This window comes from Choloepus didactylus, chromosome X (assembly GCF_015220235.1).
Source record: "Choloepus didactylus isolate mChoDid1 chromosome X, mChoDid1.pri, whole genome shotgun sequence".
NCBI classification, from domain to species: domain Eukaryota; kingdom Metazoa; phylum Chordata; class Mammalia; order Pilosa; family Megalonychidae; genus Choloepus; species Choloepus didactylus.
The window spans coordinates 187,552,405-187,681,866 of record NC_051334.1 but is presented as its reverse complement, the minus strand read 5'-3'; the positions used below and the strand labels follow the sequence as shown (position 1 = coordinate 187,681,866).

The window sequence follows — 129,462 nt, the reverse complement described above, 5'->3', positions numbered from 1 at the left end:
CCGTGTCTGGTGGACACAGAGCCATGAGCCGCCTTCTCTGACCAGCACACCCTGTGGCTAATACCCCCGGCTAGGGGGCCACCGGTCATGGTGGAGGGGGGCTATTTGGGTGGAGACAGAGCCACATGGCAAAGGGATGGTCCCCATGGTGTTTTCTATTACACTCTTGACAATGAAATCAGCCTGCCAGGCCAGAAATAGCCCCCGTGTGTCCTCAGAACTTATAACCAGGGACCCCAGGAGGGGACAATCTGGTTCTAGAACAACGTTCCAGGCAGGGCAGCAACACTCTCCCCCTACCCCCACCATCAAGAGATGGCTATAAGGTGGGACAGGTCCTGGATACGGAGGCAAATCTGCCTCTCTTCACTGCCCCGAGTCCTGGTTCTGCCCCTGAAGTCGTGCAGGCAAGCGGGCTCGCTTCTCCGTGACAGTCTCTCCAACGGGACAGCTGCTCTGGCTCTCCCCTAGCCCTACTGCCCCAGCCCCGCTAGGCGGGGTCACTTAACCCAATCCCTTGGCTCCCTTGTTCGGGATCTGCTCTGGCTTGCCACTGCTTTCCGGGCAGGCTCCGGGCTGGGAGGTGAATTTGGGGAGGGGAGGCTGAACATGCAGGGGCCATGGCGTGGCTGACTGGGCAGGTGACCCCTGTTTCCTGCCTGTCAACTGAGGAGAGGCCAGCGGGAGTTTGTTTTCTGCCGCTTCCTCTGCCCCGTCCTCCATGTGGCACATCCAATCCATAGCTGCTGCCGTCCCGTCACCCTCTAGAGGCCAGTGCCCACACAGGGGGCAGGGGCACCCCAGCTGCCGGCACCGAGGAACAACCTTCCTTTGTGTCTGAGCTGCCCCATCTGAGCATTTCCTGAGTGGCAGGCACCAGGCCAGGGGCTGGGAGGTACAGGGAAGGCTGTTTCTGTGCCCCAACTCCCATTCCATGGGAGGATGGGTGTGCCCTGCTCATCAGAGGGGGCCTGGGCCCTGGTCGAGCCAAGTCCCACCCTCGGGAGGATGGGGAAGGGGCGATCACACTGGAGGGGGAGGGAGTGGAAGGGCTTCCCGACACAGGGCAACTCAGAAGTGACCGCAAGAGGCAAGCAGGAAACCAGGAGGTCCTGGAACGGAGGGGATCAGATTTGAGAGGAGGCTGAATCAGTGATCGATTACGGACAGGATGGGGAGAAAGGAAAGAGTTTCCTCCTTCGAGGACCACGGACTGCTCACTCAAGTGGGAGCTGGGAGAACGGCCTGGGGGCCTGTGTGCACTGTGCCTGCCACGGGCTGGCCGGGTGATCCCGGCCCTGTCACTTCCCCTCGCGGACCCCGATTTCCTCATCTCTAAAAACAAGGAAGTTACACTCGATGGTCTCCCAGGTTCCTTCCAGCTGTAACATTCTCTGGGAGCTAGAAAACCACTGAAGCAGAACCCAGCCTTGGAAAGCACTCGCCGCTCCTCCCGCTCTGGCCCTCTGGGTGAGCCGCCTTGCTATGGTGAAATACAATTCCTAGAGGACAAGGACAGCGGCAAACCTAAGACCTCCCAGAGGCCAGTTGAGTCCAGCGGCCAGTGCCACCTGCCACCAGAGTGGGGGGCACAGGCTTTCAAGTACCCCCTGCTTCAAGCACCCCCTGCATCCCTAGATGGTCAAGATAACCAAGAGGGAGGGACACAGACGTCCCTGAACATGCCCCGTGGAGCTTGATATCTTAGCAACAGGGAACACTTCCAGATCGGATTTCTCTCCAAAAGCGGCGAGTAATTTTGAGGGCTAATCTCGCCAAAGGAAAAGTGTGACAGGAGAATATGCCAACCTCGTTAAATTCAATTAAGTTAAAAAAAAAAAAAAAAAAAAAAAAAAACAAGCAAAAAAACCCAAAGCAAAGCTAAGCAGGAGAGGTACCTGTTGAAGACGCTGGGCATCCCAGCCACTCTTGGTGGGAAAGGGGCATCGAGCTGGCTACCCGCTGAGTGCCTCTCGTTGTTGACCGAGAGCACGTGCTCGTGACCCTGCCCACCAAGCCCATTCTAGAGCCACAGAGAGCAGAACCCCCAACCAGGTGTGAGACGTGCGAGCAGCCAGATGCTCAGTGACTCCCCGTTCTGTGGCGATGATGAACAAAACCTCTGTGAGGACAAGGGAGCAGGGTCTGCTGGCTGCTTTCCTGAGAGGTCACCCAAGGAACTGCTAACCTGGAAGGTTCCATGCTCTTAGTTTTTAAGCAACCCCTCGGAAGGCCAGTCACCCCGTCGCACAACGGGCAGCTCTGCAGACTGCTACCGAGTTAATGTCTGAAGTTCCTTTTAATAAACGGGTGACCGTGTGGAGGGCCTGGGCAGCTAGGAAAGTGGTGAGGAGTGGACTTTGGAGCTATTGTAATTAGGCCCCTGCCCTACTTTCTAAAATTGCATTTTCCTGCCAAGGAGCAGGCCCCAGGCCTTCCTGCACTAAAGTCAGTCGAAGGAGTTTAGGAGTTGCTGGGCATGGTGATGGCAACTAAAAACAGACCAGCCGTATCCCTGCCCCTCGGCCTTACCTTACTGGGCTCGTTCCTGAAACTGCAGCTGCCTGAGCTGGCACCGACTACCACAAACCACCCCAGGCCCTGAGAAAGTCCCACACTCGCCGGGCAACAGGTGCCGACAGATCAGGAACGGAAAGGGCGAGAAGCCATGGGCTGGCCTCGGGAGGTCCTCTCGGGAGGCAGGGAGGGAGCGGCTGGCCAAGGGCCCAGCTCCCACCCGCTCCCTCCTGCGGTGCTCTCGGCCAGCTTTCCAACCTGCAGGCACCAAGGCAGCCGGGGAGTCAGTGGGTACAGGGCCCAGGGAGTGAGGCCACCCAGGGCTCGTCTTCAGGGCCCCAGTGCAGGCCCAACCTCGGAACCTGGAGGGGACAGCTGGGCTCGAGGACCCAGGCTCGCCAAAGCTCCGGGAGAGGACAGGCGTGGGGCCCAAAGGACATTGCTCCCGGGGACGGTGAGGGGAAGAGTTGAGGCTGGCCCCAGTGCATCACCCTGCTGAAGAGCGGGCAGCTTTCAAAGGCGGCATGGCTAACAAGAGGAGGCTTTTCCTCTGGCACCCGATGAGTCACCCCATCTCAGTCTTCCGGGGTCTCACTCAAAACCCGCCCAGACCTCCTGTTTCCATGAGGAAGTTTAACCCTGCTCTAGGGTAAGAAACGTTCAATAAGCACCTCATGCCAAACCCCGTGCAAGGTGCATGAAGCCAGCAAGTGCCCAAAGTGGGGGTGGAGGTGGGTGTTTTTTGAGAAGAGTGTGACAAAGCTGGGGTGACCAGAAGAGAGGCTTTCTACCCTAGAGGTCCAGCGAGGACAACGGGCAAGGGGTAGTAACCACACGCCCCTCCCATAAGGGAGGGGGAGACGAGGGAGGGGCAGGCCCCTCACCAGGGCCCCACCAGCCCATAACACAGCAGGGAGGGACGCAAGTGAGATCCAGGACCCCCCAGCCGGCTGCCAGAGGACCTGAATCCAGCCCCCAAATCGGAGGGCCCCAGGCCAAGAAAATTGGCAACTTGGAAATCAACACTGCAGAGGTAAATGCCGGAAGGGGAGGCAGCCCTGGCCCCTGCCCCACTGGTCCCCGAGGCTCCTGCAGAAAACCTGGGAGGTTCCGTGCCACCGCCCCACCCCCCTTTGCCCCCCCATCCCACCCCCAACACGTTTAGCCTGCCCCGAAGGAGCACTTCCCTCCCTTTCTCGAGAGAGACTGAAGATGTAATTGGCAATGGGGAAATCAATGGTCGTTTCTCCAGAATGGGCACTAGAGCTAGACAAGCGCCCGCTCGGGAGGGCAGCACGGGAGGGGGGTGGACACCTGCCCTGCGCCAAGGGGACACATCTGCCCGCCCCAGCGGGGGGGGGGTGCTAACGGCGTGTCTCTGAAGTCCCCACCCCCTCCCCAGTCGGCTGGAGGGTTCCCCTCAGAGAAGGCAAAGCAACCCCCAAACGCCGGAAAATGGCGGGGTTAGGGGGGCGAAGGAGGCGAGGGGGGGGGGCAGAGAAGCGGGGAGACCAGGGGGTCTGGGGAGAGGAGAAAGTAGATCGTGGGGAGGGAGAGGGGGTGGGGGGAGGGGGAGGGAAGGGAGCGAGGGGGAGATGAGGAGGGGGAGGGAGAAGGACGAGAGCGCTGGAGGGAGGGAGGGAGGGAGCGGGAGGCGGAGGGCGGGGAGGAGATGAGGCGGGAGGGAAGAAGAGGGGAAGGGAGGAGATGGAGGGAGGGAAAGCGCCGAGGACCCAGCGGGCTTTGCACTCACCAGTGTTGTACACGTGCAGTTCGTCCACTATCCCCTCGTTGCCGCCGCCAAACACCACGATGAGCTCCTTGATGGCCACGGCGCGGTGGCCGTGGCGGGGTCGGGGTACCGGCCCCGACCAGCCCACTACTCGCTTCCAGCGGGGCTGCAGGAGCACCGCTGGCGAGTTGGCAGGCGACACGGCCGAAGCCATGGTTCTGGGGAAGGGCGCGGTGAAAGAAAAGTCACCAAGCGGGAAGGGAGTCCCCCAATCCCTCTCACACACACCCCCTTTCGCCTCAGGCAGCTCTCACGGAGAAGCGGTTTCTCCCACAGCGGTAGGCGACTCTATGGAGGCCGCCATCTTAACTACCCTCCGTCCCTTCAGCTCTTCCCCTTCTTCTCGCTCACCCGGCCGCTCAAGAGCCTCCCAAAACCGTGGACCGTCTAGGCCTCGGAAGCCGGAGGCCGCCGCGACCCGCCGCCCTGGCTACTTGCTCCGGCGCTCCCGCTCAAAGGCTTGGGCGGGAGACCCTGGGAGCCGCCATCTTGAGCCGCCTCTCTCTCCTCCCTTCCTCAGTCGTAGCCCTCCCCCGCCGGAAATGGCGGAGCCCCGGCCCGGTTCCCACACCCCCAAGTCCCCTTCACTGGCCGGCTTCCGGGGCGGGTGGAAGGGAGCCACAAGCGCCGCGGTTGTCCCAGCCCCGCCGGCGCTCAGACCACAATTGTGGGAGCCGCCATCTTGAGACCGTCCCGCTTCCCCGCCCAGCGCTAAGTGCTGCCGCCTCTCCCGTAAGAGCCTCAACGCCCTAAGGGACGGAGGCACGCCGGAGGCCCTGGGAACGAGCGCCAACTCTCGGGGGCCGCTCGGGGACTCCCGCCGTACGGCTCGGGAAGTCACGCACCTTTCTCTTCTGACCGGCTCTGCTGCTTAGGCTGTGACTGCCGCGCTGGGAGCCGCCATCTTGAGAAGAGCTCCCGCTTCCCCCCTATTCTCTTCCTCCTGAGTCTGTTCTTTCACTGCAAAGCCAGTGCAAGGCAGCGTCCGATCCTCGCTTCCCTCCTTATGACTCCTTCCCACAGGAGCCGCTCCAAGAGCCAGAGTTAGGCCCCGAAGTGGCAACTGTACGGCAGGCAGAGCGGTAACGGCAGGGCGCTCATGCCTCCTCCGTGGGAGCCGCCATCTTGTGTGAAGAAGTAACAACTAAACATGGCGACGGCGGCGGTCGGGCGAGGGGGTGGAGCCTGGCGACGTCACTGTCTCCACCCCCGCCCTCGCCTTCTCAGACGAAGCCTCTTAGGGGACACCCCCTCCGCACCGATCGCGGCAGGGGGTCGAGGCCGCCGCGCGCTCGGGCACGCTCGGGCGCGCTCGGGTCAGGCGCCGCCGGGCCCCGCCCCGCGTCCCCCCTGAGCGCGGCTACACGCCTCCTCCCTGGGAGCCGCCATCTTGCCACTTTCCCTCGCCCGGCCGTCCGCGGGCGTCAATAGCGACTTTCAGCACAAAACAAAGATGGCGGCGGCGGCATCTGGGGAATGCCCGGATGAAATGCTAACACCCCCCCCCCATGTCCTTATACGGGCTCGGCCCCGCCCCCCCCGCCGCTTGGGAACTGTCCCCATGTCGTGGGAGGGGCGGACACCCGAGGAGTCTCCTTTGGTTGGCAGGGGAGACGGGGCGTGGGAGACTGCGACCGGCCGAGAGGGCCGGCAGGTGCTGTCCCGCCCCACACAGCCAGCGGCCGCAGGACAGCCGGCCCCGCGACCAGCCGCTGGGAACGGCGGGGGAGGCGGTTGCGACCCGGGGCGGGGCTAGCTGCCGGCTCCCAGGCCCGCCGGCTCCTCCCTCGGAGCGCGTTTCCGCCGCCCGCGCCCAAACAAAGGCGGGGCGCGCTCCCGGGAGCGGCCCGGGCGCCAGGCCTCCCCGACACCCCCCCCGCCCTCCCCCCCGCCTCGTGGGCCGCAGGGCGGGCGACCAGGCCGGTGACGCGGGGACTGCAGCCCGGTGCTCGAGCCAGGCGGGCGGGCGCGGGAACCCTGGGCGCCTCTCGGGTCACCTCGCGTCACCCCGCCCCGCCTGCTTCCCAGAGCCCCGCGCCCCGCCCCGCGCGCATGCGTACGGCTTCTTTTCGGGTCCGCCCTTTTTCAAGATTTGAATTGAGCCGAGCAAAGAGGGAGGCAAAATACCCGGATGGTGGGGAGCGCTGGCTTTTTTTTTTTTTTTTTTTTTTTTTCCTTTCGCGCCAATGCTGTAAGTTCCCACGGCAACCTTAGAGGTAGGTACTGTGATCGCCCCCACGTGACAGATCCCCCCAGGGGGCCGACTGCCCGCCCCGTAGCGCAGGCTTCGGAATCTGGCGTCCGGGAGCTTCGGTTGGAAAAGCGATTTTTTTTCTCCCTCCGCTTTATTTCTTCTTTGTTTCCACAAATCTCTGAAATGTCCCCTGCCCCGCTTTTACCAACGTAGACAGCAAAGCATAGGTTCGTTAGACTGGTGGATCTTGATATTTAATGCGTTAATAAAGAAACCTATAAATTACCAGATCACACACTTTGAGCGATACTTCCATAACTGTCTTTAGACCGAACACATATTGTGACTCAGTGGGTCTTGGGCATTCTCAAACATTCTTTTGAGAAAGGGTCTGTAAGTTCTGGGAAAGGGCCAAGGGTGTTCATGATGGCAAGGAAAGGAGAGCAGCCCCCAGTTTATTTTTTGGGAGGGGGATGGCAATTTCACCAGGAGACTAGTCTGGCCACCATCTGTCTAGGTGACCTTGGCCAAGTCACCTCTCTGGACCCAAGTTTCCTCCCTGTGAAATCAGAAAGCTGAGCCAGATGGTTTTCAAGGGCCTTGCCTGCATCTGCTGCTTGCCTCCCCAGAGCAGGGAGATGGGCCACAGGCCGGGGTCCTCTTACCCGTGGAAAGGCAGGGGAGGCGGTCCAGGGGCACAACAGCATTTGTAAATGCTACAGGCCAAAGAAAGCGTCGCTGTTCCCAAGCTGAGGTCTGTGGATCACAGGTGGTGGCAATTCAGGGGGTACTGATGAGATTTGACCAGAAAATCCGGGGCCTGGTTTTCCTCGGGACCTTAGACCGGGATTTAGGTGACCTGTCACTTTTAGCTCCGCCCCCTCCTCCCAGGCTCAGGTGGACTCTGCCCTGACCTGGGAAATGAAGAGTCGCTTTCCCCGCCCTCCCTTGATAGCTCTCCCATCCAGTTGACAGTGGCCATCTCCAGTTGTCCACCCTGCTTCCTGGCCAACAGGAGGGCCAGGCGACAGCGGGGACGGCACAGGGCCCCCGTGGGCCAGGCACTTCACGCCAGTGACTCAAGTCCCAGGTGGGTGTAGGGTGAGGGTTGGGTGACAGTAGGCGGGCCCCAGCCAGCCCTGATCGGAAGCCAAATGGGGACGTGCCCACCTGAGGGTGCCTGACCCCAGCCCGAGGGGAAATGACAGCCGAGTTGAGGAGGTGAAGAGGCCAGGAGCAGAACGCAGTGGCCCTGCAGGAGCCCAGGGGCTCTGAGGCCTGGAAGGCTTTTAAGGCCTGAAGGCAGAGCTGGGCCTGGATGGTGGCAGGGGCTAGTGGGGGTTGGCACTTTTAAGCCACCAGGTGCCCAGTGGGAAGCCAGCCACTACCTAACAGTCCGAAGCAGGGGCGGACTCCATCCCCTCGAATCTGCTGGGGACTTGAGGGAGACATTGGCAGTGGCCAGCCTGGAGGCGGAACCCCAGGGAAAGGGTGCTGCACCCTGACCTGGGCTCCTTAGCCAGGGAAGAGGGTGCAGGAGGAGGCCAGGGTGCATCTCAGGCCTCTGGCTTCTGCGTGACCGCACGTTGGGTCCACAGTGGTGCATGTGACCAAGAGGGGAGGTTTGTGTGCAGCCAGGAGATGGCCGAGTCAAGTGAGGGCTTTTGTTTGCTGGGAAATGCCACACTCAAGAGAGGGCAGCCAGCCCCCCAGCCCCCAATGCAGGACAGGAGCCAGAAAGCTCAGCTCAAGGCCCCCCAGCCCCTCTCTGAGGGTACAGGGCTGCCATCATGTGCTTTCTCCGTGCTCCCCACGAGCTAAGTGCTCTCTGCCTATCTAAGAGCTCGTTTAATCCACCCAACAATCCTGAAGTGGAGGTGCTGGGAGGGTCCCCACTTTACAGGGGAGCAAACCCAGGCCCCGAATGGCTGAGGCTCAAGGCCACCCCGTTGGTAAGCGGGAGGCCCAGGTTTCAGACGCAGGCAGCCAGACATCGGACCACACTGAGCTCCAGACCCTCTCTGCTTTCTGTTCCCGGCTCCTGCTTGCCCACCCTCTTTGATTGAGGCATTTCCAGAACATCAGACCTCTTTTCCCTTTGTTATTAATCCGTCTCTGGCCTCCTGGGCCAAGTCATACCACAGCAGAGCCCAAAGCAGTTGACCGTCCATGGTAACTGCATGTTGCTTTTAAAGTGTTCTGCTACTGCGGGGAAGTGGAAGGTTGTGTTGTGGGCAAGGACAGAAGGGAAACACTTTGGGGCTGGCCTGGAAACTTCCCCACTGATCATTTAAACCTGGAAGAGGTTTAAATCTCCAAATGCAGTGGCTTTGAGGGAACTGGGATAATGACCATGATGTCTAGGGTACAAAAAAAAAAAAAGGAGGGAAGCAGAGGTGGCCTGGGAGAGCGGCCTGAAACCTCCGTGCCGCTGAGGATTCTGGGAGCTGTGCATGAGAAGCTCTTTTTTTTTCTGATTAAAACTGTTTGTGGATCCTGATTCTAAGAGTCACAAAGATGGAGGATCTTTTGAGGCCGGCTTGCTTTCTAACCACACTCTTTTTGTAACCACAGGGGAAAGGGGCAGAAAAGTCTCCCCCGCCAGTGCCAGCCAATCAGCACGACTCTGGGGACGGGTGGCGGCATCTGCGTCGGAAATCACTGGGACTCCTTCCTGCCGGGCCAGCTGCGAGGCCAGGGAGGGTTTGTCTGAACTCCGAAAACACAGCGAAGGCGGCCGCTCTTGTAAATGTTCTGACTGCCATTCACAGGGTGTGCTGGAGCTCGGAAGGTTCTAGATGAAGCCGGAATCCAGGCAGGCCCTGTGGCACCGTCTACGCAGGCGTTTTTGCGGGTGTCTTCGTCCAAGTGGGCTATGAGCACTATGCAGAGGCCCCCGTACCCAGCTTCCCTCACTGCCTGGCCATGCCCTTCAACTCGCTGATTAACGTGGCCTACGTGCTCCTGGGGTGCTACTGGCTATGGAGAGATGAGGGCGCCACAGGGGACCCGGCGGAGGCGCCGAGGGCACGCTACCTCAAGGACGTCTTTGCCTCCATGGCCCTGGCCTACGGCCCTGTGCAGTGGCTGCGGATCTGGACACAGTCGCACCTTGCCGCCGTCCTCGACCAGTGGCTCACCCTGCCCATTTTCGTGTGGCCAGTGGCTTGGTGCCTCTACGTAGAGCAGGGCTGGAAGCCGTGGCTCTTCCTTGGCATCGAGTGTCTCTCTCTGGCCAGTTACTGCCTGGCCCTGCTGCACCCCCAGGGCTTCGACGTCGCCCTGGGCACCCACATCCTGGTCGTCGTGGGGCAGGCCCTGTGTGCCCACGCACGGTTTGGCGGCACCTCTCCCGGGTGTACTTAGCCCTGGGGGTGCTCTCCTGCCTGGGATTTGTGGCCCTCAAGCTGGGGGACCATCAGCTCACTCGGTGGCGTCTCTTTCAGCACTTAACCGGCCACTTCTGGTCCAAAGTCTGTGACGTCCTACAGTTCCACTTTGCATTTTTGTTTCTGACAAATTTAAACAGTCGCCGGAGATTCCATTCCAAGGGGAGGAAGCTGTAAATCGGGTCAAGGAGCTGCCTTGAAAACCGATGACTGCCCCCAAATTGAAACGGACCGTCCGGCCGACAGTGCTGTGGCTCGTCTGCAATCATACGACTGTCCTTTCCGTAGAATTGATGGGTTTTGGTATTTAGGGGTAAAAAAATCTCATGATCTCTGCAACTTGCTCTTTTTGTACCTTTCCTGGAGTTTAAGATTTTTCAGAATAAAATGTTTGGGAATGATGACCCCAAGAGAGCCTTCTGAGAGAACAGTGGGTGCAGGGTCTTTGAGATGTTGTTTACAGACGTGATCCGGGGTGGGATGTCAGGCAGTGTCCCCAGAGGTGATGAGTTCAGGGAGACTGAGTGACACTCAACACATACCCGCCAGACCGATGAGGAAATGGCCAAACTAACTCCCACCGAGCTCCGACCACGAGCTGGCTCGACCTTGGCGTTGGCCATGGGAAAGTCACACGGAAGCCGTGGAACCAGGGAGGATATGTGTAGTCGAAGCAGCCACCACTCCGGTGTCAGGCATGGAATTTCCTAAACAGAAGGTTGTTTGGTGGGTAGAGTCTGGAGAGCCAGGGCATGGCTTAGATGTCCTTAGCAGCCACGGTTACCCAAGGGACGTGTGTCCGTCACCGTGGGAGAGACCCAGAGGGTGGGGTGAGGCATCCTGCCGCCCCATCAGCCCGGGCCCTTGGGGACCGTGACCTCCCGGCACCCCAGGGGCAGGGCCCTGGGGCTGGTGCCCTCTAGTTGGTGGCCAGGAGACTGACCCTTGGGTGCTGCTGGAGGCTCTGCCTTTTGGGTCCCCCCCTCCAGACCCCTGAAGAGCACCCCCTTTAGTTATCCTTTCATCCCCTTTGTGAATATGCCACTTAGACACTTGCTTTCCCAGCTCTACCCGGGAAGGTGGCTGGTCTGCAGAGGTGACTTCTGAAGAAGGCCAGTCCCATCCCCTGGGTTTTCCACGTCCTCGTTTATTAGCTCGGGATATAGCTCCACTTCCCAACCCTAGGGAAGGCCCTTCGTGTTTAGGATTTTCTTATTCACCATCAATCAGACAACAATTCGGGCCAAACCAAGAGGGCATCCCCAGGTTCAGCGGCTCCATGAGCGGCTACCAAGGTGAGGCCAGAGAAGAGAGGGTGCCCCGTCCCTGCCCCATGGCACCTCTGGGGCCCCACAGGCTCTCATTCCCACGGTTGCTGTGACCCCCGAGATGCTTATGGAACCACAAACCTGGGCCCCACCTGCTGTGGCGGCCAGGACAGGGCTCGAGTGAGTGGCGGGCCTTTCCATTCCGCCGAGGCCCAGCAGACAGCCATGTTCCAATGTGGGGGTTCCGTCCCGAAAGCCCCATAGGCCTGAGATGAGGAAAAAGGCTGTGGGCACCCCCATAGAGGCCGCCCCTGGGTTTGAAGAGACCAGAGGGAGGGAGGGGCCCCCCAGCTGTGTGTCTCCTCACGCTGCTCTCGGTTATTTTGGTATCAGTGGCAGTTGGCCTCCTTCACCGTGTCACCCCGCTTGAGCAGGTTGGGGTTCGGTGTTTCTTGGCCCACTCCACACCTTTGAGCTGCCAGCACCAGTAACTTTTTTTTCCCAATGCCTGGTTAACAAATAACCCCAAGAACCTTCTGGTTTTCCTTGACCTCCTGTGACAGGCAGGGCTCCCCGCAGGAAACAGATGGCATGCTCAGGTTTGGGTGACTTGAGGGTTAATGGGGGACTGTGCACACCATAGCGGAAACCTCTGGGGTCCGAGCAGAAACCTCTGGGGGACCCTGTACCTCTCTGAGGCTGGGGGAGACCCAGGCCCTACAACCCAAAGGAGAGACTTGTTCAACCGAGTCCCAAATATTGCCTGTGACATGTTTGTACCAAACCAGTACTTATTGATCTGAAATTCAAATTTTAACAGGGTGTCCTGTTTTGTTTTGTTTAAAGCTTTTACAACTTTTCAAAGTGGAACTCCCGTAACATAAAATCAACCATTTGTAAAAGTGAACAAGTCAGGGGGCACTTTGTACCTTCACAGGGTTTTGCAACCATCATCACTGATCTCCTTCCAGAACATTCTCTTCACCCTCAAAGGAGATCCCGTACCCATTAGCAGTCACTCCCCAGGCTGCACACGACCCCAGCCCCAGGCACCCACTAGCCTGCTTTCTGCCTGAAGGGATTTGCCCATTCTGGGCATTTCCGATAAGTGGGATTATACACCGTGTGGCTTTTTGTGTCTGGCGTTTTTCGCCGAGTGTGAGGATTTTGAGGTCCATCCGTGATGTGTAGCGCCTGGTATTTTTATTTGCTCAATAAATCTGGCCTCTCTGCACCGATCCAGGCCAACCCAAAGCTGGAGGAGGCCAGGGGCCTGCACGGGGCCAAAACAGGGGGGTTGGGGGTGCATCTGGCACCACCCCCCACCAATTGGTGATTCTCAGAGCGTGTGGCCAGTGACAGCAGGCAGTTTCCGGGGCTGGGACCTCAGCGGGTGACAGCGTGTTGGGAGGGCGAGAGGAAGGAGGTGGTGGCTCTACCGCCCTCACACCTCTGCTCCGAGCTTGCTCTTTCTTCCTGCTTCTCTCTGTGCCCGGGATCTTCAGAAGACCGAGGAGACAGGCGGTTGGCTTTTCGGTTGTCCTTGGTGTCCCTGTTATCAGTGCATCACACCCCATGCCCGGTCGAGAAGCTTCTCCGTCACATTGCCACCTGATGGTTTCCAGGTTCTGAGGCTGGGTGCGATCTTAGGAGCCATCTGTGCCACCCCACCCCACCCACATCTTATAGATGAAGAAACTGAAACCCCAGGCCCTGAAACTCATAGAAAAACTACAGGGGGGCTTTGTCTGTACTCTGTTTGTCTGTCTACCCGTCTCTTCTGAACATCTGAGAGCAGGTTGCACACATCACACTCCTTGAACCCATAATGCTCCCATGTCCGTTTCCTACGAACAAGGAAATTCACTTACACCTGAAGTGCAGTCATCACGTTCGAGAAGTTTAACGTTGCTATAAAGCTTACATTCTTTAGTCCATTTTTTTCCTTACGTCCCAGTAATGTCCTTTGGAGCCTCTCCTCTCCTCCAGAATCATGTATTGCATTGAATTGCTGTTCTCTCTTTAGTTTCTTTCTTCCTGTCTCTCTTTTTTTTAATTGTGGGAACATATATACAATATAAACTTTTCCATCCCATCCCCTCCCAAACAGACCACTCAGTGGGATGGATCAGATTCACAATATTGCAGTACCCTCACCATCCATTCTAGAACTTTCCTTTCACCCCAAACAGAAACTCTACCCTTTTTGTCTATCTTCTTTTTCTAAATTCAATTTTATTGAGATAAATTCATATCCCATACAATCATCTGAAGTGTACAATCAATTGTTCACAGTACCAGTATATAGTTGTGCATTTATCACCACAATTAATTTTTGAGCATTTTCATTACCACAAAAAAATAATAAAAATTAAAGTAAAAAACATCTCATCCCCACATCTCTCCCTACTGTTCATTTACTTTTTGTCCCCAATTTTCTACTCATCTGTCCATACACTGGACAAAGGGAGTGCGAACCACAAGGTTTTCACAATCACACCGTCACATCATTTAACCTATATACTTATACAACTGTCTTCAAGAATCAAGGCTACTCAATAAAATGATGATTAAAAAAAAAAAAAAAAAAAAAAGAAGCAATGTGCAAAAAAAAAAAAAAAAAAAACATGCTGACTCAAAGAGACTGAATGGAGTGCAGCTGTGAGTGATGTTTTGAAGAAGAGCAAGCTTGCTAGAGAGGAACGTCCTGGGAGAAAGCCATTTTGAAACCAGAACTTTGGAGCAGACGCCAGCCACGTGCCTTCCCAGCTAACAGAGGTTTTCCGTACGCCATTTGCCATCCTCCAGTGAAGGTACCTGATTACTGATGTGTTATCTTGGACACTTTATGGCCTTAAGACTGTAACTCAGCATTAACAAACTAGAACAGCAGTTGATTAAAGATTTCTAATATTAGAAACAAAAAAAAAAAAAAAAAAAAAAAAAAAAAAAAAAAAAAAAAAAAAAAAGAATCAAGGCTATTGGGTTGCAGTTCAACAGTTTCAGGTATTTCCTTCTAGCTATTCCAATACACTAAAAACTAAAAAGGGATAGCTATACAATGCATAAGAATAACCTCCAGAATGACCTCACGACTCCACTTGAAGTCTCTCAGCCACCAAAACTTTATTTTGTTTCATTTTGCTTCCCCTTTTTGGTCCAGAAGGCTTTCTCAATCCCACAATGCCAGGTCCAGGCTCATCCCCGGGAGTCATGTGTCCCACGTTGCCAGGGAGATTTACACCCCTGGGAGTCAGGTCCCATGTAGGGGGGAGTTTACCTGCAGAGTTGTTCTCATCTTTTGAATATCCCGTTTATTTAGTAGTCCATAAGCTCCTTGAGGGAGGGCTTATTTTACACATGTACACCCCATCAGGCCTGATGCCTGGGGGTACAGTGTAAAGGTGGGATGAGCGTCTGGCTGCTGTTCTGCGACCTGGTTTGAAAGCAGTTCTGAAAGCACAATGGATGAGGTACAGTGGCGAGTCTTCCTGCGCCTCCCCCCCCCACCCCCCGGCAACCTGTACTCTACTTTCCGTCCCTATGAGCTCGCATTTTCCCTACTATTTTCTTTGTGGTCGCCAATGGGGCTTAAATTTAACACCCTGAACCTATAACAATCTCATTTGCTTTGCTACCAACTTCACTTCAGTAGTATACACAAACCAGCTTCCCGTCCCCCTCCATCCCCCACCTTTATGTAGTTCTTGTCACAAATAACATGTTTATTCATTGTGAGTCCAAAACCATTTATTTCTCAATACATTTTATGCATTTGCCTTTTAGATCCTGTAGGAAATAAAAAGTGAATTCACAAATCAAAAATATGATAGTACTGGTGTTTCTATTTACCCATGTCATTATCTTTATGGGAGATCTTTATTTACTCATGTGGTTTTAGTCGATTGTCCAGTGTAAGGACACTTTTTTAAATGCAATTTTATTGAGATATATTCACATAACATACACTCCTCCAAAGTGTGCAGTTGTTCACAGTATCATCATATAGTTGTGCATTCATTACCACAATCAATCTTTGGACATTTTCATTACTCCAAAAAATAAAATTAAAATTAAAATTAAAACATTAAAAACATCCCATTCCCCTCCTTCCCCAATTGTTCATTTACTCTTTTTAATACAGTTTAATTGAGATATATTCACACACCCTACAGTCATCTACAGTGTACAATCAGTTAGTCACAGCACCATCATACAGTTGTACGTTCATCACCAGAATCAATTTTTGAACCTTTTCCTTACTCCAAAATAAAAACAAAAGCAAAAAAAGAACACCCAAAACTGTCCATCTCCGCCATCACACCCTGTTCTTCATCTAATTTTTGTCCCCATTTTTCCACCCATCTGCAGTGTAAGGACACTTTCGACCTGCAGAAGTCCCGTCAGCATCTCTGGTAGGACTGCTCTAATAGTGATGAAATCCCTCAGCTTTTATTGATCTGGAAATGTCTCCCTCTCTCCCTCATTTTTGAGAGTTTTACTGGGTCCAGAATTCTTGGTTGTAATTTTTCGCTTTCAGCACTTTAAATATGTCACTCCACCACCTTCTTGCCTCCATGGTTTCCGATGAGAAATCAGCGCTTAATCTTACTGAGGTGCTCTTGTATGTGACGTGCTGCTTCCTCACGTAGCTTTCAGAATTCTCTCTTGGCCTTTGGCATTTTACAGTCTGATTATAACATGACACAGTGTGGGGCTATTTGGGTTCATCCTGTTTGGAGTGCCTTGAGCATCTTTGATGTGCATATTCATGTCTTTCATTAATGTTGGGAAGTTTTCAGCCATTATGTCTTTGAATATTCTCTCTGCCTCCTTCTCTCTTTCTTCTCCTTCTGAAACTCCCATAATGCTTTCATCAGTGCTTTGATGGTGTCCCACAGGTTCCTTGGGCTCTGTTTACTTTTCTTCATTCTTTCTTCTTTCTGTTCTTCAGACTGGCTGATTTCCATTGTCTTGTCTTCAGGTTCACCGATTCTTTCTGCTGCCAGCTCCAATCTGCTGTTGAACCCCTCTAGGGAATTTAAATTTCTGTTACTGTGGTCTTCAGCCCTGTTTCATTCCTTTTCATAATTCCCATCTCTATACTGATATTCTCTTTCTGTTTGTATATCATTTTCCTGATTTCCTTTAGTTCTTTTCCATGTTTTCCTTTAGCTCTTTGAGCATATTTAGGGCCATTTTTTAAAAAGTATTTGTCTGGAATGTCCCAGGTCTGATCCTCCTCATGGACGGTTTCTAATGCTTTCATCTTCTCCTGTGTCTAGTCCATCACTTCCTGTTTCTTTCTAAGTTTTGTGATCTTTTGTTGAAACCTGGATATTTTGATATTATCACGTGTTATCGCTGGAATTTAGACTTTGAGGCATCTGTTCCTTAAGCTTGTATCCACCTAGTGTTATGACAGAGCTTTTCTTGAATGCCAGGAACTAAAAAAAAAAAAAAGATGAAGTGTGTGAGTATATCTCAGTAAAACTGCATTAAAAAAAAAAACAAAAAGAAGAAGCAGAAGCAGAAGAAAAAGAAAAAGAAAACACCTTTCCTCGTGTTTGTAGATTGACTTGTGCAAGTGCTCTCCTTCAGTGCTTATCCATAGAATGAGTTTAGAGAACAGCTCCAGGCCAGAGCATAGGGGTCTCCCCAAGTCCTTTCTGTGCAGATGTCTTGTCCTTGGCATGCACAGTGGCCCTAGGGATTCCCCCATTTACACAGATACGAATGTCCCCTCTTCTTTAGGAAAGCGTTTCCTCATGGTCCCAGACACTGCACCGTATGTCTCACAGCCAGCAATCCCCTGCCTCAGCGGCATGACTTGACTGTCCTCCTGCAGCGTTCTGTAGGAGAGCTCAGTGAGCCACCTTCTACTCACAGGGCAAGTTCTGGGACAGCTAGCGCCCCTCAGGCCACCCCGAGACAGACTGAACCAGACATACAGGCTCACAGAGTGCACACGGGGGTTATTCAGCTCCTCCAGAACCGGGACAGGGATTTGCACTGGGCCTGTGGGCTGGCTCCACAGAGCCAAGCTGGTGAGGGGTAGAGGAGGGGCCAGCCAGGGTGCCACGAGATCTTATTGCTCTTAAGTGGCCTTTTCCTTGATTCAGTGCTTGCCCTGTTACCATAGTCCTTCAACTGTTTTCTGGAGCTTTGAGAAAGATGTTTCTGCCGGTTCTTGCTGGTTGTTCACGGCTTCTGTGAGGGGACGGAACCCTGAAGCTTCTCCGTCATCTTGATCGGAGCAGGGTCATTAGCACCCTTTTTCATTTTTGTCAGTCTGATGGGAGCTCCTTGTAACTTTAATTCACCCATCCACACACACACAAACGCTACTAGCGTGTACACACATTTGTCCGTTGGAAGTTGGGATTTGTTCTTTGTAAATTGCCCTTTTATATCCTTTGCCCATTTTTCTCTTAGGATCTTTGTCTTTTTGTCATCAATTTGTAGGGGTTCGTTTTATTAATGCAGTTTTATTGAGATATATTCACACACCATACAAACCATCCAAAGTATACAGTCACTGGCTCACAGTATCATCACATAGTTGTGCATACATCCCCATGACCAATTTTAGAACATTTTCATTACTCCAGAACAGAAATAAAAATAAAGAAGAAAACCCAAATCCTCCCACACCCCTTACCCTCCCCATCATTATTGACCCATAGTATTTGTGTAGGGTTCATTTGATATTAGAGATATTAACCCTTCATCCATGTTAGAGATGGCAGAAGTGTTTTACTAATCTATGTCTTCTGACTTGTGGGTACCTCCAAGCAGAATGCTTTATGATTCATGTAGTCACGTGTCCATCTTTTTCTGCATAGCTTTCGGGTTTCTGGTCTTGCCTAAAAGAGTTCCAGATGCCAAGGTTATATTTTCTACCCATCAGCCGGCTTTGTCAGATCCTAGCATCTCTTATAGCTTCTTCAGATCGCTTTAGTATCAAATCAGTAGCTTGAGAAAATATTGCAGCTGTCATAAGTGTCAACACAACAGCTTTCCAAACTGCAGTTAACCGGCACAGTTCATCATCATGTTTTATTAAGAAGAGGAAATGTTCAAAACCTGTGTAAGTCTTTTGTTGTAGCCAGGGGGAAAGAGGTAAAGAGAGTCCCACCCGCATGTGAAGGTCTCCCATTTGGGTAAACATCGGCTGGCTTTTTGGGGTCCTCTTGCGACTCCCTAAACTGTCCAAGGAGGGTTTGGGATACTGGCCTCTCAGCTGGTGGATGGACAGAAGTGTGCTTTGCTGGATGCCCTGCAATCTTGTTTCTAGGGCCAGGAAGGACGCGGGGCCCCTCTTTAGGATTAGGTGTCTGCTGCTTGGGCCGTGGGAGCAGCTCAGGTCCTTGTCGTCCTTTCCATGTTTGTCCTGTAGCCCGCCTTTCCGTCTTTGCTCCCCTTTCCTCTTCAGATATGCTAACTTCTGCTTTTACTTCTGCCCCTTCTTTCTCATCCCCACCTTCCTGGTGGCCATGCCCAATTTCCATGGCCACCATGTAGGCCAGAAATGAAACATAACAGATCCTGTTGAAACCCCATCCTCCTGCCGGCCTCCCCAGAGACAACTGCCACCCAGATTTTGATCTGATCACTCTCCAGCATGTTCTTATACCTTTCCTACACATGGATGTGTCCACAAGCAATATATACTAGTGTCCCGCATTTTAACTTTAGAGAAGCAGCACCACGCTGTCCACAGCCTTCTGCGAGTGGCCGCATCAATAGCTGTTTCCTTTCCCAGTGTCTGGTGGCGTCTGTTGGGGAAGTTCCTCATTTTGTGTTATTAGAAACAGCACATCTGTGCATTTTCTTAGACACGCTTCAGGGTGTCTGCTTGGGAGAGCACAGCCACACTTCAACTTTACTAGAAGTTGCCAAAACCCTTTCCAAAGGTGTTGCCCGCAATTACGTGCTCACAGGAGTTCCGGTTGCTCCACCATCTCATAAGCACGTGGTGTCGTCAGAGTCCTTACCGTCTGCCAATCTGATGGGGGTGACCCAGAATGGCATTTAGTCTTTGTTTGCCTTTCCCTGCTTAAAATCGAGGTTGATCTCCACAGTTCACCCTTTGGGATGCCTTGGTGGGTTGTGTGAGCTCTCCGTGCCTCAGTTTTCTCTCTGTAAGACGAGATACTAACAGCACCCTCCTCATAGGGTGGAGGCCGGCTTTGGGGATTTGATGAGTTAAGCCACAAAAACAGCTTAGGAAAGTGTCTGCACATGATGCGTTGACGATAAACGTTAACTAGGCCACAGGCCTGCATTGTGGGTGAGGCAGCTATAGATAAGGAAACCGTGATCCTAACAGAAGTAGCTAACAGTTCTCCAGGGCTTACTATCAAGGAAACTGAGCTGAGAGAAGTTGAGTGGCCTCCAACTTCATGGAGGTAGGAAGTGGCCAAGGAGGGATCGTCTTGGGGCTTTGGACTTCCCACTGGTGCTTGTGGCTTCGACCTCAGGATTTCAAACTCTGTTCCATGGAGTCCGAGCCTCTGGGATTTTGGGCTCAAATTTTATTTTGCACATCCATTTTTTTTTTTAAATTAAATTCAGTTTTATTGAAATACATTCACACACCATACAATCATCCATGATATACAATCCACTGTCCACAGTATGATAACATAGTTATGCGTTCATCACCACAATCTATCTCTGAACATTTTCCTTACATCAGAAAGAACCAGAACAAGAATAAAAAATAAAAGTGAAAAAAAACACCCAACTCATCCCCCCATCCCACCCCATTTGTCCTTTAGTTTTTATCCCCATTCCTCCACTCATCCATACACTAGATAAAGGGGGTGTGATCCACAAGGTCTTCACAATCACACTGTCACCCCTTGTAATCTACATTATTATATAATTGTCTTCAGGAGTCCAGACTGCTGGGTTGGAGTTTGGTAGTTTCAGGTATTTACTTCTAGCTATTCCAATACATTAAAGCCTAAGAGGTGTTATCTATATAGTGCATAAGAATGTCCACCAGAGTGACCTCTCGACTCCATTCGGAATCTCTCAGCCACTGAAACTATTTCGTCTCATTTTGCATCCCCCTTTTGGTCAAGAAGATACTCTCAGTCCCACGATGCTGGGTCCACATTCATCCCCGGGAGTCATACTCTGCGTTGCCAGGGAGATTTACACCCCTGGGAGTCGGGTCCCACGTAGGGGGGAGGGCAGCGAGTTCACCTGTCGAGATGGCTCAGTTAGAGAGAGAGAGGGCCACATCTGAGCAACAAAGAGGTACTCAGGGGGAGACTCTTAGGCACCATTACATACAACTTTAGACTCTCCTTTGTGGTAATGAGCTTCATAAGGGCAAGTCCCGTGCTCGAGGGCTCAGCACATCAAACCGCCAGTCCCAATGTTTGTGACAACATCAACACCAGTCCAGGTGAGGATGTCCAACACATCTGCACCTTCCCCCAGATCCTCGGGGCTGGGGAGGGGGAGGCTGTAAATATATTTTTTATTATCTGCCCAAATTACTCTAGGATGCACATCCATTTTTTTAATTGAGATCAGATTCTATATCATAAAATTCACCCTCTCAAAGTATACAATTTGGTGTTTTTTAGGATATTCACAGTGTTGTGCATCCATCTCTACTGTTTAATTCCAGAACATTTTCATCACCCCCAAAAGAAACCCTCTGCCCCTTAAGCAGTCCCTCCCCCCAGCCCCTGCCAACTGCTCGGCCACTTTCTGTCTCTATGGATTTGCTTATTCTGGACATTTCATATGAATGGATTCAGATGACACATAACATTTGGTATCTGGTGTCTTTCAGTCAGCGTGATGTCTTCAAGGTCCATCCATTTGTAGCGGTGTCAGAACTTCATTCCTTTTCATGGCCAAATAATATTCCTCAACGTGTCTACACCGCATATTGTTGATCCATTCTTCTGTGATGGACATTTGGGTTGTTTCCACCCACTGGCTCTCCAGAGAGTGCTGTTGTGGACACTGGCATGCAGGTGATCTGTTCAAGTCCCTGTTTTCAATTCTCTGGGGTATACACCTGGGAGTGGAACTGCTGGATCATATGGTAATTCATTCTATATTTAACTTTTTGAGGAACTGCCAAATGATTTTCCAGAGTGGCTGTGCCATTTTCATTCCCACCAGCAAGGGAAGAAGGTTCCAATTTCTGCATGTCCTCGCCAGCCCCCCAGGACTGTCTGTCTTTTTGATTACTGCCATCCTAGTGGGTGTGAAGTGGTATTGCATCCTGCTTTGAAAATACATTCTTAAGTTTCAAAAAACTCCAATCAAAACCACACCAGCATATGCAGGGCCCCCTTGAGGAGCTGGGGGAAAATGCAGAAGTGTCGGACTTCCTCACCTGGATTATTGCTGATGTTCTCACAAACATTGGTGACTGATGGTTTGGTGTGCCGAGCCCTCTATCACAGGACTTGCCCTTCTGAAGCTCATTACTGCAAAGGAGAGGCTAAACCTGCTTATAATTGTGTCTAAGAGTCTCCCCGAGTACCTCTTTGTTGCTCAGATGTGGTCCTCTCTCTCTCTCTCTCTCTAACTAAGCCACCTCAGCAGGTGAACTCACTGCCCTCCCCACTACGTGGGACCTGACTCCCAGGGGTGTAAATCTCCCTGGCAATGCAGGATGTGACTCCTGGGGATGAGCCTGGACCCAGCATTATTGGATTGAGAACATCTTGACCAAAAGGGGGATGTGAAATGAAACAAAATAAAGTTTCAGTGGCTGAGAGATTTCGAATGAGTCGAGAGGTCACTCTGGTGGGCATTCTTATGCACTATATAGATATCCCTTTTTAGGTTTTAATGCATTAGAATAGCTAGAAGTAAATACCTGAAACTATCAAACTGCAACCCAGTAGCCTTGACTCTTGAAGATGATTGTATAACAATGTAGCTTACAAGGGGTGACACTGTGAGTGAAAATCTTGTGGCTCACACTCCCTTTATCTAGTGTATGGATGGATGAGTAGAAAAATGGGGACAAAAACTAAATGAAAAATAGGGTGGGATGGGGGGGATGATTTAGGTGTTCCTTTTTACTTTCATGTTTTATTCTTATTCTTTCTGGTATAAGGAAAATGTTCAAAAATAGATTGGGGGGATGTGCCAGTTTGAATGTATTATGTCCCCCAAAATGCCATTATCTTTGATGTAATCTTGTGTGAGCAGACATTTCAGTGTTGATTAGATTGTAATTCTTTGAGTGTTTCCATGGAGATGGGCTCCACCCAACTGTGGGTGATGACTCTGATTGCATAATTTCCATGGAGGTCTTACCCCACCCATTCAGGGTGGGTCTAAATTAAATCACTGGAGCCATATAAATGAGCTGACAAACAAAAGTAACTCAGTGTAGCTGAGAGTGACATTTTGAAGAGGAGCAAGCTTGCTACAGCCAAGAGGGACACTTTGAAGAACGCACGGAAGCCGAGAGAGTAGCTGCAGATGAGAGACAATTTGAAGATGGCCATTGAAAGCAGACTTTTGCACCAGAGAAGCTAAGAGAGGAAAAACGCCCCAAGAGCAACTAAGAGTGACATTTTTGAGGAACTGCAGCCTAGAGAGGAATGTCCTGGGAGAAAGCCATTTTGAAACCAGAACTTGGAGCAGATGCCAGCCACATGCCTTCCCAGCTAACAGAGGTTTTCCGGACACCATTGGCCATCCTCCAGTGAAGGTACCTGATTGTTGATATGTTACCTTGGACACTTTATGGCCTTAAGACTGTAACTGTGTAACCAAATAAACCCCCTTTATAAAAGCCAATCCATTTCTGGTATTTTGCTTAACGGCAGCATTAGCAAACTAGAACAGGTGATGAATGCACAACTATGTGATAGTACTGTGAACAGTTGATTGCACACCATGGATGATTTATGGTATGTGAATATATTGCAATAAAAGTCAATCAAAAAAAAAGAGAGCGAGAGACTGTCTCACAGGCCCTGCTGTAAGTACCTGGTGAAACACTGATAGAAGCTCTTGGAGCTGTAGAAAGCTCTGGATCAGCATTTCCAAAGTGTGCACCATGACTGTGGGCTTTTAATAGTGTTCTGTGAAAATAAAAAGGGTTCTGTACTCAGTGGAGGAAATGCTTCACTAAATTGAATTAAACAGTCAAAAAAAAAAAAAAAAAAAAAACACCACACCAGCACACACACTCAGATGTGTCATTTACCAAATGATGTGGAACCCGGGAGACTGCCAGGCCCCGCTCCCTCCAGCATCTCGGCACCACCGAGGCGCACCCCGGCCCTGCAAGGCGAGCTGTTCAGAAGCCTTCACCAGCTGAAACTCTTCGTCTTTGTGACTCAGAGTGGCCTTTTCTCCCCCAGATTGTTTTTTATAGTGTAGGAGCAAAACAGGTGGAGGAGCTGAGCCCGTGACACCCTCAAAGAACCATGACGTGCGAGGGATGCTGAGCCGGCCCCCGTTGGGGAGCACCGGAGTGGGCAGAGGACAAGATGACAGATGTAGCCTCCCCAAGGGCTTCACAACAGGGACTTGTCAGAGGATACAGAGATTGTCGGATTGGATCGGGAACGTGAAATCCAAGCATATGCTGTTTATTAGAGCCACACCTAAGACATGTGTTCATGGTGAGATTAAATGTAAAAGAATGAGACAAAAAAGAGATGCGAAGCAACAACTAACCAAGAGAAAGCTGGCATCGCTATATTAATATCAGACCAAATAGACTGTGGGACAAAACAAACAAACAAAAAAACATCTTGTGAATAATGTTAAAATAGGTTCAAAATATGTAAAGCAACAATGGACTAAACTCCCAGGAGAAATAGACAAATGTACCATGGGGAAGGGACATCTCTCCACACTTCCCTCAGTGGTATTTTGGTCGAGCCAACAGTGATTCCGTGAAGATTACGGGAAATGTGAAGGATCTCATGATGGAGGGCAAGCACAGGGACAGGTGGGGACCTCTGCACCCAGGACACATGCAAAACTACATTCTTCTCCAGTCCACAAGTGGCATCAGAAGACACTGGGCACGTGCCAGCCATAGAGCAGGAAGCAATTTCTAAGACCTGGTGTCATCTTCTTGGAACATAATGCAATTAAGTTTGAAGCCAGTAACCAAAACCAATCAGCAAATTAAAACAAAACAAAACAAAACATCATAATGAAAAATTTAAAATACTTAGAACTACATTAATAAAAAGGACGCCGTAATAAACCTTGTGGGAGGTAGTGGAAGTGGTACTTAAGGGGAAATTTATAGCCTTAGAAGCTGTCAGATTGAGAATGTTTATTGAACTATGACATGATCTGGGAAAGTGCACAGATGTGAAGTGGACAGCTTGGATTTTTTCATATACACACAGGAAGCGCCATCAAACCTACCTCCCAAAGCTAAACACTGTCCTCACCTCAATGGGTTAATGGTTTTAGGTTGGTCTTGCACGTTCTGGAACTTCATATGTAGTTTTTTGTGTCTGTTGTCTTACACGTGGCAGGCTGTGTTTGGGAGTCACATGTCACACGTGTTCCTTTTGATTACAGAGTCATAGTCCACGTGGCCCAATGCAACACTTTTTTTTTTTCTTAACCCATTCACCTGTTGATGAGCATTTGGGTTGTTCGGTTTGGGGCCATTATACAAATAAAGCCACTCCGGATATTCACGTGCATGTCTTTGTCTGGACATGCACCTTCGGTTCTCTTTGGTAGAGACCTAGAGGTGGGATTGCTTGGTTAGGGTTAGGGTAGGTGACTTTCCAGGCTGCACCATTCCCCACCCCTGCTGGACACCTGTGGGGCTCCCAGGGGCTCCCCGCCCTCACCAGCACCTGGTGCCATGAGTTTTTTTAATGCTCCTCACTCTGATGTGTGTTTATAAGGGTCTCACTGTGGTTTTGACTTTCATTTCCCTGATGACTAAAGAAGGGGATCATCTGTTCCTAGGCCTTGGGGGGGTTGGGGGGGAGGCAGGGGAGGAAGTGTGGGAGGAAGAGGAGGGGGGAGGAGCTGGGGCTGGGGGAGGGGGCAGTGGAGGGTGGGGGGTGGTGGGTTGGGGAGAGAGGGGAGAGCGGGGGGGGGGGGGAGAAGAGTGGGAGGAGCTGGGGGGAGGAGGGGAGGAGCGGGGTGGGTGCTGGAGGAGGGAGGGGGTGGCCCGGGAGGACCGATGGGGCCCCTTAGGGCCTCCTCACTGTCCAGGAGGTGATGCCAGGGGCTTTCCAGTTTTGAGGGCTCGGCCCTGCCCCCACGTCCCTGGCTTCCCAAGCGACAGGGACTTGCCACCAGCTCGAGGTGGCACCTCTCGCGTCTTTGGCTCCAGGGCTGGAGGAGCCCTGACGTCGCCATGGTCTGCCAGGGTTTTACCCACCAAGTCTGTGCCCACGCTGGAGCAGCTGCAGAAGCAGGGACGCTGGGGCAGAACTGATGACGTTTTAAGGAAACTGTGCATTGCCAAAGCTCAACCCCGAAGAATGAGCTGGGCAGAGAAAAAAAAATTGCGAAAGTTGTCAGCCAGCCACCCTTGCAACAGCCTCAGGTCTAGGGAATTCTCAAACGAATTGTTCTTGACTTCAAGAAACAGGGAGTCTCAGGTTTTAAAGAAAGTAAAGCAAAGCTCCCAGATGTGCTTTATGAACCTCCTTTCAAAATGTGACAAAGACAACACACACGCGCACACACACACACAAAGAAAATTTTTAAATAAACAATAATTACCTAATATAATCCAAATGCTGATGAAGAGATGAATATACCATAATCAAGAGGAGTTCATTCCAGGAATGCAAAGATGGTTCAATTAGGAACTAGATCACTCTAATTAATCACTTTAACATGTCAAAGGAGAACATGGCATCAGTGGATGTCAAAAAGGTATTTGATGCAATTCAATTTGCCTAACAGACAAATTGGGAGAGATGATGTTCCAGTCAGCTATGGCTGCGTAACAAACCGCTCCCAAACAGTGGCTTAAATCCTAACAGGCATTCAGTTTGCTAGTGAACCTGCAAGGAGGGCAGGGCTCAGCCTCAGCTGGGGCAACTGGATGGAAGGGCTGGTGTGTCCATTTCCAAGATGGCACCCTCACAGGGTTGCCCAGCAAGGAAGCTGGTGCTGGCTGTCAGCTGAGAGTTCGGCTGGAGCTGAGGGCAGAGGGTACTGTTCCCTCTTGGCAAGAGTGGGTGCAATGGGGAATACTAGTCCAGCCATTTTTGGGAAATCAAATGTGCCACAGAGATGATACTTCATGATTGCTCTATCTATATCTATCTCTCATCTATTTATATTTATCATCTCTATCTATCTATCTATCATCTATCATTATCTATCTATCATGTATCTAATATATCTATCCATAATCTATCTACTCTATCCATCATCTATCTATCATCTATCATCTATATCTATCCATCATCTATCTATCTGTCTGTCTATCTATCTATCTCAGGCCAAAAGGCAGTCTTATGCTTGATGGTGAAACACTGGAAGCATTTGTTTTAGTCAACAACAAGACACTATCCCCTGAATACCACGATCCTTTAACGTTATCCTGTAAGCATTGTACACTGCAATTAAAAAAAGAGAAAGAAATACAAGCAATACAACTAGGAAAGGAAAAACCAAAAGGCTCATTGGGACGGTACAACTGAAAAGTCTAAGAGAATGAACTTGAAAACAAATTAAAAAAAAATAATAAGCCAGTCCAGCCTTTGGCTGGTGACAGCGTCAGCCTCAGAGCAAGAGGGAGTGAGTTTCTTTGCACAAACAAGTCAGAGACTAGGAGGGAGGTCGGCTCTCCTTTCCCATTTACAGTAGCAATGACAACTACAAAATGCCAAGGTGAGAACCCAGCCGTGGCGTGAGAAGAAATGTCACCCTTACAACATCAAGCCTTCTCACCTGGCAAGGGGCTGGGAGGGGCCACTGGGTCCGGCCAGGCAGTCACAGCAGTGGGGCGCACAGCTGGCCTGTGGGGTAGCAGAGGTGGTTAAAGAAGTGTTGTCTACACCTGCTCTGCTAGTTGCATTTTTTCTTTTTTCTTTTTGATGCAGGCACGGAATTGCTCGGCTGCCGCTGGTTCTGGCTCTTTCCACCCGCACTCACAGCTGAGCTCGGGCCCCATTTCCTCTTTGTTCTTCTCCGGTTTGGGCATCGGGTTCTGTTCCTGTAACCTGTCTTGGTAGTGGTCCCAATTCTGGGCGTATTGTCCATGAAATGGCTTTATTTTTCTGTCATTGCCCTCCCAGCTCTCCGATGGGTTGTGCCACCCCCCCCCCCCCCCATCCTCTAAGACATCACAACCCAGTTCCTTCAGCTTCAGGTCACTTGTGGTCAATCATTCCGTCGAATCAATTAATCATTCGGGTTCCTAAACCCGAGGGCCCTCATTGTCAAAGCTTGATTCAAAGCCTCCCCCCTGCCTGGAAGCCCATTTGCTTGGGCTGCAACTTCCCTTCCTGCACCCCTCTTCCACCCCTGCCGCAGGCCACCTACCCCCCAGTTCTGGCAGCTTGGAGCCCCTCGGTAGGAAATCCCGGAGGGTAGGGGGGTCAGTGGGGCAGCTGACTGGGTGCTTGGCTGCTTCCGGACGAGATAGGGACAAGTCCCTTGGCTCTGGAAGTGATTCTCTGGGTTGGCTTTGCAGGAGTCAGCTCCCCCCACCAACGTACCCTGTACCCCTCCTCGCCCGGACGCTCGAGGTGAGAGCCGAGGTCATTGAGGGCCACTCGGCCTCTTGACCTTGTCCTCACTTGATTTGCCCGACTCCCCGCCTCGCCGTGGCTTGACTATTCCAGGAAACTCTTGACTAGGAAGAAGTTGCAAATAATTGTTTTATTTCAGGAACTTCCTGAAAATCCATTTTGCAAACGTCAGACCATTCAGCCAGCCCTCGCCGTGGAAATAGTCTCAATTAGACCCCCTCAATCAAAGACGTGCCCTAAACCACACCCTAAAAGCCTTAGAACCTCCCACCTTTGGCGCCACCTTCCAGAAGCTTCCGAGGCTCTGCCAAGGTCATGTGCTCAATGGCTCTGCTTGATCCCCAAGTCATTTTGGTGACCTTACCAGGGAGAAGCTTCTAGTTGACAATGGCCCTTTTGTTCTGGGCTTTGGGTCGTGATTGTGAAATCTGAAACCAACATAATTTCCTATCCCAGTAGAAAACAGTAACTGGGAGTGAACACACTTTTCTGTCCCTGCCCTAAACACTTCTGATGAACAACACTGAGAACCAGTGAAAGTAAATCTACCTCTGGCTCCAGGAAACACTTGCTCCTGGAAGAGGGGACGGTCACCCAATGGAAAGCTTGAGTCTGGGACTCCTAAAAGCTGGCCAGACCAAAGCTAGATGTCACAAACTTTGCCTGACCTCAAGTTCTCACTTTCCAAGTCCTCCCTGCTTCCAAGACTCTATCTATCTCCTCCCCAAGTTTCCTCATTTGCGAGGGGACACAGACTGTCGGGCCACATCCTTCCCCTTGGCAGCAAGGCTGCTAAACTCAGCAGGATTTCCCGGGGTTCACTTGGGGGGAGCCCACGGCCACTGGCTGCAACTGGGGGGAAAAGGGAGGGGACCCCCCCCCCAGCACCTGTCACGTCTCTGGTAGCCGCGGGCTGGCAGGCAGAGGCCATGTGCCCATACTCGAGGTAGGTTCTGAGTTCTCAACATAATTAGCCAAAGCTACAGAAGAGTCTCCAAAGCAAGAGGGCCACACCGGATATGGGCAGGCGCGGTCCCCGAGTGCCCCAGTGTGCCCCAGCCAGGTCCGGCCCCTGGGGGCTGGGAAGAAGCCATTTCTTGTCACACTCTGGGCTTCAGTGGCCCCACTTCCTTGCACGAGTGTCTCTATGGCCTCACAAAAGGCCGGACCAGTTTGTCTGACCCGGGCAACAGGGTGGCCTGGGACCCTTTAGAACGATGGCCTTTTCGGGTGTTCTACTGTTTCTTGAGACACTTTTGGAGATTTCTATTTTTCATAGAAAATCCTCCATTGAAGTGCAGATTTTCAAATGTATTGGTACAAAGTTATACCTAACATTTAGTATTCTTTTATTTTTATTTCGTCTTTAACCCGAGATTTATGTAGAAGGGCAATTTTTAATTTCCAGTGGGAGGTTTTTGGGGGGAGGGGGATGTCATCTTGTCCCAGTTAATCTACCGTCTGAACTCTTGCTTCTTGGAATCGGCTGACATTTTCTTCATGGCCCACAACATGTGAATTTTGGGAATGTTTTCATATATATTGGCAAAGAATGACATCCATCCTCTGTTTGTTAGGTACAAAGTTCTCCATGCATGTCTATCATTTCGATGTTTTAGATGAACTATTTCGACATGGAAAAACAAGCTCATCCCAGAAGAAGAGATGAGTGGCTTTTTCAAATGATCTCAGAGTGGGGAAAGCCTGTTGAAGCCCGAAATACAAGTCAGAAGCCATAAGGGAAAAGACTAATACAGTTCTGCACGGAAAGTGCCAGAACAGAGTCAAAGACCAACCACACACCAGGAGAGACTATTTGCAACACATACGGATAGAGCAAGGATGGCTCTCCTGATCGTGGAAGGAACTCTCACCCACCACTGAGAAAAAGACCCACAACCCAACAGGAAAACAACAAAGGATATGGCCAGAGAGAGTTCACATGAAAAGAAATTTGAGGGGCCAGGAAAGACAATGAGTTCAACTTCACTCATAATGATGCAAAGTGATACAAATAAAAGCCAAGGTATGCTCTTGCACCTATTAGATTTGCGAAGGTGAAACTTTTGCAAGTACCCAAGGTTTTGGAAGCTACTTTGGCCACGTCCACTCTTGGGGATCCAGCCAACACCTGCAAGTTTGCAGAAGTGTTTGTGATGCAAAACCCAAACTACGAAAACCGTAAACAGCTTAACTGACCCTCCATGGGGTCCTATTTTTTTAATATATAAAAATTAATTTATGAACTATAAATAAATGATAGCTCCTCTGCAGCTCCAAAAAAACAAGGCAGGTTCATATGTGCCAACATGGAGTGATCTTAACATCTACAGTTAGGTGGACCCAGCGAAGTGCAGAATCACGTGTGAAGTGGGGCATTGAAGCCCTGGGCGTTTGTGTGTCGCTGGAAGGAATCCAGTGCCCGGAGCTGCTGTGACGTAGGGGATCACAGGTTGGGAGAATGAGAAGGGACTTTTCATCATACTCTGTACAATTCTGTACTCCTTGGATATTTTTTTTTTTAATGAGCAAGCATTTTTGAAAAGGAAAAGCTTGTGTGTGTGTGTTTTAATGGGTTCTAAACATGTTCAGGATAGAAAACAAAAAAACGGAAACATGGTGGCAAGGCAATGGCTCCCTCTTGCTCCTAGGCTGGCTGTGCTCCCACGTTGCTCAATGGTTGCCTTGGAAACGGGCTAAGAGAGGGGGTGTCACTTATCTCGGGTAGCCATTAAAGCCAGTGACTCAGCAGAAAACCCAACCCAAGAGGAAGGTCTCAAGTCACTGTTTTCGCCTGTGGACTTTCATTCTCGTCCAGGAAAAACAGCAGCTCCGGACCATTTCTGATGTTATGAGATGATTTAAAAAAATGAAGGTGGTAGAAAGAACTCGACCATCCCTTCTAGAAGCTTCCTGGGCGAGCGTCTGCGGCGTCCCTCTGCTGCCCTGCCCCCCTCCCCACCCCCCGGGAGACCACAGCTCCCCTTCTCTTTGCCAGCCTGCCCTTTGGCTCTCCTTATTATGCAGCCTCCATTTTTGGCAGCTCCACTCTAAACCCTCCTGCTGACAGTGTGAATCGCGCTTCCTTCCACCAGCGTGGGATGGAGGTTGCCACGGCAACTGGTGGCCTTTAGGTCACAAGTATGGCTCTCGGAAAACATTAGCAGAACAGCCTCGCCACCAGCAGTGGACCCGAGTAGCGTTCATAAATTCAACCGAGAAAAGCAAAGGGATGCCAAGTTTGACTTGACTTTCTACCGTGTGGCCTGGGGATATGTCTGTTTTGAATGAGGCGAAACCCACAGCAAAGTTTAACCTCTGAGCACAGAAGGATAAAAACTAGTCAGTTTGGTGAAGTGACCCTGTGGGGTTCCCGTGCACAGAGCCGAAAGAGGACTAGAGTGGCCGGAGCGCGGGGAGCTGAGTGGCCTGAAAAGAGGTGGGACAGGTGGCCCGTCAGCGTTGGGGGGCAATGGAGATGCTGAGAGGTAAATGCATGGAAGACAGGATGTGTTGGTTATTTGATGTTAGGGGAGAATGTGTGAGGGAATGGGAGGAGTTGAGAGTAACTTCTGGAGACTTCCAGTCCCGCCATGATGGAGTAGTTTCAGAATGACTCTTTGACTGGAAACAGCTCTACAACTTGGGACAAAATATATATATATATATAAATCCAAATGGTTTTGAAGGCACTGGGGGAACAATCAACATATGTCTGATTCGAGGGGTTACAATCCTTGCCATGAGGCTGGCTCCCTGACAGACAAGAAAGGAGAGCAGCGATATTTGAAGAAACACTGGCTGAGAATTTTCTACAACTGACAAGAAAACACAAAAACACAGATTCCAGGTTACCAACCCTTAGTAGTGTAAATACAAAGAAAATCAAACTGTTGGACAGCAAAGCCAAAGAAGAAATATTAAAAGCAGCTGGGGGTGGGGTGGGGTGGGGGCGGGGAGACGTTACCTTGCAAAGGTGCAATGACAAGACTGGTGGCTGATTTTTCAACAAAAATAATGGAAGGCAACGGAATATCATTAAAAGTGCTGAAAAACTGCCATCCTAGACTTCCATACCCAGCAAAAATAGCCTTAAAAATGAAGGAAAAATAAATGTATTTTCAGACTGAGGTTGAGGCAATTCATTGCCAGCCTACCTGGACTACAGGAATATTAAATGGAATTCTACAAGCTGAAGTAAAGCAACCCCATAGAGAAAAGGATGCTCAACATCATGAGGGAAATGTCAATCAAAACACAATGAGGTAACACTTCACACCCACTGGCATGGATATAACAAAAAAGACAAATGATAACAAGCATTGGTGAGGATGTGGAGAAACCGGAACCCTCGTACGTTGCCAGTGGGAACATAAAATGATGCAGGCTGCTGTGGAAATAGTTTGGCAGATCCTCAAAATGTTAAGCCTAAGTTACCGTATGACCCAGCTGTTCCACTCCTGGATGTCTACCCCAGAGAAATGAAAACATACTCACGCAAACACGTGTACACCAACGTTCAAGGCAGCATCATTCGTTATGGCCAAAAGGTGGAAGCAAGCCAAGTGTCCATCAGCTGATGAATGGATAAACCAGCGGCGATATATCCATACCATGGGAAACGCCTCAGCAACAGAAGGGAACAAACTACTGAGCGAAGGAAGCTAGTCATAAAAGACCAAATATTGTGGGATCCCGTTAGTATGAAATGTCCAGAAAAGGCAAGTCCATAGAGTAGATTAATGGCTGCCTGGGGCAGGAAGGGAGAAAAGGGGGAGAATGGGGAGGCACTGCTAACGGATACAGGGGTTCTTTTTGGAATGATGAAAACATTCTGAAATTAGATTATGGTGATGGTTGCACAACTCTGTAAATATACTAGAAATCACTGAATTGCACTTTCAACAAGCGACCCTTACAATATGTGAATTATTATCTTAATAAAGCTGCTTAAAAAAATGTTATTTGCCCCAGCCCTCTTCATAAAAACATATAAGGAGAGTCACGTTCCACCCCCTGCTTGTGTTGTAGAGTTGAATCCAATACATATTCTTTTTTTTTTTTTAGCACAACATTTTATTTATTTTATTTAGGACTATATTCTCTTTAACCTTTGAAAAATTTAATATCTGAATTGAGATGTAAGTATAAAATACATACTGAATTCCCAAAGACTTAGATGAAAATAATGTAAAATACCTCATTAATAATTTTTATATTGACTGTTTTTTTTATTTTGAAATAAATTCAAAGTTATAGGAACAGTTGCAAAAACACATATTCTTACTTATATGTATTATGTTACTCGAAATATCCTAATTTCTACATTGTGCGCCCCATAGAAGGTTTCTGGTGATGTCTGTAGTGGTGAGAATTGGAACCAGCGGAGAATGGGTGTTTGTTCATAGTCCTTAGTGTGTCCGATTGTGATGAGGTTATCCTCTGTGTGTTTTTTTTTTACCTAATGTTCTGACAAGAAATAAAGTAATTTGAGTAATAATTTAAAAAAAAGAAGAAAGTCAGAAAAAAAGAGGTCCAGAGGGAAGAACAAGTCTGCGGGAAGGCACGCGGTGCGCAGGCAGCTGTCAGCAGGCGTGGACTTGACAAAGCAGCAGCAGTGCTCTAGAACATATGGACACAGTGGCGCAGGGGGCAGCAGGGGCCAAGTGCAGGGAAAGGGCCGTCTGCTGAGGAAGTGGTGAAAAAACTGAGACTGCACTGAGTCTGGGATGCAGCCTCAATCTTTAGGGTGTAACCATTAAAAGTATTAACAGAAGGCTAAGCCAAGAGAAGGCGAGAAAGGAGAAAAGACAGAACAAAGGACAGATGGGACAAGAGAAAAGGAACAGGTAGGTTGTACTCACAGATCAGGAAGTGCATTAAAATGGAAATGGACTAAACACACAAAGGTTGTCAGATGGGATTAAAGAAGAAAAGACCCAACGATATGCTGCAAAGAGACACAATTATTTCTTTTTACAATTGCTTTATTGCAATAAAACTGACATATAATAATCTGCATGTAAGTAAAGTGTTAATTTCGATCTGTATCTGTGTCTCCATGAAACCACCACCACAATCAAGATTGTGCACAACCCCATTGCCCTGAAAAATCTCCTGGCGCCCCTTTGCAGTCCCTCCCTCCAGCCCAGACCTCCTTACCCACCCTCAGGCAAACACTGATCTGCTTTCTGTCATGATAGATTCGTTTGCATTTTCTAGAAGTTTCCATAAATGGCATCACCCAGTATGCTTTTTGTGTGCGGCTCTTTTGCTTGGCATAGATATTCTGAGATTCCTCTGGGCTGGAGCAAGCGCCAATAGCTCACTCCTCTGTTTGCTAAGTAGCATCCCGTTGTATGAACATTCAATTTGTTTATCCGTTCATGTGTGGATGGTTACTTGGGGACCACAAGACACAAAAGTCAATTTGAGATGTATCGTAGATCTCAATATGAAGGCGAAGCAATGAAGTGTCTAGAAGTCAAAGGAGAATATCTTCATGACCTTGGGGTAAAGTGAAAATTTCTTAAACCAAATGCAGAAAGCCTGGCCATAAAAGGAAAGATTGAGAAACTGGACTACACTAAAATTAAGAACGGTTAACCAAAAGACAGCATCAAGAGAGCGAAAAGGCAAACTATAAAGTAGCAGAAGATATTTATGATACACTTAGCCTCCAAAAGACTCATACCTGGGAGATACAGAGAAGTACCACACCAGTCAGTAGGAAAGGGACAACCTAATTAAAGAACAAGCAAAAGATTTTAAAATGTCTTGCACAAAAGAGGCTAGACAGATGATAAGCAAATGAACTGATGCTCAACATCATTAGGGAAACACCAATTAAAATCATGAGATATTAGAGTGGCTACAATTTAAAATCCAGAGGATACCAAGTGTTGGTAAGGATGTGGGGCAACTGGTACTCGCCTACACTGCTGGGGGAATATCGGGTCAGCCACTCTGGAAAATGTCTGGCAGGATCTACTAAAGCCAAACATCCTGACGACCCGGCAATTCTACCCCGGGGTATATATATATTTGTGCTGGCTTTGTACTGTTACAACTTAGCTAAGTTGAAACTCCATTTCCCAGAATTCCCTTCTCTCTGTTGTCCCAGGTCAGGGGTGGCCACAAGAGAAATTTGCATGAGATGTGGGAGGTGGAAAGGAAGTTGTGGGCATTTTTATGCCGTGCAGGTCAGCATAGGGCCAGCGGCTTTTGCAGCTCAAGCACATTGTCGTCGCTGATCTGCTAGCTTGTCTTTCTGGCTTGGGCAGCAGCCAGCCTGCAGCTCCCCCAGCTCCCAGTTGATCTCCTCCAAATCCTAGGCCAGATGTGCATGCAACTTCATGGTGACGGGTGCCAGCTTTTCCCAGAGGTCTCTGCATCATCGAAGCTTTGGAAGCAGGGAGACAGATTCAGGTCTGTTTGTCCCTGCTCTCCCCAACTTCACAGTCCCCTTTCCTTGCCCGATGCAAGCTTGGTTGACTTGAGGCCTGACATCCGGCACCGAAGCAACAACCTGACAGACTGTCGGGTCAGCACCCCCGAATGGGATGTGTCGAACCCCTAGATGGGTCTACTACTCGCTTCCACTTATATGACCCTGATACAGTACCAAGACAGGGACAAGCATGTTCAAAGCAGCTTTATTTACGATAGTTCCAAACAAAACAACCCAAAGGACCACCAAGGGTAGAATGGAATCACGCAGTTTGAATGCTACCTGGTCATGAAAAACAATCAACTGTTGCCACTCGCAAGGACATGGGTGTATCGTGAGTGAAAGAAGCCGGCCACAAAAGAGAACCTGCTACGTGATTCCGCTGGCACGTCGTTCGAGGACACGCGAAACGAATCTGGGTGTTAGAAGCCAGGGGAGTGGTTAGCTCTGGGGGATGGGGCACAAAGGAACTTTCCAGGGTGAAGGCGATGCCCTTGCACTGGTTTTAAATGTGTCCACAAATTCTTTAGCCCACCTCCCATCAAAAGGCGGAGTGTCACCCCTTTCCCCTTGAATCTGGGCTGGCCTTGGTCCTTGCTTCTGGTGACTAGGGTGCAGCAGAGGTGACACTGCATGACTCCGAGCCCAGATCAAAAGGTGCTCCAGCCTCCACCAGCTCCTCTCCCTCAGAACCCAGCCCTGAGGGAGTCAGCTGTAAGGAGAAGGCACGTACTGGGGCTCCGACCCCCGCAGAGGCCTCCACTGACGGCCAGCACCAACCGCTGGACATGTGAGCTCCCGGCTGTCCTGGCTGACCCCAAGTGGAGCTGAGGAGCCGTCCCCACTGAGCCCTGCCCAGATCGCAGCTTCCTGAGCAACATAAATGTGGTCGTTGTCTTAAGCCACTAAATCTTGGGATGTTTTTTTCCACAGGAGGAGATAACTGGAACAGATGTATATTTTGATCTAAGGTTAGGAGGCTGTGATGTGGCTGCAGGCACATATAAAAATTTGATTTGTGCATGTTCTGGTTTGCTAATGCTGCTGTTACACAAAATACCAGAAATGGATTGGCTTTTATAAAGGGGGTTTATTTGGTCACAAAGCTACAGTCTGAAGGCCATGAACATGTCCAAATGAAAGCATCAACATGAGTATACTTTCACTGAAGGAAGGCCAATGGCATCCGGAAAACCTCTGTGAGCTGGGAAGGCATGTGGCTGGTGTCTGCTGATCCCAGGTTGTGTTCCAGCTCCACTCTCAGCTCCTGTGTGTTCTTCAAAGTGTCTCTCTTGGCTGCAGCACCTCCTTCTGTCTGTGAACACTTTTATAGGACTCCAGTGATTCAATTAAGACACACCCTGAATGGGTGGGGTAACACCTCCATGGAAATTATCCAAAGGTCTCACCCACAGTTGATTGGGTGACTTCTCCATGGAAACACTCAATCAGTAGGTTCCAACCTAATCAACACTAATATGTCTGTCCCCACAAGACTCCATCAAAGAACATGGCATTTTGGGGGACGTAATACATCTAAACTGACACAGTGCATGATTTGTGTACTTTTCTGTCTTCAAGCTTTCTACAAAGATGTAACTTTTGAGTGTCAGCCTTGGGCAGCAGTGTGGACGACGGTGTACTGGCATGTGCTGAGATGGGAAGCTGGTGGGGGTGGGGGTGCAAGTAGAGCGACAGGTTTGGGGGGCAAGAATGGGAATCAAAAGTTCCATTTATAAGTTTATAGCATCTGTGAGACAGTGAAGAACATATGTTGGGTAGACAGGTGGAAATAGGGGTCTACAGCTCAGAGAAGAGTTCATAAATGGGAGATATAATTTGGGAATTATCAATATGTTCAAGAAGGTTCCGCCACCATGTGAGAGTATCACCATGGGAGTGAGTGTAGACAGAGAAGAGGGCCCAGGAATGAGCCAGCAGAGGACAACGAGAAAAGAGAGGACAGTGAGGTAGGAGACTGGGAGGGCCCAACGTCCCAGAAGTTACGAGAGAAGAGTGGCTCTTAGAGCAGCTGCCAAGAGGTTCCAGAAAGAAGTCATCCCAGTGACCCTTGGGTTCGGCAACGTGCAGATTGCTGGTATCCTTGACAAAAGTTAATTTTGTGGAGAGGTAGGAGAGGAAGCCAGATTGGAAGGGGTTGAAGAGGGAATGGGAAGAAGTGTGAAAACAGGCAATTATTTTAAGAAACGGGGCTATAAAGAGGAACAGAGAATTGGGGTTGTGGCTGGAGGGGGGTGTGGAGTCAAAGGAGTTTTTCTTTTTCTTCTTCTTCTTCTTTTTTAAAGAATGAAAGCTGCCAGGACCTATTTGTATGTGTACCCACGCCAGTGGATGCAAACAGATCCAGGAGAGCAACTGATCTGGCAGAAGACAGACAGGTTGACGTTTGGGGTGAAGAACCCCTCAGAAGAACAAGAGGAGAAAACTTGCAACCCTGGCCACAACGGAATAACTAATACCAGAATAGCCCTGTGGCTGGAAACAACTAGAAAATTGGGCAAAATATTTGAAACGACTGTTTTCCAATACTGGACAGCAGGTAGTGCAGGACTGTGGTCAGGCAAACAAACGAGATGTCACTGACAACTGCCCTGGATTTCTGCCCAGAAGCAATTTCCAAGCCCTGGTGTGGAGAAGGGGATCCCAAGCTGAACCTGTCGTCTCACTGAGTTGAGGAGACAGAGAATGGAGTTTGGGGAGACTGAGGTGGCTGAAATATGGGGGAGGGGAGGCACAAAGCACCAAAAAGGGGAGCTAAGCAGAGAAAGAGCTCCAGAAACCTGCATCAGGTCCTTCTGAGTCTTTGGCCAAATAAAAAAATAAGCTGAGTGTGTATAGGGAGAAACTCTGAGGTTTCGAAGACTTTCAGCTTCTGACCAGTCAGAGTGGTGGAACCTTCTTGAACATTTGGAGCATAACGGCCGTACTTGAAGAGGAGGGCCAAACTAGCCCTTGAGGAAAGGGTACTCCAGAGCTGCCCTTACAGAATGTGAAAAACAAACCTCAAAAGGATCACGGTGATCAAGTAAATTAAATGCCTGCCAGGACAAAGCCCAAGACGCTTCAAGGAAGATATTGTGACATTCTCAATCTCTAGTGTCCGGTGAAAAATGATTAGATATGCAAAGAAACAGGAAAATATGACCCAGAACTAGGAGGAAAATCAGTCAATAGAAATAGACGCAGAAGTAACAGATAATGGAAATAACAGACCAGGACTTTAAAAGAGTGATTATAAATATGTTCAAGGATTTAAAGGAAAATATGATGGGCACGACAAAGCAAGAAAATGGAAATTATTTAAAAAAAAAAGAAGCAAATGGATGTCTAGAGCCAAAAAGTACAATATATGGATTGGGTTTAACAGCTGATTAGATGCTGCAGAAGAAAAGATCAATGAGTCAGAAGATAGGGCAAGATAAATTATCTCGAGTGAAGCACAGAGAGGAAAAAATGCCTCAAAAAAACAAAAATCAAAAAACAAAACAAAAATAGAGCCCCAGTGACCAGTGTAATAACATCTCGCTGTCTAACATACATGCAACTGGCGTCCCCCAAAGGGGGAGGCAGTGGAAAAAAAGTTTGAAGAGGTAAAGGTGAAAATTTTTCAGATTTTGTGAAAAATCTCTGTTGACCAGAGCTCCAAGAAGTTCAATACACCCCCAAGCAGGACAAACACAAAGAAAACCAAACCAAGGCTCAGCACAATGAAACTGCTGAAAACAACTGCTAAAGAGAACCTTGTTGCCAGCACACCTGCACATCAACAAACGTTAAAGAAAGTTCTTCGGGCCAAAGGGAAATGATTCCAGATGGCAACTCATGTCTACATTAAAAAAAAAAAAAAAGTGAGGAGTGCTGGAAATGGTAAACATGCATAAAAATAAAATGCTTTTTTCCTAATGTTTAAATTTATTTAAAAGACAGATGAATAACAACAATAAGGTACTGGGGGATTCCTAATATATTGTTAAGCCCAATCCATATATTGTACTTTTTGGCTCTAGACATCCATTTGCTTCCTTTTTTTTTTTTTTTTAATAATTTCCATTTTCTTGCTTTGTCGTGCCCATCATATTTTCCTTTAAATCCTTGAACATATGTATAATATAGGACAATAAAGGTGGTATAAAGTTCATAAACTACACGGGAAGTGGCATAAGATTATCTGAAGGGAGAATGTCACAAGTTACAGATGCAGATTGTAAACCCTAGAGCAAACACTGGAAAAATACAACAAAGAGGTATAGCTAACAAGCCAATAGCAGAGATAAAAGAATACTGGAAATACTTCATTAATTCAAAAGAAGTCAAGAATAGAGGAAAAGAGGAGCGAAGAACAGATGGGACAAATAGAAAACAAATCATAAGACGGTCGACTTAAGCCCGATCATTAAATGTAAGTAGATTAAACAGACGAATTAAAAGCCAGAGGTTGTCAGGCTGGTTAAAAAAGTAAGACCGAACCATATGCTGTCTATCATCAATGAACTCGAACACATAACAACTCTAAATGTGGATGCACCCAATAAGAGCTTCAAAATACATGAAGGAAAATCCAACAGAACTGAAAGGAGAAAGACCAATCTATAATGACAGTTGGAGACCTCAATATTCTTCTCTCTCCACCAGATAGAACTTGTAGACAGAAAATCAGCAAGGATATATATATATATATATAGTTTTTTTTTTTGAGTGGGTATTTATTATTCTTTCTCATTTGGAATTTACGGAACTCTCAGATGCTACCTCCACCCTTTCCCTCAAGACAATTTTGCCATTTTACAGGTTTCACATGTAACACTGCTCTAGTCATAATCTCCTTCGAAAACCCCAAATCACAGGAAACCCATAATCACAGCATGGTCCTTTCTTATGCAAGAAAAGAGCTTTTAAGGTCATTAGGTTAATGATATATGCATAAATGCAAACACATCTACTCCTTCACATATAACAACGAAAAAATAATTTTCATTGAAATAAAGAGCCTATTAAAAATACCACAATTTCATAAACTCAGAATTGTGTATGAAGAACATAAATACATGAAGGAAGAAGAGGGTTAAAACTGCAAAGAAAAAGGAACAATGAAAAAACAATAAATTTCTCAGACTTTACAAATAGGATGGTTGAAAGAAATCAAATGCAGGCGAAGACATTCCTGTGAAGAAAATTTCCAAAACTAAAGACAAAATGGTAACCACATGGAAAACGGAATAAAATAGAGATGTGACAAAGAAACTGAATTAGGATTGCCAATATCTGATAAGGAGAAAACATGAAGTGGGAGATGATTATTACAAATTAATATTAGCTATATATTCATAAGGAAGATATGCTTTTTCATTTAAATTTAGATACAGAAATTTTAAAAACCTACACTCAATCATAAACCAGGAACATACGCATCAAATTTGAGGGAAAAAAGTCAGAAATGTCAGGTAGTCCATTCTGAATGTCCACTCAGCAAGGATATTGAAGATTTAAACAAGATTATCAGCCACCTTGACCTAACTGACATTTATAGAACACTCCACCCGACTAACCAGCCCATGCATTCTTTTCAAATACACATGGAATATTCACCAAGTGAAAGCATATGTCAAGCCATAAAACAAGCCTCAAGACAGTCAAAAGAAACAAAATCATACAGAGTAAATTCTCTGACCGCAATGGAATTAAATTAGAAACATAAGGGAAAAGATATCTGCGAAATCCCCAAATATTTGGGAATTAAATAACACAAGGGGAATTAGAAAACATCATAATTGGAATGAACATGAAAATACCATGTATCCAAAATGCGTAGGATGCAGCTAGATTTGTGCTTAAAAAGGGAAATTTACAGCTTTAAAATGCTTGTATTTGAATCAGTGATCTAAGGTTATACCTTAAGAAGCTAGAAAAAGAGGAGCAAATTAACCCCACAGAGGGTAAAATAAAGGAAATGATAGAGTGAGAATCGATGAAAAAGCAAATGGACAAACAATGGTGGGGGAGAGGGGAGGAATCCATGAAACCAATACTTGGTTCTTCAAAATTATCAATAAAATTGATAAACTTCTATGTAGAATAATCAAGAATAAAAAGACACAAGTGACCAATATTGGGAATGAAAGAGAGGACGTCACTACAAATCCTACAGACATTAAAAGGATGAGGGGATATTAGCTTTGTACCAACTTAGGTGAAACAGACAAATTCCTTGCAAGGCACAAATTACCAAAATGGACACAAGAAGAGACAGAAAATCTGAGTGGCTGGATATCTAATTGAAGACACTGAATTCATAATTAAAAACCTTCCCACCAGGAACACGTAGATGCAGATGGCGTCACTGGGTGAATTCCATCAAATGTTTAAAGGAGAAATGACACCAAGCAGCCACAAACCCTTGAAGAACTTAAGAGGAGGGGAAGACCCTCTCCGACTTATTTTATGAGGCCAGAGTTACCCTGATACCCAAACCAGACAGAGATACTACCAGAGAACTGCAGACTAATAACCCTCCTGGACCTCGATGCACAAATTCTCAAGAGATATTAGCCAATAGAATTCAGCAATATGTAAGAGGATCATACGTCATGACCAAGCGGTATTTTAATAAAAGGAATGCAAGGTTGATTTAACATTTGAAAATCAATGTGCTTTACCACAGTAACGGAATAAAGGAGAAAGACCTTTATCACCCCAATAGATGCTGAAAAAGCACTTGAAAAAGTGATTCAGTACCTCCTCCCAAATTCAACAACCATTTACGATCAAAATTCTCAACAAACTAAGAATATATTAAAACGTCCTCAACCTGATTAAAAAAACACCTATGGAAATCCTACAGTGACTCTCACGCTTAACGATGAAAGACAACATGTTCCACCTAAGGTTGGGGACAGTCAAGGATGTCCATTTTCACCACTTCTGTTCCACATTTCGCTAGAGGTCTTAGCCAGTGCAATAAGGGAAGAAAAAGAATTAAAGAACGTGCAGATTGGGAAGGAAAATGTGAAACTGTCTTTGTTGGCAGATGAGTTGGTCACATGGACACAGACCATTCCAAAGTATAAACTAAAAAAACTGCCAGAAGTAACAAGTGAATTTGAGAAACAAGGTCACAAAACACAAGGTCAACAGACAGGTTCAACTGTGTTTCTGTACATTATCAGTGAACAGCTGGGAAATGAAACCCAGATACCATTTACCACAGTGTCCAAAAAGCACACAAAACTCAGGGAAAAATTGAATGACACGTCATGCGGCTGTTGAGTGGCAGTTCTGTTGCTTACGGGGAGGGCAACAGGGGCCTGCAGAGGACTCGTGGGTCTGGGTTTCCTGGTCGGACAGTCAAGAATCTCACGATGAAAAGCACTGGAAGATGCAAGGCTTTTAGTACAACAAACTCCACAAGGTTAGCCAGAGATCAAAAACATGTAAGGTTTTATTACTCAAGGACAACTCGCACTTCACCAATGCCTAGCTTTGTGGGGGCGTGTAGTGTGACACGTAACTGTGGACATAGAGTCACCGTAAGCCTGTGCTATAGCCCTGGGCTACTAAGACACTCGAGGCGACACTCAGTGACTTGCTTCTAAAAACGTGAGTCATATTTCTTTTCCTGAAAATTCTTCTTCTCCCTCTCTGCCTTGCTTCCACCTTCCTGCCTTTTCGGGGGCATCTTGCTGTTTAGGAGACACAGGGGCTTGGGCCTGGCTGAACCTCGGGGAGCGGTCCCTCCGTCACAGTCAGTGCCTAGGCCAGAGGCCGAGCCTGTGACATGGAGCCATCTGGAGCACCCAGGGGTGCCAGGCTAGCAGGTGCTGTCTGGCTGGCTGGCATCTCCCTGGTGATGCCTGGGGACAGTGGGCCTCATGGGCTCTATTTTGCAGAGGGAGTGGCCGTTTTCCTCTAGGGCTTCAGGAAAGACCAGGGCCACAGAGAGATGGCTCAGGGCTCCTTCTGCAGCTGCTCTGCTCAGCTCTCCTAGCTCCCCCTTCCATCTCCCCTCACCAGCAGCCCACCGTGCAATACCCCCCCATGCCCCTCAGACCCCATCGGTCTTCCTTTCCCCTGAACACTGACCCGAAGACAGGCCTTTGAGGACGTCCTGCCCCACTAATGGCAAGCTGGTGCCCCAGTGGCCTGGCTGCCCGGCCCTGAGCCTGCTGTGCCCACGCCCCAAGAGCAGCGGCGGGGGCCACCGCCTTCTCTCCCCCAGTGAGGACAGCACCCCGGCCCCGCCACCCACAGGCCGCCGAGTGTTTGCACACCATGAGAACTTCCAACCGTGAGAACTGTGTCTGCCGGGTCCAGGGGATCTGCCCAGGTGGGCATGTCAGCTCTGAGATTCATCACTCTCTTCTGGCCCCTGCTTGTGGTCTCGCTCCAGGCCCCAGCCTAGGGGAGGGAAGGAAATTCCTTTTGGGAAACCAGAAGCCCTGCTCTGGGGGCTGGCCCACGCCTCCTTCTCCTCTCCCGGGGCATGTGCTGGACTCGAGGGTTTCTGTTTCTAAGTAGCAGCTCTTCAAATAGCAATTGGAGTGGAAAATTCCTGCTGGGGCTTCATGGTTTTCCAGAAGCATCCGGGAGGACTGGCAAGCCCGGGCTCAGAGCAGGTGCTGTTATCAGGGCAGCTGACATGGGGCTCAGAGAATGGGTGGGGTCTCACCCAGCATGCACTGCTTGAGGGGGACAACTGCCTGTGGGAGGGGAGGGCTGGGCAGGTGGAGGCTGGGGTTGGCCACTGTCAGACTGTGCTGTCCCTTGCACGATGGGAACAAACGCTCTGCTGGAGGGATCTAAGCTGGGCTCTGAGCCCCGTCACCCCACAGCCCCTGGGTTACCTGGGAGGGAGCTTGACGAGAGCAGCTGCAGGCTGTCCAGCACCCCGTCTGCGTACAGGGCCAGTTTCTGTACCATCTTCTGTCGAGCCGGGTTGATGACGATCTGTGGCGGCTCTGACGACGCAGAGCTGCCCGGGGACGAGCCTGAAGAAGAGAGGGTGGCCTCTTAGGTGCAAAAGGCTTTCTTTCCCGAGGACACCTCTTCACTGACACTTCCAGCCCCGGCCTAGCTCCCCATGTCCTGCTTGGACGGGATCCCTCAGGGCCCTGTCACCAACTCTGGGGCCAGGCCATGGATGCGCTCCCAGCTAGGCTGGGAGCCCAGACCTGGATGGAACATTCCGTCTTCCCGGCTGTCAGGAGCACGGAGGGGAGAAGGACTAGGAAGCAAGCTCTTGTAGGGGAAGGCAAGGCCTGGGCAGCCGAGACGGTCCTTAGGCTGTGTTCCGGGCCCCTCTCTAAGGCTGGGTGAGTGCCCTGCCCCGGGAACAGCAGCCTCACGTTCTCCTCCCGGAAACCCGGGGACTGGGGACACAGGGGGTGATGAAAAGTGGCCCCGCTGCCCCAGGTACCTTCCACGGCTGTGGGCCGGGGCTCTGGGCTGCTCCCCCAGCTTGACTCCCCTGTGGCGCCCCCCGCCTGTGTCCAGCTGGCCTGCCCAGGGCCTGGGGATGAGCTTGGGGTCAAGTGCCAGGAGCACAGGGCAGCTGAGAGGCCAGACAAGCTCTCGTCACTCTCCACGGGCTGGTTGGGGCCTCTCCGGAGCTGGTCTGCCACCTGGGCCGGGGCTCCCGAGGGTGCTGCCAGGGGCTGCCAAGGGGCACCCCTGCTCAGGGCACTGCCGCTGCTGGACACATAGGAGTTCTCCTGCGGGGATGGAGAGCTGTGGCTGGCGGCCTCTGGTTCTAGAGATGGCCCTGCTGTCACCTGTAGCTTCTCTAGTCTCGTGTAGACCTGTGAGGGTAAGAAAGGGCTGTGTGGGTGAGGGGGCCTGGTGGGGGCCCTCTGCACCCCAGCTCCTTATTAACCAGGGGGTCCCCGACTCAGCTATAGAGTGGGCCATGCTCTGCCACCTGGTTTGATCATGGCCCTCACCAAATGGCCCTGCCCTGCCGTTCCGGGAGCTTTGGGGACCTCAAATCTGCACACCCTGCGGCTGGGAAAGCCCTGTCCCTTGCCCCTTGGTCCCCGTCATGGCCCCTGGAGCCAAGGACTGAGACTGGCTTCTGTCTTCTAGAAAGCAACTCTCACTGCCCTGTGGCCCTCAAGTGTCACCAGAGGGGAGGAGGTGGGGGCCTGGGAGGGCCCAGAAAAACACAGATGCAGTGGCCCCGTGTCCCCAGCAGGGGGCGCAGGAGAAGCCCTTTTCTGGGATCAAGGAACCCGGGCTCAAAGCTGGGGACCCATCAAAGCAGAGCGGCCCTGGGTCCCCCAGTCGCAGGGAGGTGCCTGCATCCAGTGGGGCGTCTCCTGCGCGCCTGGTGCCTCCAAATAGAGCCTGTGGGCCGAAGTCGCGCAGCAACGTGCGTCTGCAAGTGCCGCCTTCCGGGGGGCCGGCAGGTGGTGTAGTCAGCTCCCCCCAGGGTGGGCCAGGAAGGCAGGGTTGCCTCTTAACTGTGCCCCCTGACCCCTCCCGGGACTACCTGGGTCATGGGGGGTCTCCGCTTGGCCCGGCGGTGCAGGCAGCAGCAAGCCAGCTGGCCCAGAGGCAGGCCCAGCTCCAGCGGGCAGGGCCCGGGCCTGGGGTCCAGGTGTTTGTTGTAGATCTGGGTGGCGATGGGGGCCGCCCAGGCGTCCGCGGCCATGCCTGCTTGTGCTGTGCTCTGGGCGCCTCTCAGGACCACCCCGGCCTCGTCGGCCTCCTCTTCGACCAGGTCCTTCTGTGGTAACAGATGCCGTGAGTGTGGCTGCCAGGGGCCCTTGTCACCCAGCCATTCTCTGGATTTCCTCTCCTCTCCTCACGGAGCTATGGAGTGCCCGCTGGGTGGAAGGCACTGTTCTGCGCACGAGGGACACAGAGAAAAGCAAAGCACCCTGGGCCCCTCGTCACAGAGCTGACTTTCCAGAGGCGGAGAGAGACGCCAACGAGCCCACAAGCCCAAGGAAAACACGGGGGCATGTGACTGGGGCTGCGGGGTAAGGCAGATGCCCCCGAGCGGGGATCTGGAGGTGTGGGCCAGGATGGACCGGAGCGGTGAGATCAGGCGGGCGAGGAGGAGCTGCTGGGGGCAGTGGGGGAGGTGGTCTTTTGGGCCGAGGGAAAAGCAGGTGGCAGGGGACAGGGAGAAGGCTGGTGGTGGGGGGCCACAGCGAGGAACTGGGCCTTCACCCCAAAAGCACTGGGCTCCCATGACCAGCTTTATGTTTTCAAAAGAGCTGTGGCGTGGAGAACCAACGGGGCGGGCGCAAAAGAGATCCAGAAAAGACAACCAGGGTGACGATGGCGGAGAGGTGGTCTGAGCTGGGCCAGCTCGAGGGGGCACCCCAGGTGGCATTGCTGGGAGGGAGGTGGGCAACCGCGGCAGGAGGCAAGGCACAGGCCTGGCGGAGACCCCGGGGGAAAGCAGCAGGAGATTTTGTCAACAGCAAAGCACAAACTGACCACACCCTGGGTTCCGGAATTGTCCAAGCGCTTTACAAGTCTTAAGTCTGTTTTGCAGATGGGGAAACCGAGGCCCAGTGAGGTGCGGGAATTTGCTCCAAGGCCACCATTGAGCTGGGACTAGAACCCGGGTCTCTTGGCCCCCATCTCGGTCCATGGGAAGGAAGGAGGAAGGGCATGGGGGGACCCCAGACCTGCCCCCACAGCATGAACCGTTCGTCCCTGGAGAATGTGGGGAGCCTGCCCGAGCCTTGCCCACAGCCTGTCCCCTGCCCCCCGTGTCCCCTGCAGGCCCCTCCCCAGCTTCTGGCACCAGTTGTGCCAGGACTGTCTTCCAGAGTGTCCCACCCTCCAGGGCTGCCCCTGCTGGTTGCCAGGAGCAGCGCCTCCCCCCGTGCCTGCCTGCCCAGCCCCGGGGGGCTCACCAGGTACTTGGTCCGGGAGCCGTGGGTCCTCACTGCCCTCTGGCCCACCAGGGTCTCCAGCAGCAACTGGAGAGGGAAAGATGGAGAAGCATGGCAGTGGCTGCCTGGGGCCGCCTACAGGCAAGGGACCTCTGGGGCAGACAGAGTGGCCCTGTCCCGGGGACGCTGCCAAGGCACGGATGGGACTGACGGCTACAGCCCACGGACAAGCAGCTGAGGCCAGGGCTAGAGGTCCTGGGTGAGAGAATATCAAGTGACAGATGGGAAGTGGGGTGCGAGGCCCAGGGAGGGGGCCCGGCAGCTCAAGCTTCGTGAGCTTGTCACCAGGCCTGCCTGTCGCTCCCACCCAGAATCCTCCAGGCCTTCCCGCCCCGCCCAGTCGTGGCTCCTCCTCACCACCCCGAAGCTGAAGGTGTCCGTCTCCACAGCCAGCTTGCCCGTCTTGATGTACTCCTCGGGCAGGTAGGCCAGGGTGCCCCGCACAGTCTGAGTCTGGGCCACGGCGCTGCTCTGCCCGGGGCTGGCCCCTGCAAAGCGGCTGAAGCGGGCCAGGCCGAAGTCCCCCAGCTTGGGCATCAGTCTCTCGTCCAGAAGGACATTGGAACTTGGGGGTGGGGAAGAGAGCATCATCAGCCCAGCCCGGCCATGCTCTCCCCTCCACGCCTGCCCAGCACCTGATGCCATCGGACTCGGGGGCCTCCGGGCTGGGGCCGCAGGGGAAGGGGGCAAGCAAGCAGCCCCCCACCCCAAGCACCCTGCTCTCAGCGGGGCACTTCCTTGGCTCCATTTCCACACCTGTTGGAAGCTGGGGTACCCGGGGCTGTGTCCCGACACCTCACAGCAGCCACGAGTGGCAGAAGGCAGGCCTAGTCTCCTGGGGGGCCCTTCAGGAAGCGCTTGGCCACTCCTCACTGCCACTGGCAGAAGTTTTGGGAGTGTGATGCCCCGACCAGTCCCCCGCTCCTGCAGCTCTCCCAGGCCCCGGGGTCCTGCCACGGCCCCTCCTCACCTCTTGATGTCTCCGTGGACCAGGCTGGGGCTGTTCTGATGTAGAAACTGAATGGCCCGGGCCGTGCCCAGCAGGATGTTGAGTCTCTGGGGCCAGGACAGAGGCGGGTGGGCCTGGGTCTGGAGTGGCAGAGGGGACAAAGGGGCACGGGAGCGGTGTGATGAAAAGGCCCAGGGCTCACATTCCTAGACCCTGATGCCCTCCGCCACCCACCTGTTGCAGGGTCTGGAATAAGCCACCTCACTTTCTGGGCCTCAGCTTTCTCTGGGGGAAAACTAGGAGCCAGAGCTCCATCGCCAGACTCATGGGAAGGCCAAGTCTGAGCTACGCTGACACTTTGGAAAAGCCCATTACGGACGGGGCACTCGCTGTGGATTCCCATGGAACTGAACAGGCCCTCGCTCCCCCTGAAGTTCAAGGAAGCCCCTCGCCTTTCTTGCCTGGGGGATCTCACCCAGACAGGTCCAGATCGTGGTACCAGATGGTACAGGCGGATGCCCGCTGCCCCCCTTTCCTCCAGGCCTAGGCCGACCAGCCCGAGTCGGAGCCACTCTGATAGAAAAAGCTCCCTTTTCAAGAGGCATCACGGCCCAGGTTCTAGAAAATGACCCACCCCAGAAGCCAGCTGGCAGGACCACTCACAAATACCAAGGCCCTGGGCCCAGCCCCTCCCGGGTGCCGAGGGGCCATGTAGGGCTACCTGGAAATGGAGGTGGTCTTCCAGGGAGCCGCTGGGCAGGAAACCATAGACCAGGCAGTAGCAGCCGCTCTGGGCACAGTAGCCGGCAAAGTCGACGATGTTTGGGTGACGAAACCTGCTTGAAAAAGTGGGGGGCTGAGTGTTCGGGCCCCCAAGCCCCCAGCACCCCTTGCATCTGGTCACGGCCCAGGGGTGGTGGGTGGCGCCTGAGGGGGTCCACGGTGGGGCTCACCGCGACAGCTGCTCCACCTCGGTCAAGAAGCTCTGCTTCACGGCGCTCCACTCCAGGTCAGCTTCCTGGAGGAGGCGGCAGCGAAAACAGGAGGCAGTTTGAGGCTCTGCCTGCCACACCACCCCGCCTGCGAATGCCACCTGTCTCCGCCCCCTAACAAAAACAGAGTGTCCCATCCCGGGACCGTGAACTGGAATTGGAGAGCCGCTGTCCACTTTCTAGGCCCTTCCAGGGCTTTGGCAGGGAAAGCCACACCCACCTCCTTCAGCCTCTTCACGGCATACACGGTGTTCCTTAGCACGGCCTGGTACACACAGCCAAAGCCACCCTCCCCGATCTTGAGCTTCTCAGAGAAGTTGTGTGTGCCCTGGGAGATCTCAAGGAAGGGCCAGCAGAATGGAGAGGGGCGGGCTCCATGCAGGAAGGACAGCGGGCTCTCGGGGCTCGGCTGTGGGAAGAGGCCCCGGAGCAGGTGAGCTCCCGCCTCCCCGGCCTGGCTGCCTCCCTAGGGGACCAAGGCTGGGTGTCCTCCTCCTGGTTGTCGGAATGCTTCCCCAGGGGGCAGGGGGCACCTACCTTGGGAGAGGAAGGGGCCGGCGTTGGCGGGGGTGGCTGGAGGGAGGCAGGGCGTGGGACGGGGCCCAGCTCAGGCCCAGAACGGCTCTGGGAGCCTGGAAAAGCTTCATAAAGGAAGTAGTGAGAGGCCGGAGTGGGGCTCAGAGGCCACAGCCGCCTGCGGTCCCCGTGATCCCCTTTCCCCAGGCCCAAGCCCCTCTGCCTCCAACCCCGGAGTGGGGGTGAGTGCTTACCTGGCGAGAGGAGGGTGGAGACTGAGGAATGCTGCTTGACGGGGCTCACAGCCTCCTCCGAGGGGGCAGGGATGCTGCTGGGCGGCGGGGCAGTGGTGCTGGGGGTCAGAAGGGGGGCTGCAGGGTGCCCTGGGACGCCAGGAGAGAAAAGGCAGGTGGAATGTGGAGAGCTCCCGGGGGGCAGGCCGGGCCCAGCCGGGTGGGTGGGGGTGGGGCTGGGGGGTCAGGGAGCCCGCGCACCCCGCACCCCAGCCGGCCCCGGGGGGCGCCCCGCGCTCACAGGACGTGATGATGTCCCGCGCGCGGAGCAGCTGCAGGTGCGTGAGGATGCTCACGAGGTCGGCGACGCGCGCGTTGCGGTTGATCCAAGGCCACAGGACGCTGGCCGTGCGCTGCCCGGAGCGCTCGCACAGCCGCAGCTCGGTCTGGTCGCGGACGATCAGGGCCGCTGCGGGGCCAGGAGCGGGGGCCGTCAGGGCCGCGGGGGGCGGCCACCCCCACCCCACCGCCCCCCACCCCGCGCCCCGGCCCCGGCCCCGGCCCGCGGCCACCCACCGAACTGGCACCAGTCGGCGGGCTCCAGGGCGTCCATGACTTTGTAGAAGCGACACATGACCCAGGGCGGCACCTCGTACAGGAAGGACTGGGCGCCGGGGGCCGCGGGGTTCCCCGGGTCCCCCGGGCCCGGCCCCCCGGCCATGCCCGCCTCGCCGCCGCCGGCCGGGGCCTCTTGGGGCCACGGCGATCACGGGCCTCGGCTGGCCAGGTCGCGGACACTGACTCACTTCCCCTTGAAGCCGGCCTCGTGCGACGCCCGGCGGGGCGGAAGGGGCGGTGCCCGGCCCGGGCCGCCATCTTGGCCGCCGCGCCCGCCTCGGCCGCACGGGGGCGCCCCGCGCTGGCCGCGGCCGGGCCCTGCCCTCCGGCCCGGGAGGAGCGAGGAGCCGGGGGACCCACCTGGGCGCGGCGCCGTCCTCCGCGTCCCGGGTCGGGGGCGGGAGGCCGGGGAAGCCCCGACGAGCCACTTCGCCCCGCGGACCGCGGCGGGGCAGGCTTCCCGGAGGAAGGGGCCGCGCGCGTGGGGCTCCGAAGGACGAAGAGGAGCGCTTCCGAGCGCCAAGAACAAACAGCCTGGCAAAGGCCTGGCGTATCCCAGAAGGGCAGAGGGCTTCCAGTGGCCCCAGCTGGATCTCGTGAAAGTCACTTGTTGGGGGGGGTGTTGGGGGGCTCCCATTGTTTTGTCTTTCACTGGTAGGCAACAGGGAATCAGCAGAGTGCTGGGCAGAAGGGGGTCAGATGTGTGTAACTAGAAAGGGCCCCCCTTGGCTGCCTCTAGTTTGGAGGCAATCAGAGCAGGGCCCGGGCCCAGAGAACAGTCTGGAAGCCTACACGGCCAGCTGCTTCGGCTCAGAGCATTTCCACCCGTGCCCTGGGTCCCTCCTGCTCTCCTTCAGGACCTGGCACAGCAGCTGCGAGCCCTCGGCAGCCTCTTCCCCTTGTCCTGTGCCAGATCCTCCCACTGGCACGTCAACTTCCTTGACGCTCTTCTGACTTCAAAAACAGGCCTTTGGCTCCTGCTGTCTCACCTCCCTTTGGGGGCCACCCTTGCAGGCCGGTTCGCCCTTCCCCTGGCTTTGGCCACCCTCTTTTCTGAAGCAGTCGTCACCACACGGTTCCCAATTTGCTTAACTCCCCAGCCACTGTCTTGTCCCTTGTCCTTGTCCTTGCCCACCAGATTCTCCCCGCGCTGATTTCTTTGGACTCTCCCGCCACTCCTCCGTCCCTCCACCCCACACCTCAGCAGCCACAATTTTCCTCTCATCTCCTTAAGTGTCACGGAGCCACCCCCCCTTCCGTGCTGGCCCACCGCCCTTGTCAGGCCCTCTCTTCTGGGATGCCACCCCGGGGGGGGGGGGGTCTTCCGGAAGCACAGATCCAACCCTATCACTTCCCCAGGGTCCCTGAAGCCCTCCAGTGCAGTCCCAGACCAGGCTGTCTGCATGTGGCCCCTGCCTGCTCACCTCGCTTCTAGCCCTCTGCACCCATCAGCGACTGGAAGGCATCACAACTCCAGGGATGCTCTCTCCTAAGACCGTGGGTTTCATGTGTCCACCAGGCTAATTCCTTATTCTGCAAGATGGCGCCCAGACATCCATGGGGAAACCTGTCTGGTGCCTCTGCACCTGGCTCACCCCTGCTCCCCAGACGGGGAGGACCCCGCAAGCGGCCACTGTGCCTTACTCATTGCTGTGCCTCCCGCTGGATGGATGCCCTTAGCGTCCCTCCACCCGAGATCCTGACCCCAAAGGGTCATCCCCAGCTTGTCATTCCAGGGCCAGAGGGCTGTTTCCAGAAACCAGGTCCACACACTCCCCCAGTGCCCAAGTTGATGCCCCCCCACCCCCACCCCAGCTTCTTTCCCAGAAGCCACGCCCCTAGTCCCAGGGACTTTCCACGGGCTGGCCCTACCCTAGAATGTGAAATCCTGAAATCCTAAGGCAAGCACGCAGCTCCACGGGAGCAGGGACTCGGCCCTACAGTCCCTCGACTAGAAGTCGGCTCCCAGAACAGGCATGGCGCCCCAGAGATGCTCAGTGCGCCTGAGCTGACATTTCAAGCCTTCCACTTACCGTCCCGCTCTGGGAGCTCAGGGTGCACCTTCCGGTCTGGGTGTCCATATTTAGTGAGGGCAGGGCTCTGCGCACAGCCCCGGCCCCACTGCTCCGGACAGGGGTGGCCTTCAGCGGCCCAAGCCCCTCTGGGGAGCCCGAGAGAGGGTGCAGGTGTGTGGCAAGGCCTGCAAATCTCCCCTCTCTGCTCGCGTAGGAACCCCGCGGTGGCTACAGGGTCCCCTTTGAGCCGTCCCTGGCCGGTCACGGTAGGCACGGGGCACAAGAAGAGCAGAGCCAGAGCCAGATGGGAGACCGAAAGCCCCGAGGAGGTGCCCCTACCCGACCCCTGGGGACCAAGGACGCTGCCCCACGCACGGACGCCCCCGATCCCCCAAATCCCTGTGCTGCTCAGCAAAAGGCCTCCAGGCTCCACTGAGCCATAGGCCTGACTGCCCCTGGACCTAGGTCCCCAAGGCTGTCCCCAAGGCTCCCCACGATCCCCAGGAGCAGACTGCCTGGAATGCGCCGACTTGAACCAACAGAGGATGCGGGCTTGCCGGTCCTCCCGCGGTGGTCCCAGGAGCAGCTGGGCATGTCCAGGGAGAGCCGGGTCCATGCAGGAAGGTCCCCGCCACGCTGTCGTGTGAGCTGGAAGGGGGGACTTCTGTCTTACAATGAAAGCCCACACCTTGAGTCACTTTCACAGAGAGGTTTATCGAGAATGCTAACAGCACAGGATACAGTACTTCCCAACACAAGGTGCAAACGCGTCACTTAGAAAGGCATGCGGAGTGTTCTTTGCTTTCACATGTATTAAAAAACTTACAAAAATAAAATAAAACTGCGTGCTGCCCATCTTTTCAGATATTAAAAGAACCTTATGAAAAAATCAGTTGATTTTACAACAAAAGACACAAACGGACATCTTTATGTAAATTTATAAGGCAAACTCTTTATATAATAAATAGGTTACAGGGATTCCGTGGGGGGTGTTTTTTAAACGTATACAGGTACATTCAGACAGGTTTACTGAAATGGTACAAATTTCCTTAATAAATTGCCTTTTATTTTTTTAAATATATCAGTGCTTTCAGTCATTTGGCTATACACAAAGAACCTTTTTTTTTTGAACACTACAAAAAAGCAATCAATATTTTTTTTGTTTTGAAAACGACCTACTTATCTTCTAAAGTAATTGTCCCAAAACACAAAAACTGAAGGTGAATGCGATCGAGGGCTTTTAGAGACATCTCCAGCTAAGTCTCTCCTGGGCCACTTCAGCACGCTTCTCCCAACCTGCCGTGGCTTTCTGGCTGGGATGGGGGGAGTAGGATGCAACTCATGAGGGACAGTCACCCCTGCTTGGCTCTCCTGACTACCACCGCCCCCCCTATCCCACCCCTGGCTGTGCACTGGGCTCAGCCTGTGGGGGGCGGGCCGCCGGGCGCTCGTGGAGTGTAGACCCGTCCCTCTTCCGGGAGCTCAAAGCTCTGTCTAAGGGGGTGGCAGTGTGACAGTTTCTCTGAGAAGGATCTGTTTTTGGCCATGGAAAGGGAAGGGAGGGGGCGGTTCCCAACTCCAAATTTTGCTGGGTATCAGATGGCAGCAGCGAGACCCCCTCTGCGATCACCTTATTGCCCTTGGAATGGGGTGGAAAGGTGATGGGTGGGGTGCCTCTGATCGTGACTTCCAAGGGGCACACCTTGGAGGGGAAAAGATCCCTTCCCGGCCAGCTTCTGGCAGGGTGAGTCTCCCTCTGGGCCCCGGCGTGGCCAGACCCCTCTGTTCCACACCCCCCTTGGCCTGTCATCATGGGGGGCTCTCCAGGCAGACAGCCCGCGGAGTGCCCCGCTTAGGCGGAGTTGGCTCTGCCCACACGCCCCCCCCCCCCCCCCCCCCCGCTTTTGCTGTGACTTAGGAAAGGGCAGCGCATCGGCTGCGGGGCCCGGTGGACGTGGGGCTGGACTCTCAGGCTTCGCTTCTTGGGGGGACTTTTCGGCTGATTTGAGCGGGGGGGGGGTCAACTCTTCAGATTTCCCCTAAGGGGAGGGGGGCAAAGGGTCGGTCGGCCCTCTCGGCTCAGGCCCCCTCCCCTCCCTCTGGATCTGTTGGTTGGTTTGCAAAGCAAAGGGGTCTAGGAGCATTTGTCTCTGGAACAATTACTTTAAACATGGTTACAATACAGACTTCAGTTCAAACACAGAAGAGATTTACTTAGCAGAGTTCCTTTCACCCACCGAAAATTACACAAATAGAAGCCTCAACACCACAGTTAAGAGGACCAGTAGAGAGAATCTCATGTTGGGAACACAAAAGGAAAAGGAAAAACCAAACCAAACCCAAACAGAAAAAACCCCAGAAAGACGCGGCGAGGGGGCAGGAAGGCGGGGGCCGGGGCGCGCACACAGCACACGGTACGGCGTCGATACAGGGGCAGGCCCAAGGAAGGGACTCGGCACACGTGGAGTAACAGTCCTGGTCATATTTGGTCATAGATCCATCAACTACCGACTCTCGTGGCTGGGATTGATTGAAGCAGTTACGGAAGTGGAACGGAAAGAGGAGGCCTTGACCGCAAGGCCAGGAACCGGCTTCAAGGTCTGCCCCCTTTTGCGCTCCACTGTCGTCTCCCCAGAAACACTGAACCGCGCGGCCCTCTCCAGCCGGGTGGGGCTAGAGAGCAAGGGCTGAGGCTACCTGGGGCGCTGATCTCCTCGGAGCACCACACCCCTTTGCACGTGCGGACACCCACCTGTTAGTGGCCCAACAGCAGCGGCAACGGTTGCCTCCTGGCCTCCTCTCTCCTCTAGCCCGGGCTGCACGGGCGAATGTCACGGCCCCTGGCTGACACTGCCCAAGCCGCTGGCGTGCGCCGTGGGACAGGAGCCCAGAGGGCCCTCCAGCCCAGGGTCTTTCGAGGGTCCCCAGGGTAGCCCAGCCACCAAAAGGGCCTAAGACCCATTTCTCTTTTGGGTTCAGGCCTTGGAACAAGCAGTCATACAGGGATGAAGCTTTTGGCCCTGGTGGTTATAATGCTCTCTGCTTTGGAAGAACGAGTTTCTGGATTTTTTTTTTTTTTTTGGTGTTTTTAATTAAAAAAAAAAAAAAGATCAGAAAGAACGGTTACAGCTAAACTCTCTAGCTGATATTGCTCGTTAAGAATTAGAAAAGCAAATGCAATTATTCCTAGGATGTGGGAGAAGAGAATGGGATCATTCTGGAGTCTTCTGGAACTCTCAGAGGGGACATGCTGGCCTCTCTGCATGTGGTCCCAGAGTCCCTTGGGGTTCTACCTGGGGCGGCACCCCCAACTCCGAAAAGTCCCAGACCATGGCAACGTGGGAGATGGTACCGGCTTCGAGCCCGAGTGTAGTCGGCCTTTACCAGGTCAAGGGGGGGGGGGAGCCCTGGACCAACCCGCTGAGGTGAACCGCCCCGCGCCCCGAATCTGGGGATGCCTCTCACGAGCACAGGAGACTAGGACACAGAGTGTGAAGCCTGGGTGGTGCTGGGAGCCTGCCTGTGCTTGGCACGGGGAGGCCTCTGGAAGGAACGAGCGGCACTGGATCTGCTTGGACAGAAGTGACTGGCAGACAGATTTGTCATTTTTTTGTATTTTTTTTTCTTTTATTTCCCCTTGTCCTATGCTATGGTTATCAGAAATATTGTAATTAAGCAACAGGTATAATTTTAACAGGTCTTTTTCTGTGTGGAGCCACAAGCAAAAATGAGTTTATAATTGTGCAGTATACAGATATATATATAAAAATCCAACCGCTTTTTTTGTGTGTGTCTAGTTGGTGCATTAAATGAAAGGGACAGAAAAAGGAAAAGCAAAACTGAAAAGCGAAACAAAATCCCAGGAGAGGAAAACAAGCAGGCCTGTGCACATAGTCTCTAAGTTACTGGGTAGAATCAGGGTCACCAGGAAAACAGCTTGTTCACTTGACACACAGACACTGCGGGGAGGGGCCACCAAGTGGGCAGGAGCCGGGCCTCCTGACCTTCCACCGCGTCCTCGCACGCTGCTGAGCAGGGCCTAGGAAAAGGGAAGGTGACAGGGGGTGAGGGGAGCAAAGGCAACTGGCGGGTTCCCCAAGTGTCCTTGGGTTCAGAGGCTGGGTGTCCGTCTGCGAGGGTGAGCAATCCCTGCTCTGCCCAGGCCCAGGCCCGGACCAGGCTGGTCTCCCTCCCCGGCCCTCCCGACGGGGACATTGCCATGCCAAGCGCACAGCCCTGTCCCCTTCGGAGGGGACCCTCTTGGCCCTAAGACCCTACGGAGAGCAGAGCAGGAGGACTGTGTGGGGGCTGGGTGTGACTGAGTTCCTGGGGGGGGAGGGGCAAGCGATGGGCAGCTATCACCCCTCCTTCCTATTTCCCTGGGCCCTTGTTCAAACTCTCATTTTCCTGACAGATCAGGGTGAGAAAAGGGCAGGAGACGGAGTGGCCTGGGCCGGGAGAAGGTGGTGGGGCCTGGGAGTTGCGGCTCTGGGGGCAGGCAGGCGTGGGCTTCCACAGCCAAGCCCAGAAGCCATCTCCTGGGGCCAACTACAAAATGCCTAGGGTGGCCCTTTCCCCCGGGGCCTTGGAGGCACAGGAGGCTCTGGGCTGGATGTCCTCGGCCTGTGGTGCTCACCAGCCATCTTGGGCCAAGCCCTAGGTATTTTTAGATCAGCAGGTTTGCAAAAGTTTGCTGTTATTATTCGCAAACATCAAAATACCATGTTCTGCCAAGTGTTTTCGAGGTTTTCCTTCTAAATTGTCGAGAACTGGTTTCAGTGTTCAATTTTTCTCCTTTAATATGTAATTATAGACCCTGGAAGAGGCAGTATCCTAGCGATTTATAATAATTAGACAATGCCTTTTTAAAAGATTGATACAGTATCTCAAAGAGAAAAACACAAAGACGGAGAAAATCCACGCACTCCGTCAGAGTGTGGCTAGTTCACTGAGGAGCAGTGTGAGGCTGGGGCCCTGGCAGAGAGCAGGGAGTGACGGCAGGGGTGGCCCGCGACCGAACAGGGAGAGGGGGTGGCAGAGTGAGGTGGACATGGGGGAGCAGAAGCCTGCCCACGAGGGTGCAGGGCGCTGCTGTCTGCCCTCCCTTGGGCGGGTGCCTGGGGCCTTGCCCTGCAGACTTCCATAGTGGACTCTGGGGACGGCTCGCTTCCATACGCCTAGGCCATTTGTCCTAGAACCTGGGGGTTTCAACTCGAATCGGGAAAAAATTGGGGGCAAGAACAAAGGCTAAGAATTGCTGCAAAAAAGTCGTCTCTGAGACTGGGCAACTGTGACACTCCCCCGACCCCAGCCCAGAGAGCCCGAGAGCCCGGCTGGAATGCTATGGAAAAGGGGGAACAGGGCCGCCGGTTAGAGGGGTGGGCACTGGATCCCGGCTGCCATCTCCACTCGGGCTAAATGATATCCAGTTGGTCCCGCCTGGTGGACTCAGCCCAGACCCTTTTCCTCTTTCCTGGGCTTAAGCCGCTTACTAAAAGTGAGTTAAAATTCAGAGGTACTGTCAGTTAAGGAAACTCCTTTTCCCACCAAACATGGCAGTTTGTTTCTGGTTCAAACTCTTCTTTCATGCTATCACAGCCATCACAGCAAGGAGAAACTAGGCAGAGGAGCAGGCCACCTCGGGGCTGCTCGCCTGGAATGATGCCACCGAACAGACAGGGCCTGCCATGGCAGCGGCCTGGTGCGCCCAGGCCGGGCCTCGGGGTCAGTAGCGAAGTGCTGGCCATGGCCAGCGGCACTCCCAGCAATCACGGCTCTGGACAAGCAGGGAGCTGACGGGGCTCCGTTTCCATTAGAGAGAGGGCCGAGGGCCCTTGGCTGGTTGGCCAGGGACAGACCAGGTGACGTGGCATTTCAACGGGCCCCCCGTGCCTTCAATGCGGGAATACGGTGGCAGCGGAAGGCAGCTGTACTGATGCCTGGCTGTAGCCAAGACTCCCCAGCTCACTACAACATCAAGGCTGGCAACCCCACTGATTCTGACAAGCCCACCCGTGCCCGGGGCCGGGCAGGGTGGGCCTGGAAGGAACTTAAGGACACAGAGTATTTGGCTGGGAGAGGAGGTAGTAACTAACAACTAGAACAGGGGTAGCGGAGACTGTGAACAAGACCATCAGGTGATCTAGCCCCACGGATCTTTGAAAGCTGTCGGTCAATTCCTGTATTCTTCCCATATTCACTAATAGATGCCCCCCACTCTTTGCAGTGTTTGAGGACACACAAAATAGCGGTCACACCACAAAACTGGGCTGGACACAGCTGGTGAGAATCCCATGACTTAGGCCTTCCCAACCTCCTGTCAACCTGACCCCAAGGCAGGGGCGGCCACAGGAGCCATCAGCTGGGGTCTTGGGCTGCCAGGTGCCCTGGAGAGGCAGGGACCCTGCCTGCCAGGGTGACAAAAACACCAAGGCTGCCCGCTTAAAGGCAACCGGTTCATGATGCTTGTCTTTGGGGAAGAAGAGGGAATGACGGAAAAAGGGGGACAAAAAGAGAGAAAACCCTAAGGAGCCTCTGGCCCCACCTGCAACTTTGGAAGGCAAAGGAACATAGCTGGGGGAGCAGTGGAACTGCAGTCAGACCCGAGCCAAAGAAGCTGCACTTGAAATGCTGTGCTTTCAACTACTGAGGCCCATGACATCCACAAATAAAGCGTGTCATGAGCTACTGGTGGCCTGGCAGGACCCACACTCCCCTACCCAGGGAAGAGATGGTGCCAACCTGACAGGGAGGGACCTTTGACTGCCAACTCCTGACAGCGGTCCCCAGAGCCACACTGCACTGGGCTAAGGGGAACACGTAAAAACCAAACCCACCAACACACAGCTCTTCTTAGTGACAGAGGGCAGCTCGGGAAACTGGCTGGACGCCATGGCCCCAGGGGGATGTGTCCTTCGGAGGTGCTGGGGGCTGGAGGACCACAAGAGCTTAGAGTGAGGCCACTTTGGAGGTCAGGAGCCTTTGTCCTTGGAGGAAGAGGAGTTACAAAGGACCCGTACCCTCCTCAGACCACCCACTTCCCTTCCCGGGGAGGAGTCGGAAGTGAAGCTGGAAGATTCAACAGCAGTGTGGGTGTTAGGGAGTAGGGCTGGCAGGAGTTTGGTTGCGGTACTTGCTTTTACAGCGTAAAGAAATGGATACAAATATGCTAAAAAGGCCAGCTAGGACTATACAAACAGAATGGGGCAAACTCCCTTGCTTCTAACCATTCCAGAAGAGACAAACACTGTATTTTCTTAAGCTACTGATTGGAACTGTCAACTATGGTTCCTGATCACTAGAGACTGGCAAGGAAGTGCTATACGGTTTCTAGGATGTTTCACTCCTTCATGATTACACCATAATAGAGAAGCCAGGGGACAAGAACTGAAATACACAAGACAACACACATTTGACAGTTCATTGCAGCAGCTCAAGTGTGGCGTGCTTGTGGGTGTTTCTGGAAGCATAAGACTGCTGTCTCATTTTGCTACTTTGATAAGGTACTTCTCAGTTGGACAGATTTAGATATAAGAGACATCTCTGTAAACACAGAAAAGGCTATACCAATATGATGAGGATATGCAGCTAGATAAGGACTTCCTGACAGAGGTTAAGAAGACAGGAACTCAAATTAAAACTCCAAAATTAAGAGCCCGTACCAAGCCCAAGCCAACTAATCCCCACCCAGCCCAACCCAGTCTCTGGTGAGCCAAAGCAGAACATTTCCATCAGAAACGAACTCGCTGGGCGAAGGGAAGAGGGGCCGGGACTGGGTGGCTGGGGCTGGGCCTACACCACCCCAGAGCCGAGGCCGGGCTGAAGGAGCCTCCCCATGTCCTTCAACTAGCAGCCCCGCTCGCCTTCCCCTCCTGCTTGTCTGGAACTGAAAGTGGAAAGGCTTGTTGCTTTGGGTTTGGAACGGACTTGCCTTGTTTCTTTCCAGGGAAGGAAGGTCTACCTAGGAGAATGAACCCCGTGGCGCTCTCCTTCTCTGCAGAGAGGCCCTGCGGTGCTACAGCCAGAGCTAACTCGGAGGGACACGGGCTTCCTAAGGGCTCGGGGCAGCTCCGGGCCAGACAGTGTGGAGGCAGAGAGAGGGGCGGGGAGATCCCTACGGGCTGCAAGCCAACAGGCGTCGGCTCAGGGTATATGGGTGGGCACTGTGGCTGCCTGGAACAGAAAGGACAAAAAGAGAACGAAGGGGGAAATGGAAGAAATGAAAGGATGAAAGGAAAGGGAGAAATGGAAGGAGAGAAGAAAAACAATCAGGAAGTCCTTATAAAATTGCAGCAAACACTTAGAGTTTCGAAGCTTCGTGGGAACCCTATGTGCTAATCCCACTTTAAAACAAGCGCAGATATATACAAATACAGGTAGTTCTGACGCCCGTCACTTCTGGTGGCTTGAGTGACCGACTGTCACCCCATTCGAGCCGGTTTGCTCTCCGAGCATCTCTTTCTGTTTGTTTTGAAGTGGGAACATGAAGACTTGATAGTGCAAATAATTCTAAGCTGTCCCTAAAGTAGTAGAATTGGAAAATAATTGAAAGAACCTTTTTCCTCTCCTTTGCCCTCACCCCCCGCCCACCCCGCCCCCGTCCACTAAAGCCCCTAACTCCCAGTCAGAGACTGCTGTGAGCTTGGAGGGGCTGGGAATCCCTCTTGCCCCGCTGACCCTGGCCCCTTCCCACCCCCGGGCCAGCCTGCTGCGTCCTCCTCTTGCTGCCTCCAGGGCCTCTCTCTCTCTAGTGCCACCCACTAGAGACTATCCCTTGAGAACGGGCAGCGCCACCTCACCCTCCGCCATCCTCTCCTCTGGCTCAGGCCAGTCTACACCCAGCAGTGCCGAAGAATGCTGCCTTCCCAGCCAGGCCAGAACCGGAGTGAGCAGGCTCTGCTCTGTCGTTCTGTTAAATGTCCTCGTGGAGTTCTGATTGGGGCCAGCGTGGGGCCAGACTTGGACCGCCTCGGGTGGGAGCACGTGGGCCGCAGCCACTCGCCATCTTCTTTACTAAAGGATCCAACTGTCTCTCCTGCCTCACACCTCCTGGTCCCCACGCGGGTGGGAGCGGGGGAGGTGGGGGGCGTGGGGGCGGGGCAGAGCCGAGACGGGGGCACCAATGGCACAGAAAACGAGAGTGTTCTTGGAGCTGCTCTCTGTCCCTAGTGACCAACTGCAGCGTGCCACTCTTGCCCCGCGTGGGGCACAAAGGTTCAGGTGGGAGGGAGGTGCAGGCGTATCCTAAGAAGCCTGATAAACAGCTTGTCTGGTCAGTAGTATCTGCAGCAAGCCTTGTTGAAGGAGCCTAGTTTAGAAAAGTGCAAAGCTACTTCTGGCCCTGGTTAGGTCTTCAACCTGACTGTGCTTGTCGGTAAGAAAAACATCCCCAATGCTCCAACTACTCCCACCCTGAAGCCACGAAACTCTAAGTTTACTGAAAGAAAAAAACATACTTTTTATTTCAGTTAATCGGGAAGCTTTGTCAGAGCCCTACCCATAAGGAGAAGAGACAACAGCTGCCTTTATTCTTGTTGGTTTGCTTTTTCAATCCACTCGGGTTAAAGTCAGCTAACTCTCTCTGTCACGGGCGTCCGGCTGTCCACAGGCTCCTCTCTGTTTGGCCTCGGCATGGAGGATGAGACAATGTCTTTGCGGTCTCCCTCCCCTCGGTGTTTGCACTTTTCTGCGGCCGGGGCGGCAGGCGCCCCCGTGGGCTGAGTCTTAGCTGGGTCCTTGGTGCAGCCGTCGCTCTCCAGCGAGCCTCCCCTCGGCATCTTCTCCTCTTGGCAAACGCTGCTGCTGAAGTCCTGAGGCTCCGGGGAGCTGCTGGGCTCCTTGGAGCTCTTGGGCGGGGGTGGGGGCGGTGGCCCAGGGGCCTTGGGGGACTCTGAGTGGTGGTGGTGGTGGTGGTGCTCCTTCTTAGGGGGCGAGGAGGTGCTGCTGCGCCCCTTGGGGCTGCTCTCTTTGCTTTTCCGCCCGGGACTTCGGCAGGTCTTCAGTCCTTTCCCGCTCTTCTCCCCGATGGCGGACACCAGCAGGGGCTTCACCACTTCTTTGACCTCGATGCTGACCGCTTCCCGGGTCTTGCGCTTCTTGATGGGGAGCACGGTCTCCTGCACGGACCGGATAGAAGACTCCTTCACGGCCTTCTTCTTGGCCTCGGCGGCGGCCGCGGCCACCACACTGCCAGGCTTCCGGCCCCGCTTCTTGGGAATGGCCTGGGGGTCGGCCTCTGCTTTTCGCTTCCGCCCAGGGCGTTTGATAACCATGACCTGGGCTGACGTGGTGGCCCCACCCCCCTCGGCCTTGCCCCCCGGGGAAGCTTGGAAAGGCATCTTGACCAGGAGCTTGCCAGGGCTTTTCTCCATGACCCTCTTCACCTGCACACCCTCGGACACTGCCGCCTTGGGTCTCGCAGTGCCGCTCCCTTTGGGTCGCCCCCGACCTCTGCCAGTTCCTGGAGCTTTGGGAGACTTGGGCTTCTTAGGTGGTTTCTGCTCTCGCCGGGAGGGGCTCCCTCTCCCAGTTACCGTGAAGTCAAAATCATTAGGGTCCAGGGAGGTGTCGCCTACCTTTTCGAAGTATGCAATTAACTCCACTTTAGAGCGGAAGGCTTTTCCCTGGGGACTGTGGGGGAAAACGGAGAGACACAGAGAGCGATTAGAAGATTGCCACAGAAATGCCAGAGATGGGGCAAAGCAGAAGACGTTCTTCAATCGAGACTCCTGATCTCCCTAGTAGACAAGAGTCCTGTCTAAGAACAGCCAAAGTGACCCGAAGACACAAGGCCACAGAAAAGGCTCTACAGGAAGCAGGGCGGCACAGGAGAAAAGAACGAACCAAGGGGGGATGTAGCAGAGTCAGTCTGTGGGTGGCCTGGGGCCACCCTCAAAGCCTGTAACAGCTCGGTGTTGGCTGCTAAACAGCAGCTGCCTCGATCTCCTCCCTGGGGACCCTCCTGCCACCAAGGCTCTTCTTCCTCGGGCACCCCCGGGGGCCTCTCCAAAATCCAGCCACCAAAGGGATGCCATGCCCGACTCAGCACTGGAACATCCTGCCTGCCAAAGGCATGTCGCTTGACCTCCCTTGGGCCTCTGTCTCCTCATCTGTCAAGGGGGTGATGCCCTCCCACTCTTCCCAGAATTGCTGGGCTCAAGCGAGACTCCCAGCCAACGTCCCCTGAAAACTGCTAAGTGACGCATTTCCACCGCGCTATTAAGTCGCTTCTCTTTGTTTCAGGGCACTTCACAGATGTGCAGTTATGCCCCAGGATGATTCTCCCAGGGGGAAGAGAGGCCGCTCAACTGGTTTTGAGAAAAGCCCCTCAGATGACTGTCCTCCAGCTGGAAAACAGCAGGAACCCCCGAGGGCTCCTGCCGGCCTCCCCAGCCAGGCCGTGGGGGGAGCGGGGACAAGACCCGAGGTCCTTCTGGGAGGCAGCACACTGACCCCGGGCATCTTCGCTGCTGATGACAGATGCGTGCCGAGCCCAGCCTCCGTGCCAGGCACAGTTCTCAGGGCTTCCCACTGTGCCCTCGCTCAGGTAGGCCCTCTGGCAATGAGGACACAAGGCACAGAGAAGGGGAGGGACTGGCCTGCAGGCGCAGAGCTGGTGAGCGGCAGAGCAGGGATTCGGACACACCTATGCCCCGCCAAGCACGTCCCACTCAGGGCAGTGAGCGCCGGGCATGGTTGCTCTGAACATACCTGGCTACATTTGCGAGGGGTATGATTTACTCCACCCCTAGGAGGTGGGGTTACGGGCTGCACAGCTCAATGACCAGGAAAGCACCGCCACTGCAAAGCCAGCCCATCAGTTTCGCAGTGCCTGGCCCAGCTCCCGGTCCCCCAGCCCTCCCTGCCCTGGAGAGACAGGAGGTACAGATACTCACTTGATCAAGTACACGTCATACTTCCCAGCAGAGCGGCCCGATTTCCTCTGCTTAAGTTTTCGTGTCCAACCTTCAGGAAGGGTGGGATCATCATACATGGGTCCCCGGTCACGAATGATGGAGCGTCGCTGTTTGGGGGAGGCAGAAGCTTCTGGCACGGCCGGGGCTGAGCCCGACCCTTCCGACGTCTCTGCTTTGCCTGCCTCCGCTGGCTCGGCGGAGTGGTGGGCCGACGGCTGGAGAGGCTCATGCTTGCCCTCTTTTTCTTCTTTCTTATCCTTCTTCACCTTCTTAAACTTCAGAGGTTTATCCTTGAGGCCCTGGAGGTCTTGGTCTTCTGATTTTTCTTCCCTGAAGTGTTAAACAAGTATGTAAGTATTAGAGAGAACAGGCCAGTTTGCAGAAAAAGCGAGCAGCAGCAGGCTGGGGGTGCGCCACCACAGAGCGAGTCCCCCCAAACCGCCTGCTTCACTCAGGTCCTGGTGCTCTGCCAACCGAATCCCACGGGTACTGTGGCCACCCTTGGAAGCCCACTCCTAGCACTCCAGTTGCCATATTTTTAAGAAGGCACAGTGTGGCCTTTGAGCACCCTGCCTTGGCAGAGGCTGTGTTATCAGCCAAGCAAGATGGCCTCTGGCTTGATGGCCAACCAGAGACTCTCGGCTGCCGGAAAACAAGCTGCCCACCCCAAATAAGCTGGGGTTCTCTTCACATCCCAGGCTTGGACGCCACCCCAGCTTCCAGACTTGATGGTTTTCTCACATGTATTATCACATCTATTAGATTTGTGCTCCATAAAAAAAACAAAAACAAAAACCCCAGCCCCAGTCCTATAAGTTTGAAATTATTTCAAAATTTTAAAAAAATAAAAATAAAAAAATCCAGCCCCAGCCCCACCACTGCTGGGCACAGCCCAACCGGCCGAGGGGAACCCGCCTCCAGCACAGGGCTGTGGCGAGGAGCCGGCCAACCCGAGCACCACATCCCAGGCCTCGGTGTCCTCACCCTAAGGAGGGCTAACCCCACCTCAGAGGCATGCTTCCTGTGACGATCAGATAGGAAAAGGCCCAGAGCCACTACGAAATCCTGGCTCCCTCCCACCACCCGAAGCCACTGCCCAGGGCTGCGGTGCAGGAAGAGAAACCACCCCAGATGGTGTCTGCGTCTGTCCTAGTTTGCTAATGCTGCAGAATGCAAAACACCAGAGATGGATAGGCTTTTATAAAACGGGGATTTATTTCACTACACAGTTACAGTCTTAAGGCCACAAAGCGTCCAAGGTAACACATCAGCAACCGGGCACCTTCACCTGAGGATGGCCAATGGTGTCCGGAAAACCTCTGCTAGCTGGGAAGGCAGCCGGCGTCTGCTCCAAAGCTCCGGCCTCAAAACGGCTTTCTCCCAGGACGCTCCTCTCTAGCAAGCTTGCTTCTCTTCAAAACATCACTCCCAGCTGCACTCTCTTTTCTCCCCCCAAGTTAGCTCATTTATATAGCTCCACCGATCAAGGCCCACCCCAAATGGGCGGGGCCACACCTCCATGGGAACATCTCATCAGAATCATCTCCCACAGCTGGGTGGGGCACATTCCAAGCAAATCCAACCAGCACCAAAACTTCCGCCCCACACAAGACTACAAAGATAATGGCATTTGGGGGACACAATACACTCAAACTGGCACAGCGTCTATCACGAGACACTCTGCCACAACAGACTTGGCGGACGGGGAAGGAAGCGGCCGGGAGAAAGGCGTGCGAGGTGCTTCCCCTTGCCTGCTGGGGCGGACGAGCCCTCGCGCCCAGGCAGCACCGAGACGCCTCCCATTCTTTTCTGCTGACGGAAGCAGCTCCTTCCCTATACACTGGGGTTTGGTCTGAGAGGGTTTCTTTCTCATACACTTCAGAAACGCTCACTGCGAGGCCCTGGACCCCGAGAGCCTGAGCTGGAGGGTGGAGCAGGCCTCATCTGAAGGAAGCTTGGGGAAAGACCCCCCAGGCTGGCAGAAACCATGCGACACCACTGCCTTCTCCGCTGCTTAGCCATGGGCTGGGCCGAGAGGGCAGGAACACAACCTGAGCCAACAGAGGCTCAGGAAGAAGCAGTGGGGTGGAAAGCAGCTAGTCCCTCCATTAACAGTTCCCTCCTCTGGTGGTGAGGGAATGGAAAGAGCGGGACCACGCTTATCCTTCTATGTCCTCAGACCTAGGGCTCCCCTGTCCCACACGGCTCATGTCTCCACCAGTCACTGCCTCTCAGTTGGGCTAAGCCAAGCCACTGCCCCTTTCGTCTACACTGAGGAGACTGCAATGAAGGAGAGCCATGGCACGCACTGGCGACCATATGGAAAACAGGACGCAGATAACGTGTGTAAATCACAGAAGCTGGGCAAGGCCATGACTCAAGAACTGTGGAATACATACGACTGAGAGGAACATGCCTTTCTGGAACAGCAGGCTTCTCTAGAGCCACAGTTCAGATCAGGCGTGGAGTGGAAGGACGTGCCACCATCCAGTGAGAAGGTCCCAGTGAGGGACTGTCCTGGGCCCCAACCCGACTCCCCTGACGTCCTCCCTACCCTGCATTGGGCAGCTGGGGGCCAACAGTGTGGTTTGCTGCAGTCACAGACTCATCCTACCGCCCAGAGCAGACCTCATCTTGCTGCAAGGCAGGTAGCCCTTGCTTATTCCAGAAGGCAGTTTACTTTTCAATTCTGAGTCTTAGGTTTTCAAGAGGACCCAAGGAAGGTGAGGGGAAGCTAGGCCTGGCCTGTGGCCGACCAGTTCAGCCTTTGGGACTGGCCCACAGGACGGCCCTGTTGTAAAGGGTGGCAGAAGGAGAGCGCAGCAGGAGCTGTGCAAGCTGGAGCCTTCCGGCAAGGTATGCAGCTGCGGGCAGATGGGAATCGCCACCTTCAAACAATTCACAACATGGAACCTGGAGAATCTTGGAGCCAGAGGAAAACACTGGAATAACGGAGAAGGTCTGGCTCCTTTGGAACTCTCCTTTGTATTCCCCTACTATTTTAAACCCCGTGAGGTCAACTACACGAGCCCGGGGGATGCCTGTAAAGCACCAGCAAGGACATCAGAGCCATGTCTGAGGCGTGCAGGTTAGTGAGGCTGTGCTTCCAAGGCTGGGACAAAAATAGGAAATGTGAACTGATGCCATCCTTAGGTTTTTAAAGCTCCCCGGTTGTTAGCCATGACCCACACTGGGAAGCAGGGAGGGAGCCCTAAAGAACGGGTGATCAGACTGCAGCCATGTGGGCCCATTTCACCATCCAGCAAATGCACCACGGGGCACAGAGGAAGAGGAAAGAAGAGCAGTTGGGTTCTGAGGTATTATCCTGCCCCATACTGCCAAGGAGGAAAATTTGGTCGCGTCCCACACAGCCAGGTTCCCTGAACCCCAGCCCGCACAGCCTGATGCAGTCACAACAGATTCCCCAGGCTCTCAGAAGAGCCCGGAAGGGTCCCTTTGCCCTTGTGGACGGAGCCCAGAACCCTAACGCCTGGCAGCTGTATCAGGGGGGCTTTGCCTGCACCGAGTATCCAAGCCGAGCAAGGGCCACTCCAGCGGGACACGACCTTGGTGAGCCAGGGTCAGGAGGCCTGAGTGCCACTCCCTCCAGACCAGTGTCACCGTCCAAGTAGGGGCAGCTGGGCCAACCAGGCTTTGCAGGCTCCGTTAAGGATTCTCATGTCCTAAGTGCAGTGGGGACACTGCAGTAGTTTTAGCTCCCAGTGGATGGGGGTGAAGGGCAGGCCTCCATCGGCTTTTGGTTTTCAAAGGACCCTCTGCCTGCCACCAGTTCTGGGGAGAAAACAAACTGGACAGTCCATTAGAAGGTAACTGCATTACATCACAGACAAAAGGCTAAGCCCCCTGATGCACAAAGAGCTCAAAACACAGGAAGAGAAAGCCCCCAAACCGGAAGAAAACCAGACAAAAGACACAAAGAGACAGTTCATAGAAAAAAGATACACAAACAGCCCTCAAACATAAGGAAAGGTGCTCGATGTCACTCATGGGAAGAGAAAGGCAACTTCCTACTATGTGCCCCAAACTTGCACCTCTCACTTGTGGTGGCAAGGCTGTGAGGGGACACAGTGGCACACTCCCTGCAGAGGGCTTTCCCACTACGGTGAACACAACCATGCGGCCGCTTGCCTCGGAGGGCCCTTCTAGAAATCTATCCCAAAAAGACATCTCCCCAAACACTCAACAGCACACACATGGTGTTATTTGCTACGGCACTGCTTCTATTAGCAAAAGACTGCCAACAACTCCACTATGTGCCCACAGGAGACATGCCGAAGAAGCCCACAGCTGAATACGAGGCTGAGGCAGATCTCCACGGACCAATATCTCTACGAAGAACCTACCGTGAAGCAGCAAAAGCCAAATGTAAAAATGGGTATGGCAGGCTAACTTTTGTGTAAGAAAGAAGGGGGTTGAGGGGTTCCACATGCACACCCTCATGGATATTCAGAAGCTCGAGGAGAGGAAAACGGCGTCCTTCAGCTCCTAGACAGAAAAGGCTTAGGAGACCCAGCTCTTCCCAGGTTCTGACTGGGCCTAACCAAACTTTGAACAGCACTGATAATGGGGAACAGTGGGGCCTTTCATTTTTTTTTTTTTTTTTAATCATCATTTTATTGAGATATATTCACATACCACGCAGACATACAAAACAAATCGTACTTTCGATTGTTTACAGTACCATTACATAGTTGTACATTCATCACCTAAATCAATCCCTGATACCTTCATTAGCACACACACAAAAATAACAAGAATAATAATTAGAGTGAAAAAGAGCAATTGAAGTAAAAAAGAACACTGGGTACCTTTGTCTGTTTGTTTCCTTCCCCTACTTTTCTACACATCCATCCATAAACTAGACAAAGTGGAGTTTGGTCCTTATGGCTTTCCCAATCCCATTGTCACCCCTCATAAGCTACATTTTTATACAACTGTCTTCGAGATTCATGGGTTCTGGGTTGTAGTTTGATAGTTCCAGGTATCCACCACCAGCTACCCCAATTCTTTAGAACCTAAAAAGGGTTGTCTAAAGTGTGCGTAAGAGTGCCCACCAGAGTGATCTCTCGGCTCGTTTTGGAATCTCTCTGCCACTGAAGCTTATTTCATTTCCTTTCACATCCCCCTTTTGGTCAAGAAGATGTTCTCCGTCCCACGATGCCGGGTCTACATTCCTCCCCGGGAGTCATATTCCACGTTGCCAGGGAGATTCACTCCCCTGGGTGTCTGATCCCACGTAGGGGGGAAGGCAGTGATTTCACCTTTCAAGTTGGCTTAGCCAGAGAGAGAGGGCCACATCTGAGCAACAAAGAGGCATTCAGGAGGAGACTCTTAGGCACAAATATAGGGAGGCCTAGCCTCTCCTTTGCAGCAACCGTCTTCCCAAGGGTAAAACTTATGGTAGAGGGCTCAACCCATCAAAACACCAGTCCCCTATGTCTGTGGTGATGTTAGCAACCATGGAGGTGGGGTAGGCGAATACCCCTGCATTCTCCACAGGGGGCCTTTCATTTTATCGGCAATATTCTAGCTCTTCTAAATTAAATTTACTCAAAACACATATGATGATATGGTGATTTTCAATTCTGTGCATTGCAGGGTACACTGGTGTTTTGTTATTTTACTTTCTGACTGCCACTTCATTATTTAAAAACAATTCTAAAAAAAAAAAAAAAAAAAAAAAAAGCAAAGCCCACAAAAAAAGTCCAGAAGCCATTCTACTGGGCATGGGTAGAGGTCAAAATGATACAAAACAGGCAATCCCAATTAGGTTCCCCTAGGCAGGGAGTCATGCTCAGAGGCTGATTCTGCCACTAAGTCCAAGGGTGGCCTTGGGCATGCACATGCCCTGGCTAGAGCACCAGGCCACTCCTCAGGGCCGCTCCTCAGCCCCACCAGCTCTGGGGTTTGTGGAGCTTGTGGAGACACACATTTTTTCAAAGAAACAAAACATCCCTCTCCACCCTCCCTCTGATCAGAGCCTACCTTTACACTGTCCCAGACACACAAATTCCCACACACGCTCTGAGGATAACTAGAAGGGAGATTAAGTTATCTTGTTCCTAGTTCATTACATCTAGAGTTGAAAGTATTCTCCAAAAAGCCATCTACTCAACTCTTCAGTGCTACAGATGGGAAAAAAAAGGAAGTTTGACTGGACAAAATAACTTGTCTAGGGCCACTGTAAGACATTCCTTCGTCAATGGCTAAGGAAAAGACCTTGCATCTGCCAAGTTGCAACCCTGCTGCCTGACTTTTATTACAAATGCATGCTGCCACCACTCATTTTTTGTTGGCTGACTTTACCGTGAGCTGGGGTGGCACTGCTAGGGACTAGGAACCCTGAGCTGAATTAGCATCATTCTTAGACCTTCAAGAGCTCCGTTAGAGGAAGGGGGACAGTAACCCCTTCACCCCCACCCCGGCCCTGAAGCCTGTTGCAGGCACAGTGAAAGCACAGAGATGGGGATGAGTCACCAGGATGTGTCGTGCTTCCTGGAGGAGGAAGGCCTGAGCTGGACTTTGGGGAGGAGGAGGAGTTCCGCAGACAGGCCAGGAGGGCTCGGGGCCTGCCAGACCAGAGGGCCAGGGGCACAGGCATAAGCAGCATGGCTCTCTCCTGATCCATCGCCACTCTGAAGCCACCGTGGTGCCCTCCCTGGAGGGAGAGGTGACCACCACGCCCTGGATAACCAGCAGCCCTGGGACTGCTCCCTCACTTTGCACACTTGACTACCCCCTCCCTGTCTGCTTCTGGAGAACTGCTCCACTTCTGGTGCAGTTAAGAGAGTACTTCTCAAAAGCCTGCTTTGCTCCCGCCTCCCCCTCTCCCCTTCCTCTATGAATCAGAGCCCCTAGGCACGGTCCCCACCCAGTGGCCCTACTATACCCCACCGGACCTGTCTGACTGCTGGTTTGTCACCCTCACAGACTGTGAGTTCCTTCTTCACAGGGCCAGATGAATGAATGATCACAACACAAATACTGGCTGTGACCACAGATTTCCAGCAGGCAGGGCCCAGCTTGGGGCCCCAAACAAGCAGGGTCTAAATGAGCAACTAAGGGGAAGATGTGTTTGCTGGACACTGGTGGGCTGGGGATGGCAGGAGACGAGTCGGGGAGGTAAGCAGCAAGGGGCACATCCCCGAGGGCCTCGGCGTCAGGCCCGGGAGTGCTGACACTTGTCCATGGTGATGGGGAAAGAGGGAAGGAGCACGCGGGCAGCAGTGTGGAGGGAGGATGGTTCCACTCGCAGGCTTCAGCCAGTTTGCTTCCAGCAAGAAGGCAGTCAGCTATGTAGCCAAGCCCTCCTGCTGAAACGACTACAATGCTGGATTGAACATTTTACAGGAGACGCTATAAAAACATCGTAAATGCACCTGCCAGCAGGAAAGAAGGTGAGGCACGTGAAGGGCAATCAGGGCACCACGAACAAATCCCAGGCCTCTTGTGATGTGCCGAGAAGGATGCACCATCCCTGAGACCGCAGCCTGCAAAACAGTCTACCCCGAATCCCCTCATGAGGAAACCACCAGAAAATTCCAAATCGAGGGGCATTCTATACAGCAACTGGCCTGGGCTCTTCAAAAAGGTCTGTGTCATGGAAAAAAAAAAAAAAAAAAAAAAAAACGAAAAAGGCTAGGCACAGTTCCAGATGAAAGGAGCCTGAAAGGAGCCTGAACAGACACACCAACTGAAAGCGCTCGGGCCTGCTCTCTGACCAGAGTCCGGGCTAGAGAGGCCGTAAAGGACGCTAATGGGCACCCGGGGCACTGGAATATGGGTATAAATTAGCTCATCGGGAAACTTCCCAAGTGTGGCACTTGTACTGTACGTAGGAGAATGTTCTTGCTTTTAGGAAAGCCAGGTTTAAGTATTTAGGAGTGAAAGGCAGCAATGCTTGGGACTTTCAAATGTTAAATGCTGTCGGGGGGAGTATATAAATACCTATAGCGCCAAATAACCACGTTTAAAAGGGGGGAGATGACATCAGTATAATATGGCAGCCACGCTGGCTGGCACTGATTTTTTTTTTTTTTAATTCAGTTTTATTGAAATATATTCACAAACCATACAGTCATCCATGGTATACAATCAACTGTTCACAGTATGATCATATAGTTATGCGTTCATCACCACAATCTATTTCTGAACATTTTCCTTACATCAGAAAGAATCAGAATAAGAATAAAAAATAAAAGTGAAAAGAGAATACCCAAACCATCCCCCCATCCCACCCTATTTGTCATTTAGTTTTTTTTTTTTTTTCCAAAATCAGTGTTAAACATTTTTTTAGAATGGAAATAAATTTTTTAGAATGAGTACATTTCTATTTCTTATTTTTCTTTTTCTAAATTTTAAGAAATATTTTTAAAAAGAATAAAGACAATAACACATATCTAAAATTAACCCATGCTAATATTTTATTGTATTTTCTTCAACTTCTTTTTTTTTTTTTTTTTTTATGAAAAACTATTTTATTTTGTCTTTTAGCATTTTTTTTAAATCATCATTTTATTGAGATATATTCACATACCACGCAGTCATACAAAACAAATTGTACTTTCGATTGTTTACAGTACCATTACGTAGTTGTACATTCATCACCTAAATCAATCCCTGACACCTTCATTAGCACACACACAAAAATAACAAGAATAATAATTAGAGTGAAAAAGAGCAACTGAAGTAAAAAAGAACACTGGGTACCTTTGTCTGTTTGTTTCCTTCCCCTACTTTTCTACACATCCATCCATAAACTAGACAAAGTGGTGTTTGGTCCTTATGGCTTTCCCAATCCCATTGTCACCCCTCATAAGCTACATTTTTATACAACTGTCTTCGAGATTCATGGGTTCTGGGTTGTAGTTTGATAGTTTCAGGTATCCACCACCAGCTACCCCAATTCTTTAGAACCTAAAAAGGGTTGTCTAAAGTGTGCATAAGAGTGCCCACCAGAGTGACCTCTCGGCTCCTTTTGGAATCTCTCTGCCACTGAAGCTTATTTCATTTCCTTTCACATCCCCCTTTTGGTCAAGAAGATGTTCTCCGTCCCACGGTGCCAGGTCTACATTCCTCCCTGGGAGTCATATTCCACGTTGCCAGGGAGATTCACTTCCCTGGGTGTCTGATCCCACGTAGGGGGGAGGGCAGTGATTTCACCTTTCAAGTTGGCTTAGCCAGAGAGAGAGGGCCACATCTGAGCAACAAAGAGGCATTCAGGAGGAGACTCTTAGGCACAAACACAGGGAGGCCTAGCCTCTCCTTTGCAGCAACCGTCTTCCCAAGGGTAAAACTTATGGTAGAGGGCTCAACCCATCAAACCACCAGTCCCCTATGTCTGTGGTCATGTTAGCAACCATGGAGGTGGGGTATGTCATTTAGTTTTTACTCCCATTTTTCTACTGATTTATTTTCAATTTTTTAACTTTGTTTATCAAAAAATTAAAAACAAACAGGCAAACAACCAAAAAAACCCCACAACATTTCAAACAAAGCAATGGATTAAGGAAAACAAATAACCTAAAATAATTACTTTGCTTCCAATATGTTCCTACCATACCCCAAGAAAATTAATAAACCATGTCCAAACAGAGGAGTAAGAAAAACAAATAATCTAAAATAACTACATTGCTTCCAACATGTTCCTACCATACCCCAAGAAAATTAACAACCCCTAAGAAAACAAAGGAATAAGAGAAAAAAAAACCTAAAATAACTCTATTGCTTCCAACATGATCTTACTATATCCAAGAAAGTTTACAAACCATAATCATTCCTGAGCATTCCAATAACATTGAGATTACCCTCCATAGTTTATCTGTTCTTATTAGATTATCATTCCCCCTCCACTAATTGGTATCTCTAGGTCCCCTACATTCTACAGTATAAAACATTGTACATTTTTCACAGAATTCACATTAGTGGTAACATACAATATCTCTCTTTTTGTGCCTGGCTTATTTTGCTCAGCATTATGTCTTTTTTTTTTTTTTTTTTTTTATCTTCATTTTATTGAGATATATTCATATACCACGCAGTCATACAAAACAAATCGTACTTTCGATTGTTCACAGTACCATTACATAGTTGTACATTCATCACCCAAATCAATCCCTGACACCTTCATTAGCACACACACAAGAACAACAAGAATAATAATTAGAGTGAAAAAGAGCAATTGAAGTAAAAAAGAACACTGGGTACCTTTGTCTGTTTGTTTCCTTCCCCTATTTTTCTACTCATCCATCCATAAACTAGACAAAGTGGAGTGTGGTCCTTATGGCTTTCCCAATCCCATTGTCACCCCTCATAAGCTACATTTTTATACAACTGTCTTCGAGATTCATGGGTTCTGGGTTGTAGTTTGATAGTTTCACGTATCCACCACCAGCTACCCCAATTCTTTAGAACCTAAAAAGGGTTGTCTAAAGTGTGCGTAAGAGTGCCCACCAGAGTGACCTCTCGGCTCCTTTTGGATTCTCTCTGCCACTGAAGCTTATTTCATTTCCTTTCACATCCCCCTTTTGGTCAAGAAGATGTTCTCCGTCCCACGATGCCAGGTCTACATTCCTCCCCGGGAGTCATATTCCACGTTGCCAGGGAGATTCACTCCCCTGGGTGTCTGATCCCACGTAGGGGGGAGGGCAGTGATTTCACCTTTCAAGTTGGCTTAGCTAGAGAGACAGGGCCACATCTGAGCAACAAAGAGGCATTCGGGAGGAGGCTCTTAGGCACAACCATAGGGAGGCCTAGCCTCTCCTTTGCAACCGTCTTCCCAAGGGTAAAACCTGTGGTAGAGGGCTCAACCCATCAAACCACCAGTCCCCTATGTCTGTGGTCATGTTAGCAACCATGGAGGTGGGGTAGGCGAATACCCCTGCAATCTCCACAGGCTCCTCAAGGGGGCACTGCATCTTTTTTTTTTCCTTTTTTTTTTTTTTTAACTTTCCCTTCTTTTTTAAATCAACTGTATGAAAAAAAAGTTAAAAAGAAAACAAACATACAATAAAAGAACATTTTAAAGAGACCATAACAAGGGAGTAAGAAAAAGACAACTAACCTAAGATAACTGCTTAACTTCCAACATGTTCCTACTTTACCCCAAGAAAGTTACCTAATATAGCAACATTTCTGTGAACTTGCTCCTACTATATCCATCAGAAATTAACAGACCATAGTCATTCCTGGGCATCCCCAGAACGTTAAATAGCTTATCTGTTCTTCTTGGATTATTGTTCCCCCTTCCTTAATTGCTCTCTATTGCTAGTTCCCCTACATTCTACATTATAAGCCATTTGTTTTATATTTTTCAAAGTTCACATTAGTGGTAACATATAATATTTCTCTTTTTGTGCCTGGCTTATTTCGCTTAGCATTATGTCTTCAAGGTTCATCCATGTTGTCATATGTTTCACGAGATCATTCCTTCTTACTGCCGCGTAGTATTCCATCGTGTGTATATACCACATTTTATTTATCCACTCATCTGTTGAAGGACATTTGGGTTGTTTCCATCTTTTGGCAATAGTGAATAATGCTGCTATGAACATTGGCATGCAGATATCTGTTCGTGTCACTGCTTTCCGATCTTCCGGGTATATACCGAGAAGTGCAATCGCTGGGTCGAATGGTAACTCTATATCTAGTTTTCTAAGGAACTGCCAGACTGACTTCCAGAGTGGCTGAACCATTATACAGTCCCACCAACAGTGAATAAGAGTTCCAATTTCTCCACATCCCCTCCAGCATTTGTAGTTTCCTCTTTGTTTAATGGCAGCCATTCTAACCGGTGTTAGATGGTATCTCATTGTGGTCTTAATTTGCATCTCTCTAATAGCTAGTGAAGCTGAACATTTTTTCATGTGTTTCTTGGCCATTTGTATTTCCTCTTCAGAGAACTGTCTTTTCATATCTTTTGCCCATTTTATAATTGGGCCGACTGTACTATTGTCATTGAGTTGTAGGATTTCTTTATATATGCAAGATATCAGTCTTTTGTCAGATACATGGTTTCCAAAAATTTTTTCCCATTGAGTTGGCTGCCTCTTTACCTTTTTGAGAAATTCCTTTCAGGTGCAGAAACTTCTAAGCTTGAGGAGTTCCCATTTATCTATTTTTTCTTTTGTTGCTTGTGCTTTGGGTGTAAAGTCTAGGAAGTGGCCGCCTAATACAAGGTCTTGAAGATGTTTTCCTACATTATCTTCTAGGAGTTTTATGGTACTTTCTTTTATATTGAGATCTTTGGTCCATTTTGAGTTAATTTTTGTGTAGGGGGTGAGGTAGGGGTCCTCTTTCATTCTTTTGGATATGGATATCCAACTCTCCCAGCCCCATTTGTTGAAAAGACCATTATGACTCAGTTCACTGACTTTGGGGGCCTTATCAAAGATGAGTCGGCCATAGATCTGAGGGTCTATCTCCGAATTCTCAATTCGATTCCATTGATCTATATGTCTATCTTTGTGCCAGTACCATGCTGTTTTGGTAACTGTGGCTTTATAATAAGCTTCAAAGTCAGGGAGTGTAAGTCCTCCCACTTCGTTTTTCTTTTTTAGAGTGTCTTTAGCAATTCGAGGCATCTTCCCTTTCCAAATAAATTTGATAACTAGCTTTTCCAAGTCTGCAAAGTAGGTTGTTGGAATTTTGATTGGGATTGCATTGAATCTGTAGATGAGTTTGGGTAGAATTGACATCTTAATGACATTTAGTCTTCCTATCCATGAACATGGAATATTTTTCCATCTTTTAAGGTCCCCTTCTATTTCTTTTAGTAGAGTTATGTAGTTTTCTTTGTATAGGTCTTTTACATCTTTGGTTAAGTTTATTCCTAGGTACTTGATTTTTTTAGTTGCTATTGAAAATGGTATCTTTTTCTTGAGTGTCTCTTCAGTTTGTTCATTTCTAGCATATAGAAACATTACTGACTTATGTGCATTAACCTTGTATCCCGCTACTTTGCTAAATTTGTTTATTAGCTCTAGTAGCTGTATCGTCGATTTCTCAGGGTTTTCTAGATATAAGATCATATCATCTGCAAACAATGACAGTTTTACTTCTTCTTTTCCAATTTGGATGCCTTTTATTTCTTTGTCTTGCCGGATTGCCCTGGCTAGCACTTCCAGCACAATGTTGAATAACAGTGGTGATAGCGGGCATCCTTGTCTTGTTCCTGATCTTAGAGGGAAGGCTTTCAGTCTCTCTCCATTGAGTACTATGCTGGCTGTGGGTTTTTCATATATGCTCTTTATCATGTTGAGGAAGTTTCCTTCAATTCCTACCTTTTGAAGTGTTTTTATCAAGAACGGATGTTGGATTTTGTCAAATGCTTTTTCAGCATCTATTGAGATGATCAATTGATTTTTCCCTTTTGACTTGTTAATGTGTTGTAATACATTGATTTTCTGATGTTGAACCATTCTTGCATGCCTGGAATAAACCCCAGTTGGTCATGGTGTATGATTTTTTTAATGTGTCTTTGGATTCGATTTGCAAGTATTTTGTTGAGGATTTTTGCATCTATATTCATTAGGGAGATTGGCCGGTAGTTTTCCTTTTTTGTAACATCTTTGCCTGGTTTTGGTATTAGATTGATGCTAGCTTCATAAAATGAGTTAGGTAGTGTTCCATTTTCTTCAATGTTTTGAAAGAGTTTGAGTAAGATTGGTGTCAGTTCTTTCTGGAAAGTTTGGTAGAATTCCCCTGTGAAGCCATCTGGCCCTGGGCATTTATTTGTGGGAAGATTTTTGATGACTGATTGGATCTCTTTGCTTGTGATCGGTTGGTTGAGGTCTTCTATTTCTTCTCTGGTCAGTCTAGGTTGTTCATATGTTTCCAGGAAATTGTCCATTTCCTCTACATTATCCAGTTTGTTGCCATACAGTTGTTCATAGTATCCTCTTATAATTTTTTTTAATTTCTTCAGGATCTGCAGTTATGTCACCTTTTTCATTCATTATTTTGTTTATATGGGTCTTCTCTCTTTTTGATTTTGTCAGTCTAGCTAGGGGCTTGTCAATCTTGTTGATCTTCTCAAAGAACCAACTTTTGGTGATATTTATCCTCTCTATTGTTTTTTTGTTCTCTATGTCATTTATTTCTGCTTTAATCCTTGTTATTTCTTTTCTTGTACTTGGTTTAGGATTGGTTTGCTGTTCATTTTCTAGCTTCTTCAGTTGATCCATTAGTTCTTTGATTTTGGCTCTTTCTTCCTTTTTAATATATGCGTTTAGTGCTATAAATTTCCCCCTTAGCACTGCTTTTGCTGCATCCCATAGGTTTTGGTATGTTGTGTTCTCATTTTCATTCGTCTCTATATATTTAGCAATTTCTCTTGCTATTTCTTCTTTAACCCACTGATTGTTTAGGAGTGTGTTGTTTCACCTCCAGGTATTTGTGAATTTTCTAAGTCTCTGATGGTTATTGACTTCTAATTGTATTCCATTGTGGTCAGAGAATGTGCTTTGAATAATTTCAATCTTTTTAAATTTATTGAGGCTTGTTTTATGTCCCAGCATATGATCTATTCTGGAGAAAGTTCCATGAGCACTAGAAAAGTATGTGTATCCTGGTGATTTGGGATGTAATGTCCTGTATATGTCTGTTAAATCTAATTCATTTATCAGATTGTTTAGGTTTTCAATTTCCTTATTGGTCTTCTGTCTGGTTGATCTATCTATAGGAGAGAGTGATGTGTTGAAGTCTCCCACAATTATTGTGGAAACATCAATTGCTTCCTTTAGTTTTGCCAGTGTTTCTCTCATGTATTTTGTGGCACCTTGGTTGGGTGCATAGACATTTACGATTGTTATTTCTTCTTGCTGAATTGCCCCTTTTATTAGTATGTAGTGGCCTTCTTTGTCTCTCAAAACATCCCTGCATTTGAAGTCTATTTTATCTGAGATTAATATTGCTACACCTGCTTTCTTTTGGCTGTAGCTTGCATGAAATATTTTTTTCCATCCTTTCACTTTCAGTTTCTTTGTGTCCCTGTGTCTAAGATGAGTCTCTTGTATGCAACATATTGATGGTTCATTTTTTTTGATCCATTCTGCGAATCTATATCTTTTAATTGGGGAGTTTAATCCATTTACATTCAACGTTATAACCGTGAAGGCATTTCTTGAATCAGCCATCTTATCCTTTGGTTTATGTTTGTCATATTTTTCCCCTCTATTAATATCCTTTATTGTACCGATACCGAATCTCTTTAGTACTGAACCTTTCTCCAAGTCTCTCTGTCCTGTCTTTGTTTCTCTGTCTGTAGGGCTCCCTTTAGTATCTCCAGTAGGGCAGGTCTCTTGTTAGCAAATTCTCTCAGCATTTGTTTGTCTGTGAAAAATTTAAGCTCTCCCTCAAATTTGAAGGAGAGCTTTGCTGGATAAAGTATTCTTGGCTGGAAATTTTTCTCACTCAGAATTTTAAATATATCGTGCCACTGCCTTCTCGCCTCCATGGTGGCTGCTGAGTAGTCACTACTTAGTCTTATGCTGTTTCCTTTGTATGTGGTGAATTGCTTTTCTCTTGCTGCTTTCAGAACTTGCTCCTTCTCTTCTGTGTTTGATAGTGTGATCAGTATATGTCTCGGAGTGGGTTTATTTGGATTTATTCTATTTGGAGTTCGCTGAGCATTTATGATTTGTGTGTTTATGTTGTTTAGAAGATTTGGGAAGTTTTCCCCAACAATTTCTTTGAATACTCTTCCTAGACCTTTACCCTTTTCTTCCCCTTCTGGGACACCAATGAGTCTTATATTTGGACGTTTCATATTATCTATCATATCCCTGAGGTCCATTTCGATTTTTTCAATTTTTTTCCCCATTCTTTCTTTTATGCTTTAATTTTCCATTCTGTCATCTTCCAGGTCACTGATTCGTTGTTCAACTTCCTCTAGTCTTGTACTATGAGTGTCCAGAATCTTTTTAATTTGGTCAACAGTTTCTTTAATTTCCATAAGATCATCCATTTTTTATTTAGTCTTGCAATATCTTCTTTATGCTCTTCTAGGGTCTTCTTGATTTCCTTTATCTCCCGTACTATGGTCTCATTGTTCATCTTTAGTTCTTTGAGTAGCTGCTCTAGGTGCTGTGTCTCTTCTGGTATTTTGATTTGGGTGCTTGGGCTTGGGTTATCCATATCGTCTGTTTTTTTCATATGCTTTATAATTTTCTGTTGTTTTTGGCCTCGTGGCATTTGCTGAACTTGATAGGGTTCTTTTAGGATTTGTAGACCAATTGAAGTCCTTATCTCTAATTTATCAGATCTACAGCTTCGTGGAGTACACTTTCTCCAACCAACCAGCAGGTGGCGTCCACGAGCCACCCGCTCTCCACAAGCCAGTTCTCCCCTGCTTAGCCTTTTTGGTGAGTGGGGGAGTGAGTCTTGTGGGGTCCAATTGGTGTACCAAGCTTGCGTGTGTAGTTGGTGTTGCCTGCCCTGTATATGGGGCGTGTTTCTGGGCAGTCAGGGAGGGGGGGTGGCTCTAACAATCAAATCTCCCTGGTGATCCTAGAGTTTTAAAGCTGCTGCAATAGTCTAATCCTTCAGTTCAGTCCTGCCACAGTTTGTCTCTGCCACTGACCCACAAGTCCTTGGTATTGGCGTATGGCTCCTGAGACTTGCAAGTGGGCCCCTCTTCCAGGCCGTGCACCCCGGGTCCTCTGTTGAGGGATGACTGTGCTATGTCACAGGTGAGTGCCGTCCCCCCAGGGCAGTTCTGGGCTGCTGGGCTGTGTAGGGAGGCTCCCAGTCTGCTGAAATGATGGCTGAATGGGGCTTTGTTAATTCACACTGCTCTACCTTCCCAACTCTGGGACAATCAGCTGAGGTTGCAGGGAAGGCTAATGTCCACGCCTAGTTTTGTGGTGTGTGCCTGTTATTTGAAGCACTTCCGTCACACTGGGTTGTCTGGGGCAGTTCTGGGCTATGGGGCTGGCGATGGGCAGGAGTGTTTCCTGTCCACCAGGATGATGGCTGTGAGCGGACACCCCCCTTTTCTTGGGAAGTTGTGGTGTTTAGTGAATTTTCTCAGCCACTGGATTATTGCGTTTTGTCTCAGAGCTCTCCTAGTTCTGCTCTTGACTTGACCTGCCCAAATAGCAAGTCTTTGAAGCTTTCTGTATTGGGCTTCTTAGAGTAATTGTTTTAGAAAAAGAAAAAAGGATTAAAAAAAAAAAAAAAAAAAAAAAACGGGCCCTCCTCAGAGATCTAATGGGTTATTGAAATGCTAAGAGACAAAGCAACCAGGGCCATTAAGGAAAGGTCCACAGGGCAGAGAGATCAGCTTTTCTTCGGGATTTGCATAACTGCCTCAGGGCCCTTCCCCTTTCTATGTTCACCAGAACTCCAAAAATCCTCCACTTTAATTTTGGAGTTTTTCGTGTTGTTTTTTTTCTATGCCTGTCTCCTCTCTGCTGGGCTGGCTGCTCTCAGATTCTCTGGTGTCTGGTCTCAGTCTATCTATGGTTGGAGTTTGAATCAGTAGAATGAGTTTCCGATAAGGGCAGCCACTGCAGTTCTCCCTTCTCCTTCCCAGAGCTGACAGCCCCTCCTCTCCCGGGACTGAGCCTGGCAGGGAGGGGCGCGGGTCCCCTGGCCGCAAAAACTTACAGATTTCGCTGATCTCAGCAGTTCCACGTTTTCATGAGTGTTGTATGAAGTATGCCCAAAGTCAGATTGCTCTGTGGTGTCCAGTCCACGCAGTTCCTGGCTTTCTACCTACTTTCCTGGAGGAGTAACTAAAACATACAGCTCACCAGTCTGCCATCTTGCCCCGCCTCTGGCATTGATGTTTTGAAGCAGTGACAGGCCAGCTTTCTAACAAAGAGAGAGCTTTGGCATTACATGAATACATTAAGAAAAAAGGCAGAAAACCTTGCAGAATTTCCTTCTCTTAGTGGCTCAAAGAACCATTATGCCTTCCTTCCACCAAATGTTATGCTCTACAGGGTGAAGCTGTGAGCATAAATGAAGGTGCAACGACGTTTCCCCTGCATTAAAAAAAAAAAAAATTCGTTGCTGACGAAGACTATGCCTAGAATCTGATTTTTAATGTTGAGGGCAAAGCTCGTCTGTCAGGAAGTGAAAGGCGCCCTGGAGCTGCACTGTGAGGAGGAGGCACAAATCCCGGGGCCCACGGCTAAGGACAGACAGGCTGGGCCCAACTGCCAATGGGGACTGCAGTGTGTTCTGGGTAGTTTTTGTTTGTTTGTTTGTTTGTTTGTTTAAATTAGAATTGTTACTGGTTTTGTTAATGTGCTCTGGTTACCAAATTGTATAGAGTTTGAGTGGCCTCCCCACCCCAGGTCTCCTGTAAGAACTCATATTCTTATTGTGCAAAAGATTTATAGAACACAAGATTTTTTTTCAGGAATGCACCTATCCCTTTAAAGCAGAAATGCCTATACAAATCTTAAATATATACAAAGCACTTTGAGGTAAGGCTCTTCAGTAATCAAACATCTTTCAGTGATTTGGCTGCTAGAACTCAAAGATTAGATCAAATCTTTCATCTGATCTAGCTAAAGAAAATTAGAGTTGCAGGAACCTGGTTTTCTGGCCAAATCACTCTATCCCGAGGGGGCCCAGGGCGAGAACTGTCTGCATTTTCATAATGAAAGCAAACTAAAGTCATCCTGCTAAACGCAGCCCAGGAGGCAGCCCACGGGCTCTGCTCAGTTCACCCATGGCTCCAGCACTTTACAGGGACGGATGCAAGCAACAGCTGGCAGGTGTGGCCCAGCCAGACAACTGTGGCTGGGGTGGGGCAGCCAATTGCCTATGTTTTCAGAGATTTAAAAAAATTAAAAAAAAAAAAAAAAAAAAGAAAGCTACAAAGCCAGGTGAAAGCAGCAGCTGAAGGTATTAGTATCCCTTCTGCTCCCCCATCCCCTCCAGAGTGAGTGCCACGTACACTTCCAGAGCCCCTTGATATCCTGGCCTTTCCTACTTTCGATGGTGTTTGCGTGACTCCAACTGCACCCTAGGGCATTTCTCATTAGCTTTCATTGCCGGTCATCCCATTTTACTTTCAAATACCAAAACGGTAGGACAGAATGTAAAGGGAGAGTGGGAGCTACTTTCCCGAGGCGCTAGTCTGGGACCAGAGGTCAGAATGAGCCTCCGAGCCTCCGTGGACTGGCTGCTTTGATCTCAAAACGGAATTCGCCCACTGGCTTGGACTCTTTCCGCCTCCAATGGGAGCTGAGGTTCAGGCGCCTCCTTTCTCACTTTAAATCGGGGATGGAATTCGCTCAAAGGCCACGGCCGTGGAACTTCAGGTTCACACTGCCCTACTCAAATTCACAGTGGATTTTTCACTCCTCTAGTTTTCAGAAGACTCAAGAAGCCGTCTATGTTTCAAAGAGCTAAACAAAACATAGTTCCTGCCAACCAAAAGTAGATCCCTCCCGAATAAGATTTTTTTTAAAAAAAGAACCACTGCCATTAACCGTAAATTTCATCTTTATAGATGTACAAAATGAAAAACTAAACACAAGTCCACTATACATGGGTAAAGAAAAGCAGGTTTAAAAAGATTTTGGCATTGGAGAAAAGGTTGGCAGTTCCTCAAAATGTTAAACACAGCTATCATTTGATCTAGCAATTACACTCCTAGGTCTATACCTAAGAGGAATGAAAACACAAAAATTTGTATATGAATATTCCACAGCAGCATTATTCATAAGGGCTGAAGGGGGAAACAACCCACATGTCCTTCAAGTGATAAATGGGTAAATACAATGCAGTATATTCATATACTGGACTATTATTCAGCCGTAAAAAGGAATGAAGTTCTGATACGGGTTACATCATGGGTGAGCTGTGAAAACGTTATGCTGAGTGAAAGAAGCAGACACAAAGGCCACATGTTCCGAGTTTATTTCTATGAAATGTCCAGAGTAGACAAATCCACAGAGACAAAGAGGAGATTAGTGGTGGCCAGGGGCTGGGGGGAGGTGGCAATGGGGAATGGCTGCTAACGGGGACAGGCTTTCCTACTGGGGTATACAAATGTTTTGGAATTAGGGAGCAGTGATGGGTACACCACTCTGAATATTCTGCAAGCCACTGAAGTGTATACTTTATTTAAAAGGGTGAATGTATAGTATGTAAATTATATCTTAATTTTTAAAAACCCTCACTGAAGCAGCAGCTGAATTAACCAATTATCCTAAATCATGACAGGAAGCTCTGTGATGCTCGAGTGGCATTCATAACCCAAAGCTGTAGCCAAGCAACACTGGCTGGCATGCGGGCACAGAGCCCTGGCGGGCAGTTTCGCCTGTGTGCTGGAGAGAAAGAGGCCAGTGTGAGAATCCATGGTGACAAAGGCAGGACTGGGCCAAGCTGATCTAAAGTCCAGGACATGGTCACCATGGCAGTCAGAAGGGAATTAGGCATTGAGCTAAGTAGAAGTTTGTTGGGTAAAATATTCTGAGGGCTTTCGATCAATCTTGATTTTAAAACGCATGCACGCCTGCACGTGTGTGTGGGAATACATCCAGGCCCCCCCAGACCACAGAGGCCCACCACCCACCCTGGAAGTGAGGCAGGGAGGACCAGCCAGTGAAACAAGGCAGGCTGTATCTTCTCCGCGTCAAGCCCCTCCGTCAGCCCCCATTCCGGCACCAGGGATGGAATGCAGCTGGTCCTCAGAGAGCAGTGGCTGGCCAGGAGGCGGGGTGATCCACACAGGGAGAAGGCTGACACCAGGAGCAGTGCAGAGGTGCGATCACCGAGGCCTGCTGGGGTTCAAGGGGCCCACCTGCTGGTGTCAGTTGACAAAGATGACAGGGAGGCCTGCTACAGCTTTTAGAATTAGTCAACCTTAATAGACCTCCCAAGGTTCAGTTCGTTCTGGGGGAAATCCCCCCTGGTGGAGAAAACACACCACAAGACACTTTTGGGAGAAGGGAAGAGTTAGCAGAACTGAGCGCACCTGCTGAGCCGGTCCACCTGTGCCCCTGGGATTCAGAGCGGGGCCTGGGCCCGGCCGCCTCGGGTCACCTGCACCTGTTTAGAACTGCAGACTCCCAAGCTCTGCTACAGAGCTGCTGCATCGGAGCTTGCACTGTCACTCGACCCGCAGGGGAGAGGGGATGGCTTTGCACAGCTCATGTCAGTATTGGGACGACATCTGCTGTAATGGAGAGCATCAGGCCTGGTCTGGGCCTGCAACAGGAAAGCGTACCTCCAAAGTTGTCTGAAAAAGCCTAGCCTTGTCAGGGCTGGGAAATCCATGCTCATCTGACAGGCAACCAGCATTCACTAGGCCCGCTGAAGCGCCAGGCCCAGAGCAGAGAGGCCCTATGGGGAGGGGCGGGGGCTGGCTGCAGTCTATTAAAAATGCAAACAGCCCAAAAGTGCAGGCTTGACAGAAACACCACTTTCAGTCGACTGTGAGTTTCTGTTCTCAAGATTAAACCCTGCTGTTGGAAGGGTAAAGATGGCAAGGGGCACATGCCCTTCTAGACCGCTTTGTCAGTAAGGTAAAACAGAGCTCAGCCACGAGGCAGGAGTGGGCGAACGGAAAACCCACTTCTTTCTCAAGCAAGATGGGTGGGAGGGGCAGACGAACTGTTTATCAAGGAAATGGTATTAATTAATAAGTAAACCTACAACAAATTAATGCATGCTGCAAAAACAGGAAGTTACCCTTAAAAAATAAAGCAAATTAAACTTCTGAATCCATCCAGGAGTGTGGAGTTAATTATAATGGTATTTAACAAAACTTGGGGCTCTCCACTTAGGTGAAGACTTAAGCTGTCCCCGTGGTGACAGATCTCCTGGCCTCTTTTTCTGTATGAGGGATGCTGCAGCTATGTTTCAGTAAGCGTGGTCACCGAGCATCAGCTGGCAGCACCCCGAGGTCTCCACAATTGGGAAGCGGCCTCAGAGCTAGAGAATGCGGAACGGGTCACCTGGATGACGATGGCAAATGCGCGCGAAGGAGCCAGGGTGGGGGGCCTTCAGACTTAGCACGGGCTTTCCCTCAGCGTTTGAGTCTTTAAAATCGAGGAGCACGTGATACTTTTGTAATCAAAGGAAACAAAAAAGAAAAAAAATCCATGGGATTTTTATAGTAAATCTCCCACCAAGATAAGGTACACTACTTTTCAAAAAAAAAAAGTTATTTAAAAATATTGTAATATGGTTTTATTCCCTGTTCTTTTTCACTGAATAAACATATTTGCATATTAATAGATGCTTTATCACATCATTTTTTTTTGGCTTTACTGGATTTAGTTTTTCTTTTTTGTGTTAATGAATATGTAACACAAAATTTGCCATTTTAACCATTTCTAAGTGTTCAATCCAGTGGCATTAATTATACTTACAATGTTGTTACCATGAACACCATCCCATTACCAAAACTTTTTACAAAAAGGTTTTAATTATTTTTTATTGATGTGAAATTCACATAACATAAAATTAATCATTTTCAAGTGTCCAATTCAGTGGCATTTAGTACACTTGCAATGTTGCACAAACTTCACCTCTAAGTAGTTCCAAACATTTTTATCACCCCAAAACGAAACTCTGTGTCCAGTGGCCATCACTCCCCGTCCCCTGGCCACCACGAATCTCCTTTCTGTCTCTGTGGATTTGCCTACTCTGGATATTCCACATAAATGGAATCAGACAATATGTGAGCTTGTGTGTCTGACTAGTTTTTTAGCTTAACATGCTTTTTGGGATTCATACACACCATCCAAAAAGGTTTTTTACCTTACTAACTAACCTCTGGGTAGCGGCTTCTGTGGCGTACCTGCTAAGTTCACCCGGCTCCCTCTGCCCACCCAAGCCTCCTGGCAGTTTTTATTGAACTGAGAAGGAAGGCGCCCAATGCTGGTCCAAGAGTGGGGTGGACAGTCCTAGATTCAGCTGCTTTCTGGGTCACTGGCTTGTAGTTCAGGGGAGGAAAACTTTCTCAAGGTAGTTGGGGTGGGATGTTAAGGTTCTCCCAATTTCCAAAGGACACAAAGACTTCCTGTTGGAGTGAGCGCAGACTGTCTGCACCTGGCACACCTCCCTCCAAGCTCTCAGTCAAGCCTCAAAGAGAATAACCAACCAAGATGAACCCGACCGTGGCCAGCAGGCTCCCCACCACACCAGCTTCCCATGCTCAATGAGCATGGACACTTCACTCTCAAAGAAGGTAGCAGACGACTCTATTCTTATTCTAGAAACCAGGTGCCAGGAACTGGTGAGCACAACAGGCCCCATCTCCTGCCCTCATGGAGCTTAGTGCACTGGGCCAGATGACAAACAGCCCAATGGTTGCAAACAGTTACACAGTATAAAAGGGGGCTATGGGCAATTTTCTCTGAAACTTGGGGTTTCAGCAGCATGCCACAAAGCAGACCACTCTCTGCAGCAGCTAATAAGAGCCATGTGGAAGAAAACTTCAGAACACCACCTAGCACACAGTTACCAGCCCAGCCAATCTTCCCAGTTCCTCCAGAGGGAACCCAATACCCCATCACCTTGTCTTAGCCAGGAGGCAACTGAGGCTGAGATGTTTAGGGGCTTGCCCAGGTTAGGGAGCTTCTGAGTAGTCAGGTGAGGATGCAAAGCCAGGCAGTTTGACCTCAGGGCTGGCGCTCTCAAACCCTGCTTTGATGCTTCCCTTTTTTCTACACTTTCATTTTAAACAGCTTTATTGAGATAGAATTCACCATACAATTCACCCATTTAAAGCACACAACTCCATGATTTTTAGTATATTCACAGGGTTGTGCAGCCATCACCACCATCTAATTCCAGAACATGTGCATCACTCCCCAAAGAAACTTTGTCCCCATTAGCAGTCACTGTCCATTCTCCTCTCTCCCCAGCCCCCAGCCCCCAGGAAACTGCTTTCTGTCTCTATGGATTTGCCTAATCTGGACACCTAAGTGGCATCATACATGTGGTCTTTTGTGTCTGGCTTATTTCACTCAGCATGTTTCCAAGGTTCATCCATGTTGTAGCATGTACCAGTACTTCATTCCTTTTTATGGCCAAATAATACTCCATTGCATAGGTGTACATTTTGTTTATCCATTCAACAGGTGATGGACATTTGGGTTGTTTCTACTTTGTGGCGCTTACGAATAATGCTGCTCTGGGCATCTGTGTACAAGTTTTTGAGTGGATACATGTGTTCAATTCTCTCCAGTATATACCTAGAAGTGGAATTGCTGGGTCATCTGGTTACTCTATGTTTTTTTTTTTTTTTTAATTAAATTCAGTTTTATTGAAATACATTCACACACCATACAATCATCCATGATATACAATCCACTGTCCACAGTATGATAACATAGTTATGCGTTCATCACCACAGTCTATCTCTGAACATTTTCCTTACATCAGAAAAAAACAGAACAAGAATAAAAAATAAAAGTGAAAAAAACACCCAAATCGTCCCCCCATCCCACCCCATTTGTCCTTTAGTTTTTATCCCCATTCCTCCACTCATCCATACACTAGCTAAAGGGGGTGTGATCCACAAGGTCTTCACAATCACACTGTCACCCCTTGTTACTCTATGTTTTAACCTCTTGAGGAACTGCCAGACAGTTTTTCACAGCGACTGCACTGTTTTACATTCCCACTTGTAATCTCCACATCCTTAACACTTGTTATTGTCATCTTGGGTGTGAAGTGGTATCTCATTGTGGTTTTACAATTTTCCTAATGACTAACGAGGTTGAGCATCTTTTCTTGTGATTACTGGTCATCTGTTTATCTTCTTTGGAGAAATGTCTGTTCAAATTCTTTATCTGTTTTTTAATTGGTCTGTATTATTGTTTGAGTTGTAAGAAATTTTTAATATATTCTGGATATCAGTTTCTTATCAGATATATGATTTGCAAATTTTTTTCCTATCCTATTCCCAGTGCATTCTTCAGAATAGAAGTGGAACTCCTCCCCATGCTCCTGACGTTCACACCAACCGCCCCCCACCCCCCTCCCCCCCGTGTACAGTGCAACCCATCTCACATCAGGCATGCCCCCACCATCAGGCATGCCCCCACCCACTGCTCTCCAGTCCCACTGGCCAAGCTCGTCTGCCTCAGAGCCCTTCCCCGGACTGTTCCTAACCTCCTTTGCACAACAGGTGCCTTCCCCACCCCTCAGGTGTCAGCTCAAATGCCACCTCCCCAGGGGAATTCCCTATCACACAAAATTCAAGGGCCCTTCCTCCCTTAGAATCTATCCCATCACCCTGTTTCTTTCACAGGCCCTGTCACAACTGAACATTATCTTGCTCATGGGCTGTGCCCCCTGCTGACCGCTGGAAGGTAAGGTTCCCGAAGGCCGGGACTGTCTTGTTCTCTGCTGTATCCCAAGTGCCTAGCCCAATGCCTGCCACAGAGTGGGCACACAGTAAGCACTCGTCCGAGGTGCTGCAGGGCTGCAGAGCAGGACTTGGGGAAGGATGCAGCCACCAGGCAGCCAAGGCCTGTCGGTGAAGGCGCTCGCCTGCAGGCAGACCGCCGCCGACCCTCTTCAACCTGTTCCTGGACCACAGGTTGTAAAGTGGGCCGGCAGAAAGCACGTCCATTCTGGAATGCTCAGCAGCTCAGGGAATGCTGGGAATACAAGTCACCAAGGCAAAAATGGTGGGAAGAGCGCGAGGGTCGTTTCATTCCACCTACGCATTCACAAGCCCGCACTCCTTGAGCACCTTCTACGTGCCACGCGGCACTTGCAGTGCTGAGGCCAGGAATAATGCTACAATGAGATGTGCCGTCTACCCACACAAAGCAGCCTTTTCTTCTTTCTAATGGTGCTGACAGTCTTCTATGGCTGACAGTGAATAATGACAGCATGGCAACTTTCTCATTTTTTTTTTAATCACGGTACCATATATACACCATAAAATTTGCCTTTTTTTAAACATTTTCTGGGGAAGGATCACTGGCTTGCTTTTAATCTAGTTATTTGTTTTAACCTATTCAAGCTTTTAACACTTTAAACTTTTTTAAAGCTTTTAAAAATGGAATCAACCAAAAGGCAAAGCTGTAGGGGAAATAATTTACCAACAGTTTTCACATAAATTCAATTTTTAAGATTCTTTTTGTGGAATAAAACAGGCTGTTTACAAGACTATTTCTGAGTTACGAAAATCATCTCCCCCCTTCCCATGTTCTTAGAACTTCCTGTATCCCCCATTCAATCTTGGCTGCCACAATCAGACAGACACGAGTGTGCAGAGATCTTTTTTTCTTGCATCTCTAGTGGAAACCTTAGAAGCAGACAATTCAGTGTCTAGAATCACCGTCTATTACCAAAACTTTTCATCACCCCAAGCAGAAAATCTGTACATGCTAAGCAGTAACTCCCTATTTTCGCTTCCCCACCCCAGCCCCTGTAACCTCTAATCTAGTTTCTGTCCCTATGAATTTGCATAGTCTAGTTATGTCATATAAGTGAAATCATGCAATAGCTGTCCTTTTGTGTCTGGCTTAATCTAGTCAACATGAGGTCTTTAAGGAATTTCTGCAGGACAGCGTGCCACCGGGATCAATCTGAGAGAAGCACTGCTCACACAGCTGTGCCACAGCTTGCCCTGTGCAAAGAGGGACCTGCCAGGGAGGTGTGTGGATGGATTTCTCAACAGAGCTCTAGAAGACCTTCCAGGTCAGACGGTGCCTGGGAGTCAGGCTAGCTGAGGCACAGTTTGCAGGCGGTGATGGGAGGACCCGATGCCCACTAGTGGCCCACGTGGAGAGGCCAACTACCGGACAGGCTGGGTGGCCCTTGGCACTGCTGGGGCCCCTAAGGGAGCAGCGGAGAGGACGAGCAGGGCTGTGGCACTCCAGTTACCTTTGCCCTGCTGTACCCACTATATGGGGAGATCAAGAGACACAGAGGCAGGGCTCCACTGGGCAAGCAGGCGACCACCCCAGGAGGACTCTGGACTCCCCACCTCACCCCCCCCGGCTTCTGACAACTGGGGTTCAGTGTGATAGGGAAGCAGCAGGCAAGCCACAGGGAATAAACCTCTATTCCCATAAAGCACTCTAGGGACTAGCTGAAAAGACTGTGTTAACAGGCCTGGTGACACAACAAATATACACAAATTGGTAACTTTCCTGTGCCCAAATGATAACTAGGTAGAAATTACAATGGGAAGATTGAATATTGCCATTCCAATCAAGATCCCAAATGGATTTTCTTTGAACCTGACGTGCCTGCAAGAGTAAACATCTGAGAATAGCCGGAGAAAGTCTAAAGAGGGAGCCGAACCGGAGTGGAAGGCCAGGCTGGCAGTCGCTGCTCCACTGAAGATTACCTACCATTGCATCACACTGCACAGCAGAATCAATCCCACATGGATTAAAAAATTCAGTTCAAATGGCAGACTGAAATTTCCTCTCAGAACCTCTCTCTCCACATCCCTAATAAAGTGAGAAACAAACAAACAAAGGCAGGGAGAGGGGAGGAATGTGAAGGAAAGAAGTCACCAAACAGAGGAAATTCGACATAATCGAATACAGGACAGCTCAAAAACTGGCCACCTAGGAACAGATTCTGGAGGGGAAAAGCAGGAGCAAGACTGGACTCCTAACCCCGCCCCTAGCCCCAGAAGCCACACGGGTGACATGACAGCACCCCGAGACCGCTCAGCCAGGAAGCTGAAGGGAAGCACCTAAGGGAGTACCTTTTAACTTTTTCCTTTTAGACCTAGGAACTACAGAAACTCCTGTTGGGGAAGAGTGGGAGACAAGAGAAAGTAAAAAGTGAGTCAGTAATCCTCTCAAGGCTCACATAGATTTAGGGAAATGTCCAGAGCCTGAGGGTTTCCTTCCCCTATCTAAGGGTAGACCCATCCCTCAAGCAGCTGGAGTGAGCCTCGGCATGGGACATTTGACACAATCCTTAGAACAGAAAGAAGAATCTAGATATGGACAAAGACTACCTAGCTGCGGTTCCCCCAGGGCCCCAATTCTCTCAGACCACAAAATAAGCAGCTCTCCCACGAGAGCTCAGAGGGGAAGGCCGTGAGGGAGAACGCCAAGAGACTGGGAGGAGAGAGCCAAGAACTCCCCCGCTCCACCAAAGCAAACACGACAACCGTACAGGGCCATCCAGGCCTGAGCCAAAATGAAAAGGTAACTTTGCAGACTGTGCCAGAAAGGTAAAGAGAGACATAGCGGGGAGACAGCACGGAAAGGGGAGAATACACCTCAGGAAAAAAGAGTTCCTCACAACTTTTAAAAGAACTCAAAGATGAGATGGTAGATAAGATGAAAAGGCCGACTCTCAAACTACAGAAACAAATTGCAGACCAAAACACATCATTTTTGGAACTAATAAATACATTTAAACAGCCAGAAACAGAATATACATAGCTGCATATCAAATTAGACCAACACGGTGAATGCAAATGAAAAAGACAAAAGGCAAAGTGAGTCGAGAGAAGCAAATAGCACAGTAAGAGAGACAAAGACAGCCCAACATAAGGATACCCTATGTCCCTGAAATGGAGACCCCAACCAATGGAGCAGAAGACACCATCAAAGACGTAAGAGAACTGAAACCAAGATGAACTGTATATGATGAGCAAAAGAACACAGTCTGTGCCAGCAAAATTTGATCAAGAACACTCAACAGCTAGACAGACCCTAGTCATCCTACACAACTTCAAAGATAAAGAATTTATCAGGCAACCTGGCAGGAAAAAAGCCCACGACATCCAAGGGGGGAACGGCCGAAGGCCACACACGACAAGGTGGCATCCCGAGGCAGCGCTGTGGTGTGCAGGGGGCACACGGGCTCGGGCCAGCCCCTGCCCACAACTTCAGATCCTGATCTGGCTTCTTGACCAGGTGGAGGGGAGACGGGGGCAAAGCAGAGAGGGCAGAGAGATGGGCAGGGGCCAGATCCCTGAGAAGGGGGACTATGAACCCAGACCCGAAGAAAGCGAGGGCTGGGGGTGCAGGCCATGGAAAAGGGGTCCAGGCCTGAGGAGTGGCAGGAGCAAAAGCCTGGACCCAGGAAGCACGTAGCCCACTCCAGAACCAGCCGGCCCGGGAGGCTGGAGCCGGGGGGCCAAGCAGAGTGGTGGAAAATGAGGGCAAAGAGGAGGGAGGGAACAGATGGCACCGACCTTCTGGGCCAGCCCGGCTATCTAATTTGTGAATCCCAGTGTAAGATGACAATGCAAGGTCTCTTGTTCAAGGATTAAGTGTTTTCAAGACGGCCATGGCAGAGCATTAAACCAAACGTGGTTCTTCTTAGCCCTGTGCAGACAAATAGGCTGTGTGCCCACACAGCCTGCCCTGCTTCTAGGCAATGGACTCCGGGTTTTATTCCCAGAGGGATGGGAGGCCCCTAGAGGGTTTTATCAGGGGAGTGACATGCTCAGATTAACATTTTACAAAGCTCCTAACTCTGAGGAAGATGCACTGTGTAGGCCAGCAGTGGGGGGAGGGGCGAGGGGGCAGAAGTGAGAGCAACTCCACCAGGACTGGACCAGACCGCTTCAAGGAAGGTGGGGAAGAAAGCCTTCGTGGAGGGGGCTGAGCAAAGAGCAGGAGGGAAGGAAGTGGAGATAGTGAACAGAGACAACTCCTGCAGAGTTTTGCTGAAAGGGGAAACAGAGAATTGGGCGGGAGCTTGCAGAGGACAGGAGATGAAGGGAGTGTTTACTTAAGATGGGAAATTCTAAAACACGTTTGAATGGTGATGGGGATGATTCACAAAGGAAGAGAAAACTGATGAAGTTCGAGAGAGCAGGGGACAGGAGTAAGATCATGCAAGCTGGAAGGATAGGAAATTCTTGTCATGGACTGAGATGCCTCAACTGCAGCTCTGGGGATGGAGCAGTTTCTAGTGCTGACCATGTCCAGGACGTGACCAGGAGGGTGAGTGGCTGAGGTCACTGGAGAGGAGGTGGTACAGGAAACAAGGAGCCAGATGTTAGAAAAAGACTGTGACTCTGGCACTAAGTCCCCAACAAATGAGGACTGTCCAGGGCAGGGCGACTGTGCCAGGGCGTCCATGGGGCTGGACAGCTGCATGGTATGAGAGCCACACAGTGCTTTTTGGCAGAGAATGGCGGAATCGGTTAGCACTGATTGGATGTACGTGGCAGGTGAGATAACCACCAACCTGCCCTTGACAGGCTGTTGAGGAGGTGGCATGTGGCATATTGGAGGAAGCTGAGAAGACAAAGAGGCGAGGACCTAACCCAGATGGGGAGCAAAGAGGGGAGGTTAGGAAAGGCTTCTGGAGGCAGAGCTCCCTGAGCTGAGTCTAGACGAATAAGGAGGACGTTGGACTGCTAAAGGGGGGGGGGGGGAGGAAAAGAGAAGGGGCCTTTTGGCAGGTGGAACCAAGGACAAAGGCCAGCAGCACCAAACAACATGGTGTCTGGGAAGCCCCCCAAGCAGTCCTGTGTTGCCAAAGGGGAAACATGCGAGGAAAGGGGCAGCAATGGAAAAGTCTAGCAAGACAGGCAGGAGCCACATTAGGGGCCTTGATGTTGACTCGAAGGCAGTGGGGAGCCACTCCCAGGTTTAGAGCAGGGGAGTAAGACCTGACCCCAGGGATTGTGTGGACAATAGAAACATGCGGGAGAATCCACAAGTTATTGGAGGAGTCCTAGATAGAGTGAAGAGGGCTCAAACTAGGACGGTGGTGGAAGGGACAAAGGAGAGAGACTGGGGAAACAGTTCAAAGGAAAAATGGGCAGGGCCTGGTGATGCCTTGGATGTGGGCAGTGAAGGCAGGGAGGATGACTCTTGGGTCTCTAGCTTGGTGGTAGTAACAACCAAAAGACAAAGAACAGGACACAGCAGCTTTGGCTGTTGGTCTTCTGATCTCTCCATTTTCTGGGGGGTGGGTGGGAGTGGTAGGGCAGGCAGTGGGTTGAGGAGAATGGGAGGGAGGAAAGAGGACAAAAAACCCCTTCGAATGCCTTGCACAGTCAAATCCGACTAAAATGGACATACACTCCATAAGCCTTTGCTAACAGGCAGCAAAACAAGTTTTATTTCCATCTTATTTCCTTTCAGTGCTCCCTGTCGCCACCTAACGGCATGTTAGGTGCAGCCCCAAGCCTCGCTCGCCCAGACTACCCAGCCGTCTGGAGAGTCTCGCAAGACCAGGCAGCCAGCTGGACCCCAGAGCCCAGAGGGGCCCCACCCGCAACGGCAGGACCCAAACCCACCCAGCCTGGGATTCGGGCTCGGAGCCCAGGCACAGGCGGAGTGGGAAACAGCCTCGGCTTACTTCAGGTCTTTGGTAACACCTGTCGGGTCTTGGGAACCGCCCCCCTTCTGGAAAAACTGAGGTTCTTGGAGCTAAAAGAGTGATTCGTTAAGAAAACCTAGTTCAGCTTAAGATCATTTCCAGCAGGTGTGCACTGACACTGACGTCCCTGTACTCCCCGGGATCAATGATATAATTAAGGCAAGAGGACCCATCTGGAGACATCTAGGAGACTTATTTCGTAGGACAAAAATCCTCCGGCACTTGAACCCGGCTGAGCTCATTTTAGGTTCTTGGGTTTAACGTTTTAGCTCCAGGTTTCAGTGTACTTTATAAATTCAGGAATGCAAAACAAAACAAACAAACTCCTAGTGAACAATTTTAGCTCTTAGGGGAAATCAAAGGAGCCACAACCAGACGCCTTCCTCCTGAAGTTCCGACACACCAACAAAAGTCATTCCCTGAACTACGCTGTCACAAGTACTAGAGCAGAGGTCCGAGTGGGACACTCTGGCAGGCGAGCAGAGAGGGACACACACACACAAATGGGTAAGTTCACTGTCATCCGGAGCTGCTTGGAAAGACGCTTGCACAGCACCACGTAGAACCTCCTGCGGACACAGTGTCCAGGACAGGGAGGGGACGAGGCCACAGCAACAAGGCGTAAGAGCACAGCTGGCTTTAACTCTCCTTTTTGCCAGTAAGGTCCTTCAAGAAAAAAATCTGCAGTTTCAAATGCCACAGAGAGGGCCATTAAGAAAAGTACTTGAATTTGTTCAATTCTCATCTGAAAAATGTTGATAAAAATAGAGCCTGCCTTGAGGATTGAATGAGCTAACCGGGAGAAGGGCAGCCCAGGGAAAGCCCTCCGTCGGTGGGAGTTACTGGGATCGGGCTGGCAGAGAGCTCGTCAGTAACGACGGTACGTGAGGGCAGGTGGGGGCACTAAGTGGCACAGAGAGAAGATTCCAGGGGCTGACCAATGGGGAAGGAAAGATCACGAATATCAGCTGCTCTTTTGGACAGCGTGGCAGAGGTGTGGGTGCATTCAGAGGCAATGGGGGAAGAAGCCAATGGAAGGTCCAGGTAGAAAATATTTAAGAGAATCTGACAGAATATTAGGTAGTGTCTAAAAGGAAGTTTGTACATAGCTTGTCATAAGATGAGGAGGTTTATGTTTTAATAGTAAATGAAAAATGAAAAAGCAGGACAGCATTATGTATTCCATGTGATACCAATTAAAACTCAATCCAAGAAAATGCAAGAAAAGAAAAACAAAAAACTTTAAGTCCGGGAGTAGCAGGGGTGGGACAGGACACAGAAAGCACAAAATAAAATAAATAGTATAAACAAATATAAACACACCAGTAATCAAATAGATGTTAATGAACAAAACAGAACAACAGAAAGGGTTGTTTTCTTCTTAAACCCAGATATTTGCCAATTTCAAGAGTTAAATCTAAGCCACAAGGACACAGAAAGGATGAAAATAAAAAGACAAAGACATGCCAAGCAATGCTGACCAAAAGCACAATTAGGGTAGTGCTACTACTATCAGGCAAATAAAATTTAGGTATAAAGGGGGTCACTTCATAATGACAAAAGGTCCCATTCACCAGGAAGATGTAACAGTATCTACAATCAAAATCTGAAAACATAGTCTCAAAATAAATAAAACTGACAAAGCTCCACAGAGAAACTGCTATGTCCACAAGTTCTCAGCAACTGATAAATCAAGTAGACAAAGATTACAGCAATGATAATACTTTAAAACACAATTAACAAGATTGAGGTAATGGAAGTACGTAGAATACCACACACACACACACACACACACACACAAAAAAAAAAAACAATAGTTACAGAGGCTACAGTACATCCTGCTGAAGCAGTCAGAGAATACTTATAAATACATTGTTTACTAGGTCCCGAAACTCTTCTTAATAAACTGCAAAGGCTATGTGGACCAAGTCCTCTGACCAGAGTGATGTTTGGTTTAGAAATGGATTTTAAAAAAAAGAAAAAAAGTAACTAGGAAAAAAGAACCAAAACCATGTTTGGAAATTTAAAATAAGGTTGAGAATCAATGGGTTAAAGTTACAATTTAAACATTTAGGCAAAGAAAAAATAGAGAATGTGCTCCAAGAAAGTAGAAAGAAATAATAAAGATAAATGCAAAAATGAATGAACTGGATGACAGAGTAGCAGAGAACAATAACGCCTGCAGTTTGTTCTCTGAAAGACTAATAAAACCGACCAACTCCTAGCAAGACTGACCAAGGGAAAAAGGGAGAGAAGGGGCACATGAACAATACCCAGAATGAAAAAGGAGACATAAATACCGATGTTGCAGAGATTAAAAAGATAAAAAATGAAACGAACAACTTTAGGCCAATACATTTAGGAACTTAGACAAAATGGTCAAATTCCTGGAATAAGATAACTTACCCATGCGGACCCAAGCAGGTTGCAGGGAAAATGAAAACAGGTTTACATGTGTTTGCAAGTGTACAGATCATTTCAAAATACACATGCAAGACAGTGGAAAAAAAACGAGTTCTTTGCAGAGGGAGGCTTGGGTGCTGGGAACGAGGACAGCAGGGACCCTGAGACCAGCTGTGACCCAGGTGTTTGCACTTTTTGAGTTGTGGACCACATGCATGTATCACCTACGTAGAGAAAGGAGGAGAAGCCATCCCCTGGCTGTAGCAGAGAAGCTGGACCAGTGCGGTGGGGAGCAGGGGCAGGTGGGAACACTAGCTGACCCTGGACCTTTTCTTTCTTTCTTATTCTTTTTAATCTTTATTAATGAGGTAGGTAAAAATGGCATCTTTTTTGGTTCCATTTGCATCTCTTTTATTACCACTGAGGCAGAACTTTTTTTCATATCTTCATTGGCCATCTGTATTTCTTCTGTTCTGAATTTCCTGTTCAAATTCTTTGTTTCTTAGTGGTAACTACTGGTAAGTTACCAACAATAAAAACTTTTGCATTCAAGTCTAGACTGAGAAGGAAATTTTTAAATCTGACCAAGTGCATGCACAGTAAATTAATGAGTAATATACCAAGATCACTGTACCCACCCACAGAGGTATTTCCATCTTTTCTTGCAGAATCGTGAAGCCTAGATCACTGCATGGTGATCTGCAGCAGAACTGTTTTCTCCAACACACACATTTTGCACTCTACAGAATTCCAAGAAATTACCATCTGAGCATTCATTCATTCAACATTGTCCCAGCAGCCTCTGTCAAACACTGCGCTTCGGCCAAGGCCAGGGTCTGCTGAGAGCCTTGCATGCAACAGGCACTGGTGATGGTGCCTCCCTGCCCTTCCTCATTCCCTTTCCAGAAAGGGCCTTTTGAGTTGCTACCAGTGCTCCTAAATTACTACCCCATTACCGAAATGAGGCACCTCCAATCAAAAGCTTAGACTGTGATATCTTCCCAAGTTACTTCCCAATAATCTCACCATCTTTTTTGCCCACAATCTCTTTTAATGCTCCGCAACATTCAAAAGCAGTATGGGAGTGAAGAGCACACTGAAGTTCAAGGAGGGATGAGTGACCTGACTGCTGAGGTCGCCAGCTAGTGGGTGACAGAGCGGAGATTTAATCCCAGGCTACATGGCTACAAAGCCTATGCTCAGCCACTAGACTTGAGATAAAATTGTCAAAGCATGTTTTTATCTTGCCCAACCCTGTGTGTCTCATCAAAGTCCTTGGTTGCAAGCAAGAGAAACCAACTCGGGCTAACTTCAATCAAAGGAATTATGTGGCAGCACATCTGAAAATGGAGAGAAGACTAGAGAACTAGGCTCAGAACGCAGTCAGAGCAGAGACACTGCCCAACGGAAAATGTGGCCAAGGTCATACTAAAGGGACCGCCTGGTGCAGCACCCACCAGGGGCACCACTGCCACTTCATCAGTGGACCTGATCCACGATGGCTGGCTTACTCAGCTGACACTACCGTCCCTCAAAAGTCCCTCAAGATGTGTGCAACTTGCTCTCACATATTCAGAAGACAGAGCAATAGATGATGGACGATAGACAGGGAGGGAGGGAGGGAGAGAGGGAAAGAAAGAAATGGTGGTGAGACAGGATGTTAAAGTTGGTGGATCGGGGTATTGGAGGAGGGGGGTCGGAGTATGCTGGAGTTCTGTGTATGGTTTTGTATTGTTTTTGCAACTGTTCCTGTAAGTTTGAATTTATTTCAAAATAAAATTAAAAAAAAAAAAAAAAAGTCCCTCAAGAGTCAAAGTCCCCGAAGGCAGCATGGGTTTGGCTATGCCTAGGGGTCATCACTATCCACTAGCTTCCAGGGAGCAAGGGGAGGGAATATTTGTTCCCCTGGGGCAGGCACTGCTAGCTGCCTACCCAATATCCATGTTCTCCATCTTCCTTCCTAACTGAACCTTGTGCTCAGCTAAAACATGATATTGCCCAGCCTCTGAGCAGACCTACGTGACCATGTTCTGGCCAATGACATGGTGGCAGAGCGCATCATTTGTCCATCATTCTTCTTCACTCCCGGCTCACTGGCTTGGGGCCTGCTTCAATGGATGGGATGGCAGAGGAAGTGACTATGTGTGCCAGTCCCCAGCAGAGGCTTTAAAAGGCCTCCATGTTTCTGCTCACTCCTCTTGGGCTGCTGGACCCTGCCTAAAAAGAGATTGTCCTCCAGCCTGGGTCCTGGAATGACAGGCTTGAGAACAGAGCTGAACCCCATCTCACAGCCAACTGAGACCCAGGAGTGAGAAATTAATGATTGCTGTTGTGGCCACCGAGACGCTGGGGCTGTTTGTTACGCAGAAGATGACTGATGTGGAGATGCAAATGGAAAGGCCCTTCCCCCACGCCACCCTTCCTCCTACCTGAAGAAGTGGATGCAATGGCTAGAGCTGTAACTGCCATCTGGCAACCACCAGGCAGCTTGGAGAAGTCACACACTAAAGACAAGGGAACAAACTGAGGCACCTTGGGTCCTGGATCCATACGGAGCCACTGCAGCAGCCATGGACAGCCTACCCCAAGACTTCATTCAACACGAAAGGAAGTTAGACCACAAGCCCCACACTCGGCTGTAGGTTTTCCTTAGGCTCTACCTGCCTCCCATCCAAGACACTCACAGTGGGAGATTCTTTTAAAAGCAAAGGGTTTCAGGATGCTTGGAAGCCCCAAATCGACAAACTGTCCATGATATACCACCTGGCTTTTTCACCAAGTTATCACAATCACCAAAATGCAAGCTACTGAAAAATGGCAGAACAAATTCTGAGATTCTTTCTTCCTATTTCCACTGGCCCAAAAAGCAGCCTTTGAATTGTCAGAGTGAATGCAAGAGACAAAAGGAAATACAGCTAATTCAGAATGTACTGAGTACGACACACATGCCTTCTATGTAATGAACTCCCAGCCTTACTTATTCAAACACAATTTGCCTCATTGCAAAAATATTTTAAAAAACTTAAAAAATAAAAAAAATTACACAACATGCCACCGGATTACAAGTCACTTTTCTTGAGAGCAGTGGGTGTCATAACTTGCCCAGAACCAAAACAAAACCTTGTTTGAATTGCTGCGACTCAGCAAGTTCAATTAGCCCGAGAACAGAAAATACTCTCTGAACTGTACCTCCCTAGCAGCAAAGCAAGCAGCCTAAGCTGACTGCAGGAAACCGGACAATACATACAAGTCCCAGACACACACACACGTGCAATGACCACAGCCCGGCAACAAAGCAAGCTCCACTTGTGTGGGTGAGCCCAGCAACGCTGCTCCTTCCTACTCCCTGAGAGAGATTCTGAGGGACCCCATCAACAGCTCTCTTCTTATTCCAACAGTTCCTGGGCGTCCATGCGTGGCAGGTGCTATGCTACATAGGGGACGGCCCCAGCGGAATAAGATGTGGTCTCTGTGCTCCAAGAGGCTCATGACCCACTGGGAAAAGACCAAGATGCCCAAAAGCCCCTGTACTTACTGGCTAGAGGGGCTACAGAAGGGGTCTGCAGAGGGGCACAGAGGAGGGAGGGACCAAGGCTACCAGGACTGGGAGCCGGGGTGGGCTGGTGGTGATCAGCCTCTTTTCAAGCTGCAATTCCTAAGATTTCCAACCAGTCAAGTGAAAAACCACAAAGTCCATTCTCAGAGGTACTTCACGCAGCACATCTGTTGGCAAAACAACCAATGTTGTTACACAAATATGAAGCCACAGTCTGCAGAGGCACCTGACGTCCTTTAAAATTCATTTCTCTTGTTTTGCAAAGCTGCACTGGGAAATCATGCTGTTAAATGAGACACTCAAAGTATGGATGTTTAAAAAGGGGATGAACTGTGTGGGTGCTAGATCTGTTCCATGTTTTCCGCTAACTGCAAACCCCCCTAACGTAATGCAAACTCGAACTGCACGTACCTGCCCTCTCTGTGCCTTCTGACTCACAACTGCAAGTTTTACTAACCTGTAAACAACACTGTTCCTGCTAGCCAAGTAGAAGCTGATAAGAACACAGCCGAGTAAGCAGCATCCTATTCTGCCCCTCTTATCACAGACAAAATATCAGGGCAGGGGCATGCTGCAGAATTCATTCATTCAATAGATACACACGATTCTAGCCCTGAGGATACGGCAGTGAAGAGGCAAAAAAATATATATATATATAAATAAATAAAATCTCTGCCCTAGTGGGGCTTAGACTAATGGTGCTGGGGGGAAGGGGGGAGAGAGAGGAGAAAACACACCAACAAAAGCCATCGGTAAAATGGAATAGAGCAGACGACAGGCAGGGCTGGGCAGGAGGACCTGGAGGGGCAGAGGCAGGCTCCGACACTGGCTGAGAAGGGGGCGCTTGGGCAGACTTGCAGGAGACCCGGGGAGGAGTGCTCCAGAGGGACAGCAGGTTCCAAGGCCCCAAGGCAAGACTGCCCCGGGAATGTCCCAGGAGGTGCCCGGGGGCCGGTGAGCTGAGATGGAGTGAGGGGCTTGGGCTTTGACTCCAGGTGAGGTGGGAGCCCGTCAGCGGGTCCTGAGCAGCTGAGTGCCAGCCTGCATGTCTCAGGACTACCACAGCTGCTGTGTGCGGCAGACCGGAGGGGCGGGGGCAGAGGCAGAGGAGGGGGATGTCAACATCATGGGGCAGGGGAGACTTGGGCCCCGGTGGGAGTGACAGAGATGGTGAGAATTCATCAGATCCTGACTCTGTCTTGTAGGGGGCATGAGCAGGATGTGCCGACAAAGGGGCTGCGGTGTGAGAGAAATGAAGGTGTGGCAGGTAACTGGCACTAGGTTTTTGGTCTGAGGAACAGGAAAGATGGAGCTGCTCATTACCGGAAAGGGGAAGAGCAGGGAAACAAGACCAGGAGCTCGGTTTGGTGCAGATTCCGCCGGTGGTGCCCGTCAGAAGCCAAGCAGAGACGTCAGGTGGGCAGCTGGACACACAGGCTGGAGTTCAGGGGCACGGCCAGTCTCACGACCTAATTTGGGGGTCAGCAGCTTACAGCTGGTAGGGAGAGGCATGAGACTGGACAGAAACGGTTTGGGGAGTGAGGGGAGAGAAGAGAGGTCTGAGGCGCCAATGTCGTGTGTGTGTGTGTGTGTGTGTGTGTGTGTGTGTGTGTGTAGGGGGGAGCCTGAGAAAGGGCAACCAAGGCTCCAATGTCGTGTGTGTGTGTGGGGGGGGGGGGGAGCATGAGAAAGGGCAACCGACCAGGGAAGGAGGAGGGACCCGGGAGCCAGTGAAGATCCGGGAGGGGGTAGTCATTCGTTCACTCACTCACTAAAGGTTTCTTAAGGACCTGGGGCCGCCAGGCACTGCTCGGGGTGCTCAAGATCCATCCATGAGGAAGAGGATGAACCCTTCCCTTGTAGAGTTTCTGCTCCAGGAGGGTGACAGCTGATTAAAATCAAAGTTACATATTATGTCAGAAAGCAGCTGAAGCAGTGGGGAAAAACAAGGAGGGCAGGGCAGGCCCCACGGAGCCAGTGAACATCCGCACAAGAACTTGAGGGAGGCGAGGGAATGAGTAGCGTGGATACTGGGGTCAGCTGATGCGGACAGGTCATAGAAGGGGAGAAGTGCCTGTGGGTGACTGGATTTAACCACATGGGGGGCAACGCTGGAGACCCTCACTGAGCAGTCTGGTAGAGCTGGGTCAGTAAAAGACCCCCTGGAGAGGGTTCAAGAGCGTGTGTAGGGAGACAGCAAGTACAGGCCATTCTCTCAAGGAGTTCTGCGGGTAAAATGAAGCAGAGGAAGTGGCATGGTGGTGGGGTCAGGAGAAGCTGTCATTAAGGTGGGGAAGTAGCAGCATGCTTCTGGGGTGATGGGACAGACATGGCAGAGAGGGAGGCATCGCTGGTGCCTGAGAGAGCAGGGAGACTGCTACAGGGCCGGTGCCTGGGAACTGAAGTGAGGGGCGCCATCTGATGCCTGAGCGGAGGCTCCGCCCAGAGAGGAGCTGGACTGCGACTCCTTGACAGAGGGCAGGCGGCGTAGAAGGGTGCAGATGCTAGCGAGGAGAGGCAGTGGCGGGGCCTTGAGGATGTTCTCTTTGGACTGCTTCTCTGCTCTTTGGGAGGTAGGAAATGAAGTTATCAGCTGCGAGAGGGTGGGAGAGGAAGGAGAGGCTGGGGGACTGCAGTCTGCTGGCCAGGCAGTGTGAGGGGTCCACCCAAAGGTAGTGGACAGCCATAGAGCTGTGTGTTTTTCTCCAGCCACATTCAGCTGCATGCTAGGGAGGCAGGGGGCAGGCAGAGATCTGCATTTAACCAGGGCTGGGGTTCTGTCAATTGAGTATGAGGAAGCAAGAAGGTGGCAAGGGGGCTGAAGTGGTAGGCCAGGGAGCAGTAACGACTGACCATGGGACTGACGCTGGGAAAGGGGATAAGTGAGGCAACAAGGGAGCAAAGGGCCAGAGTAAAGAGGGGATGATCAATGAATTCTAAGTCCATGCAAGGTCAAAGGATTACTGGAGATTGGGTATGAGAGGAAATGAGCTGAAAACGTAGGAGATTCTCTGCTGCTGCAGATGATGAACAAGATAAAAAGATTAGGGCTAAATTTTCTGCTGCCAGCAACTGTCTATTGTTAAAATCTTTTAACTTCAAGAAAGAATAAAAAGCGTTGGCTCTCATTCAGAGTGTATGTATCTTTAAAAAGCTGTCTTTAAGAGCAGAACCATAAGTACTTCCACTTCACTGTTTCATTTCTGTGTATAGTCACAGAACAAGGTCAAGAGAAGGATGAGAACAGACTTCAGGTAACACTCGATTTCAACTACACAAAGCTCACAGTGAATATCGAGAGGGGGCCTATTGCCAGTTGCTGAACCACTGCCACCAGACGAGAGTGACATCACTTAAAGCTAGGAGGTGTCCGGGCGTTCGAGTGAGACGACTTAGGACAAGACGAGCTCTCGTGTGAATCTACTGTGAACTTTTCTGCAGGTTGGAACGACTGTGGTCACACTCCATGGAGAAGTGAACTCTTCCTGCCCGGCTGCCGAGGGCCGGGAGTAGATTGGAGACAGCTGTTCGGTGGGGCCGGCAGCCCTTCCACCCTGGAGGTGGGAGGGGCTTCTGTCATGGATTGAGTGTTGGCCCCCCCAAAAGACATGTCCACACCCCAATACCCGACCCTGTGAATGTGACCCTATTTGGAAAGGGGGCCTTTGCAGATGGAATTAAGTTAAGGACCTCGAGACGAGATCGTCCAGGGTTACTGGGGAGGGGGGGCTACTCCCATGCCAAGTGTCCTCAGAGGAGGGACAGATAGGCAAGAGGAGGAGCCTTGGGAAGACAAGGGGCAGAGATGGAGGGCTGCAGCCAAGAAAGTCGAGGAAGGCCTAGCGCTCCCCGAGGCTGGAAGCAGCACGGAAGGAATCTCCCAGAGACCGCAGAGAGAGTGCGGACCCGACTGAAGCCTTCATTTTTGGACCTCTGGGCCCGTGAAGTGGGAGAGAATACATGTCTGTTTTCAGCCACCTGGTCTGCGGCCATTTGGGGCGGCAGCTCTGGGAGACTAGCAGCTTCTACTTGAGCTCTCATTCTCACCAGGCTCCTCTGCATTTACACAGGAGCCAGGCGGTTCCATCCACTCCCCCCCCATCTCCCCCGGACCCTGCCTTTACCAAAGATGAAGTGTCCACCCAAAGCAGCCCTCCTGCAGGCAGTTGCTCTGGCTGCCACCTCCTATGCAAGGACTCTGCTCCTCCAGGGACTCCTCTCTCCTCCTCCTGCTCCCCTCTCTGGTGGACCACCCCCACAGGGATGCAGGCACACTCGCAGCTCCACCCACCTGAAAGAGACCCTCTCCCCCACTCCCATTTCTCTGTCCCCCATCACAACAACACTTTTCCAAAAGAATTGTCTATACCCGGTCTACACCATTTGATAGCGAGGAGTGTTGCTGGTTTCGAGGTAAAGGTATCATGTTACTCCCTGAGTAAAGCCCTTCACCAGCGGGTGGCCGCCTGCGTCCACACCTCTGCCACCTGTTCTCCAAACCTCAATGAAGCTGCAGTACAGAAGTGTAAAAAGAAGCCTGCACAGACGACAGCAGGAGGAGACTTACAAACCAAGCAGATATTTCTAACAGATTTCTAGATGCCAGAAAGGGTCAAGAACCGCGGTGACTAATGAAACAGCAGAATGTGCTACAAGGGAGATGAGAGCCGACGTGCCCGTCAGAGTCCTCCCCAAAAGGCTCTCAGGTCAGATCAGGGGCAAGCAATGGCCCTCAAACCCACGTGCACAGGAATCATCTGGGTTGGAGGTGGGGGTCCCATTAAACTTCAGATTCCAATCCAGGAGGGTTTTTTTTTTGGGGGGGGGGGGGTGAGAAGCCTGAGATTCGGCACTCCCAGCAAGCTCCCAGGTGTGGCTCATGCCTCTGGGGCTGGTCAGTGGACCACACTGGCAGGGGCAAGGTGCTGTGGTATGCAGAAGGATGAAGTAAGACAAAACCCAGGGGATTATGGGAAAGTCTCCCAACAGCTGTGCCAGGGGACATTAACCCTAACCACTTACCCTTGGGCAAGAAACCAAAAAAGTCTTTCCTAAACAAATGGCTGGAACCTTCCCTTCCTCCCCGCAAGGCTTCTGACGGCAGCCTAGGTGGTGGCCACCTCTTCCTGGCATCTAAGTGTCCTGAATGTGAAGGCTTGGCGGAGGGGAGACCCAGCAGGAAACAGGCAGCTCCAGCGGCCCAGGCTCCTCTCCCCAACGGGAAGGGCTCTCCAGGGCCAGGGGAAGAGAAGCAGCACCACGACAGAGAGACCAATTCTGTCCCCAGGGTAAACAGAAAACAGTCTCAGAGAAATTTTAGCAGATAACACAGCCTTCAAACCAGAAGAGAAACAGCCATAAACAGACAATAAGAGAGTTCAGACATTAAAAACGGGTTAGCTACAAATACAGAGGTTTTCCAGTGTGGCACTGTTTATAAAAGGAAAGGAGTGAAAATGACTCAAATGTCCATCCATACTGAACAGCTTGACTAAATCATGGCACATCTTGATACAGTGGAATCTGTGCAACCGGAACAAAAAGAATGAGATCTCCATGCCCCCATGAAAAAGGGAAGAATTCTATCCAATATGGAGTGAATGAAAACTAGCTAAAAACAAGATGCAGAACATATATACAGCATGCTAACTTTTTGTGAAAGAAAGAAGGGGAAATAAGAATGTATACATTTATTTGTTTATTTTTGCAAAAGGACACACTAGGAGGACAAGCAAGAAACCAATAAATAAGCAAACAAATGTATATATTCTTAGAGATAAGGGGTGAGGGGAAATAGGATCAGAGGAATAGAGATGGAAGTGAGACTTCTCGGAGTATATCCTTTTATGTGGCTTTAACTTTTGAACCATTTAAATGCTTTCGGTTTTCAATAAATAAAAAGGAACAATAGCAAACCACAAAATTGAAAAGCAATAAACCTAACTGTACATTCAAATCGATAACATAACCACGCAGAAAAGAATTATCACAAGTGACTTTTTTCCAACATATTACAAAGAAAAATTTCAAACATACAGAGATGGGAAAATTGTTCAAAAAAACAGTTGATGTGTGAGAACACACTCATTGCCTAGATTCTAACAGTAACATCATTTTCCCACCTATCAAGCCATCTTATTTCTGATGCATTTCAAACTTCAGACATCAGTACAATTTATCTCTAAACTCTTCAGTGGGCACATTGTTAACTAGAGTTGAAAATCATTTTCATTTTTTTTATGATAAAATTTACATACAGTGAAATGCACAGATCTTAAGTCAATCATTCCACGAGTTTCGTCAAGTGCATGCACTTGTGTAAGCCCAACTCCTGTCAAGATATGACATCGCCATCACCACCAAAAGTCCACTTGTGCCCTGCGCCCCTCCCCAGTCAGCCCACTCCATATCCTCATCAATATTCGGTGTTGTCAGTTTTCAATTTTGGCCATTTTGTGGGCGAGTGGTGGTATCTCATTGTGGTTTTATTTGGCATTTCTCTGTCAATTAATCATGCTGAACACTTTTTTTGCAACAGTATACCGGTCATCCATAGGCTTTCCTTTGTGAAGTATCTATTAAAATATTTTCCCCTTATTTAAGTTAGGTTGTGTGTTAGTTTCCCGGATGCTAAAACAAATGCCATTCAATGGGTTAGCTTAACAACAGGAATTGATTGGCTCAGGGTTTCAGAGGCTAGAAGGCTAGCTTCCTCCCAGGGTCAGTACCTTTTGACTGGTTGTCAAACTGAGTTCCTTGGCTTTTCCATCACATGGTAACACACATGGCAACACCTTCTCCTATCTCTTCCGGGTTCCTGTGGCTTCTCTTTCCATGTCTAACTTCCTTTGCTTATAAGGACTTCAGCCACGCTGGGTTAGGGCCCACCCTCATTCAGTTTGGACACCCCTTAACTAATAACATCTTCCAAGGTCGTTAGACGATGTTTTCAGACCTTACAAATTGGTTCCCACTCACAAGACCAAGGGTTGGGACTTGAACATGCCCTTTGTGGGGGACATGATTCAATCCCCCACAGGTAGTTTGTTTTTTCATTGCGTTTAGGAGTTCTTTATATATTCTGGATACAAGTACTTTGTCAGATATATGATCTTTTATTTTCTCTGACTTGTCTCAACTATTTTCTCTGTGACTTGTTCTTTCATTTTCTTAAAGATCTCTTTTGAAGAACAAAAGTTTTTAAGTTTAATGCAGTCCAATTTCTCCATTTTTTTCTTTAATGGTTAATGCTTTCTGTATCCTAAGAAATCTTTCCCTACCTACAGATTGTGAAGATAGTCTCCTATGTTTTCTTTTTTGGAAATTTTATATTTTTAGCCTTTACATTTAGGTCCATGATCCATCTTGAATTAATTTTTATGTATGGTGTGTGGTAAGGTCAAGGTTCATTTTTTTTCTGGTATGGATATCCAGTTGCTTCAGCACCATTTGCTGAAAGACTTTCCTTTCCCCATTGGATTGTTCTGGCACCTCTTGACGAAAACCAAATGACCACAGAATTGTCACATCTCTCTGGGCTCTCTATTCTATTTCATTGATCTATGTGCTTATCCTTATACCAGTATCAGGCAGTGGATTATTATAGATTATTATAGATTTATTGTAAATCAAATCAAGTAGTGTAAGTCCTCCAAATGTGTTCTTTTTCAGGACTATTTGGTTATTCTAGGTCCTCTATAGTTCCATATAAATTTTCAAATCAGCTTGTCAATTTTGACAAGCCCTCAGTTCTGGTTGGGATTATGCTGAATCTGCCTATCAATACAGGGGAAAGTGACAACATAAAGATATTTAGTCTTTCAATCCAGGAACATGGTATCTCTTCCCATTTATTTAGGTCTTTAATTTTTCACCAATGTTTTCAGTTCCAGTGTATAGATCTTGCACGTTTTTTGTCAAATTATTCCTAAGAAGTTTGTTCTATAACATTATTATAAATGGTATTGCTTTGCAAATTTCATGTTCCAATTATTTGCTGCTAGTATATAGAAATGTAGTTAATTTTATGTATACTGACCTTGTATCCATAGACTCTGAATTTCTAGTTTTATTTTGGGGGAAGGGGCACAGGGGGTAGATTCTTTAGAATTTTCTACCTGACCCACAAATATAGCCAGTTTTACTTCCTTTCAATAGACGCCTCATCTTTTTTCTTCCCTTATTGTACCGGCTAGGACCTATGGCACAATGTGAAGAGAAGCAGTAAGAGTAGACATCTTTGCCTTTTCACTGATTTTGGGGGCAACATGTTCAATATTTCGCTATTAAGTACAAGTTATCTGTAGCTCTTTCATAAATGCACTTTATCAGATGAGGAAGCTCCCATCTATTCCTAATCTGCTGAGACTTTATTTTTTATCATGAAAGGGCACTGAATTTTATCCAATGCTTTTTTTGCATTTATTGAGATGATTAAATATGATTTTTCTCCTTTATTCTCTTAATAGGGTGAATTACATTGACTGGTTTTCAAGTGTTAAACCAGACTCACATTCCTGGGATAAACCTTATTTGGTTGTGATGTATTATCCTTTTTATGTTGCTGGATTCAAATTGCTAATATTTTATTAATATTTTTGCATTTATGTTCAATGTTCATGAGGGATATTGGCCTGATTCTTTTTTGTACTGTCTTTGTAAGGTTTTGATATCAGGGGTATGTGGACTAATAAAACATGTGGGAAGTGTTTTTCCTTCTCCTAGCTATTTTCTAAAAGTTTATGGGTGGTGCTATTCCTTAAATGTTTGATAAAATTCACCAGTGAAAATCATTTGGGTCTAGAGTTTTCTTTGTGGGAAGATCTTATTGATAGTGAATTCAATCTTGACTAGATGAAGATTTAATAAATTTTTAAATTTCATGTGTCTTGATAAGTTCTATTTTTTAAGGAATTTGTCAATTTCATCCAAGTTGTCAAATTTATTGGCATAAAATTTCCTTATAATCCTTTTAATGTCTGATGAGTCTTTAACAATATCCCCTTTAACGATGGATACCAATAACTTATGTGCTTCTCTCCTTTTGTGTCGGGTTTTGTTGATACATTAAAAAAAAAAGACCTTTGGCTTTGTTAATTTTCTCTATTATTTGTTTTCTATTTCACTAATTTCTGCTCTTACCTCTATCACTTCCTTCCTTTCCTCTACTCTGGGTTTACTTTGTTCTTCTTTTTCCAGCTTCTTAAGGTGGAACCTTAGACTACTAATGGTTTATCTATTTTCCTTTCTAATCAAAATATTTAAAGCTATAGCTATCCCACTAAACAGTCCATTATTTGCATCCTTCAAATCTTAATGTTATATTTTTATAATTCATTATCATTTAAAATAGTTTCTAATTTTTCTTGTGATTTCTTCTTTGACCCACGAGTTATTTAGAAATTTATACTTTCATTTTCAAATATCTGTTTGTTTGTTTTTTTTTAAAGATATCTTGGTGTTGTGATTTCTATGATTTCTAATACAATCCCATTCTGGTCAGGGAACATAATCTGCAGGATCTCAAGCTTCTGAAATTTACTGAGACTTGTTTATGGCCCAGCAAATCACACACTGTTGGGGTGTATCAGGAACACTTGAAAAGAATGTGCAGTCTTCAGCTGTTCTGTGTATTATTCTATAAATGTCAATTAGGTCAAGATGGCTGATAATGTCATTCAGATCTTGTATGTCATTACTGATTTTTGTGGTGTTGCTTTATCAATCATTGAGAGAAGGGTGTTAATATTTCCAACTATGACTATGGACTTGTCTATTTCTCTCTTTTTCAATTTTTTCTTCATGTATTTCAGGGCCTGAAATTAGGCATATGTACATTTATGACAGTTAACATCTTCCTGATGAACTGCTTCTTTTATCACTGTGAAATGTCCCTCTTTATCTCTGTAATAGCTCTTGTTTTCATATCTACTTTTTTTGACACTGGTATTACCACTTCAGCTTTCCTATGCTCACCATTTGCTCGGTATTTATTTTCAACCTAGTTGTGTCTTTGTATTTAAACTGCGTATGTTACAGGAAACATATAGTTGGATTTGGCTTTTTAATCCAATCTACAATCTCTACACTTTAACTGAAGCGTTTAGTCCATTGACATTAATTATTAATTAATGTAACTATTGATATAGTTGGATTTAGGACAACTGATTTGTTCAATAGTCCTATTCTTCCATATTTCTGGGCAGAATTATAACTGCTGCTTTAAAATTCTTCTCTGTTAATTTTAACAACTGGGGTATGTCTCCAATGAATGGGAGGGGTACCAAACTATGGCCTGTGGGCCAAATTCAACCCACTGCCTTTTTTTTTTTTTAATAAATAAAGTTTTATTGGAACAATCATACCTATTCATTTATGTATGTATGCCTGCTTTTCCACCACAATGGCAGAGATGAGTAGATGTGACAGAAACTGTATGGCCTGCGGAGCCTAAAATATTTTCCATTTACAGAAAAAATTTGCTAACCCCTGCTCTTACGTAAGGGTCACGTTTTCCTGTTTCTTCATATGTCTAGTAATTTTAAATTATATCCTAGACATTGTGAATGAAGTGCTGTCAGATTTGGAATTCTGTTAGGTTCCTACAAAGAGCAGAGTTTCTTTAAATTTTAACAAGCAGTCAACTTGGCTGACCCCAAACACCAAACTACTGTCTTCTCTACGGTGGGCAGCAGCCAGCACCTCTGGTTTTTTGGTTTTGTTTTGTTTTTTCGGCCTTAGCTGGACTGCGTGGAGTCTGCCCCATGCACACATAGTTCAGGGAGTTGGACAGAGTTTATATGCTTCAGCTGGGCCACTTGACAGTGGTTCTCTGCTTTCTAGGATTTCCTCCCTCAGTTTCCAGCTGCTGAAGTTGCTCTGAACTCCATCTTCTGATTCCTCAACCCCTGAGACTGCAGGCTCTATCCAAGTTTCAGCCAACCCACAGCAACACCGACTGGGAACTCAAGTGAAAAGCCATTAAAAACAGGAAACTCACCCAATGCCATGCCCTTCTTCCGAGCATCAGCTCCTCTCCAGTTTCTGCCTGCCTTTGCTCATTCTCCAGTGCCTCTGAATGCCGCTTTTTATTTTTGTCCAGACTTTACAACTGTTATCTGCAAGAGAGGCAGGGCAGTCCACCATGCGCTACCTGACCACTACCAGAAGCAAACCCCCTCGGTGATTCTTGTACACAGTAATCTTGACTTTACATCCTTACCCTCTCACTGGAGAGTGGCCAAAGGCAGGAAAAACTGGAGGGAGGTGATGCTTGGAAGAAGAGCCCGGTCTTGGGTGAGTTTCCTGTTTTTAATGGCTTGTCGCTGGAGGGCAGGTCCCAGTCAGCATTGCTGCGGGTTGGCTGAAACCTGGACAGAGCCTGCAGCTTCAGGGGCTGAGCACTCTAAGGACAGTAAGCTGTGCGGAAACCTTAAACTTCATTTGGTATTTTGATTGTTAGCAGTAACCTTGGTCCTGGAACTTTGTAACTGTTTTACGTATATTACAAAATAAAAACAAATAAGTAACCATGTTCATGTTATTAGGAACCAACATTTTCTGTGCAAGAAAAAGACACACAAGGGTAAAAAAAGGTAAAGAAAATCCCTGTAATGTTAAATTTCCATTGAAAGTATCTATAAGCATTCAGGATCTTTACATGTTTTTTCAGTATGTTTTCTAGCTCTGTCCACTGAAAGGGTCTAAGAGAAAGCCACCCCATTAAGAATAAGCACACTTTGTACCCATATCTTGGACACCATCTCCCATTAAAAGGAACCAGAGCTCCTTGGAACCAGTTCTGGAACAGGAAAAGTACATGTTGGGACGAAATATCTTATGCCAGAAAGCAAGTAATTGCTCAAAAACTAATTAATGAGGGTGTTTTAAGAGGACACAGGAGCCAGCATGAAGAGGCTCTCATTGACCAAATTTGGACTAATTTGAACATCAAAAAGAATAATGACTGTAGCTGAACTGTAAAACATTTAACAAATAAAGCTACACAAGTCCATATTGACGAGAGACAGCACGCGAGCAAGAGAGAGAAGAAAACACAACACAACACAAATATTTTCCTACCATTCGAGGTGACTATCACACCAACTCCTTACTCTGAAAATTAGTAATTAAAGGCAAAGAATTAAGCATCTACACTGCCTTTTTAGGAGGAAACACAGTTCCTCCCTACTTGATGATGGAAAGTTCTTTACAGAGTAACGTCAACATTAAATGTAGAAGGGATGACAGAATTAGAAAAACCATCATTTTGCAACTCCCAGTGTAATAATGGATCCAGGCAAGGATCATCAATGAATGCCAAAACCATCAGGCGAATGGTTTTTGGGCAACAGGATATTAGTATGGTGCCAAAGCATCACCCCACAGGTTATGCCAAAGTATCAGCCCACAGATTGCTTATCAATTACAAGAGGAAACCTGTACACTTACAATGGAGAGATTTGGCAGTCACCTCCTATTTTAACCGAGTGAGAAAATTAGTGGCATGAGTCCTAGGATAGTCAGACATTATGTACCCCTGATCTGATGTTCTATGAAGTACACAGCACCATCTGTGAAATATGCCTGCCCAAAATGTTGAACCTAAAGAAGCTTACAAACCTAACTTTCAATTTACAATTAATATAAAGGATAATAAAATTAAATGATACCATAAGAACACAGACAAATCTAGAATGTGGTTCTTCTATAAGACAACTGAACCGACTGCTTCAAAAAGTTGCTAACACAGCTGGATTGGAGGTAGGGAGACTGTTCCTGCTAACCTAGACAAAGGAGGCATCATCAGATACAATGTATGAGTCTTAATTGCTAACTAGTTCCCCCTCAAACAGCTATGAGAGACATTTGGGGAAATATCCATTTAGAGTAGCTGCCTGATAACACTAGAGAATTATTAATATTTTAGATGTGATCATGGCATTGTGCTGATATTGGAAAACGTCCTCACTTCTGGAAGATACACACTGGAGTAATTAGGGGTGAAATGTCATGATGTCTGTGTATTACTTTCAAATGGTCGGTTAAAGGAATAAAAAATCCACGTATCTATAGAGACCAAGCAAATATGCCAAAATGCTAACAACTGTGGCATCTAGGCAGTGGTCACACGGGATTTTGTAGTAAATTAGAAAAAAAAGGTTTGGCTGAAATAAAGAATTTAACAGAAGGCAGAGAAAATGAAGTCTAGGAAATCTTCCAAAATTCGGAGCAAAAAGACCAAGAACTGGAAAATATGAGAAGACTGAGACAAAGGACCAATATAAGAGGTCCAAAACTAAACTAATAGGAGTATCCATAAGAAAGAAAAAACGGATGGATGGAAGTTAACACATTTTTAAAGAAATGAATTGACAATAGAAGTATTCAGATTGAATGTGACCCCAGCACAATGAATGAAAAAGACCCATCTCTAGACACCTTCTTGTGAAAATTCAGGACACTGAAGAAAAAGACGCTAAAATTTTCCCGGGTAGGGGAGAGAGAAGGTCATCTGCAAAAGAACCCTCACCTGACTGGCAAAGACACCGGGAGCAATGCCTCCAGAGTTACGAGGGAAAATGATTTTCCGTTTGGAATCTCATACCCTGCCAATCACATGTAAGAGCAGAGCAAAGGCATTTCAGACATGCAATGATTCTGAAACTGTCTGTTATAATGCTTTTGGCTACAAGTAACAGAAGAGCCACCTCAAACTGGCTTAAACAATAGGAACATTTCTCATCTCACATAACTGGCAATCCCACAATAAGGGAGACTCCCCTCCCAGCTGAACCTAGGTTCTTTCTACCTGTCTGCTCCACCATCCTCCACGTGTAAGCTTTGTCCTCAGGCCTGATCTCTCAGTCTGAGGTCACAAAACAGCTGCCCGCAGCAACTGCCTTCTTTACATGAGAGAAAGAGAGAAAGTCTTGCCTGAACGTGCAATCTAAGCCCTTCCTTTGGTCCGACTGGACCAACTGGGATCATATGTCCACCCCTGGTCACGACCAGTCGCCAAGGGGATGCAACGTGCCAAATGGCGTAAGGATACTTTCTGGAGACGGGAATAAGGTAGAAAGCTGAGCAATATCAGGGCTCTGTTAGGAAGAAGGAAGGAGGAAATGGATATGGGGTAAGCAACCACAGTATCCACTACCGTTTACTACCTGTGCGCTCTATCTTAGTGAGTTTTTTTAAGGATGTGTTCCAGAAAACGAAGGAGCAACCCAAGTAAAAGGAAGCTATGGGTTCTGGGAAACAGTGGCTCCAACCTAAGAGCTCAATGAAGGGAAGATCCAGGGTGGCATCTGTGTGCCACCTTGAAGAGTAAATACTTGTCTGGATTGCAGGAGGACAGCAAAGGTAACTTCTGGGCCATTCATCACCAAGCAATTTAGGTGCCTTAAGTATTCTTAAACAGTCTTAGCCACGTTTTACTTTGCGTGATATCTGAAAAACTCTAAATGTATTCATAAATATCTGATATGGTAACATGAACTAAGCTTTAACCATCACGTTGTCTCCTTTTTTACGTTTGCCTGTGCTCTAGGGTTTTCCTTGACCTCTTTCCCCCACATAACTGACTCATTAAGCAATGACTATTTTTTGGTTTGTCTTGCATAGGTAATGCATAAAACAGCAGTTCTTAACCTTTTTCTGCCTGGACCCCTTCTCAGAAGAATGTTTTTAAATGCATAAAATGCATAGAAATGGATTTACAAAATATTTTGAAAATTAACGATATGACAATACATGCTTCTCTATTAAAATGTCAAATAACAAGAAACAGAGGTGGGCCATATAACTTACCATAATTTTGAAGTAGTGGTGAGCATAAATAATATTGCAAAATATCGGAAACAACTGCAATATGATACAAAGCCACCTCTGAGCTCTATTGGTGACAAAGTCACCAGTACTCCTAGTACCACCATAGTTTGTTGCTGCCTACATTCATAATTGAAGGAAATCAAAAATTTCAGTTAGAGATCAGTGAAAATAAAAATGCAGTGTTTTTCCCACCCAACAGACAACCTGAATTCTTAACACCAGATTAAGACCCTTAGTCTAGAAAGATACACAGCAAATATTAACAGGAGTTTTCTCCACATGGAATTTCTAGAGCGATTTTAATTTTTTTAAAAATGTTTGTGCCTACAAGCATTTTCTAAGTTTCCTACAAAACTTTTTAGTTGTGTAATTAAAAAGAGCCTAATACTATGATTTTTTTTTTTTTTTATTTTAAGCGACCTGGAAGGGTGGCTAAGAGATTTTATACAGTAGCCTACAAGCCACATTAACATTTTTAATAGGGGTCATACCACCTTTAAAAAAGGCCCTCCACCTTCCCTAACTACTTAAGTTGTCATGATGACTGTAATCATTTCCATGTTCTTATGAGCTTAGGAAAAAAAAAAAGCACTGAAATTATTTATTCTGGAATTAAAAGGAACAAAAAGACAAACTGTCACAACTGCAGACATTTGTCTATTTTTTTTGCCAAGTATAATTCCAAAAACAGCTGAAAATATTAGAGGAAATTAGTACTTAATATGGACTAATACCTTCTGCTGTTTACAAAAACACAAACCCAGAAACACAGAAATTTATATTTAAAAATAAGTCACTAAATAAATATGTGTAGAAAAATCTAAAAGACAATTTTTCAAAGTAACTTTAAAACTTAAGTACCAGTAGAAGCCCCAAAGATACCAAAGAAACTTTAATAGTTCCAAAAATTATTCACAGATGGAAAGTAAGCTCATGCTTAAAAGTGCTCACGTTCTGGTTTCAGCAGCCGTATGGAACGTGGCAAAGGAGATGGGAAGTAAGACACCGAGGGAAACGTGCCTATCCCAGAAACTGGTTTGCTTTCTTTCAAATTGAAAAATAAAACCCTCGGACTGCCCCATTAGTAAATCTAGAAAATGGGTGCCTTTTTTTGTAGAAAGCTTTCACAAACATAGGAATAAAAATATCTTCTTCCTGGTTAAGGGAAGAAGGACGTAAACACAACCCAGACGCCACCCTTGGTTTCCCCAAGCCTCTCCTCCCTCAGGGCTCCAGTGAGGCTCAAGCTGCAGAAGTGTTTGTGCTGCACATCAATGAATGAACAGGTCTACATACACCAACACGGACCGATCGCAAAAGCAAAGGATTGAGTGAAAAACGCAGGTCACAGAATGTTGCATACAGTAGGACGTCCTCCTGTAAATTTAAAAACCACTTGAAAATATTATACATTGTCATCTGCAATCAAAGTACAAAATGCTGCATGGAGAGTTTCCATTATTACCTTTAGGCTACTGGTTACCTCGGGGAGGCAGAGAATAGGGTGGACAGCTAGGCTGGGATTTAGCAGTATCTGCAGTATTTTAGTTCCAGAAAAAGAAAGCGGACACAACCCTGGCAGGAAGTTCACATTTATTCAGCCCGGGTGGTGAGTGCACTACCCCTGGACGCTGGGGAGGAAGAGGGCGGGGTAGCAGTGCGGGCAGGCCTGCCCCTCCAAGGCAGAAGGGGTGGTCATTCCACCAGGGAGGGGCCGGAGGAGCAGGCAGCAGGCTCCCCCTGACCCCAGGCTCGGAGGGGACCCGCACAGCCCGTCACAGAGTCTCGGCAGGGGGGACCCGCATGAGCTGTTGGGCACTGGTCCTCGAGGAGCCAAGGAGCTTGTTTCCGCACTGCTTCCTTCGCCGGGGAGTCTTGTTCAAAAATCCAGTCATCAGCGTCAGGAGGGCTCAGGAGGGCTCAGGAGTGCGCTTGACTTGGCAGGTGATTTGCGTCCCAGGCGCGCTCCAGAGCCCACGCAGCCCAGCACTTTTGAACGAACTGTGTTGGAGAAGGGGCAGCCTTGACCCTGCTGGAGGCCTGGGGATGGAGCCCCGGGGGTACCAAGGGGAGGGGGGTTAGGGCACGACGGGAGGTCAGCTCAGGGCAGATGGCCTGTTGACAGAGCAGTGTGGGGTGGAAAGGGGACAGGACGGATGAACAGAGCAGCCAGGGGTCTGGGGCCTGGGGAACATCCCAGAGTGCACTGCAGCTGGGAGGGAAAGCCAGCCTGGGAGGCCACCCTGGTGCAATTGGGCTTGGACTTCTGGGGGTGGCACACTCTGGAGCCAGAAAGGCCCCTCTTGCTGCGGCCCAGCTGGCTTCTCCTCTCTCCGCTGCACAAGCTCAACTGCTCTGAAGCAGCCAAGCACATTCTCTCCTGTCTGAGCCTTCTCCATGCTGCGCCTTCCCCGGGACTCCCACTTTGCCCCCTACTCGTACTTTCTCCTCGACCTAGCTAACATGTCCTTACCCTTCAGGTCTTGGGTACAATTTTTTCCAAGAAGTCCATTCCCTGACCCCACCCCCAGAATCCCGACGGAAGCCCCCTCTCACGTTCCCATGCTCCCTTGGCACCCAGCACTTCTCCATCATAGCGTTCACAGCCGTGGAGGACACCCTGTGCCGGTCACCGTTGTATCCCCGGCATCCAGCTCAGGAACCCATGCAGAACCACTCAATTAGTGGAGGCAAAATGAATAGAGTGTTCCTATATAAAGAGTGAAACAGCCATAGACAAATGAAGTCGAAGCCCAAGCCATCTGGTCCTGAACACTCTCCCAGTCTACTCCTGACGCGTACGACAATACAGAAGAGGCACGGACACTTGGTTTTATAGGAAGATGCAGTGGCCGAGGGAGACCCTCAAACCCCAAGCTCCAAGAAGCTCCCCCAACTCAGAACTTTCCCAAAAGAAAAACGCTCCATTTTTTCCTCAGGATCCTCAAGGAGAACTGGCCGAAGTACTCCTCCCCAGGTGAAAGTTCCTGCTCCACGGGTCCTCCTCACACACAAGTCACACCTGGGGAAACGGAGGATTCCTTAGCTGTGCTTTCTAGTGCTAACTGCTAAAAAAGATCTTCCCTTGCCTGATTACTCTCTCTGATCTCCACAAATAGGACTGCACTCATAAACATGGGTGCTTATCTACATGTATGTACTTTTTTCTTTAAAAACCTACAATTAAAAGGCTACCCTTGATTTAGCAATCCCTCTCCAACTTTAAAATGCATACACCCTTTGACCCAACAACTCCCACTTCTAGGAATTTATCCTACAGATAAATGTGTCCAAGAGCAAAATGGCATACATAAAAGACTCTTCGCTACGGTGTTAATGAGATTTTAAAAATTGGAAACATATAATTATCTATCAATAGAAAACTGGTTAAATAAAACACAATACCTCCATATAATGGACCACTAACCCAATCCATAAAAAGAAAGATACAGCTGTCTACGAACTGATACAGGACAATTTCCAAACTATACTAACTGAAAATAGCAAGCTTCGTAAATGTGCACACTATTTTACTATTTGTGTAAACACACACACACCCCACACACCCCTGTGTGTATACAGATACACATAAAATATATACACAAGCACACATAAGTAAAAATAGAAAATATATCTAGAAAGACTGATAAGAAACTAGTAATGGTGGCTGCCTCTAGGGAGAGAAACTGAATGGCTGGGGATGGGGGTGGCAGGGAGACTTTTCCCTATATAGCCTTTTTATACCACCTTTTGAATTCTGTATTATATACCTAACTATTAAAAGAAATCACTTTAAAAAAAACAGGCTTATTCAAGACTTTTCCTTAATCACAAGTCATTTAAATCCCTTCTCTTTTAAGTAAAAATATTTTCAATCCAAATCAGGATTCCACCTCAGCTTTGAGGGTATTTATTAGATTGAAATGATGCAAGTTGCAAAAATTACATTTGCTCCCCTAAGAACATATTCACCAAAAGCATGTCTTTATTTGTAGCGGCTATTACAGAAAAGCTTCAAAATCACCATAAAAGAAAATTACCATTTTTATCAGTAGGCAACTTTTATTCCATCACAACCAAGCTAACCAAACATAGAAATGTTTCAACAGGAAAAAACCCTCATCGTAATTCAAGACAAAAATGAGCCTGCAATTACATCAGTTAGAAAACAAACTATGCTTATGTCGCAGTCTACTCTAAAGCTCTAACTTATACAGCAAGATGTAACACACACACATGCACGGAACTCTGGATTCCTCCTGGTTTATCTAAAACATACTTTTGGGAAGATCCACTATTCTCTCGAGTCTTCCAGAACAAGCTCTGTGGTCGGATGGCAACCTGACCTCCACAGCCCCATTCCCTCAATGAATGAGAATCACGCCACTTCAGGGCATCAGCTGGCTCAAAGCAGGTGATCAAATATGTCAGGTGAATGACTAAAAGATTATCTGCTGATGGGCCCGCCACCAAGTCCAACAAAGAAAAAAATGTGGGAAGAAAAAAAGCAACTTCAAAGAGAAAATAGGAAAAAAGTTTAAGAAGCACTTTCTTCACTTTAAGAATTCAGCATATGATAAAGGTGAAGAATGCATGGTTTATTCAACAAATGGCTATGACACAACTGGCTAGATGGCTCTAGACTTCCTTCCATTCTAAAGTTAAATACCAAAAAATACACTTAAGAACCACAAGAAAAATATAGGGCAACTTACCAATATTCTTTTGTATGTGTCGAATAGTACAGTACATCATAAATTTTTGTAGGAAGAAAATATAGGTGAATATCTGTTCTTAAGAGTAGGGAAGGACTTTCTAAGTATAAAAGCAAAAAAAAAAAAAAAAAAGCCCATAACAGAAATTTTATTATTAAAAAGACAAGCAAGTAATTCATGCCACTGAATTGTAACATGTAAAAATGGTTAAAATGGTAAGTTTTGTTACATGTTACCAGAATTCAAAAAAAGACAGACAAGCAAAATCAAAAGACGTATGACAAAGTGGAAAAAATATTTGCATTATGACAAAGAGCTAATATCCTGACTACATTAAGAGTTCTTATAACTCCATTTAAGAGGAAATATCCCGATGGAAGAATATGAGCAGGCAGTTCACAAAGACAAAATATAAATGGCCAATTATTACTGAGGTTCAACCTCAGTAATGATCAAAAGAGCACAAATTTAAAAGATAGATCTCCAATTCTGGCAAGGGTATGAGAAGCTGGCACTTTCACATACTGTCGTGGGAACTGGTACAGCCATTTTGGAAGGCGATATGGCGGTATCCACCAGCAGCTCCAAGTCTAGGCAGCCATTCTTCAGAAATACTGGCACATGAGAAAGTTCAATACAGCAGTATTTTTAATAGCAAACCATTGGAAAAATCAATAGGGGAATGATGAACTACATGAGAATAAATCGACACCATGAACACTACACTGCTATTGTACAAAAAGGCAGATATAAACGTACTGACATGGAGAGAGGCAGAATATGTATAATACCACCTGGTTTTATTAAAAACACAACAAATCAAAACAAAAACCAAAAAACAACACCCCCAAACAATGAGCATCTATTTGTATGGCCTCAGAAGATTTTGAAAAGAACTACATTAAACTGTCAACAGTGGGTTACCTCAGGTGGTAGGACTGGAAAGTGAGAGCTTTCATTGGTTTACTTGATACACTTTTAAATGGTTACACTTATCTACTGAAGGCAGGTTCTGTCCTTCGAGGATTCCCTTCAAAGTTCCTTAAGCCCAAATGGCCATGTCTTCCCTATTCATAAGAAGAGATATTCTTAAAAACACCTCTTCCTTTCCACATTTCGTAGGGGAAACTGTATAGTATCGCCACCGCCTTTTTTAAAAAGTCCATTTGTCATCTGAGTAAAAGAATATTAAAAACACAAACCTGAGGCCTAAAATACAGCAGAAGAAACCCATTCGCTCACCATATTATATTTAGTCAACACAATTTCAGAGACAATGCACAAAGCTTCAGCCACAAAACTCCCACCAGCATAAATACGCAGAGTACAAAGAACGTCCTGTCAGCGTGGCCCAGAGCACAGTCCTCAGCAAAGGGGAATGACAATTTGAGTCACAGGATCAGGAAGAGAACCAAATTTGGGACTCGCAGGAAGCACAATGCTCTTCATTTTCTCTCACACCTTCTATTTTTCTCTGGTCAGACTCTGCCCTCTCACACAGTTTCTAAAACTGGCTGTTTCTTACAGAGGTCTAAAACAGCTTTACATTGAGGTGCCAGAAACCACTACAGAGTACGTAAGGAAGGGCTGCCTGGGGTCTAGATGGGAATCGAAAGGGTGGCATACATGTAAACTCGTAATTTTTCTTAGGAAGAGAAACCGAAAGCCTTACCACACTGAATGTTCGAAATCCAAGGTGTCAGAATATCAAATGTGGAGTGACCACTGAGTAAAATCGAGATGTTGAGCCTACTGGTGGAGGAATTAAGGAACCACACGCTTTTATAAAAGTCAAGTCCACGCCACAGTGCCACGGTAACGGAACGTGTGGCTGATACACCATCGGAGCATGCGCCCCAGCTTGCCTGTAGCCAAGTCTTGAGAGCCAGGCGCGTGGGTCCCTGCATGCTCTCTTTACAGCGGAAGGAGCGTGGCAAGCACACTCGATGAGCCATGGTCTCCACTGTCCCGGGACAGCTTTCAGAACGTCATCTTTACAGGGACTCCACACCAGTCCCTGGATCTGCAAACGCACTACAGCCGCTCACTAATGGCCACCAGCCATTTACCCCAAACAAAACAAAACAAAGCCCCATGCTGAAGAGCAGCAGCTGGTGAAAGAGTTCAGGGAGCAGCCTTTCGGCTCAGCTGACCTGCAGCAAGGTGAACTGAAGCCACAGCTCACCAGTTCCGGCTCTAATCTGACTCCCACCCCCACATCAGGCTGTGGCTACCAAAGGAACCCTACCCAAACTGACCTTTCAGGGCTCAGGGAAGTGACTTTTTTTTATTATATGGCACAGTTTGGCACAGTTATGTCTTTAGTCTTTGGGGTACTTTTATACTGTCCAAGAGTAGTATATCGTGTTTTTTTTCCTTTTGTTTTTGTTTTTGTTTTAAAAACAGATGGCCAAACCAGGACATATACTAAAAAAAAAAAAAGGAAGGTTACTTACCTGAGCCCTAACATCCCAGCTACCATGGAATCCTGTTGGAGCTGGTCTACAGAAGCAAGATGTATTCTGGGGAGTCACATGTCACATCAAAGCAGGAACTGGTGAGTCTGTATTTTTATGGAGCCTAAAACAAAGAAAATTGTAAGTTGAAAGCCCCCATTGTGCTGCACGACCTTTTTCCCAGGGCTATTTGGGACATTCTGAAGATAAACATATAGACAAGATACTAGGTTAGTTCCTTTCTTGCCTCGCTGGAAACAAAGTATAGACTGCAAATCACTGGCACATAACACACAGCACTAAAATAAAAGAGATTCATTCGTGTTAAAATTGACACTACCACATGTCTTGTCACCTCTGGGGAACACTTTGACACTACAAAGCTTACCGTTAGTGGTAATCTTTGGCAGTATTTCTGCCACCAAGTCATATGGAAATACCCAGAGAGAGAGAGAGAGAGAATACATGTTCAAGAGAACATGCATCATCAAAGTTATCACCACAAAAAGCATACACCAAATGAAGAGGCAGTCTCCCTTCTTCTACAAGCAGCTAAAGCTGCTGCAAGCTGCTGTAACATCACGTAAAAGGGCTTTAAACCCAAGAGACAAAAAGCAGCGCCAATGGAAACCAAGAGCCTGGGGACTCCAAAGCCATCGTCCAAATTATGGAAGTCCATTTTGGAGCAAGTGCTTTGAAACCTCTCAGATCACTAAATTGCAAGGTTCAACACACTAAGGTATTAGTTTGACAGCTTCCCTTTTGCTTTCGAACCCATGTTCCAAAAAGATTTTTTGTCATTAAGATAACCATCATTCTAAACTGCCCCATATTAGCTAATCTCTGATACCATGACTGTCCAAGTGTAGCACTTTCATCTCAGACTAAAAAAAGACCAGAGCGCACAACCGAGAAACTATTCCCACAAACAATTACTCGTGCAATCAAATCCAGAGAAAGGGCAGTATCGACCCTGGCGTTTACTGTTGGTCTGTAACTGCCGCTGGTCTTTAACTACCAGGATAGTATGAGGCTTCATAATTCCCTTAAACAAATCTTCAAGTCATCAAATGCTTTGAAATCCCAGAAGTCGAGTTAACAATATTACTCGGCTAGTTGTATAATAAAAATCAAACTGGTATCCCGGCTGGGAGGCCCTGGAGAAGTCATAATGCCTCAAGGCTACAATTTTTCTACTTGCCAACTGAGGGATCCTGGACTAAGGTTCCTTCCAGCTCTGAAAATTTAAGCCCGTTGATTAAATCAAGATTTTATTAAAACAACAACAACAACAAATAAACAAAAAGTGAGACCAGTTAGGTAGAAACGGCAATAAAGCAGGGATTTGCAGGTCCACCTATCTAACACCTCCAGCTCTTCTGGCAAGGAAGTCACGTGAACCCTTACTAAGCTCGGTCCCACCAGCTTCAGAGGCAGTAACAAGAATCCAGCCAGTAGTGACTGCAAAACAACTCAGCGACTAGAGTGATGACACATTAACGTGCAAGGAGACCCACATCAGTGTAATTTGAAGAAGTGATAAAGGCTGAGGTTTTACTAATGGAATGGTTGCCCCATTTCGGTATGAGAATGGGAGTGCCCTGCCCATTCCCGAATTCCCACTCCCGCTCGGTTATCCCACACAACACCAAACATACCAACAAACTCTTCGAACCAAGTGTTTAAGCAATGGCATGCAAAGAAAGCTTTCAGTCTGAAAAGCGTCCTTGCAAGAGAAAGGCCAAAGGGAGCAGGTGAAAGCAGAAGAACACAACTTTTGTTCAGCAAGCCAAAGGAGAAGGCACCCGTTGACATTTGTTCTGCGCCAAACAAAGTAAAGACCCGGCGGGAACAGCTGCCGTTTCCCTGGAAGTATTAAGGACAAGGTCCTCCGGGTGGAGCAGCGAGAATGCTCTCCCCAAGAAAAAAAGATGGTGCATGTCAGCCGCATAAGGCCGGTCTGCACATGCAGTCCCCAGAGCCCAGGGCATGGAAGACACGCAGTTAGCTTGCCCCAGCGCTGCACATCGCGCTGCTGAGCCTTCTGCGAGCCCAGAGCGCGGCCAGCTGCCTCCCGGGCCCAGCGTCCATCCTCCAGGCACTGCAAATGCTAGTTACTTGGCATGCCAACCAGTCTATGGGCTCTTCTCAGGGACAGCCAAAGTAGCCGGGCTACAAACTGCTCTTAGCCACTCGTAAGATGTTCACTAATATTAATCCTTATAAATAAAGAGGAAGGCCTCTAAGACACATCATTTATCATGAAAACCGCCCCAAGAAGGTACTTGAGAGTTGGAACCTGGACGCAAGTAAGAAACTAACAATTTTACCTCTGCAGTAGCAGTTTTGTTACTCGAGGTTAAAGAAACAAAAGTTCTCACGCCATCTCCAGGAGGGGGAAGGAGTATTTGGGTGGGGGCAACCATCTACTGGAGTCACCTAACCAGCTTTTTTATTTCTTCGAACTACACAGCTTGCCTCCCCCCACTCCACCCCAGTCCACTGGAAAGGACTCTGGTTGGAAACTGTAGACATGTAAACACAGAATCCTCCACTGACAGTGCTCTGTGCCTTGCCCCAGGTCTACCTCAGGTTTCAAACAGCAAAAAAGTCAAAGTCGGGTTTACTGCATGATGCTTTCCTATCAAGTGGGGGGGAAAAAAAAAAAGACCTGGCTCTTTAGAGTTAAAGCATTCCAAGCAAATTGGGAAAGAAAAATAAAAGGAATTAGTACAGCATGATAGGCCAGTACCAGCAAGAAAGCTGTACAAGGTTTCTTCCAGCTGTTAGGACACGCTGACTTTAGATGCCACCAGGCACTCTGCAGAGAAACTCGATTCTGGAAGACGCCTGGACCGGTTAAAGGGCTAGGGGTATGGCCGACAGCTAACTGGACGGGCACCAGACACCACCGCATCACCAACTACAAAAGGGGAAACCAGAGACCTAGTCTTGTCACTTTTTAGGTTCAGATGTACAAACCTTGAAATCTTCGTCAAGTGAGGCTTGTGCGTCTGTGTATGTGGACATGCGCAGATCCCAGTGAGTGGCCATCTATCTGACCTGCCCTGAATGGGTGATCACTTTAATCAACATACAAAAGCCAATCATGCTTTTACTCCATTCACTGTGCTGTCTGAGCTGCTGACAGTGTCCAGGTCAGAAAAATAAAAGCGAGCGTTTCTTCGGCTTTCTGACCGGGATTTGAAGTAGAAGTCCTGTAAATCCCATAAATAAGCCTCTCTCTCTGGAAATCTCTGGTGGAAATTCCCAAAAGACCTAATATATCCAGACCCGGTCTTTTTTATAGGGACCCAGCATATTTCAAAAGACCCAAGAGGGTCAGCTTAATCTCACTAGTCCAGTTACAGAACCCAAACCCCTCTCTAGAGTAATCACTGACTATCAACAGTTCAATTTTACTAGAGAAGTCTGAATATGCTTCATTTTTACAGTATAACAAAATGCCCCAAACTTGTGAGAGTCTTCTTAAGTCTAAGCCAGTCGGCTCCACACTCGGTAGGTTTGATTACGTGATCACCAACCATTCTCTTAATTACAACCTATAAACTCACCAATTTGGGTCACTGATCTGCACAGTGGAGACGCGACACGTGAACAGCACAAAGCAGAGCCCATTCCCATTATTGGGAAAAAATGACCTGAAGTACCCAAGAGTCAGGAATGTCAATTTGACAGTGGAGCCCATTTCTGCCATGACCAACCCACACCCCAACACACTCACAACAGAAGCCACTGACACAGGGGTGGGGGGTGGGGGGACTTGCCATGTACTCCAAAGCAAGCTTATCAACGTCACAAGCGGTCTCCTTCGTGAGATCGATCTTTTTAGACTCTTCCCAATGACCTTAAGTCTTCAGTGCAAAACCCCAGCAACACTGCCACCGCCACATAAAAGTCACCCGAGTTTTCAGTTGAGGTGATTCAGTCAGAACCGCACTAAAAAGAGAATAAACTTTCAGGAAAATCGACAAGGAGCCACAGCAGTGCAGTCAACTTGCCACATCTGGCCCTGGCGATCTTGTGCGGGGCGCGCTCCGGGGCTACGGGAGCCCATTACCGACCATGTCCCATTACACTTATGTAACTGGAAGATCGCTGGCGGGGAGGAGGGGGGAGGACGGGAGGGCGCTCATATTCCGAAACCACAGCACCCGAAAAGAATCCCTTGTGCTCCCCGGGGGCGCGCTCACGCCGAGGAACCTCATGTGCCGCTCATGTGCTGCCGGACGCCGAGTCCCCTGCCCACGGCTCCTGGAGGGAACAGTCACCACCTCTTTATGATGAGTTGTGGGACCCGGGAACACAGTGTCTAGTCGTCTAGTCCCTTTGGTGGGTGGACAATCGCTCCCACCCACTTCTTCGGGCGAGAGGCGCAAAGGAGCCGGTGGACTGACTCGCTTCCAGTGGGGGCAGAAAGTCATGGAATGGGCGAGAAGGAGGGGGAGGCACAACCTGGAGCGATGGGGGGGTGAGAGCGCAGGAGCCCTTGTGGCGCACTCTCCCGACGGCGGGCGGACTGCGCACGCGCACCGGTGGGGGGGAGCAAAGTAACGGGAGAGGGGGCGCGAAAGGGAGGGAGACGGAGAGCGCGAGCCAGGGAGAGGCCGGGGCCGGGGGCGCGGGCGCGCGACGGCGCCGCGGGCCCGAAGCCCCGAGAAGGGCAGGACGCGCGCGCAGCCCCAAGCTGCCGAGCCCCAGCGCCCCGGGCGCCCACCGGGCCGGAGGCGGGGATGCGCGCCGAAGGGCGGGCGGGAGTGGGGCAGGAGGCCCAGGGCGGCGGCCCCGCGAGACCGCGACGAGGACGGTCACCCGCGAGCGCGAGTGACGGGCCGCGGGGGGAGCCACCAATGGAGGCAGCAGGCGGGGGAGGGGGAGGGTAGAGAGGAGGGACGCCATCCGCCAGCCGAGTCGCCCGATCCCGCGGGCCCCTCCCGCGCCACGTCCCGCCCCTGGCCCCCTCCTCCAAGGAAGGGTCCCCGCCCGCGGCCTCGGCGGTACCACTCACAGTCTCTCCTCCTCGCCTCCTCCTCCTTCTCCGCTCGGCGCGGCGGCAGCGGCGGCGGCCATTTTCCGGACGGCTTTTACCACAGCCCTCTCTCCGAGTGGAGGGTGTGCGCGCGCCGCCGACGCCGAGACCCCGCACGGCGCGACGTCGCGCCCCGCCCTCCCGCCGGCCTGCGCGCAGCTGCACCTGCGCGCCCGCGCCCCGCCCCCGGGCCCCGCCCCGCGTCGCCCCGAGCCCGCCCGCCACTGGCTGCGAAGGCCGAGAGGGGGCGGGGCCCCAGCGGCGTCGCGGCGAATTGGCGGGAGTTCCTGTCAGTTACCGCCCGGGAAAAAGAGGCGGGACACCCTCAGTCGGCCGCTGATTGGCTGCCGCAGGCCGTCATTTTGGGGAAAGAGGCGGCTGGGACCCTGGGGGACTGGCTCAGTGGGCGGAATTTGAATGTGCAGGATTAATGGGCCCTCGCGGAAGTTGGGGCGAGCGAAGGCCTGGGCTCCGAAGGCTTGTTTGCACGGCCCTGCCGGGCGGGTGGCCTGCTGTCCACAAACGCACAAAGTACGCTGAAATAAGTCCGCCACTTCACCCGCCTTTCCCCAATAGCGCTGCCTTCGGGAGAAGCCGTAGAGTCGCCTGCCCCGGGGCCTGGCGATGTTACAGCCGAGGGCCCTCGGTTTAAGAGGCCTACCCGTTGCCTGCTTTCATCTGAGCCTGCCGCGTGCCAGAC

General features: G+C 49.1%; 3 protein-coding genes across 3 annotated transcripts in view; all 3 read right to left on the bottom strand.

The window, feature by feature from the left end:
• The window catches only part of HCFC1 (host cell factor C1), a 23,918-nt gene extending 18,241 nt beyond the window's left edge, over window positions 1-5,677 (bottom strand). The window contains exons 1-2 of the mRNA XM_037821774.1: window positions 5,155-5,677; window positions 4,271-4,467 (exon numbers count right to left, since the gene is read on the bottom strand). Of these exons, the coding sequence (XP_037677702.1) occupies window positions 4,271-4,463 (193 nt within the window). The 5' untranslated portion in view covers window positions 4,464-4,467; window positions 5,155-5,677. The remainder of the gene's footprint in view (window positions 1-4,270; window positions 4,468-5,154) is intronic.
• Window positions 5,678-42,754: 37,077 nt separating this feature from the next.
• Window positions 42,755-51,153, bottom strand: IRAK1 (interleukin 1 receptor associated kinase 1). The gene is made up of 14 exons (XM_037820726.1): window positions 50,507-51,153; window positions 50,232-50,399; window positions 49,952-50,080; window positions 49,719-49,822; window positions 49,402-49,590; window positions 49,143-49,207; window positions 48,911-49,025; window positions 48,211-48,329; window positions 47,598-47,805; window positions 47,202-47,267; window positions 45,818-46,054; window positions 44,747-45,128; window positions 44,175-44,318; window positions 42,755-43,728 (listed from the first exon to the last, which is right to left on the bottom strand). The coding sequence occupies exons 1-14, from the start codon at window positions 50,649-50,651 to the stop codon at window positions 43,667-43,669; spliced, it is 2,133 nt and encodes a 710-aa protein (XP_037676654.1). The 5' UTR covers window positions 50,652-51,153; the 3' UTR covers window positions 42,755-43,666.
• Window positions 51,154-61,995: 10,842 nt separating this feature from the next.
• Window positions 61,996-128,886, bottom strand: MECP2 (methyl-CpG binding protein 2). The gene is made up of 3 exons (XM_037820727.1): window positions 128,742-128,886; window positions 64,458-64,808; window positions 61,996-63,192 (listed from the first exon to the last, which is right to left on the bottom strand). Exons 1-3 carry the CDS (start codon window positions 128,801-128,803, stop codon window positions 62,130-62,132), a joined length of 1,476 nt encoding a protein of 491 aa, XP_037676655.1. The 5' UTR covers window positions 128,804-128,886; the 3' UTR covers window positions 61,996-62,129.
• Window positions 128,887-129,462: the final 576 nt, after the last annotated feature.

What these genes read in the sequence shown, in the direction of transcription:
- MECP2 (XM_037820727.1), bottom strand. Translation starts at nt 128,803, where the DNA reads ATGGCCGCCGCCGCTGCCGCCGCGCCGAGCGGAGAAGGAGGAGGAGGC. An exon ending in GGAGGCGAGGAGGAGAGACT is followed by an intron (nt 64,809 to 128,741) that starts GTGAGTGGTACC and finishes TTAACACTTCAG; the next exon opens with GGAAGAAAAATCAGAAGACC. An exon ending in TATGACGTGTACTTGATCAA is followed by an intron (nt 63,193 to 64,457) that starts GTGAGTATCTGT and finishes TTTCCCCCACAG; the next exon opens with TCCCCAGGGAAAAGCCTTCC.
- IRAK1 (XM_037820726.1), bottom strand. Translation starts at nt 50,651, where the DNA reads ATGGCCGGGGGGCCGGGCCCGGGGGACCCGGGGAACCCCGCGGCCCCC. An exon ending in GTCCACGGAGACATCAAGAG is followed by an intron (nt 47,806 to 48,210) that starts GTGAGGAGGGGC and finishes CCCACCCCCAAG; the next exon opens with TTCCAATGTCCTTCTGGACG. An exon ending in GCTCCCGGACCAAGTACCTG is followed by an intron (nt 46,055 to 47,201) that starts GTGAGCCCCCCG and finishes CTGTTACCACAG; the next exon opens with AAGGACCTGGTCGAAGAGGA.